Source organism: Mastigoproctus giganteus, chromosome 5, assembly GCF_048544385.1.
Source record: "Mastigoproctus giganteus isolate SK-2022 chromosome 5, ASM4854438v1, whole genome shotgun sequence".
Classification (NCBI taxonomy): Eukaryota; Metazoa; Arthropoda; class Arachnida; order Uropygi; family Thelyphonidae; genus Mastigoproctus; species Mastigoproctus giganteus.
In genome coordinates this window covers 180,687,272-180,831,450 of record NC_143579.1, presented here as the reverse complement: position 1 = coordinate 180,831,450, position 144,179 = coordinate 180,687,272, and the positions used below count along the sequence as shown (strand labels likewise).

The window sequence follows — 144,179 nt, the reverse complement described above, 5'->3', positions numbered from 1 at the left end:
AGTCTACTACTGTCTCTGCTGACCGCACAAAATTCCCTCACCCTCTGGTAGAAGTGCTATAGGGTGCCAGCAATCCCGCCCCCAAGTTGCCCAGGCCTGGGAGCCAGCATAAAAAGAAATATATTTAAAAAAAAAAAAAAAAAAAAATATATATATATATATATATATATATAAAATACATATAAAAAATAAATAATAAAAACAAATGAACAAATAATAAAAATAAAAAAATGAACAAATAATAAAAATTTAAAAAAATTTAAAATAAAATAATAAATCCCTCTACCCCACACAGGCATTCAAGAATCAAAGCCTCCTACTTCTGTGTGCAGAAGAAAAAATAAAATAAAATAATAATAATAATAATAATAATAATAATATTAAAAAAAAGAAAGACACCACATGGTCCACAATCCCGCACTTAGTTACTTACACAGTGCCAGCAAACATAAAAAAAAAAAAAAACAAAAAAAAAACAGGACAAGAATAGGAGGGGGAGAGAGAGAAAAAAATCTAAACAATGAACAATTATTAGTTTACTACATTATTATTATTATTATTATTATTATTATTATTATTATTATATCTAAGGTGGCACCTAGACTTCCGTCTATCTCCACCTGATAAAGTTGACTTTGTGAAGAACCTCTGCAAAATAGACCTGTATGGAAGGTCTCTTCGCCATCAGGGAGAAGCTGTCACCTGCACAGCCGCTCCCCGTTGGCGAATAGACCCTAATGGCTGCCCATATTCACTTGGTGCTGGGCCTGGTCTTCTATTTTTAAGTGCCTCATGCACAAAAATCCCGCACCCACCGGAAGTAGTGCTATACCGATGGGTGCCAGCAATCCCGCTCCCAGGCTGCCCACACCTGAGAGCCAGCAAAAAAAAAAAAAAAAAAATATAATAAAATACATATATACACACACATAATATAAACAAACTAAAAAAAAAAATAAATAAATACAAATAATAAAAATGTATACTGTATAACCAAATCTTAATTAGTAATCATTAGATTATTCCAATGTCTTCTCCGTTGAAAAAGTTACACAGAACTCTTGTATTAGTTTACTACAAATTTCTTTTCAACCTTACGATCAATGTTAAGGTCACATACAATGTTTGAACATGTCAAATTATTATTAGTTTACTACAAATATCCAGACTGATAACTGTCTTCTTTTTTAGAAATACGGAAAAAGCAAACCTTTGAAAAACAACAAACTTATTATAATCAGGCCGCGGTAGCCTAATGGGCAGGGGCGCGGGTGCATAAATACACGTTCCTTGAGTAACTGGGGTTCAAGACCGTGAATACGGTGCTGTTTCTTGTATTCTGTCTGTCTTGTGAACTCGTTTGGTCGTCCAGGAGTATAAACAGAAAAATTTATTTATTTTATAATCTGACAATTAATTATTTTAATTTCCATACCTAAAATCACGAATTACATTCTTTAATTGAGCTCTGTAATTTTCATACAACAAACAGTCATATAATACATGGCACCAAGTTTCTTCATCACCACATGCACAGTAAGGGTTTGACTTTAAACAAAAATGATATAATTTACTGTTCAAAGAGCCATGCCCTGTTAACAAAAAAGAAGTCTCCATACTAGGAAAAACGACTTATTCAGTTTAAAACCATGCAAAAGAAACATTTGGAATAAAAAGTTTAGTGACCGCACCAGTAATACTATCCGTCCCTCTGGCTTGCCAGATTTCCATTAACTTATCATATATTCTTATCTTTTAAACCTTAGGATCAATATTAAGGTCACATACAATGTTTGAACATGTCAAATTATTATGCTTCCTAATTTGGTAACAAAAAGCTCTATATATTATAGAAAGATCTAACGGCATGTGGCCTGCTTGTTGACACAGTTCTGCAAACCCTCTGAATTGCCAACGGAATCGTTCTTTGAATAGAATTTAACTTGGCTTTAAACTTAATTTTATTCACACAAGTTACCAATACTGATGATACATAACTCATTATTGGCAGAAAATTTGCCGTATAATAAAGATTTCAAACTGATCTACGTAATCCCCATTCTGATCTATAAATCCGTATTACTGCTGCACTAAAACGCTTAATTTTATTCATCAAATAATGCAAGTGCTAAACAAAAGTTAACCTAGCATCTAATAAAACAACTAAATACTTAGTTTAGGTAACAAATTTAATTTGCTTACAATTTAACAAAATTTTGGTGGTCGATTGATATCAAGTTGACTTTTAACTAACATCATAACTGTTTTTCCTACTGAAACTGTTAATCTATTTACAATAGCCATGATGTTAGACTATGAAGAACCATTTCCAGCCTTCTCTTCAATATCCCTTCTTGAGTTACCAGGCACGCAGATAAGCAGATCATCGGCAAATGCTATTTTATGGCAAACTGTCTCAATTTAAGCCATTAATTCAAAACCAAATTGCACAATAGGGAACCCAACACAGATACCTGCGGGTATCCCCTGGACACTAATTCCCTGTAAGTTAAATACTGTGGCCTTACAATTATCTAAGTTGAAGTTAAATAGCTTATTACAACCCGGTTTATTTTCCATGGACAATGGGCTGTCTGAACGAGTAAAGAATACTATCGAGCCAAACTGAATCAAAAGTTCCTGCAAAGTCAATGAACAGAGAAGGAAAATATTTACTATCTGCATTTTTACCATAAAGCACCAAATCATTAATCGTCCTCAGTAGATTTGAATTTTCTAAAGCCATACTGAAAAAATGGTATCTCAATGTGATGTAAATTCATGAAGTCACTTAATCACTGTAAAATCAATCTCTCAAACAACTTGCATAGGTTAGAAAACAGTGACATTGGTCGCTGGGGCTTGTTTCTTTTCTTTACTTTTCTTGGGGCTTGTTTCTTTTCTTTACCTGGTTTTTTCAACAATTTCAGAAGAGCACAATTTCAGAAAACAGGAAATTTGCCTTCCAATAAACATTGGTTATACATATGATCACAACCTGATCACATGCCAATTTTAATTAACTTATATTTTCCGACTCCAAATTACAACGTCTCGACTCAGGTCCACACCAAGATAATAACGAGCCCAAAATTACTCAACATTACTAAATATCTAGAAGCAGCCACTGCAATTCCTTGGAATGCACTTGAGCAATGTGATAATCAACTTGCCTTAGACCTTTTAACTCGCTGGCTCATCACAATTTCTAATTATGCAGCCTCAAAGAAAATAAGGATCTCTGAACGTACGAGAGGATGGTGGACTCCTGAGCTGAGTAACAGTTTTAAGCTTAAACAGGAATTGTACAAACAGTGGAAAATGACAGGACTAGCTCCGGACCGAATTGCGTACTCCAAAGGACGAGAAAGCTTCAACCGCCTCAAGTCTCAAGCCATAAAACATCACATTGAAACCACACTTCATAAGGGCTGTCCATCATACCGACAGAAATACTGTGAACTCCCTCCACAGTTTGATCCTGAAAGGTGGATGGACTTTATTGCACGAGTTCAGCAAAACCAACTTGAGCCCAGTGATATTCCCATGTCTGATGATGATGTGCCCAGAGATGCACTTGAAACCATTCAATTAACAAGACAAGACCTTTTATCTGCGATTAATAAGTTGCCTGCAACTGGTACAGCAGGAATCGACAAAGTACCACAATTTATCATTAAATGTTTGAGCCCATTTCTAAGTGATCCCCTCCTAATAATTTTCAACAGCATATTAAAAGGAGAATTTTTCCCTCCAATATGGAATTTATATTCTGTTAGGCAACTCCCAAAAGTTTCCCAGCCAACTGAAGCCAGGCACTTTAGACCCATCTCTCGTTCCTCGTGTCTATTGAAATTACTTGAAAAAACAGTACTGAAAACACTTACCACGCACATTCTCCCGCACAGGCCCCAGCAAATTCATTATTCGTTGCAAAACAGATCAACAGTTAGTAACCTGATTATGACTACTAATGCAATCCTTGGATCATTTGAGGAGAAAGAAGAAATGGCAATCACATATCTTGATTTACAAGCTGCGTTCGATAGTGTTCACATCCCAGCCTTGCTCAAACTCCTTCGAAATTACTATCACATCACAGGCCCAGTATTGAAGTTTCTGACATCCTTTCTTCAGAATAGAATCATCCAAATGTACATAGGAAAACAAAGGTATACTAGACAAATACATGCAGGCGTTCCACAAGGAGGAGTCCTGTCCGGAATTCTTTTCACTGCTATCATCTACCCACTAATACAAAATAGAACAGATATGATATCATATGCAGATGATTTAAAGATCTTCACAAAAATAAATTTGACCGACGAAGCCAAAAACGCCACAGTAACCATCAACAAGACCTTATCAGAAGTACAGCAGTACCTCAAGAATTTTGACCTGCAAGTGAACCCTGAGAAATCTGCCATCATGGTATTCTCTCTTAAACCCATCCCAACCATAATTCAGCCTGCGATTGACGGAGTCCCGATCCCCTGCGTTGAAAAGTAAAGAGATCTGGGTGTAATCGTCGACAGAAAATTACGATTCCATCACCATATAGCAGAACTCTGTGCTAAAATCAACAAGAAACGGTGGGTTGCCAAGCAGCACTTGCTACACATTCACAACAGAAACCTGATAAAAATGTATATCAGGATGATGATTTTTGGAAGTGTACTGTATGGAGTAGAGTTGTGGGGCTCAGCTGCAGACACCACAGTTAAACCATTAAAAGCCGCTGAATACTGGCTCCTGAAGTAGTAGTAGTAGTAGTAGTAGTGGCACTTGATGCAAGAAAGCAAGTGTAGGAGCTTATGCAGCATCAGCCAAAAAAAAAAAAAAAAAAAAAATCACACCATACCCTCCAAATGCCTGTCCAGTTCCTCCTTAAATTTATTCAACCTATCAACTTCCACAACGACAGATGGAAGTTTGTTCCAGCAATTAACCACCCGCTGGCTAAAGGCAAATTTCCGCACATCTATTCTACATCTATCCTTTCTTAATTTGAACTTATGTCCCCGTAGGTTCGTATTCTGAACAAGTGGGAGGATCCCATCAGAATTCAGCGTGCTCAACCCATTCAAGGCCTTATAGACCTCAATCAGATCACCGCGCAGGTGCCTAGTCTCCAGCCACTGCAATTTGCAGAACTTAAGCCTCTCTTGGTAAGAGGATCCCTTCATTCCCCTCACCAATCGTGTTGCTCTTCTCTGTACACGCTCAAGCAAATCTACATCCTTCCTAAAATGAGGCCTCCAGACCTGTACGCAGTACTCAAGGCGTGGCCTGACCATTGCCTTATACAGAGGGACAATCACCTCCTTTTCCCTGCTAGCAAAATTCCTATATATCATTGACAAAACCCCATGACCTGCCCTAGCAGCCTGTCTACATTGCTCAGAAAACTTCATATCTGACTGCACAATTACTCCCAGGTCTTTTTCATTTTCTACCACCTTAAGTGTAGTACCACACAGTTGGTACGTTTCTCTGGGGTTACTTCTACCCATATGCAGTACTTTGCATTTGTCAAGGTTAAACTTCAGTTGCCACTTCTTAGCCCATCTGCCCAAATTATCTAGATCCTGTTGCAGTAGCACACTGCCATTACTGTCATTAACAACCCTGCCAACCTTCGTGTATCATCTGCAAACTTCGACATTAAGCCTGATATACCTTCATCAATATCATTGATAAATATACAAAACAACAGTGGACCCAACACCGAACCCTGTGGGACTCCACTAATAACATTAGTCCACGGAGAGCAGCACCCATTGATTACCACCCTCTGTCTTCTCAAACTTAACCATCCTTTTATCCATTGTAGCAACTTACCCTTAATACCATTCTGATCCAATTTGCACAGTAGTCTTCCATGCGCAACAGTGTCAAAAGCTTTCCTGAAATCCAAGTATATGATATCAAAATTATTTTTTGCATCCAGTTCCTTTGTGACCACATCATAATAACCAATCAAATTTGTCAGACAAGACTTTCCCTTAACAAACCCATGCTGTGTCTGAATTATTGCTGCAGTCTTGTCTAGATGATCCTGCAATGCATCTTTAACCAGTGACTCCATTATTTTACCAGGAACAGAAGTTAAACTAACTGGTCAACTAACTGGTAACTAACTAAGTGGGCAACCTGGAAGTGTCATCTCCCACCACAGCAGCGCACAACACCGATGGCCAACGCGCTGAATTTAACCAGATTTTCAGCATTAATGCACGAGAGAAGACTCATCTTCACCGTAAAAATGATTGCCGGGAGAGTCTCAGCACCCAACGTTTGGGACACCGTGTGCTGGCGGATTCCCCAACCAGGTCTCCGCTCCACTCCCAAGCTTCTTGCTCTTCCTTCGAGACTACATTTGAAAGATCGGTTCCTCCCTTATCAGAAGCTCCACCTGGTTCAATCCCTGGATGCTGACTTATTTAAAATCATAGATGATAAAAAGTATAGACGGATCATCCTAGATCTGCACGTGGTCTCCAGAACTACCAACTGATCTCAGATCGTTATGGCGGGGCAAGAGACTCTCAGAAAACTGGACTTGAGAAAAAGCTTTTGTTATCACAATTTGTTATTTTTGTTATTTTGTATTAGTTTTCCTTTCAAGTCAATGTTATCTGCTATGAGTACTCTTTTTTTTTTTTTTATTATATAATTTGCTTATAATTAAGCTTTACAATTCCTTTATTATCTCTGCCGTTTGTTAACCCCTGGCATGGTGCCGTGAAGGGTATTGTATGGTCGTGGTACCTGCGTGTACCGGTGAACTGTACAATAAAGATCTTATTTATTTATTTATATTCAGCAGAACTGAAGGATATATCTCTAATAACTTACTGGTACTGTTGTTCTCAATCAAATCAATCCCCGGAGTTTTATCAAGTGATATTAGGGGGATTTCGAAAAATGTCTCGGGGCCACCAAAGACTATTATTATTATTATTGCTCTTATATTATTTCTTCCTGATTGGGGGTTCCACCTCGTGACGGGTATTGCTACCAAGTACACAGGGATATTATTATTGTTGTTGTTGTTGTTGCTCTTATATTATTTCTTCCTGATTGGGGGATTGCAGTCCGTGACGGGTACTGCTACCAAGTACGCAGGGTGGTTGTAATGTCTGATAAGTTATTGTTGGTCAAGGAACTCTCTGACTATCCTACAGGTGTTCAGGATTGCGACTTTCTGGAATTCCTTGTAGGTGTTCTCTGGGAGACCTATTGCTGCTAGGCTGCTATGTAGGGCCTTTGGTACCATACCGGTGGTCGACACGATGATCGGGATAGTCGTTACTTCTTGCATATGCCACATCTCCCTGACCTCATGTCTCAGGTACGTGTACTTAGACAAGTTAGTTTAACTTCTGTTCCGCGTAAAATAATGAAGTCACTGGTTAAAGATGCATTGCAGGATCATCTAGACAACGCTGCAGCAATAATTCAGACTCAGCATGGGTTTCTTAAGGGAAAGTCTTGTCTTACAAATTTGATTGGTTATTATGATGTGGTTACAAGAGAATTGGATGCAAAAAACAATTTTGATATCATATACTTGGGTTTCAGGAAAGCTTTTGACACTGTTGCGCATGGAAGACTACTGAACAAATTGGAGCAGAAGGGTATTAAGGGTAAGTTGCTACAATGGATAAAAGGACGGTTGAATGGGAGAAGACAGGGTGGTAATCAATGGGTGCTGCTTTTCGTGGAATAATGTTATTAGTGGAGTTCCACAGGATTCGGTGTTGGGTCCACTGTTGTTTTGTATATTTATCAATGATATTGATGAAGGTATATCAGGCTTAGTGTCGAAGTTTGCAGATGATACAAAGGTTGGCAGGGTTGTTAACGACAGTAATGGCAGTGTGTTACTGCAACAGGATCTAGAAAATTTGGGCAGTGGGCTGAGAAGTGGCAACTGAAGTTTAACATTGAAAAATGCAAAGTACTGCAAATGGGCAGAAGTAACCCCAGAGAAACGTACCAACTGTGTGGTACTAAACTTAAGGAGGTAGAAAATGAAAAAGACCTGGGAGTAATTGTGCAGTCAGATATGAAGTTTTCTGAGCAATGCAGACAGGCTGCCAGGGCAGGTCATGGGGTGTTGTCAATGATATACAGGAATTTTGTTAGCAGGGAAAAGGAGTTGATTGTCCCTCTGAATAAGGCAATGGTCAAGCCACCCCTTAAGTACTGTGTGCAGGTCTGGAGGCCTCATTTTAGGAAGTATGTAGATTTGCTTGAGCGTGTACAGAGAAGGGCAACATGATTGGTGAGGGGAACGAAGGGATCCTCTTTCTAGCTTCGTTTCTTGAATCATCTGGGCGGGAGGAGGCTTCTGCTTAGGTTCAGTGAGGTATGCCACTTATCTATCTTCCTTGTAGCCTGGTGGAATGGTCCTGTATTGTTCTTGAAGTAATCCTTCAGGTTAACTATCGCTGTTTTCTGTTGCTCTAGCAGGTCTATCAGGCCCCTTCCTCCCTCTTATCGAGCTATTTTTAGTCTCTCCACTGCAGACTTCCAATGGTATTGGCAGCTCTTGGACATCATTGTTCTTGTCTTTCGCATGATATCCTCTAGCTCGGTATTAGTCCAATCTATGATCCCAAAGGAATATGTTAGTACTGGAGCTGCATAGGTGTTTATGGCTTTAACTGTATTCCCTCCACTCAATTTTGCTTTCAGCAGACTTCGGAGTCTCTGATGATATTTTTCGGTCAGACACTTCTTGATTTCCTTGGGCTCCATCATCCCTGGTTATTTGTAGGTCTCTCCTTCTGTCATAGCTTCGATCTCTTTACCAGTGAGCAGCTGGTAGTTTCGGCCGATTAATTTTCCCTGCTGCAGTGTGTTAGTCTTGCATTTGTCTAGACAAAATTCCATCCTGATGTCCTTGCTGAATTCTTCAGTTATCCAGAGCAGTTGCAGGAGTTGCTTCTCAGTTGTCGCGTAGTCCTGTATATCAGGTGGGTGAGGGTGTACAGGTTCTTTCTTCCTTCTTTGAGGTTATATCCGTACTTGCTGCCGTTAAGCACTGTGGATAGCGGGTTGAGTGCTATACAGAACCACAGTGGACTTAGAGCATCTCCCTGAAAGATTCCTCTTCTGATGGGGATTGGTCTGGTTGTCATGTTCTCGACCTTAATGGTGGTATTCCATTCTTGCTCCTAGGAAGTTTGTCACTATCGGTTTGACCTTGTAGATCTTCAGGGTCTCTATGAGCTACAGATCGAAGGCCTTGCGCTAATCGATGTAGGCCGTTCATAGGTTGCGAAGCTTCCTGTAGGCTTGCTCCTTAACTGCAGTATCTATGACTAATTGCCCCTTGCACCTTGCATCCTTTGTGCTGTTCGGTCCTTATGTTCTGACTCTCTAAGTGATCTGATATCTTCTTGGTTATACAGGCGGTCCGGATCTCGTACATCGTCGAGAGGCAGGTGATTCTCCTGTATTTTGCTGCGTTTCTTGTATCTTTGTGTTAAGTTTCAGATATGTGACTCCTTCAGTGAGAAACTTCGGGATTGTTTCTGGGTGCCTTATAATCCGGGTTAACTGCTCTGCCAGGTGCTTATGGTGCAAGTGAGCTTCTTGTACCAGTAGTTGTGAAAGTTATCAATTCCTGGGATTCGCCAGTTGTGGGTGTTCCTGATCGACTATTTTACTTCTTCTTCTTCTTCTCGAATTTCCCGCTCTCTCATCTCTTGTACCTCCTTGGTTTTCTTCCGTTCTACTTCTATCCAAGTCGCTCGGCTATTATGTCTTACTTCACTGTTCCAGATATTTCCCCAGAGCTCCTCGATCGTCTTCTTCTTGGGTGGTCCGTTTCCTGTTTTCTCATCTTCTCCCAGTTTTCTTTAGAAGACTCTTTGGTCCTCATTAAAGATTGCGTTGTTTATTTATCTCTGGGAGCTTTCTTTGTATTGGTGTAGTCTCTTGCTGAGTGCGAGGAGGTTCTGTTTCAGTGTTCATGTAATCTCCTATTCTCTGATTTCTGGTCTCATGTTTGGTGTGGGCGCTGTCTCTCTTGAGGATGCTCTTCACCTTCCCAATCAATTTCTTACTTCTCTTACCCTGTTGGTACTGGGTTAACTGACCTATCTTGACTCTTAATTCTTCTATCTTCTGAAAATAGCAGGCTACTTTCCTCTGCAGGAAAGTAGCCTGCAGAGAGACAGTGATTGAACAGATTTAGGATAGTTGTTGGGATGTATTCTACGGCCTTTTTTACGATCTCTGGTTCCAGATAGTCTTCACCAGGCATTTTCTTGTTTCATATTTTGGCGGTCGCCAAGTAGAGGTCTGCTAGTGTGAATGGGTCTTCGCGTTCTACTGGGTTGTAGTTTGCGTTTTCTTCGCAGAGACGGAGCTGCTCCAGGGAGTGAGCTGTCGGGAATTGCCGAAAGGTGGTATTGAGGATATTGTGTATTGATTGGTGCCATGATTTTGTATAGAAGCCAGCAGGTGTTTTAGTTGAGGGAACTACCTCTCCTTTGGGTAGCTTGTTCATTGCGACTTTATATACAATCCCCCAATGGTACTCGTTCCCGGTAGTTGAAACTAGCATTTCCCAGGATCGTTTCTTCCGTGTTCTGATCAAGGCGGTGTATTCATTCCTGACCTCACGGTATTGCTGCCTGAGGACCTGCAACTGTGCTGCCGGCCAGGATCTTCTTGCTCGTTGAAAATTTTTCCTGTATGTATTTACCTCGTGTCGGAGTCTCTGAAGCTCTGGGCACCACCAGGGGACCGGGCCTGGGGATGGTTTCTTCCTTTTGATGGTTGCGTTTGCAGCCTCTATAATTATATTTACAATGGCGCGTTGGTGTTGGTCCGGAGTAAGAGTCGCATAGTCAAAAGATTGGACAGAGCCAGTCAGTGCTTCTTGAAATTGTTCCCAGTTGGCCTTGTCCACGGCGAATCTGTTGATGGTTATTCTAGGTGTGGGTTGTCTGTTAAGGGCACGGTGCATCTGGAATGTAATAACTCTGTGGTCAGAGGTTGTCCAATCCTCTCTGACCTTCCATGAAGATATATGTCCAGCAATGGAGCAGGTAGCAAAGCTTACATCTATTGTTGCTTCCCATAATGTGCTTGAGAAGGTGGGCGGATTGTTCGGCTGGTTTAGTATTGCCAGGCTATTGTTGGTGAGGAATTCTTCGAGGCGCTGGCCGTTAGTAGTACCACGTCGGTCAGGGGTTGCACGGTGCCAAGCCGGCGACCTGCAGTTAACATCAGCACAGACTATTACTTTGGCGTTGGGGAGCTCATGGAGAACGTTTCGCAGGTAATGTATTGCAGGGAGGATGTCTTCGCCAGGTCGACAGTATAATGATATTGCATAGAATTCTCCTAATGGGGAGATGATTTGGGCACAGGCAGCCCATTTATTGCAGAGATGTGTTATCTTTGTTACCGTGAGGTCAGGATTGCGAACTATGAAGACTGCCCAGGGGGTATCTCCGTCATGCTGAACTATTTTATACATGAGGGGATAGCCTTTCACCTCTTTTTTGTGCGTGTAAGGCTCCTGGAGAAAGAGGACAGCAAGATTGTCTTCATCGGCCTTCTTCTTTAGTTGCGCGGAAACAGCTTTAGCCCGTTGTGCATTATGTTGAGCAAATTTCATTGTGTTTACATTATTGCTTTCATGAAGAGTTCCCATAATCGGTTTTGATTGTTGAGCACTTTTGGTTTTTATGTAGATGGGGGCAGTTTCTGTCTCTAATGGAGTGATCTGCTGGTAGTTTTAAGGCTTTGCAGTTTGCGCACACTGGTCGGGCGGTTTTATTAAGGCAGGAGTTGTAGTTGTGGCCTATGTCTGCACAGTGCCCACAATTTGGGGAGGTTTGTGGTTGCACACACGTATGTGTGGTATGGCCGAATCGTCAACACCGGAAGCATTTGGGCACAGCCACGTGCTTCTCTAAAGCGGTGGCTGCCCCAATTGATGTAAATCCGTGTCTGTTGGCTGATTATCTTCCAGGCTCTTGGGGCTAACTCAATCACCAAGTTTGTAGCGTTACCGCTTCTGGGCTTTCTCTGGTATTTAGGTGTGATTAGCACCAATGGGTCAGTATCTGGAATGTCGTGCTGCAGGTTTCTTCTGTAGATTTCATCCTATAGTTGGGTTGGAGAGAGGTCACTTCCAGTTCATAAACTACAATACTCGGTCCCATTCTCTTGGGGATCTCTGCATGGAGACCCAGGGAGGGCACTTTCTGGTTTTAAATGATTTATTCGCCTCTTCCTGTGTCTCAGTTTCAATAATGACGCCGACATTGCGAGTCTTCCTCATCGATTTTATTCTGGAGGTTTTAAAATCTTCACCAAGGTTAGTAATTACCGAGTTTTTCACCTCTTCGCTTGTATGGTGAGTCTCTGGTGTGGCTGGCCTTAAGATGACCAGATGTGGGCGTTGTAGTAGGGGCCACTTCTTCCTGCTGGGGGCAGCAGGAATCGGCTGTTGCTCTATTGTTGTGGTCCTCTGCACTTGGGCATATGTGGGGACGTGCTGTGGCATTTTGTTCGCCCCATAATCAATATAAGCCAGAGGCTTTGCTGTTGCTCTTTCACTCTCTAGGAAAGTTTCTATGAGGAGTGTATCCAGCTTATTCCACAAGTTGACGATTTGGGCTCTAAGCCCTGTGGTTACCCTATTGGTTTGCTCCTTGAACAGTGTTTCCAGAGCAGCCTTGAGGAACATTGATTTTTCCTGTACGGTGCCCTCTGGCAGGGTGGGATCCAGAGGCAGATCCAGTTGTTTCTCCTCGCTGGCGTCTTTTTGACCTCGCTGGTTGTCGTGTATTTCTTTTGGCTCCTTAGGCTCAGTGTGTGAGCGTGTCTCCCGCTGCAAATTTGGCACTATTCCCTTCCTATTCTTTCTCTTGCTTGTCTGGGGGCCCCAGAGCAAGGGTCCACCGCTTCTTGTGTTCGATGATAATGGGATCATCGTTTGGGTTTTGCTGTATGGTGTCCTGGTTATTATCAGGTTTTCCCTCCAAATCGGGTAAAATCCGGATTATTGAGCCGATTCGGTTTAACGGGGTCTTGTGGGTTCCCGTGAAAAGGTGCAGATTGTCGCCGGTAGCAGGTCTGTAGGTGGAATAGCGGCTGAACAGTCCGTCAGCGAGGTTTTGTGCTGGCCCCCACTGTCCACAGGTGGGGGGAGGAGAACAAACAAATGTTAGAATGCACCTACAGCAGTGGAATTAGTTCCCTGTAGCGTTTTTGGGGCTGCTGAAGATGATGGTGATGCCAAAAACACAATAGAATTCACTGGAGAAGAGTTTGTTCCTCACCATGAAAAGTTTATGGAGGGGGGGGAGTTCACTAAAAACATATTTCTCAGCTGTTTAAGACAGTTAAAAGCACAAATTGTTGCAGCTCTCTTTCAGCCCGATAAAAACACTGTTGGGGCACCCTCCCGAGTAAAGTGCACACTACCAACGTGGCCTCCGCTTTATAACCGGTGCCTCTCTATGGCCCTGCTGCCAGCCACATGGTGACCATTGTAGTCTGGCAAACAAAGGACACAGATAAAAACGCTGGCAAGTTGCTAAATTCCCAAAAGTTTGCAAAATTGTCTCACCTCGGTAATCCTCAGATGAATGTCGTTCGACGGGAACACCTTTCTTGGCAAACTAAACACTTAAAACTCATATTTTAACACAAAAATCAGGAGCTCGTAAAAACGTGTCTACTCGTAACGGCAGCCATATTGGTTCTCTCACCAGCGGGACACTCCCCCGAGACTGAACAATTCACGCTCACCATCCGAGACCAGGTAATCAACACCAGAAACTATAGAAAATACATCACCAAGGAGCACAGTGTCCGATGAAACGTCAACGATTCCACCTGGCATCAGAAATGATCAAACACATCACAGCTGGATGTAAGGTGATCATCCAGACTGAGTGCAGTCATTGACACGACCAGGTATCCAGGATAATACATCAGAAGCCAGCAAGGAAACACCAGCTAACCGACGAAAGTGTACCATACAAGAACGAACCCCAGTAAGTACCAGAGACCCCAATCCACAAACTGTACTGGAACTGTGCCGTATAACGGATAAGACTATCACACAACAGACCGGGCATAACTCTTGGGGACAAGAAGGAAAAGGCTACCTAATTGATATAGCAGTGCCCAACACTGGCTACCTCCAGAAAACACGAGAAAAAATCAGGAAGTACACAAACCTAAGACACGAGATTAAAGAGATGTGGCATATGCAACAAGTTATGACCATCCGAATCGCCATGTCAACCACAGGTATGGTGCCAAAGGCTACAATACAGCCTAGCAGCAATAGGTCTCCAAGCGAACACCTACAAGGAGCTCCAGAAAGTTGCAATCCTGAACACCTGTAGGTTAGGCAATGTTCCTCAATCAACAGTAAGACCAGACATAACAATAACCACCCTGTGTACTTGGTAGCAATACCCGTTACGAGGAGGAAACCCCAATCAGGGAGAAATAATAAGCGGGACGCTCTTCCCCAAGAATGAAGGATTCATGCTGGCCATCCAAGACTAGGTAATCAACACCAGAAACAATAGAGAATATATCGCAAAGGAGCCCGAAATGTCAGATGGCACATGTCGACGATGCCACCTGGCCTCAGAAACGATCCAACACATCAACGCGGGTTGCAAGGTGATCATCCAGAATGAGTGCAGTCATAGACACGACCAGGTATCCAGGATAATACATCAGAAGCTAGCGAGGCAATACCAGTTGACCAAAGAAAGTGTACCATTCTAGAGACCCGAACCCACAAGGTGTACTGGGACTGCACCATAATAACGGATAATACCATCCCACACAACAGACTGGACATAACCCTTGTGGACAAGATGGAAAAGGATTCCTACCTGATTGACATAGCCGTGTCAATCAGGTTTCCTCATGGGTTTTCTGGACAATGTCCAGAAAACCCATGAGGAAAAAATTAGAAAGTACATGAACCTGAAGAAGTATTGACCATCCCGATCATCGTGTCAACCACTGGTATGTTGCCAAAGACTCTACATAGTAGCCTAGCAGCAATGTCTCCCAGAGAACACCTACAAGGAACTCCAGACAGTTGCAATCCCGAACACCTGTATCATAATCAGAGATTTCCTCGACCAACAGTAACACCATCCTGTGTATTTGGTAGCAGTACCCGTCACAGAGTGGAATCCCCCAATCAGGGAGAAATAATATAAGCGCAACAATAATAATAATAGGGGCATGATGGCCCAGTGGTTATGACACTGGACTACCAGCCTGATGAACCCAGGTTCGAGTTCCTCCTTGGCGGAAAAGCGTATGCAGCTCCACCATGCTGAGACCGGAAAAATATAGTAATCAAATAGAATAATAAATTAATAGTAATAAAAAATTAATAAATAAATAGACATCGTGAGAGTTGCTCCAAGGGACTTCTACCTACTCCAAGGTCGGAGTGGCGGCTAACACAGATTGTGGTGCCACGTGGCATCACTCCCAAAAACTACCACTGGACATAAGCAAAAGCTAAACAGGTCCACCTAAATAGATGATGTCACAGAGAAATATTAATCATACTTCATCGAGTGTGGCACAGGATAGTCACTCACGTTTAGGCCTTAGGCAGAGGGATACATTCGAAAAATCAGAGATGGCTCCCGAGGAAGGCAGTGGAGCAAATTCCGCAGTCCCCCATATGGCTACCACAAGAGACGAGCAAGAAGTCCAGCACCACAACTGGAAGTGTTTCCCACGCAATTGCACTAATGACCACCCAGGAAGGGAGAAAACGCCAACGCATGAAGTGGAGCATCAAAATGAATACTTACATCATGCAAGCATACTACAAAATAATGAAGGTGGAGACCGATATGACAACTTACAGGCCCAGACTACATAGCTGCCAACACCATCCGAAATCTGCAGTGGAGAGACTGACAATTGCCTGATAGACCTTATTGAGCAACAGAAAACAGCAAAAGTTAACCTGAAGGATTACTTCCAGAAACACACAGCATCACTCCAGCAGGCTATAAGATAGATAAGTGGTATACTCACTCAACCTAAGCAAGAAGTCCCTCCCAACCAGGAGGCACAAACAAAGCTAGAAAGATGGGCAGAGAACACTCCGCAGCAGACACTACAACAATCTCCATGATCACACTGATGAAATTGCTTCCAATGCATGGCTCATGATTGAGACGTTCTTCTCCGAGACTGAAGAATTAATGCTGGCCATCCTAGACCAGGATCTATAGAAAATACATCGCCAAGGAGCCGAGTATTGGATAGTTTCTGATGCAAGGTGTTCACCCAGACTGAGTACACTCATAGACACGATCAGGTAGCCAAGTTAATACATCAGAAGCTAGCAAGGAACTGGAAGCACCTTTATGTATTGGTGACACTTCACCATTTTAAGGGAATCTCTCCCGAGTCCAAAGATGCTCTGATAATTAATTTCAATGGTTCGGTACACTCCCTAGCAGCCTCCCTCAAAATTACTGGGTATATGCCATCAACTCCTGGAGTCTCACATTCCTTTATGCTTGAAAGTTAATGATCAGTGTCAATCAGCACTTTAGGACTAATACAGCAAAATGTTAGGCCTTACATTTGAGAACAGCAGTACCAAAATAACTTGGATTGAATTAAAAACATTAGAGGAAAAAGGAATTTGGGAGTTATAAGGGCAATCAATAAGTAATCCAAAATTATTCACACAAGCGTGTGCATAAGGAAGACGAAGGAATTGATGTCTGCTTATTGTACTACCAATTACCCATCATTTTGGCATTTTTAGATCTGAAGATATGGATGGACAAAGTGACAGCCATTTCCAGAAATGGTGTGTGGAGTTCCTGTTCAAATTGGATCATCAGTCAGTCACATCTCTCCACTGAAAACTCTTTGAATTCTATGGGGACCAATTTATCTGGCTCTAATGGTTTCTGGAATTTGATTTCAACATCAGGGACAAAACAAGAGCCAGAAGACCATCTGTCACAAACAGGGAAAATGAAGAACCCATTGATGGAAGCTGCATGTCAAGGGAAAGTGCTTTGAGCATCAACAGACTGGGGTTACAGAAAAATCTGTTCTCAGTGGGTGTCCAAGTTGTTCACATGAGATGATCGCTGCGAGGAGAGATCTGTGAAGATGTTCTAGAAGGATTTTGTGCAGGCGGTTGTGATTCCTTTAAAGGGTTGTCACATGTGATGAAACATGGCTCTTCCATTATGACCCACAAACCAAATAGCACTCCAAATTGGTACACCCAACATTACCAGTACACAAAAAACCAACCTTTCCAAATAAACAAAACTTATGGCCACATTCTTCTGGGATTAAAATGGCATAATTTTTTTGATTTCTTGGAAAGTGGGACAGTCATCAACAAAGAAAGATACTGCCTATCCCTGCCAAAGCTCTTAAAACTGAAAGACCTGGACAGGACATCATTTCATTATAATAATGCAATGCCACACACAGCACAGATGATACAGTCAAAGATTGCCCAGCTGGACTGGGGCATGCTTCACCCATCCTATAGCTCTGACCTAACGCCCATCAGATTTTTTTTTTGTTTGGTAGACTGAATGCATACTTGCGTGGTGTTTAAGAATGATACTGAATTTATTTTTGACATTTTACATTGGTGTAAATGTCAGCCTGCTGATTTTTACCAAAGTGTAGTGAATGTACATTGGTAAAAATCAGGAAAGAACATTGGACAAAACGCAGCTACTAGTATTGTGGTTCTGACATTGAATGATATTTTCAAGATTGAGATTTAATTTTATGTATGTGAAGTATGGTCACGATATCTAACATAATAAAGATGCAGCTTTTAGTGTATTATTTGTCTGGGTAGTGCAGATAGGAAGGCCTGTGGTGTAGTATCGATGATTTACTGAGTGGTTTCTTGTAGAAATAAGGTCATAATGCTTATTTCTACAATTTTCAGTGCATAAGGCAATTCTAAGATTGCTGTACAATTATGGAGACCACAACTAATCAAAAGACTGAGCTTCTTGAAGAGGTCCAAAGATGGCTAACGTGCCTGGAGAGGTACGTTACCCATCTTTATGGGTAACGTGCCTCACAAAAAAGGGCATCTATATGAGGAAAGACTTCAAATATGTGAGCCACAGAACTTGGTAACTATGAACATCAGATCGCTTACTGAGGTGCATGGTACTCTGAGAAGAACGTAAAAAGACTATGAAATTTTCATTGTCAGAAATGATCCCAGAACTCCATAAAGTCAAATTATAGGATACAGGTTTAAACAACACTGACTAAAAGAAAACTGGATTGCAGTTTTCTTTTAGTCAATGTTGATAATTAGAGGAACAATTTGCCTCCAAGCTCTCTGCTCCAACCATGGGTGGTTGAAGGTTGACAGCTTGGGAAATTCAGAGGTGAGCTGGATAAACATGCAAAATAAGTAGTATATTTTACTTTTTCAATTTATTTTTGTTTTAGCTGTTGCAGTAAAAGCATTAGGATTCCTTGCAGCACATGGCTAATGCTAGGAGAAATACACTGACCTGATGGAGTAGCAACAACAGAAAACAATAAAACTGATCTGGTTACCAACAATTATTCATGCATTTAAAATAAAGTAAAGAAACCTGGAGGAAGCACTAATCACAATGTTTTGTAGGAATTATTCAAAGAAATAAAGGGAAGGAATTTTGTTTTTGCAAAGGTGATTAAATTGGGTTTGTTGGATATTTTTAAAACTCTTTTCAGTGTGACTAATGTAAAAAGTCTAAATGGGAAGTATTAGAGAAGGTAATCACAGAGGCCAATAAGGATTTTATACCAACAAGATTGGTATACGGTTGGTTCAAAGTTCAGAACAAAATTGAGGTCAAGCTTAGCAGACATGAAAAATGTGGAAACACCATAAATTGTCAAGAAATACAGAAACCTATAGTAAATATGAATTGGCGTGAAATTATATTATGGGGGGGGGTAGAAAAGCTGATGAAGATTATGAGAAGTCTTTGGCTAAGAATGTAAAGGAAAGTAGTAGTGGCATGTGATGCAAGAAAGCAAATGTATGAGCTTATGAAGCATCAGCCAAATAAAAAAAAATCACACCATTCCCTCCAAATGCCTGTCCAGTTCCTCCTTAAATTTATTCAACCTATCAACTTCCACAATGACAGATGAAAGTTTGTTCCAGCAATTAACCACCTATATTATAAAGAAGTAGCAAGTCCCTCTTTTCATATATCAACTCTAGAAGGCAAGGGTTGAATTACATTGGTCTACTGGATATAAACAGCACAACTAATGACCCTGTACAGATTGCTAATGAAGTAAATAAACATTTTGCATCTACATTCACACACAAACCTTTTAGACAATGTGAGAACGAAGCCATTTTGGTCTATCTTCTACTGGAACATGCAGTAGCCTGAAAAGCAAGGTGTCTGAGATCACAAGGTTTGCAAAGGGTCATCACGAGAGAAGCCAATACATGGTTAGCCAACATTGAGGTTAGTGGAAGCCAGACGTGTTCAAAGTTGCTAAGTTGACTTTTTTTATTTATTGATTTGAAATTGTTTTTGTATAACTTTTTATTTAAATTTAGTAGTATAGTATTTTTTTGTGATTTTTTGATTAATTTGGTGCATTTATCCTTCACTTGGCCTTGTAATTGCACAGAAAACCAGTCTATTTCCGCAGGCAATGAATCGGTAATAGCATTCGAATCTGCCATCGTTTCGTATCGTATAGCATATACTGAAAGTTTCTACGTAACTTGTAGCAGTGTAATCAGTATCAGCAGAGGATTATAAACTATACATTATAACACTATGTACGTGTTTTAATAATTTAACTTGTCATGTAGATCGTAACATACAAAAGTAATATTCGTAGAGCTTTTAAAATCAGTGATTTGGCATATATAGCTAGCGTGAGAGTTTTATACAATGGGTGGCAACAGATAGTTACATTTTTATCTATTATAACTACTTAGATCTTATAAACTTAACATTTTAACTTAATACATATAACCATTTATATTTTACAAATGTAACATTATAGCTTAATACATATAACTTAAACTTGAGAGGAGATAAAAAAATTCATATAACGTAACTTGGTAGGAGATACAAAATTCATATAATGTAACTTGGTAGGAGATAAAAAGTATACTGAAATATATAATGTTACTACTGCATTGGGATATCAATTTAGTGTTATATTTATAACTGTATTGAAATTGAATCAAAATCATGCCTCAGACCAGAGCAGCAAAGCTAAAGCCCAAGATATTAGGAGTGCAGTGGCTCAGGGGAGAACTGAGGGGTGGTGGTTATCCTTGAATCACAGCATTTTGAAATGTACTGCTTGTTTGATGTTTGTAGGGCTATCAGGAAGGGGAAATGATATTATTATTACAATTAGCCATATGGTACAAGGAAGCCTGAGGCTTTTGCTGCACCAGCCAAAAAAAAAAAAATTCTGAGTTACCATAACAGACAGAGAAGTAGAAGGGAATCACAAAGAAAGAGAATGATGATATCCAGCTCAGGACCCTGGGTATGCCAAGCCCATACTCAGCAGATGTGAGACCCTGGGGATATTGCCAAGGGGAATGCCTTTGTGTGTGCTCAATGAGGAAATCAGGTGCCAACTCAGTGTTGTTATGGGCCTTTATGAGAGCTTGAAGAACAGGGCTGATATCCTCAAATGATTTATACTGAGGGGCCCATCAATGCCAGAGCTTGTATTTGAACATCAGGCAACACAGCTGCAATCCCCAAAGCAGAATGTGTAGGTACCACAGGAACTAGTTGTTGTTGATTACTCTTTTTTGTCAGGGAAGTGGGAAATATATTGTGCAAAAAGTATAGGTAGAACAGGACAAGGGCATGTCTGCCCATGGCAAAAGTTGATGACATTGTAGAGCAGATATCATCTTTTAAGGGCGATATTGTTGTACATGTTGGCACTAATGACATTAAGAGTAGGAGAACAGTGGAATTACTTAATAAGTACAGGTCAATGTTAAAAAAAAAGCCGCAAGTTAGGGATGAATTTGAAAGTGTCTGCAATTCTGCCCAGTTGTGATAGGAGGGAGTATATGATGTGAGCCTTGTCAATCAATTCAGCCCTGGAGAGACTGTGCAAGGCTCATGGGGTACAATTTTTCTCAGCCTGGTCTGTGCTTAACAGGAGAGACTGCTTCTACAGGTATGGGATACACTTAAATAGAAAGGGGTGCAAGAATATTTGCTGATGCTATAAAGGCAGTTAAGTGGGTTGGAAAACTGCTAGTGTAGGGAGAGGTATGGACTAACAGATTAAAAGTAGCCACTGGCAGAGGTGAAAGTGATTCTTGCACTGCTTATACTAGAATGAGCAGCAGAATGCACCTGGAAAACAAGGTGCAGATTTCAGTGACTGGTGGTACTCATTGCAGAACAAATACATGGGCTGTGTTAGGGTAGCTAAGAATAGGAACAGCCACATGTATACTTGCATGTACACCAATGCTAGGAGTTTAGCAAAAAAATTTGATGAATTTGAATTGTTGGTTAAAACATCAAAGGCAGATATTGCTGGGATATCAGAGATGTAGTGTCATACATATACAAAGAATGCAGAATTGGAATTTGAGGAGAACAATGTGTACAGAAAGAATAGACAGGATAGGAAGGGAAGAGGAGTTATGCTATCAGTTAAGGAACACAGCCTAAGGAAGTGCAGCTAGTTGATCATTCATGTATTAGGAATTTGCAGATAAAAGAACCACTAGGTGGCAGTGTTCACAGTGTACTGACATGGGATTTACTTAAAGATTTAATTACCATCAGGGGTAAAGGAAAGGGTTTTTGCTTCCGTAAAGGCGAGTACAGTGGTCTCCGACAGTTTTTAAATTCTGTACAGTGGGATCAACTGACGATGTTACCAACAGTAAATTCTAAGTGGGAAGTATTCAAGGAATTAATCATGGAAGCTACTAAAAGTTTCATACCTATTAAGAAATATTGTTCAAGGTTTAGGCCTAAATGGTTGTCAAATGAACTAATGAGACTCATAACAGAAAAGAAAAATGCATGGGATGCATATAAATTATCAAGCGACTCAGAAGCCTATGGCAGATAAGTTAATCTGTAATCAGGTCACAAAGGAAGTTCGGCAGGCTACGAGAAATCCTTGGCAAAAGATGCTAAGAAAAACAGCAAGGATTTCTTTACTTATATAAACTCTAAAAGGAAGGGGATGAATCTGATTGGTCCACTTGACATCGATGGTTCGACTGTTGATGATTCTGCTCAGATAGCAAACAAACTGAATGAGTATTTTGCATCTACATTCACACATGAGGAGTTATTAAGGTTTGAAAATGGCAGGTTATCAAATTGTAGCAGGGTGCTTAATGATCTTGTAATAACTGAGAGCAAAGTGGAGGAGAAATTGTTGAAGTTAAACGTAAGAAAAGCACCTGGGGCGGATGGGATCTATCCAGTTATATTAAAGGAGGCGGCAAAGCAACTAAGCTAACCCTTAGCCATAATTATGAGAGCATCCTTGGACTGAGGGGAGGTTCCCACGGACTGGAGATGTGCAAATGTATCCCCAATTCACAAAGGGGGATCAAAGGGTGACACGAGTAATTATACAGACCAGTTAGTTTAACTTCTGTTTCGGGTAAAATAATGGAGTCGCTGGTTAAAGATGCATTGCAGGATCATCTAGACAAGACTGCAGCAATAATTCAGACACAGCATGGGTTTGTTAAGGGAAAGTCTTGTCTGACAAATTTGATATGATATTATGATGTGGTTACAAAGGAACTGGATGCAAAAAATAATTTTGATATCATATATTTGGATTTCAGGAAAGCTTTTGACACTGTTGCGCATGGAAGACTACTGTACAAATTGGAGCAGAATGGTATTAAGGGTAAGTTGCTACAATGGATAAAAGGATGGTTAAGTGGGAGAAGACAGAGGGTGGTAATCAATGGGTGCTGCTCTTCTTGGACTAATGTTATTAGTGGAGCCCCACAGGGTTCGGTGTTAGGTCCACTGTTGTTTTGTATATTTATCAATGATATTGATGAAGGTATATCAGGCTTAATGTCGAAGTTTGCAGATGATACAAAGGTTGGCAGGGTTGTTAATGACAGTAATGGCAGTGTGCTACTGCAACAGGATCTAGATAATTTGGGCAGATGGGCTAAGAAGTGGCAACTGAAGTTTAACCTTGACAAATGCAAAGTACTGCATATGGGTAGAAGTAACCCCAGAGAAACATACCAACTGTGTGGTACTACACTTAAGGTGGTAGAAAATGAAAAAGACCTGGGAGTAATTGTGCAGTCAGATATGAAGTGCTCTGAGCAATGTAGACAGGCTGCCAGGGCAGGTCATGGGGTTTTGTCAATGATATATAGGAATTTTGCTAGCAGGGAAAAGGAGGTGATTATCCCTCTGTATAAGGCAATGGTCAGGCCACACCTTGAGTACTGCGTACAGGTCTGGAGGCCTCATTTTAGAAAGGATGTAGATTTACTTGAGCGTGTACAGAGAAGGGCAACAAGATTGGTGAGGGGAATGAAGGGATCCTCTTACCAAGAGAGGCTTAAGTTCTGCAAATTGCAGTGGCTGGAGGCTAGGCACCTGCGCAGTGATCTGATTGAGGTATATAAGGCCTATGGGTTGAGCACGCTGAATTCTGATGGGATCCTTCCACTTGTTCAGATTACGAACCTAAGGGGGCATAAATTCAAATTAAGAAAAGACAGATGTAGAATAGATGTGCGGAAATTTGCCTTTAGCCAGCAGGTGGTTAATTGCTGGAACAAACTTCCATCTGTCGTTGTGGAAGTTGATAGGTTGAATAAATTTGAGGAGGAACTGGACAGGCATTTGGGGGGAATGGTGTGATTTTTTTTTTTTTTGGCTGATGCTGCATAAGCTCATACATGCTTTCTTGCATCACATGCCACTACTACTACATGGACGGACAGTGCGGTGTTGAGTCAATTTGGTGTGACATCAGCACTGGGAAAGCAAAATTGAGAGTAGGAGTGTGTTATAGGCCTAATGACTCTGATGAGTATAATGAACAACTGTACAGAGAAATAAAGTGGGCCAGCAAATCACAGTCTTATAATGGTGGATTTTAATTTTCCAGAAATTGTCTGGAACATTTGGGTTGGTCACTCACACATTAGCAAGGCTTTTGTGGATTTATTGGATGACTGTTTTCTACAGCAGCATGTTTGTGAGGCAACCAGAGCGAGTAATACCCTTGATCTCATTACCAGTAGCGATTCTTCATGCATTTAGAGATAAAGGGAAAGGTTTTTGCTTTCGTACAGATGACTACAGTGATCTGAGGCAGCTTTTAAATTCTATACAGTGGTTGGTAGCATCCAACTGATGTTACCAACAAATTCTAAATGGGGAACATTCAAAGAATTAATCTTGGAAGCTACTAGGCTTTTCATACCAACTAAGAAATGTTGTTCAAGGTTTAAGCCTAAATGGATGTCAGCTGAACTAATGAGATATGTGGCAGAGAATCAAAATGCATGGGATACATATAAATTAACAGATGATACAGAAGCCTATGGTAGATATAAGCTGATCTGCAATCAAGTCACAAAGGAGGTTAGGCAGGCAAAGGCAGATTAAGAAAAATCTTTTTTAAAAAGAACTCTTTCTTTTCTTATGTAAATTCTAGAAGGAAGGGGATGAATCCGATTGGTCCACTTGATATTGATGGTTCAACTGTTGAGGATCCTGCTCACGTAACTAGCAAACTGAATGAGTATTGTGCATCAACATTTACATGAGGAGTTATTCAGGGAAGGGAATGCCAGAGGTGTATTAAACTCCAGCAGCGAGCTAAATGATTTTGTAATAATTGAGAGCAAAGCGGAGCAGAAATTGTTGAAAATAAACATAAGAAAGGCACCTGAGGTGGATGGGACCTATCCAGCTATATTTAAGGAGGCAGCAAAGAAAGTGGAAGTAAGCAAACCCTTAGCCACAATTATGAGAGCTTCCTTGGATTCAGGGGAGGTACCCATGGACTGGAGATGTGCAAATTCGACCACAATTTACAAAGGAGTATCAAAGGGTGACAAGTAATTAGAGACTTGTTAGTTTAACTTCTATTCTGGGAAAATTAATGGAGACACTGGTTAAAGAAGCACTGCAGGATCATCTAGACAAGACAGCAGTAACAGCTCAGACACAGCATGGGTTTGTTAAGGGGACGTCTCGTCTGACCAAATTGATTGGATACTATGATGTGGTCACAAAGGAACTGGATGAAAGAATAATTTTGATATCATATACTTGGATCTTAGGAAGGCTTTTGAAATACTGTTGCACATGGAAGACTGCTGTACAAATTGGAGCAGTGTGAGATTAAGGGCAAGTTGCTGCTATGGATAAAAATCGATGGTTGAGTGGGAGAAGACAAAGTGGTAATCAATCGACACTGCTGTTCTTGGACTAATGTTATTAGTGGAGTTCCCCAGTGTTCAGTGTTGTTTTCTGTATTTATTACCGATATTGATGAAGGTATATCAGGCTTATTGTCTAAGTTTGTAGATGATACAAAGATTGGCCTGGTTGTTAATGACACTAATGATAGTATGCTACTGCAGCAGGATCTAGAAAAGTTGAGCAGATGGGCTTGGAGCAAGAGAAAAGGAAGTTTAGTTAGAGACAAAAAAAAAAAAAAAAAAAAAAAAAAAAGGATATTCTTATCAAGAAAGACTGTGGTTCTGTAAACTGCAATCTCTGTAATTTAGCCATGTGTGGTGACCTACTGAAGTTAAGGCTTTAAAATGGTTGAGTAAACTACATGTTGACGGCATCTTTAGTCTTTCTCAGGTGACACATGAAAGGGGAGATAAAAAAAGAATAGATGTTTGGAATTTTGCATTCAGCCAAAGGTTAATTGATTACTGGAACAAACTCATAGCTAGTGGTGGATAGTGTGAATAAATTTAAAGGTTGGGGTAAATTGTTGATACTAATAAACCATCATTTGATACTAAAGCAAGTTATAAATACACATTTTTAAAAAAATCTTCAAATGATTTTTACTACCACATATAACCAATTTATCCAAGTAAATTATGGCAAGCTGAGTGGTGGAAACTTTCTTTGACATTATAAATAAAAAACACAAGGATATTTTTTGTTTTTTTAATACAAATGATTTTATCATGCAAGTTATTATACACTATCAAATCTAAGCAGACTAGGACTGCCTTCTATACAGGACTGCAGCATTACTGGAATTATGACAGACAAAATAACAATCAAGGCAGCTTAATTATTTACTTTAAAAAACAATACTTACAAAAATATATTTTATTTTTAAATACATTTTATGAAATAAAACAATGAAATGGATTCCCCTAAAATCTTACAGGCTGTAATAAACGCTGATTCCACTAAACTCCATAATGATTTCAAAGTCAAAAGATGAATTTTTAATTTCCAGTTCTTTCCATCAATCTAAAGTACTTCCATCTATTCTAAAGTACTTCTTATTTCTTGATTTATTTATCTTCATTAAAGAAAACTAATTAACTCTGAAGCAAGTATGATTAAAAAAAAAAGTCTGTTCAGCAGGGCACTGTTGTACTGTGTGCAACAATCCATATTTTTGTGAAAAAAGGCAGATAGTGATTTATAGTGGTGCACTTTAAAATTTAATTATTAATTATGACACTATGTTGGATAATAAGAGAAAATAACACCTTATTAACAATGGCCATGTTGTCAAAAAAATAAAATAAACAAATAAATTAAGATTAATTTTCCATCTACCTCACTTCCAACAATCAGTGTTGTCGAGCAAACATTCTAGTTAAAGCCACTGTAAGGGAAAATTACACATGATAATTAAATAATGTGAATGTTTTACAAATATACTTTTTAAATGAAAAATTAACCAATGATGCAGATCAAAACTGGGGGGGGGGTGATTATATATTAGGGCTGGTGGTGCCTGCTGCAAGGTTAAAGAAGTACATATTAAACAATGGTATGTAAAACATGAGAAAGAAAATACTTTGTAATTTAATTTCCAATCAGTATTGAATCCAACATGTTTGGGGATTTATTAGGTACATTGACAACTATGGCCATAGTGTGGAGAGAGGGAGAGAGAGAGAGAGAGAGATTTATAAATCTTGGTTTAAGGATAGGGTGGGGGGAAAGGAGAATCTCCATGTTTCTTCTAATAAGAGACTTTTATATGCATTTGGCATGGGGAACATTTAAAGGATTCAGCCCACCTGCACACAAAACTGAGTATTTCCAGAATTTGTTAAATAAATAAAATATTACATGCTACAGCAATTTTTAAAAAGTCACAGTTCGTTACAATGTTTTACAATAGCTAAAAAAGAATGAAAGGCACAAATTCTTCATAATGAAGATACCAAATAAAATGACCTGTCAACCACCATAATCACCAGTTTCACATTGTGAATACATCATTTCCACAAGGAAAACATAATGTACTGCACCTTAATATGCTTAAATTATTTTCTAATATACATTTAAATATCCACATATCTAAACATAGCATCACATATAAAGGCTGCATGTGTAGGGAAAAAATGAGGGGGAAAATAGTTTGTTTGAGTAATCATACTATAAAAAGAGCCAGTATAATTAATCCTTCAATGTATTAAACTTCATAAATTAAGATCTGGCTAAATTAAAATATAAATTGCACCTTTAAATAATCACTAGCGGAGCATGAATGAAAAAACTACATCACACAAAAATAAAAAAAAAAAAAAAAGTAATAAAAATGACAAAGCAAAAACAGAGCAACTAAAATTAATTTATATATACTTTTGAGTATTTGTTATGTACAAAACAACCAATCAGAGCAAAAGTTATCATCATACAGTATTCCTACTCTTTGCAGGAATATCACAATTTTATTCCAAGTTTCATATTTATTTTAAAGCATACCTACATCTAGATTTCTTCTTTTCTTGACTGTAATTGCAAACAGATACAATTAACTAATATAACACCAACATTATTTCAGATATTTATGAAATATAAATATATCTAAAGCACTTTTATAAAAACTTAATTTATAAAATTTCTTTTAGGAATTCATGAATTTTCCATTACAAATTACTGCAACAGACAAATCTAGCAGTAATTTTAAGAACATGTTACACACATTAATTCACATAAAAAAATAAAAACAGCAGTCATTACCTAAATGTGTTTAGTTTTCCATAATATATTTACAGACACAGTATATACACATCACATATAGAGGCGATTAAAAAATTAAAAATTCATTTTTTTTCCCCAACACACACACTACAAATATATTTTTTTTTTGTATCCATATATGCCACCCCCAACAATTACAATGTTTTTACTGCCACTTGAACAAATTTATTTGGTTAGACTTTCAACTACACATCTGTGTGTGTGTGTGTGGTTTAAGGAAAAAATATGGTTAAGCACTTGAATTAATGTTTAACGACATTTTTTAATGGATTAATGCACTTATTATTCTGAGAGCCTCATATGAAAGTATATAAGAATACATTAAAATGCTTTAGTCCTTACTACACCACATTTCCGGAAAAACAGCTTCCAATATTCATCACGAGAAAGACTCAAATGGTGATTAAGTGATGTAATTTTTTGTCCATGATGAACAATTATTAAAAAACACCTGTTGTTAGCATAATTAATGCACTGAATGATTTCTCCTTGCTTTTCACTTTCTTCTCCTGGAATTATCATTGAAAGACTACTGCTGCTGTTGTTTATATAGCACATTAGCATCTAAGGCTGTATTGTACCGTGTATGTATTTGTCTGTAAAAGTGTGTATATTCACAAGCTGATTTGCATGTTGTGCAGATTGAAGCACTGAACCTCTAATTTTTACAAGAATGGCATAAAATGTCTCCATAAAATTACATTAAATCACATGATTTGTGATCGCTTAATCCCTTTGGCTAATAATTTCTGATGTAACATACATCACAGATAAATTCATAAATTCAGCAATATGCCAGGAATTCATGACAAATGTGCAGTGTTAATAAATAGATAACATCATTTCATCCTTAACCTGCAAGGACAACCAGATCTTTGTAGATAAGTAAACAAAATATTAATCAACTTGAATACATATTACATATATCACTTAGTTTTCCCTGAAGAGTTTCCATTATCTGTGATGATTCTTTGGCCATACTTAATTTTTTGACCCATTTCAATATTAAATTTGACATCTTTTGGAGCTTCAAACACAAGTACAATAGTGGACCCTAAGTTGAATTCTCCGAATGGATCACTTCTATTTAGCTTTATCTCGCTGTCAGTGCTGTTAAACTGACTACAGTCACTAAAGCTTCCCTTTACCCACTGGCACTTGTTTGTAGATAGGTCCTAGTAAATAAAAAAAATACATTTAATTATTGCATTAATATATGAAAATAAATCAAAAGAATTTGAAACACTTTACCTTCTATTGTGAAAACTTTATCTGAACTAAACTTTTTCTAAAAACAAATTTAAATTTTTCTAAAAAATTAGTTAAATTTTAAAAGAATGTATTAATTTAACTTAGTTTAATATAAAAAATATGATTGTGGTATCAGCAAGTTGGTGTACATGCTTACAAGTACAGCAAAACTGTTGCACCTGTAAAACAGCAAGTGCTTACTGCAAATGAAAAATATTCAATGGTTATTATTTAACCATGAAGTAATCTGTCAAGCAGTTATCTAAGAAACACAGAAAGTGTAAAGTGCAAACGGGAGCTCACAGATAGTTACCATATTTCAGAGGAGATTAAATTTGAAAACAAATAATGTACACAAATGAGTAAATTATTTGTTTGTACAGATTTTAAAGTTTATGTCATGTTATATGTAACATTGCCTTATACAAAGGGATAATCACCTCCTTTTCCCTACTAACAAAATTCCTGTATATAATTGACAATACCCCATGAACTGATATGGCAGCTTGTCTGCACTGCTCAGAAAACTTCATATCTGACTGCACAATTATCCCCAGGTCTTTTTCATTCCCTACCATCCTGAGTGTAGTACCACACAGTTGGTACTTTACTCTGGGATTACTTCAACCCATATGCAGTACTTTGCATTTGTCAATGTTAAACTTCAGTTACCACTTCTCAGCCTGTCTGCTCAACTTTTCTAGATCCTGTTGCAGTAGCATACTCATTAACAACCCTGCCAACCTTTGTATCATCTGCAAACTTGGACATTAAGCCTGATATACCTTCATCAATATCAATAATAAATAAACAATACAACATGGGCCCAACACCAAATCTTAGTGGAGTCTCCATTGAGCCACTCAGGGGCTCACATCTGGTAAGTATGGGCTTGGCACACCCAGGGTCTGAGCTGGATATCATCATTCTTCTCTTTCTTGGTGATTCCTTTCTACTTCTCTCTCTCTCTCTCTCTCTCTCTCTCTCAGGGTAACTTGGAAATTTTTTTTGTTTTGGCTGATGCAGCATAAGCCTCAGGCTTCCCTGCACCACATGGCTAATAATAACCACTCTCTGTATTTTCCCGCCAATGACCCTTTTATCAATTGTAGCAACTTGGCCTTAATGCCATACTGCTCCAATTTTTACAATAGTCTTCCATGTGCAACAGTATCAAGCGCTTTTCTGAAATCCAAGTATATGATATAGAGGGGCATTCCTAGGGTATGTGGCGCTAGGGTGCCAATTGAAAATTGTCGCCCAATTAAAATTTTCTTCATATGTGTATGTAAATTTCAGGTTTTCAGGTACCTCTTGAAAGTTGGTGCCCAGATGTAGTGCATCCCATCCCTTGCACGTTTGGAATGGCCCACCCCTGATGATATCAAAATTATTTTTGTAGAGTTCTTTAGTAACTACATCACAGTATCTAATCAAAATGGTCACACAAGTCTTCCCCCCCCTTAACAAACTCATGCTCTCTGAATTATCACTGCAGCCTTATCTAGATGATCCTGCAATGATTCTTAAATGAGTATTCTTTAACCAGGTTTGTAATTACTCGTGTCACCTTTTGATCCCCCTTTCTGAATTGAGCAAACATTTGCACATCTCCAGTCCGTGGGGGCCTCCAGAGTCCAAGGATGCGCTCATAATCACTGCTAACGGCCTGAATAATTTCTTTGCTGCCTACTTTAATATAACTGGAAATAATCCCAAGTGCCTTCCTTATGTTTCACTTCAACAATTTCTCCCTAATTTTGCCCTCAGTTATTACAAAATTATTAAGCTCCCTGTTCAAGTTTAATAAGCTTCTGTCCTCCACTTTCCTACAGAATTCCTCATGTGTGAATGTAGATACAAATTACGCATTCAATTTGCCACCATCCCAGCAGGATTATCAACAGTTGAACTAATGATGGACCAACCTGATTCATTCCCTTTCATCTAGAATTTATATATGTAAAGAAGTCTTTGCTGCTTTTCTTTGCATCCTTTGCCAAAGATTTCTCGTAATCTGTCTTTGCTTAATTAACATCCTTTGTGACTTCATTATAGACTAGTATATATCTACCACTGGCTTCTGTGTTGCCAGATGATTTGTATGCACCCGATGCAATTTTCTTCTCTGCCACAAGTCTCATTAGTTCAATTGACATCAATGTGGGACTAAACCTGGAATAGTATTTCTTAGTTGGCATGAAAAGCCTAGTAGCTTCCAAGATGAATTCTTTGAATGTTTTCCATTTAGAATTTGCTGTTGGTAACATCATCAGTTGGTCGCACCTTTAGAATTTAAAAAGTGTCTCAGACCACCATAGTCCCTTTACAAAAGCAAAAGCCCTTCCCTTTACCCCTAATGATAGTTACCTCTTTCAGTAAATCCTTCATCAGTACACTGTGATCACTGCCACCTAGTGGTTCCTTTATCTGCAAATTCCTAATGCATGAATAATCACTGCTGATAATCAGATCAAGAGTATCACTCTCTCTGGTTGCCTCTTGAACATGCTGCTGTAGAAAACAATCGTCCAATAAATCCACACAAGTCTTGCTAGTGACCAATTCACAAGTTTTAATCAACATCCAGGAAGTTAAAAACCCCCATTATAAGACATTCTGATTTACTGACCCACTCTATTTCTCTGTATAGTTGTTCGTTGTACTCTTCAGAGTCATTTGGCCTATAATACACTCCTACTCTGGATTTTGCTTTCCCAGTGCTTGTGTCACACCAAACTGACTCAGCACTCCACTGTCTACCCATGTCAACTGGATGCACTTCCTTAGATTTTGTGTTACTAACTAACAGCATAACCCCTCCTCCCTTCCTATCCTTTCTGCACACATTGTACTCCCCAAATTCCAATTCTGCACTACTTATATCAGTGTGACACCATGTCTCTGATATCCCAACAATATCTGCCTTTGATGTCTTCACCAGCATCTCAAATTCTTAAAATTTATTTACTATACTCCTGGCACTGGTGTACATGCAAGTATAGATGCAACTGTTCTTACTCTTAGTTACCCTAACACAGCCCATGTATTTACTTGTTCCATGATGATTCCCACCAATCCTTGAAATCCCCAGCACCTTGCTTTCCAAAGTGCTACTCATTCTAATAGAAGCAGTGCAAGAATTGCTTTCACCTCTGTCTGCAGTTATTGTTAAATCTTTTAGTCTATGAATCCCCCCGAGCTAACAGTTTTCCCACCCACCTAACACTGCCTCAATAGCATCAAGAAATATTCTTGCACCCTTTCTACTTAAGTGTATCCCATACCTGTAGAAGTAGTCTCTCCTGGAAACAAGCACACAGCAAGCTGAAAAAAATTCTCTACCAAGGGCCTTTCACAATCCCTCCAGAGTCGAATTGATTGACAAGGCTCTCATCATATATTCCCTCCTATCGTGTCTGGGCAGAATTTCAGACACTTTCACAAATTTATCCCTAACTCGAGACTTTTTTTACCAACATTGATCTGTACTTGTTAAGTAAATCTGCAGATCTCCTACACTTAATGTCTTTAGCGCCAATGTGTACATCAATATCACCCTTTGTGCCCTAAAAAGATGATATCTGCTCTACAATGTATTTAACTTTTTGTCCATGGTAGACATACCCTGGTCCTATTCCACCTATCCTTTTTGCACAATATATTACCCGCCTCCCTGACAATAGAGTCAACGATAATAACTAGCTACTGTGGGACCAGTGCATTCTGCTTTGAAGAATACCAGTGTGTTGCCTGATGCACAAGAGTGAGCTCTGGCACTGAGTTGTGCAGCTGAGAGTGATGGGTCTTCCATTTTAATTCCTTCAAGGGCATCTACCCTACTCTTCAAACTCTCATAGACATCCATCAGAACACTGAGTTGGTGCCTAATTTCTTGAATACTCTCTACACACCTAGCACACGCAAAGACATCTACCATGGCTAGATCATGTCTTGTTCCAGAAAGATCCATAAACATTTCACAAGTTGCAACTGAATCATCACCTTTGGTTCTTGCCCGAGCCACAGCACTCCTGCTACTTTACTCCAGTTGCTTTGCTGCTCTAGCTTGGGGCATGATTTCTGTTTGAATACAATTGATTAAAAATGAAAATTAATAAATTAATTGTCAAAACTACACTAATCTAACAGATTTCTAACTGCAGTGATATGTATTACGCTATCTAGTTTTACGTTATACCTTGCGCTATACTGTAACGACCACAATGTTAAATTAGTTATATCCTTAGCTAAACACAAAGATGTATGTCCAACAAGTGATTTGGAATTATAAGTTAATTAAAATATATAACAAAATTATAAAACTAATGCCAATTTAATTGATTTGAACTTTAGAGCTACCTATTTACCACAATTACATGTGATAGTTAAATCAATAAAATGGCAAAACTCTTCAAAAACTTATGATTTCTTGGAGCTGGAAATTCACGGCTTGTGTGTATATAATCTCATCCACAGTTGTTAATGATACATCTTAAGTAAGCACATTCTTCTTTTTACTCATTTGTATATCTCTTATACTAATGAGCAAAATCAAGCCACCGTTTTTTTAAAAATCAAAACAACTTAAGTGCACTCTGAAAAACATCTTTGTGAAGGATGAGCTGTTAAATTAACAAAAGAATAAAAACAGTTTTTCAAAGTTTCTAAGTTGTTTTCATACATTCCTTCGCTCTCCACAGGATTAAGGTCAGTTGCAATTGTTACGTCATTTCAAAGAGTCTTTTGCTACAGTACAGTATAATCTATTTTTTGTGCCATTTTATCTGAGATGTCTTTTTTAGAACTTGTTTTTAAATTAATTTAAAGTTTGTTTATATTAAATCTCATCTAGCAGTGTTATGGCAACAAAATGTAAAGGGATAGAATTAAGCTGATATTAAACTGAAAGTTATACAAGAGGCTGATAGGATGGATCAAAGTAAAACAGACATTGCAAAGGAATACAACATTCCTTTACCTACTATATCTAGAATACTGAAAAACCAAAAAAAAATAAAAAACAAAAACTTGAAGAACGTTACACTGGAGCAGCGATAAAAAACAGGAAACAAATTTGTGGTGCAAAACACGAGAAGCTTGAAACAAAACTTTGAGCGGTACCAACAAATGCATGCATCTAATTTGCCAATATCAGGTCCATTTTGCAAGAAAAGACAAATTATCCAGCTAGGCAATGTGGAATTAGCGACTTCAAATGCAGCAGTGGCTGGCTCCAAAGATTTAAAAACAGGAATAACTTGGTTTTGTGAAATGTTTGTGGCGAGTCTGGATTAGTCGACAAAGAAAAGGCTACAGACTGGTTGTATGCTGTACGGACCATTCTTGAAAAATATGAGGCAAAGGATATTTTTAATCTTAACGAGACAAGTTTATTTTATAATTTGCTGCCAGACAAAACATTTGCTGTTCGAAGAGAGTCTTGTAATGGTGGAAAATTAAGTACAAAGACTCACTGTTCTGTTAAGCTGCAATTCAGATGACAGTACAAAATGCCAACTTATGATTGGTAAATTTTGTTTAAAATGTCTTAAACGTTCATTTTAAAGAAGTTAACCAACTTCCCTGCGATTATGAGGTCAATAGAAGTACTTGGCTTATGGTCAAAATTTTTCAGTCTCATTTATCAAAAGTGGACAGAAGAATGGGCTCAAAAAAAAAAAAAAAAAGGAACATTTTGATGATCCTAGACTGCTGTACAGCATATTGTGCTGAGACACTTAAGTCGGCATATATATATATATATATATAGCTGTTATTTTTACCTCCCAATACCACCAGTTTTATGCAGCCACTGGATAAAAATTATTTACAGCAGACTCTTGATTCACCAGGAGTGGATTAATCGGGACATTTCAAGACCACAAATAAAAAAAATAAAAAAAAAAAAAAAAATCAACCAGAAATAATAAATAAGCGAAAAGAAGCAGTGTTATAAGTCATCATTGGGAGATTAATGTACCAAGTATCATGCAATCCCTCCCACTCGGGCATCTCCATAGCCAGGTGGGCAGGAGCAGCGGTGCATAGCACACGCTTCTTGATTAGACTGGGGTTCGAGCCCGTGACCACCAAATACGGAGGGTGCAGAAAGGTCAGGGAATGACCACCGCATATCCCCGGAGCAATATGGCCTTAGTTGCTAATGCTCCTGAAATAAAAAACCTGCCACTCAAAAGAAAAAAAAAAAGAAAGAAAGAGAGGAAAACCCATATTTAGTTTGTTTTAGTGTGTTGTCTCGATTCTTGTGTTCTGTCGCACTGCAAAAAACGCTTAAGTTGGCATATATTGCCAACTTAAGCGTTTTTTGTTACTGGAAAGTGCAAATTCTGTTTATTGTTTTATGGTAGTGACCTCTAGAAATGTGATTTAGTAAAATGTGAGCTCACGTGGGGGTGATAATAATAAGTTTTCGTCTTAACTCTGTGAAGTTCCTTACAGAAAATTTCACTTTGACCACTATCATGGTGCCAACTAAGGGAATAAGAAGAATAAATAAGAACGCTAGTAAATCTACCAAGAAAAGGAAAGCAATCGAGTTGGATCAGAAAATTAAAATAATAAGTTGTACGAAAATGGTCAAACATTAACTAGTATTGCATGGAATTCAGATTTGTCAGTGTCAACAATGAAAACAATAATAAAGGACAAAGACAGAATATGAGAAGCGGTGAAGGGATCGGCACCAATGATGTCAACTATAATAACCAAGGCAACAAAATACATACAGTATCAGTTTTTATAGTACAATAACATGCATTTTTTCTTCCTTTTATGTTTTCTTTTCTTATGTGCCACTCCGGCTACTTCACTGCTGTCCCCAAATAAAGTTTTTAATTGAACTAATTAAAAATATATAACTAATTAATTGAAAAATATATAACTATATTTCTTCATTCTTCTGAGGATATGTGGTTTTTGTAATTTTGGTATATCAGGGATATAGCAGAAATATTTTATTAGTCATTTGAGAGTTACGTAAAAACTCTAGTTACATAAGAAGTCCTGGAACGTATCTCTTACGTATGTCAGGAACTTGCTGTATTTTTGGATTAACCAGGATTTTTTTTTTTTTTTTAACGATCTGTCCCAGAAAATAGAGTCTACTGTATAGCCCACCTGATAAGGTTCTTGATCCGCAACACAGGAGGGAACAATTTGCAGCCAAATTGGAATGTCTTGGATGCTATCCGTAATCTCAGTATTGTTTGGGACAGTATTGCATCAAGTCTAATAATCAAAGAAAGAGTGGCTTTAGGGAGAATATCACTGAAAAACATGGTCCAGCAGACAAATGTGATAGCAACATTGAAGAATGGAGGAATTTGAAGGAGATTATGGATTTTGTTGGCAAATTTGAAGAGTTTGTGAAGGTGGATGATAAAGTTGCTATCACAGCAACCAAAACCAGAACTAATGAACACCAAAAAAAACGATGATGTTTTCGTTACCAGCAACAGTGAAAGAGCCCTCACACTGCCATCTAAAGAAAGATGCCCAAAATGAATTGAGCATAATAGAGAATGTGTTGACCTGCAGTAATGTTGATGAAGCAACAACTACTGTATTTGATAATGTGTGTGCTGTAGTTAAAAATGCATATAGGACAAAAACTGTGCAAATGTTGCATTCTTTCTTTAAATTACATTAATTTATTAAAAATTTAATAATTTGTATGTCTCCTTTTATATTAAGATTGTAATTCTTTTTACTGTGATACAAAAATATTGTTTATATCAAAATATATACTGTACAATATTTTAATTTCTGTTAATTGCTTTTCTCTTAGTTTATCTTACAAATAAAATAATTTTTAAAAAATGTGTTATTCCTATTACTGTGTTGTTAAACAACGCTTTTTGTTTTTATTACTTTCTTTATTATTTTATTAATTTAAATTTTATTTTTTCATTTATTTTTGATACTATGTACCAAAAAAAAAAAAAGTAAAATTTTGACACATTTGGGGAACCTCGTTATTACAAAACATGAAAATTTAGGTCCCTTCAACTTTGTATTAACGACATTCTAATGTAATATCATATTGTATCCCCAATTTATTGACAAATTTTAAGTCTGTTTTTTCTTTCTGCTTGTCTATAAATCTGCATAGAACCAAGTAAGCACAGGCCTTTACCAATTATTAAAAGGTGTAGGCAATTTTTCTGGCTCGTATTTCTGGGCTTCTGACTCCATACACAACCCAAACACTGGGATGTTCACAAAAGGTTAGAGGAGCCGTCATCCCATAAATTTATTTTTTTTAAAAAATAATTGTTTTTTCTTCTAAACTGAGGGAGGATATCATCCTTTTGTTGTTCTCTTTGCACTATACTGGAAATAAAAAAAAAAAAAAAAAACTTCACAACAAAGTTTGCTTGATGAATAACTAAACAATTGCAGTACACTTTGACCAGGTGTTTATAATACTGTACTCATTGCTTTTTCCATTTTTTTTTTTTTTTTTGCATATAAGCTATATAAAAATGTATTATGAATCTAAAAAGAAATTTGGAAATTGTGAATTTAGTCTGCCAGCCAGAAGATTTTCTATTATGGGTGTGTCAGACCATAGCATTTATTTTGGCAGATGAAAATCTGTTTGCCACCCAAGATAGAATGCACAGAAAAAAAGCAAGCTGTCAACAAAGTTATTGGAAGCATTAGGATAAATATTAAATTTAAGTTAAATAGATTCATATTTGTAGATCCAGTTTGTCATCCAATAGCATTATTGAAGGTCTCTTGGAATGGATCTATAGGTGTGAAGACAGACTTCTGGAGCTCCTGCAAATGGATAAGTTTTCTTAAAATTTTTTTGTACTTCTGATTAATTTTATTAATTTGTTTTAAAAATACATTAGATAGACTTAGTACTGTATGTTAGCTTATTTTTTAAATTTAGGTAGTGATTTTTTAAGTTATAACTCACTACTCATATTGCTATCGTATCAGTGTTTTGGCTGAAATATCTTAGCCACTAGGGCAGAAGAATAGTAGGGTTCTAATTGTAATAAAAATGTATTTTGAAGTTTAATATGTTTCTGGGCATATATCTTTTGTTTGTTTGTTATTTTGCTTTTAGGAACATAAGCAACTAAGGCCATATTGCTCCGGGATATGCGGTGGTTATTCCTTGACCTTTCCGCATCCTCCGTATTTGGTGGTGGTGGGCTCGAACCGCGGTCTAATCAAGAAGCATGTGCTACGCACTGCTGCTCCTTCCCACCTGGCTACGGAGGCACCATATCTTTTGTATTTAGCTAAGGATATAACTAATTTAACATTGTGATCATTACAGTACAGCATAACTTTATAGTGTATATCTCAAACTTCATAGATAAGGTATAATGTAAAAACTATATAGCAAATACATCACTGCATTAGCTTAGTACAGTACTGCATGGTCAATCAAGTATAGTATAGCATAGTCGATTAATCAATTAAATTTATTAACCTTATCAATTTTCATTGTTAATTAATTACATTGTATTTAAATGGAAATGATGCCCCATACCAGAGCAGCAAAGCAACATGCACAAAGTAGCAGGAGCACTGTGGCTCGGGGGAGAACTGAAAGAAAGGGGTGATTCTCCAATGCATCACAGCCTGAAAAAAATGTGCAACTTGTGGACTTTCTGGAATAGGACATGATCTAGCCAAGGAGGATGTGTCTTTGTGTGTGCTAGGTGCAGAGCATGTCTAGAAATTAGGTGCCAATACAGCGTTCTGATGGGCATCTATGAGAGTTTGAAGAGTAGGGTAGATGCCCTTGAAGGAATTAAAATGGGGGACCCATCAAACTCTCAGATGCCAAAAATGATAGATCTCACTCTTGTGCATCAGGCAGCACAGTGGCAAGCTTCAGGTCAGAATGCACTGGTCCCACAGGAGCTAGTTATTGTTAGTGACACTATTGTCAGGAAGATGGGAAATATGTTGTGCAAAGAGGATAGTTGGAATAGGACCAGGGAATGTCTGCCAGGGGCAAAAGTTGATGATGGTGTAGAGCAGCTATCATCTTTAAAGGGCAGAAAGGGTGATACTGTTGTACACGTCGACACTAATGACATTAAGAGTAAATCTGCAGACTTACTTAACAAGTACAGGTCAATGTTGAAAAAAAGTCGCAAATTAGGGTTAAATTTGAAAGTGTCTGCAATTCTGCCTAGTCACAATAGGAGGGAGTATATGATGAGAGAGCCTTGTCAATCAATTCGGCACTGGTGAGATGGTGCAAGCCTCATGGATTAGAATTTTTCTCAGCGTGGTCTGTGCTTGTTAACAGGAGAGATTGATTATACATGGATGTGATACACATAAATAGAAAGAGTGCTTTGGTTTGGTTTTCGGCTTACTGGCGCAACAGCAACCTATACTATACTATAATGCGCCAGCCACAGAGACAGCGTGCAAGAATATTGCTGATACTATCGAAGTAGTGTTACGTGGGTTGAAAACTGCTAGCTTGGGGGGTATTCACAGACTAATAGATTAACAGTAGCCACAGGCAGAGGTGAAAGTGATTCTTGTACTGCTTTTATTGGAATGAGGCAGCAGCCTGGAAAGCAAGGTATTGGGGATTTCAAGGACTGCTGGGAGTCATCATGGAACAAGTAAATACATGGGTTGTGTTAAGGTAACTAAGAGTAAGAATAGGTGTATGTATACATGCATGTACACAATGTTAGGAGTATAGTAAATAAATTTTAAGAATTTGATATGCTGGTGAAGACATCAAAGGCAGATATAGTTGGGATATCAGAGACAGTGTCACACAGAGATAAGGAATGGGCAGTTGGAATTTGGGGAGTAAAATGTGTACAGAAAGGGCAGAACATAGAAACGGAGGAGGAGTCGTGCTGTTAGTTAAGAAACACAAAATCTAAGGAAGTACATCCAGTTGACATGGGTGGACAGTGCAGTGTTGAGTCAGTTTGGTGTGACACAAGCACAAGGAAAGCAAAGTTGAGAGTAGGAGTGTGTTATAGGCCAAATGACTCTGATGAGCAAAACGAACAACTCTACAGAGAAACAGAGTGGGCCAGGAAATCAGAGTGTCTGACAATGAGGGATTTTAACTTCCAAAATATAGACTGGAACTTGTGGATTGGTCACTCGCACACTAGCAAGGCTTTTGCGGATTTATTGGATGATTGTTTTCTACAGCAGCATGTTAGAGAGGCAACAAGATGGAGTAACACACTTGATCTGATTATCAGTCATGCATTAAGAATTTACAAATAAAGGAACTACTAGATGGCAGTGATCACAGTGTACTGGTGTGGGATTTACTCAAAGGTGTTACTGCCATCAGGGGTAAAGGGAAGAGTTTTTGCTTTCGTAAAGGTGACTACAGTGGTCTCAGGCAGTTTTTAAATTCTATACAGTGGAACCAACTGACGATGTTACCAACAGCAAATTCTAAATGGGGAGCATTCAAGGAATTAATCTTGGAAGCTACTAGGCTTTTCATACCAATAAAGAAATACTGTTCAAGGTTTAGGCCTAAATGGATGTGAGATAAACTAATGAGACTCGTGGCAGAGAAGGAAAATGCTTGGGACACACAAATTATCGGGAGACACAGATGCCTATGGTAGATATAAGATAATCTGTAATCAAGTGAAAAAGGAGGTTAGGCAACAAAAGTCAGACTACGAGAAATCTTTGGCAAAGGATGAAAAGAAAAACAGTAAAGACTTCTTTAATTATGTAAACTCTAGAAGGAAGGGGATGAATCAGATTGGTCCACTTCATATTGAAGGTTTGATTGTTGATGATTCTGCTCAGGAAGCTGAAAACTGAAAAATGTATTTTGCATCTACATTCACATGAGTTATTCATGGAGAGGAATGCCAGAAGTTTTCTAAATTCTGGCAGGGAGCTAAATGATTTTGTAATAACTGAGAGCAAAGAGGAGGAGATGTTATTGTGATTTGTTTTTTTTTTTTTAGGAGCATTAGCAACTAAGGCCATATTGCTCCGTGATAATCGGTGGTCATTCCCTGATCTTTCCGCATCCTCCATATTTGGTGGTCACGGGCTCGAACCCCAGTGTAATCAAGAAGCGTGTGCTATGCACTGCTGCTCCTGCCCACCTGGCTACAGAGGTGCCAAGTGGAGGAGAAATTGCTGAAGTTAAACATAAGGATGGCACCTGGGGTGGATGGGTTCCATCCAGTTATATTAAAGGAAGCAGGAAAGGAAGTCAGCAGGCCCTTAGCCATGATCATGAGGGCATCCTTGGACTCAGGGTAGGTTTTCACAGACTGAAGATGTGCAAATGTTTCCCCAATTCACAAAGGGGGATCAAAAGGTGACACGAGTAATTACAGACAGGTTAGACATAACTTCTGTTCCGATGAAAATAATGGAGTCACTGGTAAAAGAAGTACTACAGGATCATCTAGACAATACTCCAGTTATAGTTCAGACACAGCACGAGTTTGTCAAGGGGAAGTGCTTGGATACTATGATGTGGTTTCAAATGAACTGGATGCAAAAAATAATTTTGATATCATTTACTTGGATTTTAGGAAAGTTTTTGATAATGTTGCACATGGAAGATGACTAAAAGTTGCAGAAATATGGCCTTAAGGGCAAGTTGCTACAATGGATAAAAGGATGGTTCAGTGGAAGAAGACAAAGCGTGGTAAATAATAGACCCTGCTCATCTTGGACTAATGCCATTAGTGTAGTTTCCCAGGGGTCCGCGTTGAGCCCATACTGCTCTAACCTTATTAATGATATTGATGAAAGTATGTCAGGCTTAAGGAGATGATACGAAGGTTGGTAGGTTGTTAATGACAATAAGGATGGTATGCTACTGCAACAGGATCGAGAAAAGTTAGGGAGATGGCCTGAGAAGTGGCAACTGAAGTTTAACATTGACAAATGCAACGTACTGCATACGGGTAGCAGTAATCCCAGAGTAACATACCAACTGTGCCGTACTACACTCAAGGTAATGGAGAATGAAAAAGACCTGAGGGTAATTGTGCAGTCAGATATGAAATTTTCTGAACAGTGTAGACAGGTTACAAGAGTAGCTAATGGGGTCTTGTCAATGATATATAGGAATTTTGCTAGAGGGATAAGGAGGTCATTATCCCTTTGTATAAGGCAAGGATCAGGCTACACCTGAGTACTGTATACATATTTCAAGGCCTCATTTTAGGAAAAAATGTTGAGCTACTAGAACGAGACAGAGAAGGGCAATGAGGTTAGCGAATGGAACAAAGGGTTGCTGTTACAAAGATAGGCATAAGTTCTGCAAATTGCAGGGTCTGGAGACTAAGCACTTGCAAGGTTATCTGATTGAGGTGTACAAGGCCTTGAATGGTTTGAGCAAGCTAATGCTGATGGATTCTTCCTCTTTCTCAGATTTCGCACCTGCAGGAGCATAAATTGAAATTGAGGAAAGACAGTTGTAGAATAGATGTGTGGAAATTTGCCTTTAGACAGCGGGGTGGTTGATTGCTGGAACAAACTTACATCTGTCGTTGTGGAAGTTGATAGCTTAAATTCAAAGCTTTACTACACAAACTTTTGGAGTGAATGAATGAGTGAAACTTTTTTTTTTTTTTTTTTGGCTGATACTTTCAGCCTGCTTTCTTGCATCATATGCCTTTACTAATGCTAATTATTCATAAAACAAATTGTAACTATCAAATTAAAATTAATCAGTTACAAAAAAAATTCAGATTTTTTGGATGTGGATAATGGGTTGGTATATCCATACTGCATGATGGTTTTTCTAATGCCGTCCTCCTACTAACACCTGATCTATATGCTTCACCATATTCAGTAAAAATATTTACTTTCAACTGTTTCACCACTCCTCTCATGATCATTACATCCTTTGACATTAATCTGCCAATCCTTGCTGGCCTCTACAATAGCTGTATGGGAAGAGTTTACAACCATGCTGAATCAATAACTATGGCACTTGTCATTTGGTATCTAGGATTTAAGTCCATCAATTCAAGACATTTACTGACATGTTACACTTAATGATACATAAGAAAACGATCTGCTGAATACAGCTTGCATTGTACCAGCATAGTGCATTATTCAGCATGGTAGGGATATTTATATTTCAATGATGAACAAGTGTATATACAACTTAATTGCAAGTTTTCACAAGTTCTCTAAACATCAAATGTATATCTGTTGCTGTGAGCGACAAGCATGGACAGTCAGATTAACAGTCTTCAGGAACTTCCAGTACTACACCATTAACATAATAAATTTCAATTTAGCACAAGTGAAGAAAGATATATATAAAGTACTCATTAAAGATTGTTTAGTAACTGACTGCTATGATTCCTCACCTTGTCAAAATATACTTTAATGGAACCAACATTAGTGGCACCTACTGCTGTCATTGAAAAGAATCCATGTTTCCATTCCCCTATATATACAACTCTTTCATTGATATTAAAAAGACCAGCTATCCAGCTGACAATTCCAGGCCTTACACTTAGGAGTTCACCTGCAATCAGAAATACATTTTCAAAACCCAATTCTTTTTTTAATTGTAGGATATCAAACTTCATAAAACAAATGCAGTGGTACAGAAATGGAGGGGAAAAAAACAACAAAAAAAAAAAAAAAAAAAACACCATCTCATTAACTCTCCCCCAAAATACACATATATGAATATACAACATATTCAAAATTGCATTTAACTGAAACTTTTAAAAACAGTATCATAAAAAAAAAAAAAAAAAAAAAAAAAACATTTCCTTAAGACTATTTCTCACTAGATCGTATGTATAGCTTAGCTTAATTTTCAGCACTCACCTCATGAGGCGAGTGCTGAAAATTAAGCTAAGCTATACATACGATCTAGTTATTACATTACAGCACATAAAGACTCCTTAAAAAATCAAGAGACTATTTCTCAGTATCTTATTTTTGCTGACCCTTTTTTTTTTGGGCAAACCATGGAAGTAGACTTTGCTACATAAAATTCTGCCCAATCCTGCTATAAAGGGTCTATAAGTTGTCCACAATTCCTTATGAAACACAAAAATAAGAAAATTTACAGCATAAAACAATTTCTGCAAAAAAATTAAATTCTCCCAAAGCTAGAGTGGCTATAATTTCTGTTCTTCTACACCACATGAAAAAAGGCCTGGGTCCCATCTAGAAGAAAGATGTATTTTATGCTCCACCTATGAACAAGTTAGTCAGCTTCGAGTGAAGATGCATGGTTGTTCTGGAAACTCATCCAATAAACAAGAAACTGGTCATAGAGTAAACACAATTTACAGATACATGCATGGATGCCTCATGGCCTTAGTTTCTTTGATGCAAAATCAAAACAAGCAGCAGCAAAAATTATGATCAAATTTTTCCATATTTTGGTATAGTTTAAATAAACAAAACAATTCTAGACAACTGCATTTCCTTTCTTTCTCTTTATAACAATCAAAATAAAATAAATACAGTAAAGCTTGGATAATCTGAAGGTATGCCAAAATGACTTTGAATTATCTAATCCCCCCCCTCACCTTTCACTAAACGTGCCAAATAAGTATGGGAACAAGCATAAGAAACTTTATTTGTGTTTGTTTACATTTATCTTGGCCTAAATATACAATATGAATTTCACAAATGTGATCTCTATTACAAAATTTACAAAGAAATGGTTACCTTCTCTCGTAAGCCATTAATAGTCACATTTCAAAAATGCAATTTTTTATTTTGTAAAAGCAAACATTTGATATGCCTATGTTTCTACACTGGTTTTGCCATTGTTTGCCTCAAGCACAGCAGGTAACTTAATCTAAAAATAACTCTGTTTATAGAGTTTCCAAGCTATTGTTCCAGTTTAGCATTGGCTCATCAAGTCCATCCTGTGAGGCACAATTTCTTATCCCTTAGCAACATCTAATTTCCTCTTTATTCCTTTTTGTGTTTTGATAATCACTTCTACTTTGTTTGGGAAGTATTAGGCTTATTATTATTATTATTTGGTTTTTAGGAGCATTAGCAACTAAAGCTCCGGGGATATGCGGTGATCATTCCCTGACCTTTTCGCATTCTCCATATTTGGTGGTCATGGGCTCGAACCTCGGTCTAATCAAGAAGCGTGTACTACATACTGCAGCTCCTGCAGTATGTAGTACAAGTTGAAATGCAATGTGCTTATCATCAGCAAAACTATGGATAGAATTCCTGGTCAATGGAAGAAGGTCATTAATATACAAGAGGAAGAGAGTGGGAGAAAGAACTGAACCCTGGCCGCCACCACCAGCATTAGTAAATAACTTAGAAGAGGACTGTCTACCATCACCTGTGGCGGTCAGGATAAAGTGGATACCACAAGATGGAAGCTGATTTAGAAGACTTTTATGCCAAACACAATTAAAAGCCTTTGAAATGTCAATTTCAACTGCTTGAGTTTCACCAAACTTTTCCACTGAATTTTTTTATAGATGAGTAAAATAAGCCAGTATATCACCAGTGGATCTACACTGATGGAATCCATACTGGTTATCATTTATATACTTCTCTAGTATTTCAGAAAGACAAAGTACAATGAGACAATAATTAAGATGTGAGGGATTTCATCCTTTTTAGGAACTGGCTGGATATGAGCAAATTTCCAAGCAGAAGATAAAACACCAATGGAATAAGATATTGTAAAAAAAAAAATGTGACAGAGAACAAGGGCAAGCTCAGGAATGCAGGTTTTGAGAACAAGTGGAAAAATACCATTAAGACCTGGAGCATTCTTGGCATTAAAAATGCTCAAAATTCTACTGACATCCTTTTAATGGAAGACCACAGGAGGCACTGAATGGAGTGTACTGGTATCAATACAAGAGTAAGAAGAAAGGTTAGTTGAGGTGGCAACAGAACTATCTGGTTTTGACAGAGGTGGGAATAGAGAAAGGCAAAAGTTGTGTCCAACAGCTTTGGCAAGAGGCGAGAATGCTCAACTACCATTTGGAAAAAAAGCAAGTTTTCTACTCTTAGACTGTTCAAAATCTAGTATGGATTAATTAATAACTGCTTTTCAATTATTGTGGGCTTTGTTGTAGGCAGAAAATGAACCTGGAGATTTGGATGCAAGCTAACTGTGATATGCAACATTCTTATCTTGGCACATTTATTGGAAAATCAAGGTTTAGATAGAGGATGAGATTTTAAGGTGGAGTCCCTACAAGAATAATTTCACTGACACAATCTCAGCAAATGTTGACATCAGAAAATTAAAAACAGTAATCCAACCAAGGAAAAGAAAAGAAATCTTGCAGATAATCCCATTTTGCATTCTTGTAATGCCAAACATGAGATTGAGAATGGCCAAGAGAGAAAGGCTCCACTGGAAAAGAGACTACTCACTTCAACTGTGTACTTAGAAGGGTTGTTTGTGAGAAAAAGATCAAGAGTGTTGGCTGTGTAGTTAGGATTATCTGGTATTCTGCTAGATAAATGAAAAATCTGTGCGAGGTCATTAGTAATTGCAAAAGTGAATCTCAACCACCTTGATTCATATGACTATAAAACGAAAGCCAGGTGGAATTGTGAACATTAAAATCACAAGGAAAACTACCTCACCGTTAGGAAAGTTGGAGTGGAGAAAGTAAAGTTTCAAAGAGAGAGGAAGTCAAAGAGTTCCTAGTAATTAGTGAAATTGGGAGAACAAAAGAGTTAACAAATGAATTTGATAGAGTGAGGTAGCGATATTAAGCCAGAGAAGATCGAAAAGAGAAGATTCCAAATTACTATGTCTCTGACAGGGAATATCAGAGACTTAGGACATATGCACTAGTACCACCTCTTAAGCGAAAGGAATCATACAGCAAATAATTATGACAATTGAGATGAGCAGTGGTTGAATCAAGCAATAATTGGGATTCCATCAGAAAAAGTACATGGGGCTTGGCAGACTAAGTGGAAATAGACATCACTGAGATTGTGACTGAGACTGCATATATTTTGTGAAATGAACACGAAAATGTTTGGGAGGTTTGGATCTTTTCTCAGATAAGTTTGTTCTATTAGTCTGACTATTCAGACAGTAAGCAGGACAATAATCAGAGGGGAAAAAAAAAAAGTTTTACTACTGGTAGATATTTGTCTAGTGCACCATCACATGCAGGATTTATTGAAAATAAAACGGTGTTTTTGTCAAATGCAAACTTTGTTTTGAAGCCAATGGATATGGGCATTATTAAAATCTTCAAGGTTTATTTCAGGAAATTCTTGACTCTCCAAATAAATGACTGATGAGAAAGAGGATTACACAACAATGTTTCTGCATTTCCTTCAATTCATTTGATGAAATATGTATGCATGGGAATAGCTTCTGGAAATCTAGTTTATCATCAGGAGAACTTTCCAGAAGTGGAAAAAACATTAATAAAGACAATCTACTACCTCTATCAAAATGACTGAAACAAAATGGAATTAAGAATTTTGGCAATTTAAACAACATTGGCAATTTTGTTCACGTGGATGATGATTTGTTAACTTCTGGAATTCCAACAGAGAGAGATTGTAGAGACTACTAAACAAAGAAGACAGCAAGGGAAAACAACACTGAATTTGTTGAAGATGCAATCACTACAAAATCCATGCCAATTCACTTGCAAACTCAGGATGCTGTGGAGACTAACCGAATTATTTGAAAACGTTGACACTTCTGATGGTGTTTTTAATGTGCTAAATGTAATAAATATACATCAATACTTAATATATGAATGTTTTTGCTTTCACTGTATTATTAATAACAGCTATAGAGAGCAAAACTTCCTGATCTCATGGCACTCATGAGACTAGGAAGTTCAACTGTATTTAAAAACTGGGTCCGCAAACAAACTGTACTGCCAGTTCAGTTTTTTTTTTTTAATTTTTTTCTCTTTAAATATATATATCGATGCTATGCTTTTAACCAATAGATTTCAATATTTTAATAATGTAATTTTTATTTTTTTAAAGGAAAAATTTTAAAAATGTTTTGTATACCCCTGTTATTTACAACAAAACAAAACTTTTATTACTTCTGCTGGACAGGAGCTGGGGAAGAACATTATAATTGTGAAACTATTAGTCATTTCCATTTAAGTTTATAAAACCATTAAGCTTGCAAATTCAAACTTACATATATACATAATTATAATAATTGAAACAAGAAAGCTACTTTATGCAGTATAATAATTAAACATAAAGAGTACCTAATTTCTGTAGTAGAAGTAGCTGCAGTCATCAGATAAGAAACACATTTGTTTATATTACACTGAAATTGAAAGTAACAAGATAGCATGGAAAGCAAAAAGAGTAATACTAACAATAGAACTTCATCTCTCTGGGTGTTTTGCTTAATCTGCATACAGAATAACTTAGCTACCAAAGCTACTTAAGAGTGCAAAAATAGCCAAGAGGACAAATAATAATGCCATTTCAACTCTCAGGATGCTTCTTTCAAAAAGAGAAACTTATGACTTCCAAACCTACTTGAGTAAGAAATGTGTGTATAGTTGGAAGGTAAAGAAAGGAACAGCTATTAATCTTGAACCAGCAATAATGTGCAGCAGATATTTAGCAGGGGCACCACCAGACCAGGTGCCACTGTGTGCCTAAATAAATAAATTTTTCTGCTTATACTTCAGAAAGACTATATGAGGTCAGAGAAGTTCACAAGCTGGAGGGAATACAGGAACATTATAATATATTTAGTAGTTGTGTGAGCTTGAACCATGATCATTCAACGTGTGTAGACATTTATATCCTTGCAGTTGACTGCTTGGCTACTGAAGTATAAAATCAACTACATATTAGGTATCAAATATTTTACATGCTATTTTGTTTTCTAACAGCCTTGTAGCACTATAAACACTGCAAAGGTAATAACATCAAGACGGAATTTCAAAACAATCCAAGGAGTTCAAAGAAGAATAACAGGTATCAAAACATACCATGATTGAAAAACCAATTCTGACAATAGAACAGGACTGGCCAGTAATTCACCACAATATGTTCATCCCAAGAGGCAACCAGAAAACTGCCCAAGTGTGGCCAAATCAGTTAATTTATCTACTTTCCTACATAGTAACAATATCATTATTCACAGGATCCCACTTTCTGAAAAGTACTTTCCATTTAAACAATGAAATCAGTCTCGGAGATCCCATCTGAAAACTGGCATGCCCAATGTCAACAAATCTACGGAAGGGAATCATGAATATTAGGGATCAGCAACCTTTTGGTGCTAGCAGGCTGCATGGTTAGTGATAAAAAAAAAAAGGAAGTAAAATAAAGTGCATGATTATATTTTTATTTGATATCATGATATCACTTTTATAATTATTTTATTTGAGCATATAAATTATCTTATGGATCATAATCATAACATTTTTAGAGACCAAACAGAATACTACTGGGGCATGTAAACTTTACAAAATCCATTTTCATTTTGAGTTTATTCTTTCAAGGAGAAAAAAAAAAAAAAAAAATCACGATATATGTGCAATACAGTAAAATCAGATTATTTCGAAGTTCAAGAGACCAAAAGAAGTCTCAATTTAAATGGGTTCAGAATATCTGTACAAGTTTAGAACATGTTGGTATTGAAGGTAATCTTTTAAGAGCTATTCAGGGGAAATCTTTAGTCAAATACTCTTAAAAAAAAAAAACACTGCAGAATTCCCATATTTCTCATTTCAAACATTAATAATTTCTTTTAAGTTTCACTGTGTAAACACATGTGAGTAGATAGTGTTAATTTAATCAATATAGGAAAGATAACAAGATTGCTAAATTTCATTTTTGCTGATAATAGTCACACAGCCTGCTGTAAACAAGCTGTATATTAAAAAGTGCTATATTATTTATTATGTATAATTGTACATAACTTCAAGAAAAAGTGAGTATCCATATTCTCTTCAGTACTTGTAAATCAAGAAAAAACATGGGTGACATCTCTCTCATTTTTGCATTATCACTTTCGGTAAACTATGTAACTAAGTGGGAACTGCTCTTGTTAACTACACAAGATGAACCAGGGATCAGCTTGACATCACTTCAGAACAGCTGAAAAAATATTCTGTAATAGTTGCAAAATTTTACTTGGGATGTATGGAATTTAATACCTCCCTCCCTCCGAGTGTAAGCAAGTTGCTATTTGTGATAAAGGCTAACGATGTAAGCTGCACTGAAAGGAAAATATTACACACAACTATATACTAAAATAAATAATGCATTAAAAAAATAATAAATAAATAAAAAAAACTGATTTTCCCGATGTTAAAATTGTTAAATTCAAAGGTAGAGACGAGACATGTTCTGTACTTTTTTTTTTTTTTTTTTTAATACCTTTTGTCTTTTACCTTGGTTTGGCAAAGTAATATTCAAAATGAGAGAAAAGGTCCTGAAGGAGCATCATACTTATTCTCTTTTGTAAATAGCTACTTAATTTACATACATAATTAATTCTATTAATTAAACAGACAATAACAGGATAATTAATAGATACTAGATAAAATAATCAAATTATTTTAGATTTAATTATTTTAGATTTAATTACTGATTCACACAAGCACGCTATGACCAGCTTACATAGCCTGTAATTAGTAAGAGTGGTTTAGTGCAATGTCATTAAATTTACTGAATGTGCAGAAGTGCTAGAAGACAGAAATGTCACAGATTTTTTTTCAAGAACTATAATTTTTAACAATAAATAATATCCCAAAATATGAATACTTTCTCTTTAGAAGATATGTACCCTTATACATAATAAACAACACAGCACTTGTATACATTGAGCTGCACGGCTAAGGTGGCAAAAACAAAATTCAGCTATCTTTGTTTTTATGTGCAAGAAACTGAAAAATACTTGCATTACCTTGTGAATTTTTTTTCTATTTTTTTTTTTAATTCTCCCCTGTGAAAGTATTTTTCCCCCTCTGAAGTGAATTTATTATCATTCTCTCTTCAATTGAGCACATATTTGCAGACTCAAAGGCACACAGCACCTTTGTATCATTAGTGATCAGTGTATTTTTTTATATCTTTTTTTTTTTAATGGTATAAACAAAATGGTAACCCACTTTGTTTACACCATTAATACCAATAACACATATGCAATGCTGCACATGCAGTTCTTGGAGAAGAGAATAAAAATTCAAAATTTCAAGATGCCATATACTGTTTTATAATACAATATACTAACAAAATTTTTGTTATAGCTCCATTCAATTTCATTATAATGATGTTTGCCTGTAGTCAGTTTTGGCAGTCATTTTGAATTAGACAAGCTATTTACAAGTCATGAGACCGAACTTCAAATTTCACAGCAATGAATATTTTGAATGATCTGTATTAAAAATGCACAAAAACCTTATATATATTATTAATCAGGGAACAGTAGAGAAACCTCAAAACACATTGCATTCCAAATATCGAATTGAGGATATACTGCATTTGACTGAGTGGTGTACTGAAGTGGTGTGGAGTAGTAGTTTTCAATAAAAAAAATAAGTGATTAACATAGTAAGTATCTAAGCATCTAAAAATATGTTATTTTTAAAATGAACAGAATACATTTGAAGTTATGGCATATCTTCCATCATCTTTATTTATTACAACATTTAGTATAAGCAAACTCTTCCCTCATTATTTTAAATGATCACCAGTTTAGTTAGAGTATGCCCAAACATTAACTTTCATCTTGTTACTCTATGTTTCTGCTTTTTTGGTTTATCAAAATTTTTAACTGGGCAACATTTCAGCTTATTGGTCAAACACTGCAGACCACACAAAAAAGAATCTATGGACAACACAGAGAGCCCACCATTTGCAAACCCTGTTACAGACATTTAAGCAAAAGAATGGAGGAATACAAAAAAGATGTTCAAAATCAAAGGGTCGAGAAGTCACATTCAGTCAGTCACTTACATGCACAAGAGCATGAGAGTGAATGTGGTGAAAGACAAATTCACTCTCGTGTGCCTGGAACAAGTTCTGTATAATTCTGGACTTGTGACAAGGTGCATTATCTTGTTGGAAGAACCCATTTGCAGGTGAATACACTGCAGACAGTCACGAGGGGATGTGCCTGGTTGGAAACAATTTTCAAATAACCTGTGGCATCCAAATGTTGCTCTACTGGTATCAAGGGGTTTAATGTGCAACATGAAACACTCCCCACCCATTACACTGTTAATGCCAGCCTATATTGTTGACAAATGGCACACGGGGTTCATGGACTCATGTTGTTTCCACCATATTCTCATCTTTCCATCAGCATAACAGAAAAACTGGGACTTGTCAGCCCAAGCAACATTTTTCCACTCATTCATTATATGGTGTTGTGTTGGCCATTGGTTATGATACCCACCTATGGACAAGCTCTATGTTCTGAAATACCTCTTTAGTTACCACTGTTATACTGGGTTGTTATCTGAATGGCTGTAACCTTTCTGCTACACTGCACAAGCCGGCCTCCACTGGCCTTTCACATCTCTGAATTCACCCAAGACATAGTCCTATACAAAGACCCTACCAGGTTTGCAGTTTCTAAGATACTCATACTGGCACTGTTATGGTCTCTTGGTTGGTCATCCTGGCATTCTTCTTCATCTAGGGATGTAGCAGAGAATCTGACGAGGTATCCTGGGTTTATTAATTCTTTTCACATGTTGTAGCCATTTCTGTCTGTACTGTTGGATGTATTCAGTTATAGTGTCATTTCTAATCTGTTTAGCATCTCCTTGTTTTTTATATAGTCTAGCAACATAAATCCCAGTTTTTCTCATAAATTTCATTTCAGCTGAAGTGATTTGGCATTTACCTTTTTTTTTGATGGTGAAGGCTTCACCTTCCATATATGAGTATTGTGTCTTGTATACTTTTATTCTGGTATGTCTCTGCATTTTTGTTGGATTAAAAACTTGACTGCTCTGTTATAGTGCTAAATTTTGTTACAAATATTTTCTTTTTCGTAAGTTAGGCTGTAGTCAACATATTTAAAACAATTTACTTTTTCAAGAATTTTATTACCAATACAAATTTTGCTTTGAACGAGTTCCTTTCTTTGAAAAGCCACGATTTTTGTTTTTGCAGCTGATATTTCCATGTTACATTTTTTGCTGTAAGATTTATTTGGTGCATTGAGTATTGTAACTTGTCTTCGTTATTGGCCAGGAGCACTTGGTCATCAGCTATACAGTAAAGTATCAAGGTGATTACCATTTTGTAACTGTAATACTGCTGTGGACTGTTAGTCTGGAGTGTCTGGCAATGGCACTGATGTATATGCTGAAAAGTAGTGGAGATAGGGTTGCAACCTTGTCAGATGTCATGATTTATTGGTTTCCAATTTTATATTTCTGTTTCCAATTTAACTACAATTGAATTTTGTGTATGTATATTATACACTACAACTATTATTTGGGTGGGAGTTTCATCATCAGCTAGTATTTCTAAAAGTTTATTGCTTTCCACATGGTCAAAGGCTTTCTTATAATTAATGAATGCTAGGTGTATTTGTCTATTAAGCACTTTGTTTTTCTGTTGGTAATTTCGGAGTAAAAAATTCATCTGCATGAGATCTACCTTTCTTAAATCCTCTTTGTTTGTTTTAGTATTAGTATTAGTAATGGCCACATGGTGCAACATAAGCCATAGGCTTTCTTGCACCAGCACAAAAAAAAAAAAAAAAAAACCCCGAATAAAACAATGATTAAAAAAAAAAAAAAAAAACACACTAATAATTAATAAAATTAAAGGAAATTAAACCTATCATCTTATGCATTTCCCTCACCCGAAGGTACTATTCAGATTACCTTGGATTTTCCCCAAACTGCAAGCCTCTACCACCCATGTAGGCAACTTATTCCATTGAGTTAGAACTCGTGGGCTAAAATAAAAATTCCTGCAGTCCAATCTAAACATCTCCTCTCGTAACTTGAATTTATGTCCCCTAGTTCTAGCATCATTTATAATCTTGAAAATTTCGTCCTCATTCATTTTACTGATGCCTCTCAGAGGCGTCAGTAAAATGAATCTACCTATTAAACACCTCAATCAAATCTCCTCTAAGGTATCTAGTTTACAAACTCTGCAACCCACACATTCAAAGTCTTTCTTCATAAGGACGCCCTCTTGCCGATCTCACCAGGCGAGATACCTGTTTTCGCACCCTTTCAAGAAGCTCGATGTCTTTCTTTAGGTGCGATCTCCATACTTGAACACAGTATTCCAAATATGGTGGCGCCTCCATAGCCAGGTGGGAAGGAGCAGCAGTGCGTAGCACACGCTTCTTGATTAGACCGGGGTTCGAGCCCGTCACCACCAAATATGGAGGATGCGGAAAGGTCAGGGAATGACCACCGCATATTCCCGGAGCAATATGGCCTTAGTTGCTAATGCTCCTAAAAACCAAATAACAAACAAACCAAATGTGGTCTAACAAAAGCCTTATATAATGGGATTATCATGTCCCTATCTCTACTTGCAAATGTTCGACAGATCATCGTTAGGACACCATGGGCCTTCCTTGCAACCACTTTACAATGCTCAGAGAATTTCATGTCTGACCATATTGTAACACCCAAGTCCCTTTCCTCCAGTACTGGGTTTAGTTGAACTCCACCAAGTGAATAAGTTATTTTGGGATTACTGTTTCCCAGGTGTAATACCTTACACTTTTTTGGATTAAAGCATAGCTGCCATTTTTCTGACCAATCTTGAAGTCTATCTAGGTCTCTCTGAAGAAGCTTAGCTTGACAGTGATCATTAACTACTCTACCAATTTTAACATCATCTGCAAATTTAGACATCATGCCCTCTATCCCTTCATCAATGTCGTTTATGAAAATTAAAAACGACAGTGGTCCTAATACTGATCCTTGGGAAACCCCCATTCCTTACATCAACCCAATCTGAGGAATAGCCATTTATCACAACCCTCTGCCTCCTGCCCTGAAGCCATCCTGATATCTATCTAAGGATTTTCCCAGTGATTCCAACCTGTTCCAGCTTATAAAGCAACCGCTCATGTGGGACCGAGTCAAAAGCTTTGCTGAAATCTAAATAAACAATGTCAAAATTATTCCCTAAATCCAGCTCATGAGTGACCTTTTCAAAATAGCAAATCAGATTTGTTAAACATGATTTTCCCTTTACAAAACCATGTTGAGTATCCTTGAGAATTTCAATTCGATCCAACTGATCATGAATTCCACCCTTGTTCATTGCCTCCATGATTTTCCCTACCACTGAAGTCAGACTGACAGGTCGATAATTTCCCACTTCACTCTTAGAACCACCCTTATGTATGGGAGATACATTGGCACTTTCCCAATCCAACGGAATCTCCCCAGAGTCTAGTGATGCTCGCATAATTAGCCTCAATGGTTCAATGCACTCACTTACCACCTCTCTTAAGATTATAGGGTATATTCCATCAACTCCAGGATCCTTACTGGCCTGTAGGCTCGAATGTTTTTTCCTTAAATAATCTTGCAAAATTTTGATATCATTAATTACATATTTTTCAACTTCGCTCCCACAATTTCCCATTACCGCAAAAGGTTTTTCTTCCTTAAATATCGATGCAAAATAACTGTTGAGTTCACTGGCAACGGCAGCTGGTGTATTTAATACTATCCCCTTTCCCTTATGTAAAGGTCTGATCTGGTTTGTCCTGCTCTTCTTAGCATTTATATATGTGAAGAATTTCTTATCCCCCCCCCCTCTTTGCTCTGTTTGTTAGCGATTTCTCATAAACTGCCTTTGCCTGTCGAACCTTTTCTGTGGCTCTATTACAGATCATCTTGTAGCTGTTATAGGCTTCAGTACTTTTTATTACTCTGTAACTTTTCCATGCCACCTTTTTCTGCTCAAGTAATGTGGCAATTTCACTATTCATCCAACTGGAAACCCTCCTCGTGGAGTATTTTTTTTTTAAATGGTAAATACCCATTCAAGCCGTCTGTGATTAATGTTTTAAAAGCATACCACAGTTCAATTGTATTCGTTCTCTGTGCAATATTTACCCAGTTAATAGAGGCCATGTAGCACCTTAAGGCACTGTAATTTCTTTTCCTGAAATTATAACCCATTCCTTTGCCTTTTACTACTGCTACCTCTCTCTCTCTTCATCATCCACCGTAGAACTCTGTGATCACTTCCTGCTACTGGTTCCTCTACCGTCAGCCCTGTTATGTCATCTGATTCATGGGTGATGATGAGGTCTGCAATATTCTTTTCTCTAGTACTTTCCCTGACATGCTGATACAAATAACAGTCATCTAGTTGATTTAAAAATTTTGTTCCCCATGTCAAGTTTCCTTCCCATTTTCTCCAATCAATTAGAGGCAAATTGAAATCACTCATAATATGACATTAGTAGTAGTAGTGGCATGTGATGCAAGAAAGCAAGTGTATGAGCTTATGCAGCATCAGCCAAAAAAAAAAAAAAAAAAATCATCACACCATTCACTCCAAATGCCTGTCCAGTTCCTCCTTAAATTTATTCAACCTATCAACCTCCACAAGAACAGATGGAAGTTTGTTCCAGCAATTATCCACCTAAAGGCAAATTTCCGCACATCTATTCTACATCTGTCCTTTCTTAATTTGAATTTGTGACCCCTTAGGTTCCTAATCTGAACAAGTGGAAGGATCCCATCAGAATTCAGCGTGCTCAACCCATTCAAGGCTTTATACACCTCAATCAGATCACCACGCAGGTGCCTAGTCTCCAGCCACTGCAATTTGCAGAACTTGGTAAGAGGATCCCTTCATTCCCCTGACCAATCTTGTTGCCCTTCTCTGTACATGCTCAAGTAAATCTACATCCTTCCTAAAATTAGGCCTCCAGACCTGTACGCAGTACTAAACAGTGGCCTGACCATTGCCTTATACAGAGGGACAATCACCTCCTTTTCCCTGCTAGCAAACTTCCTATATATCATTGACAAAACCCCATGACCTGCCCTTGCAGCCTGTCTGTATTGCTCAGAAAATTTCATATCTGACTGCACAATTACTCCCAGGTCTTTTTCATTTTCTACCACCTTAAGCGTAGTACCACACAGTTGGTACGTTTCTCTGGGGTTACTTCTACCCATATGCAGTACTTTGCATTTGTCAAGGTTAAACTTCAGTTGCCACTTCTTAGCCCAGCTGCCCAAATTATCTAGATCCTGTTACAGTAGCACACTGCCATTACTGTCATTAACAACCCTGCCAACTTTTGTATCATCTGCTTTGTAAAATTGACACTTACTTGCCCATTCCATTTGCATGTAGAGACTTTCATCATAATCCTCACAATCACCTGGTCTGTAGATTACTCCTACTCGCATTATACCTTTGTTTCCAACTATCTCACACCATACAGATTCTATACTAGCATGTGAAATGTCTGAATCTGGGAAAGCTATCGTCGCACACAGGCTGCTTCTGATAAGAAGCATTACCCCACCACCCCTTCCATCTACCCTAACCTTCCTAAATACATTATACAAGCTGTACTGAAACTCATCATCCCTATTTCTGGGTGGCACCAAGTTTCCGTAAGCCCTATTATGTCCGCGTTACTTGTTTTAAACAGCAGTTCGAATTCGCTCGTTTTATTGACGACACTTCTAACATTGCTATATAAACAATTAAGACTTACTGTTCTTGTATATTTAACAACCCTTGAAGTTTTTTAGGCTCTCTTCCCTGGCATTAGCTACCTGCTCACTTGAAATGTTTCTGCCCCCAGAACATCTAAATAATATGTCCGGTTGGGGAAACAGATAAGAACTCTTGAGATATGTGCAAGAGTTACTTTGACCAATATTATCAGATAAACACGTGTCAGTATTACCCACATTCCCCCCCCTCCCAACTAGCAGTTTCCTTGAACCTTTAAGGTATCCTCAATAATACTGGCAAAAACTTTTGCACCACCTTTGTTTAAGTGTATCCTATCTCTACAAAACAAATTCCTTCAACCTACAAGTGTGGGCCAAGCTGATAGAAATATCCCCCCAAAAGCCTTGCATAGTCCTTCAAGTCTTGAGTTAATCCACAAGGGGCTTTTAACATATAATCCATCTTATTGTGTCTGGGCAAAATTGCAGACACAGACATTGTGGCCTAGCTCAGAGCATTTCCTCAGCATGGTCCTGTATTTTTCCAACAAATCATCAGATCGTATACGTTTAATGTCAATAGTCCCCACATGAATAATAATATTCTCTTTAGCCCCTTTAAAATCTGACAATCTGTTGTTGACATCATTAATAGTTGCTCCCAGTAGACATACTCTGGTTCTACTCCACCTATCCTTATTACAAAAAATATTCCCCATTTCCCTGACAACAGAGTCTCCTAATAAAACTAAGTCCTTTTGAACCAGAGTAGTTTGCACTTGGTTTTTCTGTTTTGAGGCCTGAATCGGGAGTGCATCGCTTGGTAGATTGCCGGAGTCTTGAGTCCCTGACGAGCTCCCAGATGCATTATTCTCGAGAGCAAACACCCGTTTTTTTCAGTGACTCGAATTGTTCCATCAGTGCACCAAATTGTAATTTAAGATCGGCGCACTCCTTACATCAATCACAAAGAAAAGAATCCCCAAATGAACCGTGGAAAACATTCCACAGGTTCCGCAATGAATTAAATCACGACTCTCACACATAAATCGTCATAAGCTGATACTCTGTGACGTGTTTAAGGCAGATCTCGTAATTATCATTATAAAATTAGCTAAATATCAAATAAAATTAACTTTAAAAAAATGATATCTATAATATAAAAATCAAACTGTTACAGGAAAACCTATAACAAAATAATCCAACAATATATTAAATAAATCAAATATTTAAAAGCAATAATCAACAGTAATCCAATCCACTAAAACTGAAGTGCCCTGACAAAGCATGTCTGCTCACCTCGAATGCCAAGTCTACTCTCCAAAAGTGTTTTTCTCCAATTTTATCACCATAGCACCTCTCTAGTTTGTTTTTGTTATTTTTGCAAATATTTTGTGGCCACTATTAAGGAGACTTATTCCTCTGTAATTTACAGTCTTTGTGATTGCCTTTTTATATATTGGAATGACTATGGCTTTCTGTCAAGATTCTGGTGGGGCTTCAACACGGCATATCTCATTCGAGCGGTTTGTAAGTGTTAATTTTAAAGTATTGTCAGCATTAAATATAATTAAATATTTAATTTGGAAAGCAGATGTACTGTCAATTCTTTATTGTTAGCTGGCTGCTTTGGTAGAAATTTGAATTATAGCCGTCCACAAGAACATCACCAGTTTATATAATATTCAATGTTTGGAAAAAACGAATTTGCTTAATATCATAATTACACTGCAAAGTTAGGTAAAGATTATCTGCCTAACAAAAATACCAAAGAACTTGCCTGGAAAATGTCTTCTAAACTGGACAGTCCAGTCCACAGGGGAATGAAACCTATGATAGTCTCCTGGTGCCAAATACACAACACATTGATATAAAGCTGTTTCTTTTCCTTCATGTAGCAAAGATTTTTGATAATCTTTTTCTGACTGAACTGTAATCTAAAAAAAAATAGCAGTTAATTATAAAATATATAATTATTTTATATATTTATTTTATTGAAAATATTCCCATAACCACTAGTATGATGGATCATAAGAAAATTAAATGAGAAATATACAGGCTGATCTATGAAGAACATTTTAGAAGTTTTCTGTAGGCAGTGCCAGTGTATTGCACACATGAACTCCCACTGAGGCATAGCATTAGTGGTAACTGCCATCATATGTAAACAGCATGGGGGAAAAGTGTAGTGTATTCATTTGATCCTCAGATATGGATTGTGAAAGGATGCAAGTGGGTTTCATAGCTCTGGCCATTTGGCATCAGTTGCCAAATGGCCAGAGAAAACACACATTCTATAGAGCATGCCATATTGTTAGGAAAAAAAAGAACTCATGCAAGGCTCAAAATTTGTTGAAGGAAGGTTTAGGAACTCATGCTCCATCACACAAAACTATTCGATGCTATTATTAATATTGTTATTCTGTTCGGTTGAACATAACTATATATGTAAATACTAATGATATTAAGCACAGGCAATCTGAAGCATGACTTAATAGTTATGAGGTGATGTTGAATAGAGAAAACACACAAAACTATTCGATGCTATTATTAATATTGTTATTCTGTTCGGTTGAACATAACTATATATGTAAATACTAATGATATTAAGCACAGGCAATCTGAAGCATGACTTAATAGTTATGAGGTGATGTTGAATAGAGAAAAATATGAGTAAGGGTTGAATTTTAAAGTTTGTGTAATTTTGCTTAGGCATAACAGGGAGAGTTCATTATCCTGAAAAAGGCCTCTGAGGTTGGGAAAATTCATATTTTAGTATTAAATCAGCTTACACCAACCATAAGAATAAGTATTTACTGTAACTAAAATATTTATTTACATATTAAAATAAAATAAATATTTACAAAAACTGCTATTATATTAAATATACATGTAAAAACATTAAAACTGTGATAAAATCCTTGAGATAAAATACACTAAAATAAACCGGATTAAAAGCGATAAAAACGATAAAAATCTCTGGAGCTTTCGGAAGCTTGCGCTCCCTTCCTCAGCAGTAACAAAACTTCCTGCAGCACGTCCATATATATAACAGGCTCACAGTACCTATACACGTGGTGCAGTCGGCGCATGGTCTGAACTGGAAGTGGAAATAGCTCGGGAACGTGTTAAGCAAAACCGTTCATCTGTACTTAGGATAATAGTTTCAAACAGAGGATGCATACGCATACCTCTGTCCCTATTCATAATATTGTGGTCGGATGAACAGATTCGTAGGCTCTCGAGCCATTTACGGTTCCAGAACCCATGCGCTCGATCCATGATAACCGCATCCTCTGGGGAAATTTGATGCTGCTTCTCCCAAAAATGTTCGGCCACAGCAGACTTATTGTAATCAGCGGTTTTTATAGCATTTGCATGCTCCCCCAGACGATCCTTGAGCCGTCGTTTTGTCTCGCCCACATAACACTCCCCACAATCCGGGCATTTTATCCTGTATACTACTCCACTACTCAGGTCCTTTGCTATTGGGTCTTTTACCTGAGACAACACTGTGTGCAACCTCCGCCCGGGAAGCTGCACACAGCGTGTTTTATAGCCCCGCAAAATTCTAGCGAGATGCTCAGTAACGCCCGGATAGTAAGGAATGTATGCGGTAGCGACAGGAACAAACGGTTCCTGACGGTTAGACTCTATTCCTCTACTAAATCTGTCTATGATCCTCTGGGGGTATCCGCATTTTCTAAGGTCTGCTGTGACCGGTCTAATTTCACATTCTTTGTCCTCAGAGGTGGTGCAGTGTGACCCTGCTCTATCTAGTAGAGCTTTCACTACACTATTCTTATGCTGCCCAGCTTGTGCTGAACTATAATGGGTGTACTGGCCTCTGCACATAGGTTTTTTAAACACAGAAGTTTTTAGCCTAGGGCCTACCCTAGAGACCAGTACATCCAAGAAAGGAAGGGTACCTCCTGTTTCCACCTCCGAGGTAAATTGTATAAATTGGGAGAAGCTATTAAGCCAATGGAGTGCATCATCCTCTCTCCCCTTCTGGACCACGGTAAAGGTATCATCAACATACCTTTTCCATTTCTTTATGGGAAACTGACATCCACTAAAAACCCTGTCCTCTAACTCCTCCATGGACAGATTGGCCACGATGGCGCTAATAGGAGATCCCATGGCTGTACCGTGAACCTGTTTGTACATAACACCTTGGTACACCATAGTGGTGCTGGCCAGACAAAGTTCCACACCCGAACAAATATCCTCTACGTTTAAAGGCGATCTACTACCCAAAGAGACATCATTACTCAAAGATCTTCTAACACAATATATTCCATGTTTAATTGCTTTGTCAAGGTATTTGGCTAAATTGATTTCGCCTATAGTGGGCCAGTCCAACTATGTCATAAAAGACAGTAAAAAATTTGTGAATTTTGTGAAAGATTTGACTGTAAATGAAAATGACAGCATGATTTCTTTTGATGTGGTGTCACTATTCACATGCATTCCAATTAAACATGGAATATATTGTGTTAGAAGATCTTTGAGTAATGATGTCTCTTTGGGTAGTAGATCGCCTTTAAACGTAGAGGATATTTGTTCGGGTGTGGAACTTTGTCTGGCCAGCACCACTATGGTGTACCAAGGTGTTATGTACAAACAGGTTCACGGTACAGCCATGGGATCTCCTATTAGCGCCATCGTGGCCAATCTGGCCATGGAGGAGTTAGAGGACAGGGTTTTTAGTGGATGTCAGTTTCCCATAAAGAAATGGAAAAGGTATGTTGATGATACCTTTACCGTGGTCCAGAAGGGGAGAGAGGATGATGCACTCCACTGGCTTAATAGCTTCTCCCAATTTATACAATTTACCTCAGAGGTGGAAACAGGAGGTACCCTTCCTTTCTTGGATGTACTGGTCTCTAGGGTAGGCCCTAGGCTAAAAACTTCTGTGTTTAAAAAACCTATGTGCAGAGGCCAGTACACCCATTATAGTTCAGCACAAGCTGGGCAGCATAAGACTAGTGTAGTGAAAGCTCTACTAGATAGAGCAGGGTCACACTGCACCACCTCTGAGGACAAAGAATGTGAAATTAGACGGGTCACAGCAGACCTTAGAAAATGCGGATACCCCCAGAGGATCATAGACAGATTTAGTAGAGGAATAGAGTCTAACCGTTAGGAACCGTTTGTTCCTGTCGCTACCGCATACATTCCTTACTATCCGGGCGTTACTGAGCATCTCGCTAGAATTTTGCGGGGCTATAAAACACGCTGTGTGCAGCTTCCCGGGCGGAGGTTGCACACAGTGTTGTCTCAGGTAAAAGACCCAATAGCAAAGGACCTGAGTAGTGGAGTAGTATACAGGATAAAATGCCCGGATTGTGGGGAGTGTTATGTGGGCGAGACAAAACGACGGCTCAAGGATCGTCTGGGGGAGCATGCAAATGCTATAAAAACCGCTGATTACAGTAAGTCTGCTGTGGCCGAACATTTTTGGGAGAAGCAGCATCAAATTTCCCCAGAGGATGCGGTTATCATGGATCGAGCGCATGGGTTCTGGAACCATAAATGGCTCGAGAGCCTACGAATCTGTTCATCCGACCACAATATTATGAATAGGGACAGAGGTATGCGTATGCATCCTCTGTTTGAAACTATTATCCTAAGTACGGATGAACGGTTTTGCTTAACACGTTCCCGAGCTATTTCCGCTTCCAGTTCAGACCATGCACCGACTGCACCACGTGTATAGGTACCGTGAGCCTGTTATATATATGGACGTGCTGCAGGAAGTTTTGTTACTGCTGAGGAAGGGAGCGCAAGCTTCCGAAAGCTCCAGAGATTTTTAATCGTTTTTATCGCTTTTAATCCGGTTTATTTTAGTGTATTTTATCTCAAGGATTTTATCACAGTTTTAATGTTTTTACATGTATATTTAATATAATAGCAGTTTTTGTAAATATTTATTTTATTTTAATATGTAAATAAATATTTTAGTTACAGTAAATACTTATTCTTATGGTTGGTGTAAGCTGATTTAATACTAAAATAGGGAGAGTTCATGCCTGTTGGAATTCCTCACGAGATATGCAATTATCTGGGCTGCATTAGAATTACCAAGTTATATATTAATACAGAGTGATTCAAAATTCACATTTAAGTTTGGCTGGGTGATGATGCACATTCTCAAAAATCCTTTCACTATTATCAGCTTGTTCTTTGCAATTAATGGAGGAAGAAGCATGCAAAGCTTCATTCAAGGCAAAAAATTCAGCATGTTTGAAGCATTTGACATCACTTTTTTTACAAGTTTTGCTCCACACTGAAACACACATTCTATACAGCATGTCAATTTTTAATGTGTTTTTGCTTTCAAGATACAGCACAATTTTGTTTAATAGCATTCTTCATTAGTTCTTAAAGCACTGGACTGCACCTAAATAAAGTGGATGAAGAATTGATATCATATTAGGTGGCAAATACTCAACAGTAATTGCACATAGCCCCATTCACTTGGCAATGAGCGATGCAGTTAGCTACAAAGATCACTTTTTTTCTATTCTCTCCACTTATCTTATGATTCAAGTCTGATTCAATCTTTGTATATGACATCCAAGTCTTTTGGTTTGCTTGATACATAGCTGCCAATGTCTTCAAACCTTTAAAGCAGCATTGGGGCCTCTGGGACTTTGCAATGATTAGAGAAGATTCTCTTTGCCAAATGTATTTGCCACTAGTACAGTGGTAATCCAGTGTTTCACACCCCACACATTTCTCACTTTTAAATACGTATTTTATAAGGTAACAACTTGAAAAAAAAAAAAAAAAAGTAGTTTCGTCAGCATTGAAGAGATCTGGGGTCATATATCACCAAAACAATTTTTTAAACGATTCACCTTCCATTCGTTTGCAGCTTCAGCATCAACTGATACATTTTTGTAACACTTTTTTAAAGATGGCCCATAATAAGCCATACATTTCTAGAACTATCTGTCAGAAAACAATCTTCAATATTCATCTGTAGCACAAATAATTCAGCGTTAGTTTTTAAAAGATATTTGTCTATGGGAAAATTTTTTGCATGCATCATCACTGGCTATTTCAAGAGTATCTTTTCAAGATCTGGATATGTCACCTTTTGTGCTCTGTCAATCTTTTTTTTCAATCTTTTTTTGACCTTTTAGAATGGTGAAGTGTACAATGCCAGAACTGTTTAATAATGGTCTTAGAAGACCTGCAATCACTGTGATAGCTGGGCAGCAATCACCAAGGAAATAATCACACACACACACACACACACACACACACACACACACACACACACACACACACACACACACACACACACACACACACACTTGGCATAATGCCAACAACATTCAGGAAGACACAATACCGTTGGAAAATGTGAATACAGCTGCAGTAGAAAGAAAACCCAGTGCCAGTTTTAAATGAGAGTATGCTGTCCGTAAAGTGCTGGGCCAGTTTTTTTATTTTTTTTATTTAAAATATGCTTTCAATATAAAAGAAATGTATTCTCACAGTTGGGTTCACATAGTAGATTGAAAATACAAGATGAAATAAAAAAAGTAAATAATTAAAAAAATTTAAAATGATGTGCATTTTCTACACATAATGTGCCTTTTGGTGTAACAACCTAAATGATGCACAGTTAATGGTTTAGTCACAATAAATTATTTATATCAGGTAAATCACTTGGAATTACTCTAACAATAAAACTGTAAGACAATGCAACTAATTATTTAAATCTTCAAATAATACTCACAGTTTTGAGGTGCTTGCTATTATTCCATGTCTGAGGTCCAAGGAATGTCTTTATGGAATAGGAAATACCCTTAATTTGTTCAATATAGTCATCTTCAATTCTACCAAAATGAAGTACTGTTCCATCAGCAGGGCTTACCTGGTGCATAAATTGGCAAGTCATAATTAAAATCAAATCAAACTTCTAGATTTTTATGTAATCAAATTATAGATTAAGATCGCAGTAGGATTACTATTAGGAATACAGCTAAATAAATGAAATTAATGAGTTCAAGTTATAATTTGTAATTCTGCTTCCCAGAAAAATCTTTTTTTTTAACCTTGGAAAAGTGATACTGATTCAGGTAACCTTAAGAGACTCCAGTGAAGTTTATTTACATGAAATAGAGAAAGCCCAATAAGTATATAACATCAAATCACTCATAACTGTCATATTCAGGCTGAGTGTACAGCAGCCGTTATCAAATTTCATAACTCTTCGACCATCTGAAAAAAACTCTCCTGGCATGTGAACTTAAAAACCACAAAGTAAGTTGGGAGTTACTAGTTTGATTCTGAGTCAAGAAATGGAGACAATGATGTTTGTTTTTTCATAATTATGCTACCTGCCACTTGTCTGAAAAGGTTTCAGTTCAATTTTTGTAAGCAAATGAAGGAATTCTTTATGCTTCTTTAACTGGGGCTGTATTTAGCTAATCTTAAATGGAGGAAGTAGGGATTTGCAGCCTACACAAAAAAAAAAAGACACATGGCCTGTATAAGGATTTCACCTAATATGGAGAAGGAAAAGGGGGAGATGACTATGAAAGGAAGCAGAAGAATCACTTCCCTACCTACAGTTGTGTGGTAATCATGTTAAGCTAGCCTGGAAACTGCACTAAAATATCTGGCCAATATTTGCATAATAAAAACTATGTTTATCTATAAATTAAATTAAAAAAAAAATTTTTTTTGTTTAAGAAAACATGATTTTTGTTAATTCATCTCCCCTATCAGATTTGTCATTCAAACCATATATAGAAAAAATGCAGCTTCTTCTATGAACCCAATAAGAAAAAAAAGAAAAATATAAATAAAAATTCCCTAGACACTAACCAGGGCTTAACCATTCAGACCAGAGGGAGTAAAACTCTTGATCTGATTATCAGCAGTGATTCTTCATGCAGTATGAATCAGCAGATAAAGGAACCAGGTGACTAGGTGGCAGTGATCACAGTGTACTGATGTGGGATTTACTTAAAGATGTAACTACTATCAGGGGTAAGGGGAAGGATTTTTGCTTTCATAAAGGTGAATACAGAGGTCTCAGAGTTTTTAAATTCTATACAGTGGGATCAACTAATGATGTTACTAATGGTGAATTCTAAATGGGAAGCCTTCAGGGATGTAACCTTGGAGGGTACTAGGCTTTTCATACCAACTAAGAAACACTGTGCACGGTTTAGGCCTAAATGGATATCAGATAAATTAATGCAGCTTGTGGCAGAGAAGAAAAATACAAGGGATGCATATAAATTATCAGGTGACACAGAAGCCTATGGCAGATATAAACTAGTCTGTAATCAAGCCACAAAGAGGTTAGGCATCTTTGGAAATCTTCGGCAAAGGATTCAAAGAAAAACTACAAAGACCTTTTTACTTATATAAACTCTAAAAGGAAGGGGATGAATCAGATTGGTCCACTTGATATTAATGGTGTGACTGTAGATGATCATTCTCAGATAGCTGCCAAACTAAATGAGTATGTTGCATCTACTTTCACACATGAAGAGTTATTCAAGGAGGAGAAGGCCAGATGTTTAATCAAACTCACAGGGAGCTAAGTGATTTTGTAATAACTGAGAGCAAAGTGGAGGAGAAATTGTTGAATGTAAACATAAGGAAGGCACCTGGGGTGAATGGGATATATCCAGTTATATTAAACAAACCCTTAGCCATAATTATGAAAGCTTCCTTTGACTCAGGGCAGGTCCCACGGACTGGAGATGTGCAAATGTGTTCCCAATTCACAAAGGGAAATCAAAGGGTGACACAGGTAATTATAGACCTGTTAGTTTAACTTCTTTTCCACAGGGAAAATAATGGAGTCACTAGTTAAGGAAGCAATGTAGAATCATCTAGACAAGACTGCAGTTATAGTTCAGGCACAGCATGGGTTTCTTAAGGGGAAGTCTTGTCTGACAAATCTGATTGGATACTATGATGTGGTCAGAAAGGAATTGGATACAAAGAATAATTGTATTTTAGGAAAGCTTTTAATACTGTGGCACATGGAAGACTACTGTACAAATTGGAGCAGTATGACATTAAGGGCAAGTTGCTACAATGGATAAAAGGATGGTTAAGTGGGAGAAGACCGAGTGGTTATCAATGGACACTGCTCTTCGTGGACTAATGTTATTAGTGGAGTCCCCCAGGGTTCAGTGTGGGCCCATTGTTGTTTTTGGTATGTATCAATGATACTGATGAAGGTATATTTGGATTAATGTCTAAGTTTGCAGATGGTACGAAGGTTGGCAAGGGTTGTTAATGACAGTAATGATAGCAAGCTACTGCAAAGGGATCTGGAAAAGTTGAGCAGATGGGATGAGAGGTGGCAACTGAAGTCTAACATTGACAAATGTAAAGTACTGCACATGGTTAGCAGTAACCCCAGAGTAATGTATGAACTGGGTGGTAATACACTTCGAGTAATGGAGAATGAAAAGGACAATGGGGGTAATTGTGTAGTCAGATATGAATTTTTCTGAGCAGTGCAAATAGCCTGCAAGAGTAGCTCACGGCATCTTGTCAATAATATACAGGAATTTTGCTAGCAGGGATAAAGGGGTGATTGTCACATTGTATAAGGCAATGGTCAGGCCACACCTTTAGAACATCATCCTCTTCGCTAGAATCACTGTCACTCTCATACAATAAATGATCTTGAATGTCTTCCATTGCATTACTTACACCACATTTTTTAAAGGACTTGGCCACAATTCCAGTCTTAACACAATGCCATGACTTCGGCACACGTTCACGCTTGTGCTACTCTGGCATGGGAAGCGTTTTAATGCTGTTTTGCTATTCATTTTCAAGCTATCAACTACATCAGATGAAACATTTTCGTTAAACATGCCAAAAATTCAATCCAAAAATTCACCTGCTGGTAAAAGAGCGTTATAGTGAGTTGTGACAGTTTTAGAGTGAGATATGGGTTATAATATAAAAACAGCATCATAGCGAATCAGCATAGAGTGAACTGCGTTATAATGAGGGCCTTCTGTAATTCAATATCAAATTAATGAGGATTCTGCAATCACTAGCAGAGATTTACTCTGCAATACAATAACTTTGTGTGTGCCAAATTTCTATGTAATTTGTATTATTCATTTGAAGGCTAGTTTTATCAACTTCATGTTTCTTTTTCTTTTAAAAATTAAATATGTAATATTAGAAGTGTTTTCACATTACTGACATGAATGCAGGAATAATCATCCTCACTCTATGGTTATATATTGCTGCCTATTCTAACTTTAAGAGAGTCCTTTGCCCTCTATTTCCATTCAATAATTCAACTAAATGCACAGTGGTTAAAAAGGTATAATTCCTGAATAAATTTAATTTATAAAATATGAGAAAGAACTGACCAGAATATACACTGATATACATCTACTAACTCTTCAGAAAAACTGCACGAGTTACAAGTTCCCCCCTCACCAGTATACTGAAGAAAGTGCATCACTTAGGAATTTCACATTTCTAACCCTTTTTTGCAATGGTATGTTACATTAATGACTAGCATCACAAACAGAAATATAAACAAAAGATATTTATTAATAGTTAATGCAAAGCTAAGTAATATTTGACAGATGCTCTCAAAATATTCCAAAATGAGCATTTGCAACCTTTATACAACAGTTTTGGTAAAGACGATAATTATGGCTGAAATGTTATCAGAGGCCCTCGTTTTGCTTTGGTTTATCATTTTAAATGGAAAACAAAATGAAAGTTCACCAGGTGCAAACTAATATTTAGTTGAGCTGCCTCTGGCCCTAACGACATCAGCATACCATTGAGGCATTGACAAGATCAATTTCTGAAGATAATCGACTGACAGTTCGTGGTTCCCAACATGAAGAAATATCTTCCTGAAGTTCATGAAGGGTCTTTGGTTTCTTTCTGGCAACTGCAGATTCCACACGATGCCAACAGTTCCCTATAGGATTCAGGTCCAGACTGTTTCCTGGCCAGCTAAGAGTTGTAATGGACTGTTTTTCCAACCATTTTTTCACCTGTAACAAATGTAAACACATTACTGTCGAACCTCTAATGCAGAAATGAAGCTAAAGTAACTACAGAAGTGCCTACTTACACTTTTCACTCGATGACAAGGAGCAGAGTCGTCTTGAAAGATGCAGTTACTTGGCAGGTTGAAATGGTCTTTAATGGTTGGCAACAATTTGACTTCCAATATAGCCAGGTATCCATTGGCATTTACAAAACCTTTTATAAGCTGCAGGTTCTGTAACCTATTCCATGACACAAAATGTACCCCTATATCATTTGGCTGGTAGGGAATTTCACTGTATACAACATACAGTCTGGATGGTATTCTTCACCAAGTCTATGACAAATCATTTGTCTCTCATCAGAGCCACGCAGGTTGAATTTCTTCCAATCCGAGTAAATAACTGACTTCCACTGCTCGGAGGTCCATTTGACATGCTCCTTACACCTATAGGATTCCTTACACCAAATTAATCAGGCCTTTTTCATTTTTTGTGTGAGGAGGAGCTTCTTCTAAGGATGACGGGCTACAAGTCCATTTTTGAAGAGGAGTCTTCTGACTGTTAATGCACTTTCTACCACTCCTGTATATTCTTCACATTTTCTTTTCAGATCAGACGAAAAAGCTTTACGGTTTTTAAGGCATATGTGCTTCAAAACGCAGTCCTGTTTTGGCATAGAGACTCATTTGCGTCTGGCTCCTTTTTTCTATCAGCAGAACCAGTATTCTTGAGTTTGGAACGAATTCTACTCATTGTCGACTGATTACAAGATACTCTATAAATAAGCAATATGATGGACAGAACATCCTTCCTCACATAAAGCAACAATAGCACTCTTTCTTTGTAGCATCAACTGCACGTACATAACTCTCCATCCTGACACAAGCAAGGAATGACTGCAACTCTTGCAGAGTGTGCTTATATAGCTGAAAGTAACAGGTGATGCAATATTACATCATCACCTATGCATGTCAATCTTATTTGATGCAATCTGTAAGAAATATTGCCATATACTTCGGTTGTTGTTGTTGTTATTTGGTTTTTAGGAGCATTAGCAACTAAGGCCATATTGCTCCGGGGATATATGGCGGTCATTCCCTGACCTTTCCGCATCCTCCGTATTTGGTGGTCACGGCTCGAACCCCGGTCTAATTAAGAAGCGTTTGCTACGCACTGCTGCTCCTGCCCACAGAGGCGCTGCCATATACTTCAAATGACAATTGCAATTTTAAGGGGTGATGAACTTTCTTTGAACACCAGTGTATATATTAGGCATAATATAATAGCACATTCTTACCAAAAGTACAGAGACACTGATATAATTGCATTAGCAGAGGCATATGATGCAAGAAAGCAAGCTTATTTAGCATCAGCCAAAAAAAAAAAAAAAAACACACCTTCCTGTTTCACCAATCCATTCACTCCAAAAGTTTGTCCAGTTCAGCCTTGAATTTATTTAAGCTGTCAACTTCCCCAACAACAGATGTAAGTTAGTTCCAGAGATCAACCACCCACTGGTTAAGGCAATTTCCACAGATCTATTCTACAACTGTTTTTTTCTCAATTTAAATTTATGCTCCCAACTCCAGGTGTGGAATCTGAGCTGGAGGAAGAATCCCATCACCACTGAGCTTGCAAAAACCATTCAAGGTCTTATACACTTTGATCAGATCATCTCTGAGGTGCCTAGTCACCAGATGCTGCAATTTGCAGAACTTAAACCTATCTGCGTAACAGCAACCCTTTGTTCCACTCACTAATCTCTTTGCTCTTCTCAGTACTCATTCTAGTTGCTCAACATCTTTCTTAAAATGAGGCCTCCAAACCTGTATGCAGTACTCAAGGTGTGGCCTGACCACTGTCGTATACAAAGGGATAATCGCCTCCTTATCCCTGCTAGCAAAATTCCTATATATATTATTGGCAAGACCCCATGAGCTACTCTTGCACCTGTCTGCACTCTCAGAAAACTACATATCTGACTGCACAATTATCTCCAGGTCTTTTTCATTCTCAACTACCCAGAGTGTAGTACTGCACAGTTGGCATGTTACACTGGGATTACTGCTACCCATATGCAGTACTTTGCATTTGTCAATGCAAAGTACTCAATTGACACTTCTCAGCCATATCTGCTCAACTTTTCCAGATCCTGTTGCAGTAGCATACCATCATTACTGTAATTAACAACCCTTCCAACGTTTGTATCATCTGCAAACTTGGGCATTAAGCCAAATTTAAAAACTGTATTGTCCCTGCCTTGAATGGGTTGAGCACGCTGAATTCTGATGGAATCCTTCCACTTGTTCAGATTACGAACCTAAGGGGGCATAAATACAAATTAAGAAAAGACAGATGTAGAATAGATGTGTGGAAATTTGCCTTTAGCCAGCACCTGCTGGCTAAAGGCAAAGGGTGGTTAATTGCTGGAACAAACTTCCATCTGTTGCTGTGGAAGTTGATAGGTTGAATAAATTTAATTTAAGGAGGAACTGGATAGGCATTTGGAGGGAATGGTGTGATTTTTTTTTTTTTGGCTGATGCTGCATAAGTTCATACACTTGCTTTCTTGCATCACATGCCACTACTACTACTGTAGTCACCTTTACGAAAGCAAAAACCTTTCCCTTTATCCCTCGTGGTAGTTACACCTTTGAGTAAATCCCACATCAGTACACTGATCACTGCCACGTAGTGCTCCCTTTATCAGCATATTCTTAATGCATGAATAATCATTGGTAATAATAAGATAAAGTGCAATACTCCCACTGGTTGCCTCTCGAATATGCTGCTGTAGAAAACAGTCATTCAATAAATCCACAGAAGTCTTGCTAGTGTGTGAGTGACCAACCCACAAGTTCCAGTCTATATCTGGGAAGTTAAAATCCCCCATTATAAGACAATCTGATTTACTGGCCCACTATTTCTCCAACAGTTGTTCGTTACATTCATCAGGGTCATTAGGCCTATAACACACTCCTACTCTCAACTTTGCTTACACAGTGCTTAAGGTCACATCAAACCGACTCTACACTGCACTTTCCATCCATGTCAACTTGATGCACTTCCTTAGATTTTATGTTTCTTAATTAACAGCATGACCCCCTCCTCCCTTTCTATCCTTTCTTTACACTTTCCAAATTCTAATTCTGCATTCCTTATCTCTGTGTGACACCACATCTCTGATATCACAACAATATCCACCTTTGATATCTTCACCAGCAATTCAAATTCATCAAATTTATTTACTATACTCCTAGCATTGGTATACATGCACCTATTCTTACTCTTAGTTACTAACACAACCCATGTATTTAATTGTTCCATGATGACTCCCAGCAGTCCTTGAAATCACCAGTACCTCGCTTTCCAGGCTGCTGCTCATTCCAATAGGATCAGTGCAAGATTCACTTTCGTCTCTGCCTGTAGTGACTTAATCTCTTAGTCTGTGAATCCCCAAGCTAGCAGTTTTCCAATCCACCTAACACTGCCTTGATAGCATCAGAAAACATTCTTGCAACATTTCTATTTAAATGCATCCCTGTAGAAACAATCTCAACTATAAATCTCTCATGTTATTGGTTATGCAAATAAATGGTGTAGAAGCAATTTACCATTCACAGATGGATTACAGAACAAGGCAGTATATCACGAATTCCAGAGATCAATGTTCCAAAGACTTCCACCTAGCCATGCTGAAATTAAATATCAAACAAAAAGACTGAATTTTGTCATCAAGAAATCTATTAACACAATCACCTACACTTACATTTGTGACAGTGCACTCAATGTGCTACAATTTTAAGAATGCTGATAAATAAAAACGTTCTGAAATCCTTGACATTCCCATTTCAACCATTATTTTCCAATTTTGGAATTGGTAAATAATGGTTGAAAAGTAAGTAGTCTGAAATTCATAGCTAAAAGTAAACACTTACTTTCGGGCTGAGCTATAAATCAGAACAAAATTCAAAATTTTATAAAAACTTTATTCTATGCACATAAACTAACCTCAAGCAGTGTGACGACAGAATCGAGCAGTTAATTTCATGTGCCTTGACAGCATAAGAATGGCCATAGTGACAGTGTTTTGGTAGGTTACTAGCGGTATCCAGGGTTTCCCCTATATCCGCCGTTGTTTAAGCGTTTATATTTGCCAGCATAAAATTTTTTAACAATTTCTCTAATGATAACGTATACAATTTTGAATTTTGACTAAAAAAAAAAAAAAAAAAAACACTTTTATTTTACCCTTTAATTTGTATTTTAGTGTATGTAGTGTGTTGTTCTCGTTGTTTGTGGCTGGCAACTGGCATTTAGCAGCAGGGAGTCGCGGACTTGTAGTGTCCCGACCCCCCGCTCCCGTCACTTGCCACGTGGAGGCAGCCAGTTTCTCTTGCACTCTTAATCATTTCCTTATTAAACAATATTTTGGTAGTACCCTGGCTCTCGCAGGGCTCAGTCCTGACCTAGGGCGGGCGTTTTAGGATGTTTTTAGTAGCCGGACCCCTGCATACGCAGGGCCCAATCCTGTCCTTGTGGAGAAGCCCAGCATTCTAGGTTATTTTATATCTATTTCAATTCTTTATCATTTACATAGGCATATAGTCAGTCAGTCTTACATAGGCATAAAAGTCAATCAGGCATTCTAGGTTATTTTATATCCATTTCAATTCTTTATCATTTACATAGGCATAAAAGTCAATCAGGCATTCTAGGTTATTTTATATCCATTTCAATTCTTTATCATTTACATAGGCATAAAAGTCAATCAGTCTCTTATAATCACTGTTGTTTTCTTATGTGCTAGGTGAGTTTTTGTGTGTCACGTACAAGTTTGTGTGTTCCCTGACCTTTTCATGTGGTCAGCAGGTATACCGTCTTACTTTTCAAGCCATAGGTCCATGGCAGACTGTGTTTTCCTTGTCCTGCCCTTCTTCCTTTCACTTGGTAATTATTGACAATACAACACGCGTTACCTTCACAGTGTAGTGTTGTCACAGGACATGGTTACCTGCTAGTCTGGCAGGCCTAGAAGAGTCCTTCTTCTCTGGAATGCTCTCTCTGCAAAGTTCGCCAGTGATTGGAAGGTTTCCAGTGATTCCGTCACTTTGAAGAAATCCTCCGTGTGGTACACCTCTGTTATTAGCTGGAACGGTTGCCTCAGGTCCGTGTAGTTAATGCAGTCCAGCATTATGTGTTGCACTGTTTCGTGCGACCCGCATTTGCAGTCAGGAGAATCGGCCAGCCTCAGAGCATGTAGTCTTGAGTTTAAGCTTCCGTGGCCCGACATGAGGAAAGTAGTGTATAATCCTGGTTGCAGCCAAGGTTTGTTTGTCTTGCTTATTTCTTGTGCAAGGGGGAAGAACTGATACGTTGTCCTCCCCTTGGTCTCTTCCCTCCATTCTCTTTGCCATTGTGTAGTAAACATTTCTCTTAGTCTTCTTTGATCTTCTTTGTCTGTTCCATTAAGATTTATTGCATATTCTTCAAAGGCATGTGGGATTCTTTGTCTCCTGTAGTAATTTAGATATGCTTGTATAATTTCATATTTTATGGGTAGCTTTCCACATATTATCTGGAGGGCTGAAGTTGAGATGGTTCGACATGCTCTGGAGGTGGCCAAAAGAAAGATTCTTTGTGCCTGTAATAGGTATTTGTTTACTAGGCTGCGTTTGATGCCAGGTGCCCAGGCACCCGCTCCATAGCATATAATGGGGAGGAAGAGGCTTGTATAATACAATGCCAGTGTGGATGGTTTTATGTTCCATTTTTTCCTTGCAATTCTTAGTAATTTTCCGGTTAATTTTTGAGTTTTTTTTCTTTAAGTATTTTGCATGCTCTATGAAAGTTAAATTTTCATCTAATATTATTCCTAGATACTTGTATTTGGATTCCCTGCCTATGCTCTGTTCATTGATTTTAATTAATGGAGGTCTATTTCTATTGAGCTTTCCCTTGAATAGGACTTGTTTTGTTTTTTCTGCTGATATTTCCAGTTTATTTATTGTGCACCAGGACATTAGATCTTCCAGGGCCTCTTTTGCTCTGGATTCCAGCTCGCGCCTTGAGTTACCCTGTAGGATCAGAACAAGATCGTCTGCGTAAGCTATTTTCTCTATTTGGGGGAGATCTTTTGCGAGCCACTCATCAAGGACTGTGTTCCAGCAGACTGGGCCAAGAACAGATCCCTGTGGGCAGCCGCGGGTCACTGGTCTTGTTACGGAGCATGCTCCGCTTGAGACCACGAGGTGCCTGTTTGAGAAGTAGTCTGTAATTAGATGATAAATCGGAATTGAAACCTTTGCCTCTCGAAACCTCGCCAGCACACTTTGCCACCATAGGGTGTCAAAGGCACCTTTAAAGTCTACAAAGAGACCTAGGACATACTTAAATTCCAAGGAAATAATAGTGTTTAGAACCTGCTTGATAGCTCCCACGGCCGACTTGAGGATAGATTTTTCTTAGTATAGTATTGTAGGAATCTGCCTACTATTAGTTTTTCTAGGACTTTACCTATGACAGAGAGTAGGGCAATGGGGCGGTAGGAGGAGGCTAGGTTTGGGGGCTTGTCAGGGTGTTTAATTAAGACTTTGAGGTTTGCTATTTTCCAGGGGGCAGGGAAGATGCCTTCATGTAGGCATTTATTGAAAAGGGTTTCCAGTACTGTGCTGTTCTTCTTCCACAGTCTTTTCATGATAGTCACCTCTATTAGATCCAGTCCTGGGCATTTTCCATCACTAAAGGAGAGTATTGCATCATTAATCTCCCTGTGTGTAAAATCGTCCTCTTTGTCTGCTGCCCTGTATGTCAGGTGTTGAAGTCGGATGGCTGTCTGCGTCGGGCTCTCAGGGATTGTTATATCCTGCTTTATAATTCCATCCAGGATTTTATTTACTGATTGTTCCCATGTTAGTGTTTCGTTGTTCGGGGAGCATGTGATCGTGGAGAATACTTCTCCTGGATGCTGTTTTTCGAATACTAGCCTGTAGATCAGGCCCCATGGGTCTTTTCCCAATGTGACTTCAACCAGCTTTTTCCAGGCTAGGTGTTTTTCTTTGTATATTTCATTATTGTATCTGCGTCTGTTCTCTTTATATATTTCTTGCAGTCTCTCTATTTGGTCCTGTGGTCTATTTGTTCTCCTTGCATTCCTCAAGTCTTTTCTAGATTTTTTCGTTAATTTCCGTAGGGTTGTTAGGTCATTGGTCCACCACGGCACCTGGTTTGCTTTCCTCCGTTTTTTCTTTAGTGTGGCATCGCATATGTCTGTGAGGAGAGACATTGTTCTTTCCACTATTTGTTCCGTAGGCTGGTGCTGTATTGTTTCTAGAAAGGTGGTAGTGAATTTGTCTGTCACCTGTTTATCAAACTCGTCCCAGTTTATATTTTTTGTTTTATATCTGGGAGAGATCTGAGAGATCTTACTACCCTGAGGGGTCAGCGCTTTTGTATAGTCAAAGGTTATTACTGCGTGGTCGCTTGTTGACTAGTTTGGATGTAACTTCCAGTTTGTAATCACATTCGCCAGTGAGCTGCTGGTGAGAGTGACATCTATGTATGATTCTCCTACTTCCGAGGAGAATGTTGGTGGATGCCCTGGGGTATTGTGTACCATCAGATTTTTCGATATGATGAGTTCCTCCAGTAGCTCCCCTTTTGCATCTAGATTGGGGCTGTTCCATAGTGGTGAGGATGCATTGGCATCCGTCATTATTATGATTTGTTTCCCAGGAAGGGTGTTTAGCAGTGTCTCTAGGAAATTTAGATATGGGGTAATTTCTTGGTTTCTACCTGGGCATCACATGTAGACTGAGGTCACATATATCTGCCCGTACGGGCCCTCTAGGCAGGCTGTTGCCGCATACTTTGTGCAGAGGCAGTTTATTTTTTGTCACTGTTATTTTTGGGTTTATCACTGCGAGTGCAGCCCAAACCCTTGTGACTGCTCCTCTCCCTTCACCATCAGTTGAAGGTTCTGCTTGAATTATTCTTGTGTTGGGTGGCATTCCTTTTACCTTGTCCCTATAGTTGTAGGGTTCCTGTAGGCCTAGGATGTCGAACCGTTTCTCAAGTGCTAGTTTTGCGAGATCTGAAGTCACTGTAGCCGAGCGTCGGCAGTTCAGTTGACAGAAGGTTAGCTTGTCACGACTTAGATTATTATTGATAGTATTAAACATAATTGGTCTTTTGTTTTGTGTTCTCTTTGGCCCTTATGAAGTCCGGGCATGTATTATCTCTATGAGTGATTGCTGTCTCGCTTCCGTATTTTGCAATTTGGGCATGTTGCTGGTCCATCCGGCTCTGGGCAGGAGGCCTGCTGGTGTCCAACCTCGCCACAGTGACCACACGTGTGTTCACTCTGCCTGCAAAACTTTGCTGAATGCCCATATGCCAGGCATTTATAGCATCTGGTCGCTACAAGGAAGTCTTTCAAGTAGTGTGCTGACCACCCTATATATATGCGCCCATCGTGTTTGAGTAGGTGCGTGCGTATGTGTGGTGAGACCTCCAGTACTAGGTGCTTGTTGTTTCTTTGCCTTGCATTCATTCTGAATCGGACTTTTACTTCATTGGTAAATTCCTCTGAGGAGATCTTGGAGTCCTCAAAATTTTTTCCGTATAGGTCTTCCATGAATTCATTGTCCGGAAGGTCCTTGTTTACATCGTACACTATTACTGTTGGGTTTAATTTGTGTGGGTAGTCAATCTTAAAGTTGAATTCCTGGAACTTGTCACATTGCTTCAATTTGTTTAAGTCATTGAGTGATGCTACCTCGATGGCCACTCCTCTGTCCCTCAGTTTCCTTATTGATTTTATTTTTATGTTTTTGAGATCCGTCTTGAAGTTGTTTGTGATTGTATTGCTGACCTCTTCACTTGTTTTTATCACTGAGTCATTTGTTGCCTTAATAATAATTATGTGTTTGTCCTGTCCGCTCGGTGGGGTCAATTCAGTGGGACTCCTCACTTCCTTTCCTGATGCTGCAACACTGACGTATGATGGGCCAGGGCTAGGTGTAGGTGAAGTTTGTGCGCCTTTGTTTGCTCTGAGGATCTCATTCTCTATTGTCGTATCAATGACTATTTTCTCCATGTGGCCCCATAATCTGCACAATTCCGTTACCATATGGGGGGTGATTTCTTGTCCCGCCTGGAGGACATCCAGGAATTTATTTTTGAGTACCGACATGGTCTCTATTTTTTCCACCTTGCTTGCTATGTGGTATTGTTGTGGTGGACATTCGACTTGCTTGTCTGATGTTGCAATCAGTGATTTTACTGACGCCCTTCCACCTTGGGTTGTTTCATCTTCCTCTGTTTCTGTTACTGCCATTTTTTCCTCCCTTAGGTTTTCCTTTTTATTGGCTTGGTCCTGGTAATTGGCCTGTTTTAAATCCTTTTGTCCTTTTCCTTTTGCAGGGGTCTTCTTCTTGGTAGTCCTACTTCCCTTGTGGTTTGTTATGTTTAAATTTGGCAGCAGTTTGCTGGCTTATTAGGGGGATACTTGTTGGGTGTGACCTCCCTCGTTGATTCTTTAGGGTCTCCTCTTCAGTACAGGTTGAAGAGTCACTGCTGGAGTCACTACGTTCTGTCATGTCCAGTTGTTAGGGCTCGCAGGCCATGGTTATTTTCCTTTGTGTGTTTTGATGGTGCTGTTCTTGTAGGACAGTAATGTTGTGTGAGTTGCCTATTCAATTCCCCACTTGGCTGTTGTGTCTCGTGGCTCTGGGATTCAAAGTTGCAGAGGATTCTAGTTATTTCTTTTTCAAGACGGGGATGTTCTTGTTTTTGGTGTTTGTGCGTTGGAGGTGGTATGAACCTCTATCCCCAGCCTGGCTACCAAGTTTCAGGTTCTTGGGGCTCCTGGTTGAGGAGGAATTCAGTTTTTCCAATTCCAAGAAGGGGATGTTCCTGGATCTTGTGGGTGTTCCTATCCTACTGTTCAGTAAGGTGCCGTGAGGCTATTTTTCAATTTGCACCCCAATCGGTCCTGTGGTTCTCGAGTTATCCATATTTCTTTTTTGGGGGTTCCGGTGATGTTCCTGTGGGTCCTGACAGTTGTGTTGCCACTACTTCTATATACTATGCAGTGAGCTGTGTTAGTGACGTAGGTCGCTGTGTGCGCCGGTCACGTGCCTCTTGACCCTGCCCTCAGTATGTCTTCCCCTGCAACGTTGTCATGGCAACCAGGTTGTAGATGACAGATTTTCCCGCCGATTCCTTTGTTTGGATAACGGGGAAGAAGGCAATATGTCCGCCCGCCGCGTTGTTGTTGGTTATTGTCGCCGTGTGGCTATCGGGGGTGTTCCTTATCTAGCTCTCTATTTAGGATATGATGAATTCGAAGGTGTTCCCAGAGTCACAAGGAGCTTCCCATGTGTTCCAAAATATAAGGAAATGTATATAACTAGCCACATAATATAATTATTTTGATGTCAACAATCCTATATCCTATGTTGTATGGGATCCTATGTTAGGGCTGTGGGCATAAAGCTACTTCCGTACGGAAATTACTTTTTGCCATAAAACTCCTAATTTAGCTGTAATCAATTCCAAAACATATCAATCCACTCACCTACTGTTCCTCTTCCTCATCTTTAAATTCCATTTTGGGCACTTGAAAACTTTAAATGATAACACTTTTTCAGGAGCATTATTTTTGCGACCGCACGGTGAGATTGTTGAAGGTCAAGAAGAATGGCCATATGTGTCAGGTGTAGTTAACATGTTAACAGTCGTAATTTGACCGGGGGGGGGGGGAAGAACCTCAAGTAGCCAAAATAATAATGGAACACGTGGGAAGATGCATATAAAATTGTCTGTGCATATAACAAATATGCATAGCATATAGAAAAACAGAAGTTCTGTTCAAACAGTCTTACATACTAATATATAACAGCAAAAGGAATTTTGTTACCTGGATGAACTACCACCTATAAACTTTTCATTATGAAAGAATGCAAAGTGGTAGCTGTGATGGTGCCATGATCAGAGGAACTGTCTCTGGAGGAGTAGATAAAGGGCTCTTTAGACTGATGATTCTTGATATATGCTGTTTTTCATCTTACAGAATGACTGTGGTTTCAACCCACAGAACATTCTGGAGAATATAGTGTCCCATTTGTGATACACAGGGGTAGAAGTCTGGTTTGGTTTAGGACAGTTATTCGTGATATGGCATCACACCAACAGTTTTTCTGGATGACAACCTTTGCAGAAGGGTAGCTTTGATATCATTCTTTCAACAATGACACAATTGTATACTAAAATAATATAAAATTATAGTTAGTATTACTAAATATGTTGTCAATATTTCAAAGTGACAAAATAATAAAACCAATACTCCCTATCACAAGTACAGTGTGTAACAGCTTTGTTTGGGTAGAATAACATGACACTGATGGACTGGAAAGTTCAGAGTTTGATTCTGAGTCCTATTCCTATTCAGAGTTGACCACTATTCAACTCTGTAAAGCAGGCATGTCAAACACGCGGCCTGCAGGCCTCATGCAGCTCTCCAACAAAAAGTCTGTGACCTGCTGAGATTTCTTGAAAACTTCTTTTTTTTTTTTAATTAAAAGAAATGGAAAAAATACTAATGAAGTTTATTTTTATTTTCACATAATTTATTTTGAATTTTACATTTAAGCAATTTTCAATGCAGCACTCGAAAAAGAGAGAAAAGATAGGATATAATGTTTCATTTTTAAGCCATCACCTGCAGCTTTGAGTAGTACAGACCACAAAGTGTTTGCTCAGTTGTATATTCGTGAATTATATTTTTAACTGTATGCAGTTAATTTTGTGTTTTATTTGTATTAAATTAAAAAGATACATAATAATAAACATTATGTCAACCCCTAATACCAGTATGAGTAAGAAAAGAACAATCAAAGAAGAATGCTGTAACTTCCAAGAGAAATGGGAGCTAGACTATTACTGCATCCAGAACAATCAAAGAAGAATGCTGTAACTTCCAAGAGAAATGGGAGCTAGACTATTACTGCATCCAGAAACAAAATAGTATGCTTAATAGGTAGTAAATCTATTTCAGTCTGCAAAGAATACAATATCAGGAGACATTATGGTACACATCATAAAGAAATCTATGATAAATACATTGAGAAACACTGTGAAAGTAAGTTGTTAGAATTGAAATCAATTCTTAAAAAACAGTAAAACTTGTTTACCAAACCTTCTAAGGAAAATACAGCAGCTGTAAAAGCTAGTTACTTGTTATCACATTAATTGCAAGCAAATCAAAACCTTTTACAGAAGGAGATTTTATTAGTGAGTGTTTAATTAAAGTAGCAAAAGTGGTGTCTAGAGAAAGTAAAAAGCTTCAAAAGTGTAAGCTTAAGTAGAAACACAGAAGCTAATGGGATCAATGAAATAGTTGAAAATTTAAGAAATCAGCTCAATTCAATGATATCTACATTTGAGGCTTACTCTATTACAATTGACAAAAGAACAGAAATTCGAGATATTGCTCAACTGGCCATTTTTATTCGTGGGTGTGATGTGAACTTAAAAGTAGGTGAAGAGCTTTTACAAATTATTCCTATGCATGATACAACCACTGGAGCTGATATTTTTAGTGCACCCTTGGAAATTTTGAATATATATAAATTACCATTGAATAAGTTGGTTTGTCTTGCAACTGATGGCACACCTGCCATGATGAGTATTACTAAGGGTGTCATTGCAAAACTAAAAGAAACATGCAAACAACATGGTAATAATCATTTCGAACATTTTCATTGCATTATTCACCAGCAAGTATTATGTTCCAAGGTTTTAAATATCAGACGTGCTAAAAAAGTTCCCAAAATTATTAACTTTATTCGAGCACGTGGACTTAATCATTGACAAGTTTCATTTCTGGAAGACATAGAAAGTGAACATACTGATCTATCCTATTATACAGAAGTTTGATGGATTTCGAGTCAAAGTTTTAAAACGATTCTTCGAGCTGCTGGATGAAATCGTAATGTTCTTGGAAACAAAGAATTATGAATGTACTGAATTAAAAGATGTACAATGGATAAAGGATCTGGCCTTCTCAGTTAACATTACAAGTCATCTTAACCAACTTAATTTTAACCTTCAAGGAAAACACCACATTCTTACAATGTTATTTGATAATATTGTTTTCAAAGAAAAATTATTACTTTGGCGCAAACAAATAGAAAAAGAAAACTTATCTCATTTTAAAAGTTGCCAATCTCTGTTGTTAAAATCACCTGACTTATATACACACCAAATTAAGTTGTTAGAAATGCAGTTTGATAGAAGATTTTCTGATTTCAAAAACTGTGAATTACAGTTTCCTCTTTTTACTTTGCCTATGTCTATTGATATTGTTGACGAGAGCTTACAAATGGAATTAATTGAAATCCAATGCGACTCTTTGCTAAAGCAAAAATATACGGAAGTTGGAATTCCAAACTTTAACACTTATTTATCTGCAGATCGATTTCCAAAAATGTTATTTTTCGCTACAAATATACCGGCTATGTTTGGGAGCACATACTTATGCGAGCAACTGTTTTCTTCGATGAAAAATAACAAAACTCCAGAAAGGTCAAGATTAACAAATCACCATCTATCATCAATCTTAAAGATTACATCAGCTCAAGACATTCAACCAAATTTTGATGATCTACTTGGTGGAAAATTATGTCAAGTGTTCTCTAAAAAATTATATAATAATAAACTGTGGTTTTATTGTTTATTTTTTATTAAATATTGTAAAGTATTTTTAATTCAAAAACTAATGCAGGATCAAAACAGGTTATCTATATACTGAATACAGTAAATCTAAAAATTGTATTTTGTTTATTTTTTGAGTATTGAAGGCAAGTGGCCCTCAGCATGGTGCAAAATGAGTTTGAGATGCCTGCCATAAAGACACAAGAGGGCTGTCCATGGAGGCTTGCATCACTACCCAATTAAAGTGTTCTGATAAAAGAATGGGAAATATTTTCATCAATATACATCAAACTGGTCAAAACTGTTCCACAGAGCCTGTGTATTATATTACAGGCTAAAGGTGGCCCTACATTATTGAAATCTAACCATTGTTGTCTTTCTCTTAGTATCTCAGTACTTTTTTTTTTTTTTTTTTTTTTGTTTCTGTGCATAAGAAATGTAAGAAGAAAAGAATAGCTTTAGGTAGTTTAGATGAAACAAGGCTACTTACAACAGAGCTTTTGCTGTCAACAGGCCTTGCATCAGGTTTCAGACCTCTACGAAAAAATTCTCCAAGGTTCTGATATTTAGTTAAATCTTCTTCAGCAGCTTCTTTAATATGACAGTCAAATACATATACAAAAAGGTTAAGAACAGGCTTGCGCATCCACAAAGGAAGATTTAAAGAATTAACCCAGCCCCACCAGCGAGAAGTTATCCTCAGAGGAAGCATTGTATAAAGTGATACCTAGAGAGCACAAAAATTATTGGTTTCAAAGTGACAAAGTAATTGGATTCATAAAATATAAAATTAAGAGCCATCACATTCATAAAATAACAAAAATGAAAACAAAAGCAAAACTGAACAACCAACTATTTTTGCACATTGCAACAAAAAGATATTTAACTCCTGGTGTATAAAAACCATCCAATGCTTCAAATAGACAACGTAACTCATTATGTTTAATAAACTTTTCAGAAAAACTTACCTTTCTACATTTAATGGAAGATTCAACATTTTCCTAACCCATTTGGTGTAAAGTTATAAATTATATTCATGTGCAAGAAAAACTCAAATTGGTACCTATTAATTGTTTGATACAGTGGGTTCACTGTTCACCAACTCACTATCTATGGTGGAAATGAATGTTTGGATTAGCAAATTCCATTATTCAATGTGAAGGAGGAGCATGTTGAAAATGTTGCTAAGCTAAAGTGCATAAGAAATGTAAGAAGGGCAAGTCCTGTTACATATGACACCAGTTTAATATAGTTTATAACACCAAAGTTTTTTTTAATGAATTAACTGATATTAAAATGCATTCCAGGTGATGTCTCAGTGTCAAAATTATTATTTCTGTATTCTAAACTGTTATTAACCAAAATTGTGTATATAACTGGAGGACTTTTACTTGCCAGCTCCCCAACACAATAGTCAATGTAATGAATGTATTTTGAAAATCAAATGATCTAGAGTGAATTTTGTAACTGGCAGGGATATTTTGAATGATAATTCAATGATAAATTGAAAAAGTAAATAATGCATAATGCACTAATGCATAATATCAAACTATTTCTTACCCAGCAGATACACTATGGAAAACTTTGTACATAATATTGCAAATTGTACTAGTTTCCACAAAGATTTCCAACACCTGTAATTTGAATTATGATATCAACCACAGTTCTAAATCAAGACAAAGCGTTGTAGGGCTGACAGTGTAAATATCAGCTTGTGCAAAGATGAATATGAGCTTATGCACATTATGCAAAGGTGAATGCAATTGAATGTTCGCCCTTAATATTTGTTGAGCGTCATAGCAAAAGCCAGTTTTATAGGAAATGTTTCCTATTGAGTGGAAAAGGTTAACTGACCATGTTTCTTCATGTTCAGTATTATATGAAGAATAGTGATGTAGGTGAGAGTGGTTCTGATAATGATAGTGGCCCTAGTTCCTGATTGATTGTAAGCAATCAGTAAGCTTCCTGGGTAATTAGTTCACATCACAGAAATCAGACCAACGTTCTAGCATTAGTAAGTTCAAATGAACTAAGAAAATCATAATACAGACAGAGAATGTGCTACAAAGATATGCTTTTTTCTAAACACTTTGGCGAAGGTAAAGAAAGCCAACAAGAGAACCACAGGAAACTTTTAGCGATCAAGCGTGTTTCCCAGTACCGCAGCGTCTCTCCCTGCATTCTCGGTAAATGAACTCGGCAAACCCGACAGAAAAACGATTTTTACTGCAACATGCATCGTCTGTAGAAGCTGTTTTCATATCAGGTTAAAATAGCGGGACGGGGGGATAAACACCCTAAGACTGAGGCAGTCTGGAGGGTGTACCCATAAGTAAATTTCAGCCCACTCATGAACTCCAATAATCTGCTTTTAATAATATGAAAAACTTCAATACATTGTTATGGCTTATAGTGCCACTACCGATAACACGCGCCATCTGTTTAACAACTATGTTTGTCCATAAGTCTGCCTAAAGTTACTAATATCATTTCTAATCGAATAATATCACCAAGTAAGAGAATGCATCATTCCTTAAAAAAACTTGACGGCACAGTTCTCATTGCTGTTAAGGGCTTTACAATACAAGGGCAACTAAAGACAAAATGTCAAACAAAAGTTTGTAAGAGCTCTGTACAAGTCAAAGGGTATGGATATCACAGGTCATAGTATCAGATCAGTTTCAGGAGTATAAACACTGTCAATGGAAGAACCATCATTCAAAATCTAAGGTAGGAAACACTTTGTGCTGTTCCTTTTAATAAAAATTTAATAATAATAGTGCCCCAAACACTTTACAACAAAGTAGGCAGTTAATAACTATATGAACTATAAGCTGAATACTACAACAAGGACAGAGGGATGGATCTGAAGAAAGAAAGAGGTAAGTGTGAGTAATGTATGTGGCCTATCTGAATTCTCTTTAGGGACCTCTTCTTTTATAGTTGAACAGAAACTGGGTGGCCAGGACCAAAGCCTTGAATGGTTTGAGCATTCTCAATGCTGATGGGATTCTTCCTATTGCTCAGAATAACTGTCTGAGAGGGCATAAATCCAAATTTGCCTTTAGCCAGCGGGTGGATGATTGCTGGAACAAACTTCCATCTGTTGTTGTAGAAGTTGATAGCTTAAATAGATTCAAGGCAGAACTTGACAAACATCTGGAGCGAGTGGATGGGTGAAATAATGTTTTTTTTTTTTTGGCTGATGCTATATAAGCTTGCTTTCTTGCATCATGTGCCTTTGCTAATGCTAAAGTTCTGATTTACCCTTTGAGTTTATTGCCAGCTCGAGACCAGACACCCTGGCAGTGATGTGCCATTAGATCATTACATGACTCTCATAATCAGTAAAGTGAACTGTAAAAGTAGTATCAACTGACTAATTGGTAAATCTAGCAACTTAGTCAGCCCTGTCTTTGTCAAGTATGCCAACATGGTTAGGGATCCAGGAAAATCTCAGAGCTTGCATTTTCCTGCTCTTTTAAGGAGAGAATGATATTAAAAGAATCAGTGAAAATGATGCTGCAGGGTAAATGTGTGGACTGAATCGAATCAATTCCAGAGCCATTTGTATTGAAATCGGTACTGCAGTAAAAATGCTGCATACTGGAGGCAACTAATTGGTGATTACACGGGTATGCATAAATTCTGATGTTTTGAACATTCGTGGCGTTTTTGTACTTCCAGGGCTAATTCTAAAAATCCAAACCATTTTTTTTATATATCACGTATGGTTTTTTCACAAAAAGTAATTGTTTTCTTAACTACACATTCCATATATATGCAATACTACTTTCTTTATAACTGAGACGTATCACTGTGCCAAAACATGTTTAGACATGCTGAGACCTGCAAGTAAAGTAAGAAACACTTCACAGGTATATAAACCTGCAAAAGCGTTTCTCCTGCATTCAAATGTTTTATGGTGCAGTCGTGCTAGCTAATATCTGACTAGTATCTTCTAACGTGATTTTCATATTTTCTGTCCTTGACAATGAAAAGTTGTAGTTGTGTGAACAATCCAAATACATTTTGCTACATTTGCAGTAAACTATGTTGTGGCAAAAGAAAGGCAGGATATACAGTTGGATCTCTCTTTAACAAACTTCTGTATAGCAAATTTTTCTATGTAGTGAACTTTTTTTGTATAAAGGAGAAAATTTCAATATAACAAACTGATTTCGATAGACTCTATGCATTGTTCACAGCTCTGGCCTTTAGGCAATAGAGCTGATGCAGTAGAAAACAAATTAAAAGCTAAGAGGATTAACAATTAATCCCTTCAGCTTTTAAGAGCTAAAGGGATTAATTTCACGCATTAAGAGGTAAAAAAATTTTACAATTTAGCGGTGCCTGTAAAACCCTGCAGGAGGAAACTGGCCAACCACGGCATGGGATAGAAAAAGATGGAAGGTTTGGGAGAGGCTTTTGCCAGCAGTGGGCCAGCAATGGCTAAAAAGAAGAAATAAAACCTATACATCCTATATACTATTGTACCGAGAAGTTGCTTGTTGTTTGTTTGTTATTTGGTTTTTAGGAGCATTAGCAACTAAGGCTATATTGCTCCCGGAATATGCGGTGGTCATTCCCTTGACCTTTCCGCATCCTCCGTATTTGGTGGTGACGGGCTCGAACCCCGGTCTAATCACGAAGCGTGTGCTATGCACTGCTGCTGCTCCTTCCCACCTGGCTATGGAGGCGCCCCGAGAAGTTGCGTTGATCAACTGCAATCAATGTGTTCACAGCCATTGGCAAAGATTAAGGCATATTCCCAATGCAGACATTGGATCTGATCAACCTGTTTTCTACTGTTAGCACCCTATTAGAGAATTAGGAGAGAGTGATTTTCCTTTATCCCTGAAATTCATCTGTTGTTTCAAAGAAATGAGTCATCCACACTTTCACTAAATTTCACCTGTCTCTGTTTACATGGTAGATACAAGAGGTCCCTAAATCAATATTGTTTTAGCTGCTGCGCAAGTAACCTTACTGTGTCTAAGAGGAAATCCTTGGGTGTACTGTGAAAAAGTGGAAGTGCTTAATAGTGTAGATCGGGACGTTAAAAAAAAGAAAAAGAAAAGAAATTTCTTTTAAATTTGGTTTTCCTGCCAGTAGTGCGTTAACCATTCTGAAAAACAGTGTTTCGATTTTCAAACTGTTTGAGGAAATGCGAACCAGCTGGAAGCATGTGAAATCATGCCTGTACGAAGATGTAGATGAAGCAATTTTTACACAGATAAAGCTGATTCAAGACCAAAATGGCCGATATCAGGGCAATTAATAAAAGAAAGGACTATGGAGTACGCATCATTTCTGAGGCATAAAACATTAAAATCCCGTTCTGGTTGGCTGGACAAATTTAAAGAACGCCATGGCTTACTCGAAAAAGTTATTTTTGATGAAAGTGGAGTTGCAATTGAAGAAGAAAACTATACCCATTGGAAAGAAACAATTTTGAAAAATTTCTGAACAGTGGATTTTAAATTTCGATAGAAAGATGACAAAAGCAAACAGAAAAATCGGTTTGATTGCCAACAACTGACCTCCCCACCTTCACTCGGTAATTTCAAAACTTACAAGTGTGAAGCTTGTTTCTTGTTTTCTTCCCACCAAATACCTCATCTAAACTCCAGCCAATGGACCAAGGATTTGAAAATGCACTATCGAAGGCACACAATGAAAAAATTATACTGAGAATAGAAACCAACCAACCTATAGATTCTGTTATAGCTTTGCGGATGTGTATATCACAGTTGGTGAAAGTGTAGAGTCAAGATGTGATGGAAACAACGATTAAGAATTGTTTCACAAAAGCAAGTTTTGCTAAAATGCCATTAACAGCAATGAACGACTCAAGACATTGAGAGAGTCAGACTGACAATAAGACAATTATAGCCTGTGTGATTTTTCACATGAAAAATGTATTTATCACATATTTTGGAATTAAATTACGCAACCAAGATAAAAGTTGGATCCCCCCTCCCCATAAAATGTGCCGTATATTGTGGAAATGGTGGTAAAAAGAAAGTAAAAGAAGTAAGTAAAGTAAAAAGAAATTTGACATTCCCACAGTTTAGAGCAAATCTTGAACAATAATATTCATGATTGCTACTTTTGTACCATAAATTTAGCAGGTTATAATGCAAAGAACAAGCAGAGCATTATATGCCCATGGATTTGAACTACTGTTATCCATTTACCAGCTGGTCTTGAATATATGCCATCAGATCCCAAATCTGACGTTCGTGATCTTACATTTAGAAGTATTAAACTACTACTGCAATTTTTCATACCACTTGTGCTACCAATCTAAATCATTCCAGTCATTACTCACCCAGGATCTAAAAAAGTTGAGAAGCTGGGCTAAGAAGTGACTACTGAAGTTTAACATTGACAAATGCAAAGTACTGCATATGGGTAGAAGTAAACTCAGAGAAACGTACCAATTGTGTGGTACAAAATGAAAATTAACTGGTAGTAATTGTGAAGTCAGGTATGAAGTTTTCCGAGCAGTGCAGATAAGCTGCCAGAGTAGGTCATGTGGTATTGTCAATGATATACAGGAAATTTGCTAGTAGGGAAAAGTAGGTGATTATCCCTTTGTATGAGGCAATGGTCATTCCCCGCCTTGAGTACTACATACAGGTCTGGAGGCCTCATTTTAGGAAGGACATAGAGTTGCTTGAGCGAGTACAGGGAAGGGCAACAAGATTGGTGAGGGGAACGAAGGGTCCTCTTACCAAGAAAGGCTTTAGTTCTGCAAATTGCAGTGTCTGGAGACTAGGCACCTGCAAGGTGATCTGTTCAGGTGCATAAAGCCTTGAATGGGATAATGGGATTCTTCTTCTTGCTCAGATTATGAACCTGAGGTGGCATAAATTCAAATTGAGGAAAGACAATTATAGAACAGATGTGCAGAAATTTGTCTTTAGCCAGTGGATAGTTGATTGCTGGAACAAACTTCCATCTGTTGTTGTGGAAGTTGATAGCTTAAATAAATTCAAGGAGGAACTGGACAAATTTTAGGGGGAATGGATGTGTGAATTTTTTTTTTTTTTTTTTTTTGGCTGATGCTACATAAGCTTACTTTCTTGCATTACATGCCTACTACTACTACTACTACTACTTTGTATCATTAAATCATCAGAAAGCTTTGACAACTTAGCCTGCATTCCATCTTAAATTGCTTTAAGGAAGATTAGAAGTAAAAGTGGCCTCTATACCAATCCCTGAAAATTCTACTTACTACATTGGTCCACCCTGAGAAATGTCCATTTATGACTATTCTCTATCACCCATCTTTTAGTCATCCTTGATCCAATGAAACAACTTGTAATCTCAATTTGCTCCAGTTTATATAACAGCTTTTCATAGGGTTATCATATTAAAAGCTTTGCCAAAGTCAAGATAAATAATGTCAGATTAGTTTCTTACAGCCAACTGTTTTATGATTTCATCACAATAATTAACTATGATTGATCAGGCAAGACGTCTCCCTTCACACACCAATTTGCTGTGCTCCATTAAGGATACCATTCCTATCTATGAGGAGTTTTTGAAAAGTACGGTAACACATTTTTTCGCTTAACAATGGTGAAAGGGAATGAGATGAAATGCGGTGGCAGATAGACCTGTTAATAATGTTCAAAAAGACCATCAGTGGAGTGTTGCGGTACTGTTGCCTCACAGCAAATTCCAGTTGCAAAATGGTGGCTACCATGCGAGTGTAGTCCAAAACAGGTGTTCGTGAAGTTATTCGCTTTTTGCAAGCAAAAGGGTCTTCACCAAGTGACATTCACCATGAACTGGTTGCTGTGTATGGCAAAAAGGTGATAAACAAAGAAGCGGGTGTTTTTGGTGCAATGAATTTAAAGCAGGTCATGTTGACATTGAAGATAGGGTAGATAGAAGGGGTGGTGGGGTAATGCTTCTTATCAGAAGCAGCCTGAGTGTGACGATAGCTTTCTCGGATTCAGACATTTCACAGGCTAGTATAGAGTCTGTATGGTGTGAGATAGTTGGAAACAAAGGTATGATGTGAGTAGGAGTAATCTACAGACCAGGTGATTGTGAAGATTATGACAAAAGCCTCAACATGCAAATGGAATGGGCAAGTAAGCATCAATGCCTTATTGTGGGTGATTTCAATTTGCCTCTAATTGATTGGAGTAAATGGGAAGGAAACTCGACATGCGGAACAAAATTTTTAAATCAACTAGATGACTGTTATTTGCATCAACATGTCAGGGAAAGTACTACAGAAAAGAATATCCTAGACCTCATCATCACACATGAATCAGATGACATAACAGGGCTGACAGTAGAGGAACCAGTAGCAGAAAGTGATCATGGAGTTCTACGGTGGATGATGACGAGAGAGGTAGCAGAAGTAAAAGGCAAAGGAATGGGTTTTAATTTCAGAAAAGTAAATTACGATGCCTTAAGGTACTACATGGCCTCTATTAACTGGGTATATATCGTGCAGAAAAGGAATACATTTGAACTGTGGTACGCTTTTAAAACATTAATCACAGATGCCTTGAATGCGTATATACCATTAAAAAAAAATACTCCACGAGGAGGGTCCCAAGTTGGATGAATAGTGAAGTTGCCACATTACTTGAGCAGAAAAATTGGCATGGAAAGGTTACAGAGCAATAAAAAGTACTGAAGCCTATAACAGCTACAAGGTGATGTGTAATAGAGCCACAGAAAAGGTTCGACAGGCAAAGGCAGTTTATGAGAAATCACTAGCAAACAGAGCAAAGAGGGGGGATAAAGAATTCTTCACATATATAAATGCCAAGAAGAGCAGGACAAAGCAGATCGTAAGGGAAAGGGGATAGTATTAAATAGACCAGCTGCCTTTGCAGATGAACTCAACAGTTATTTTGCATCGATATTTAATGTGGGAGCGAAGTTAAAAAATATGTAATTAATGATATTGAAATTTCGCAAGATTATTTAATGAAAAAACTTTCGAGCCTACAGACCAGTAAGGCTCCTGGAGTTGATGGAATATACCCTATAATCTTAAGGGAGGCGGCAAGCGAGTGCATTGAACCATTGAGGCTAATTATGCGAGCATCACTAGACTCTGGGGAGATTCCCTTGGATTGGAAAAGTGCAAATGTATCTCCCATACATAAGGGTGGTTCTAAGAGTGAAGTGGGAAATTATCGACCTGTCAGTCTGACTTCAGTGGTAGGGAAAATCATGGAGGCAATGATCAAGGGTGGAATTCACGATCAGTTGGATCGAATTGAAATTCTCAAGGATACTCAGCATGTTTTGTAAAGGGAAAATCATGTTTAACAAATCTGGTTCGCTGTTTCGAAAGGGTCACTCACGAGCTGGATTTAGGGAATAATTTTGACATTGTTTATTTAGATTTCAGCAAAGCTTTTGACTCAGTCCCACATGAGCAGTTGCTTTATAAGCTGGAACAGGTTGGAATCACTGGGAAAATCCTTAGATGGATAGAAGGATATCTTCAGGGCAGGAGGTAGAGGGTTGTGATAAATGGCTATTCCTCAGATTGGGTTGATGTAAGGAATGGGGGTTCCCCAAGGATCAGTATTAGAACCACTGTTGTTTTTAATTTTCATAAACGACATTGATGAAGGGATAGAGGGCGTGATGTCTAAATTTGCAGATGATGTTAAAATTGGTAGAGTAGTTAATGATCACTGTCAAGCTGAGCTTCTTCAGAGAGACCTAGATAGACTTCAGGAATGGTCAGAAAAATGACAGCTATGCTTTAATCCAAAAAAGTGTAAGGTATTACACCTGGGAAACAGTAATCCCAAAATAACTTATTCACTTGGTGGAGATCAACTAAACCCAGTACTGGAGGAAAGGGACTTGGGTGTTACGATATGGTCAGACATGAAATTCTCTGAGCATTGAAAACAGGTTGCAAGGAAGGCCCATGGTGTCCTATCAATGATCTATCGAACTTTTGCAAGTAGAGATAGGGACCTGATAATCCCATTATATAAGGCTTATGTTAGACCACACTTGGAATACTGTGTTCAAGTATGAAGACCACACCTAAAGAAAGACATCGAGCTTCTTGAAAGGGTGCAAAGACAGGTAACTCGCCTGGTGAGATCAGCAAAAGGGTGTCCTTATGAAGAAAGACTTCGAATATGTGGGTTGCAGAGTTTGGAAACTAGACACCTTAGAGGAGATTTGATTGAGGTGTTTAAGGCTCTGAGAGGCATCAGTAAAATGAATGAGGACGAAATTTTCAAGATTATAAATGATGCTAGAACTAGAGGACATAAATTCAAGTTACAGGGAAAATGTTTAGATAGGACTGCAGGAAGTTTTATTTTAGCCAGCGGGTTATAAATTATTGGAAAAAAAAAAAAAAAAAAAAAGTTGCCTTCATGGGTGTAGAGGCCGACAGTTTGGGGAAATTCAAAGGTCATCTGGATAGTACTTTTGGGTAAGGGAAGCGCGCATAGGATGATAGGTTTAATTTCCTTTTTTTTTATTAATTATTATTATTTATTTATTTTTTTTGTTTTCATCATTGTTTTTTTCGGATTTTTTTTTTTTTTTTTTTTTTTTTGGCTGGTGCAGCATAAGCATAGGCTTCCTTGCACCATGCGGCCATTACTAATACTAAGATTGACATCAGACAGACAGGCCTCCATCGAGCAAGACAGAAGACATCATATCATATATTAAGGGCATTCTTCTTGAAAACAGGTGAGTAAAACTGCATGAAATTGCATAAATAGTAAATGTGAGTAAGTTGACTGTTCATGACGTCCTTGGCTTTTGAAAGGTGTGCTGCCGCTGGGTGCCCCGACAATTGTCAGAGGACAAAGCAAAACGCATGGGGATATGTCTGGAGAACCTGTTGCAATACAGCAATGAAACATGGGTTCATCACTTTACTCCGGAGAGCAAACAAGGCTCCATGACCCAGAAACATCCAAAATCTCCTGTGTGCAAAAAATTCCAAACTGTTCCCAGTGTCTGAAAAGTCATGGCCACAGTGTTCTGGGATCGCCAAGGTCTTCTGTTGGTGGATTTCTTGCCGAAGGGAGGAACAATCAATGCACAGCTTTACTGTGCAATGTCAGAAAAACTGAAAGCCAACATCCAACGCAAATGACCAGGACTCCTGATAAGTGGCATGATTTTGTTGCACAACAACGCAACTCTACACACTACCCACACCACTCTTGAGTGGTTGCACCATAATTGTTGGGAAACTCTGTCACATTATCCCCTACAGTCCAAACTTAGCACCTTCAGACTTCTATTTGTTCAGCCCTCTGAAAAAAACACCTTTTAGGAAAGCATTTCACCACGGATGAGGAAGTTCATCAGGTGGTGTGATATTGGTTACTGCGTGTGGGCATGGACTTCTTCAGTACTGGTACTGATAAACTGATCCATCATTGGGACAAGTACATCAATAAAACTCGAGACTCTGTGGAGAAGTAGTACATGTTCATTTATTTCTAAAATAAATGAACATGTACTATGAACATGTACATGTACTTAATGCTACTATGCTATGTAACTGCAATTTCTTAATATAGTCATTTCTTCACTATCACTTTCTATAACATATACTAGCCACTAACACAGCTATACAGAATTTCCATCAGTCAGGGTAGAGCAGGGTAGCAAGATTACACATATATTATCATATGTACAGGTATGTGTATATACAGTTGAAATTATGTATAAACACTTTGTTATACTGTATCTCAGTTTCCTGGATAAACATGAAGGGTTTCGAATTATATTGATGATATCCGCCTACAATGTAGAGCAGATATCATCTTTTAAGGGCACAAAAGGTGATATAGTTGTACACGTTGGCACTAATGATATTAAGAGTAGGAGACCGGCAGAATTACTTAACAAGTACAGGTCACTGTTGAAAAAAGCTGAGAATTAGGGTTGAATTTGAAAGTGTCTGCAATTTTGCCCAGACACGATAGAAGGGAGTATATGATGAGAGACTTGTCGATCAATTCGGCCCTGGAAAGATTGTGCAAGGCTCAAAGGATAGAAATTTTTTCAGCTTGGTCTGTACTTGTTAGCAGAAGGGACTGCTTCTACAGGGATCGGATACACTTAAATAGAAAGGGTGCAAGAATATTTGCTGATGCTATCGATGCAGTGTTAGGTGGGTCGGAAAACTGATAGCTTGGGGGGGATACAAGGACTAATAGTTTAACAGTAGCCACAGGCAGAGGTGATTCTTGCACAACTTCTATTAGAATAAGTAGCAACCTGGAGCGAAGGGTGTTGGGGTTTCAGGGACGGATGGCTGTCATCGTGAAATAGGTGGGTATATGGGATGTATTAGGGTAACTAGGAATAGGAGCATGTATACCAATGCTAGAAGTATAGTAAACAAATTTTATGAATTTGAAGTGTTGGTCAAGACATCAAAGGCAGATATTGTTGGGATAGCAGAGATGTGGTGTCACACAGATATAAGGAATGCAGAACTGGAATTTGGGTAGTACAATGTGTACAGAAAGGATAGAACGGGAGGACGTGTTATGCTGTTAACTAAAAAAAAAAACAAAATCAAAAGAAGTGCACCCAGTTGATATAGATGAACAGTGCACTGTTGAGTCAGTTTGGTGTGACATAAGCACTGCGAAAGCAAAAAAAAAAGAATAGGAGTGTGTTATAGGCCTAACAACTCAAATGAGTACAATGAACAATTGTACAGAGAAATAGTGTGGGCTGGTAAATCAGAATGTCTTATAATGAGTGATTTTAACTTCCCAGATATTGACTGGAACTTGTGGGTTGGTCACTCACACACTAGTCAGACTTTTGTGGATTTATTGGATGATTGTTTTCTGCAGCAGCATGTTCGAGAGGCAACCAGAGAGAGTAATACTCTTGATCTGGTTATCAGCAGTGATCATTCATGTATTAAGAATTTGCAGATAAAGGAACCACTAGGTGGCTGTGATCACAGTGTACTGATTGTGATTTACTTAAAGATTTAATTATCATCAGGGGTAAAGAAAAGGGTTTTTGCTTCCATAAAGGTGAGTACAGTGGTCTCAGAAAGTTTTTAAATTCTATACAGTGGGATCAACTGACGATGTTATCAACAGTAAATTCTATTATATCATGGATGCTACTAAAATTTTCATACCTATTAAGAAATATTGTTCAAGGTTTAGGGCTAAATGGTTATCAAATGAACTAATGAGACTTGTGACAGAGAAGAAAAATGCATGGGATGCATATAAATTATCAAGCGACGCAGAAGCCTATGGCAGATATAAGCTAGTCTATAATCAGGTTACAAAGGAGGTTAGGCAGGAGAAGGCAGATCATGAGAAATCCTTGGCAAAAGATGCTAAGAAAAACAGCAAGGATTTCTTTACTTATATAAACTCTAAAAGGAAGGGGATGAATCTGATTGGTCCACTTGACATCGATGGTTCGACTGTTGATGATCCTGCTCAGATAGCAAACAAACTGAATGAGTATTTTGCATCTACATTCACACATGAGGAATTATTAAGGTTTGAAAATGGCAGAAGGTTATCAAATTGTAGCAGGATACTTAATGATTTTGTAATGATTGAGAGCAAAGTGGAGGAGAAATTGTTGAAGTTAAACATAAGAAAAGCACCTGGGGTGGATGGGATCTATCCAGTTATATTAAAGGAGGCGGCAAAGCAACTAAGCAAACCCTTAGCCATAATTATGAGAGTATCCTTGGACTCAAGGGATGTTCCCACAGACTGGAGATGTGCAAATGTGTCCCCAATTAACAAAGGGGGATCGAAGAGTGACACGAGTAATTACAGACCAGTCAGTTTAACTTCTGTTCCGGGTAAAATAATGGAGTCACTGGTTAAAGATGCATTGCAGGATCAAATAGACAAGACTGCAGCAATAATTCAGACACAGCATGGGTTTGTTAAGGGAAAGTCTTGTCTGACAAATTTGATAGGATATTATGATGTGGTTACAAAGGAACTGGATGCAAAAAATTATTTTGATATCATATATTTGGAATTCAGGAAAGCTTTTGACACTGTTGCGCATGGAAGACTATTGTACAAATTGGAGCAGAATGGTATTAAGGGTAAGTTGCTACAATGGATAAAAGGATGGTTAAGTGGGAGAAGACAGAGGGTGGTAATCAATGGGTGCTGCTCTTCGTGGACTAATGTTATTAGTGGAGTCCCACAGGGTTTGGTGTTGGGTCCACTGTTGTTTTGTATATTTATCAATGATATTGATGAAGGTATATCAGGCTTAATGTTGAAGTTTGTAGATGATACAAAGGTTGGCAGGGTTGTTAATGACAGTAATGGCAGTGTGCTACTGCAACAGGATCTAGATAATTTGGACAGATGGGCTAAGAAGTGGCAACTGAAGTTTAACCTTGACAAATGCAAATACTGCATATGGGTAGAAGTAACCCCAGAGAAACGTATCAACTGTGTGGTACTACACTTAAGGTGGTAGAAAATGAAAAAGACCTGGGAGTAATTGTGCAGTCAGATATGAAATTTTCTGAGCAATGCAGACAGGTTGCTAGGGCAGGTCATGGGGTTTTGTCAATGATATATAGGAATTTTGCTAGCAGGGAAAAGGAGGTGATTGTCCCTCTGTATACGGTAATGGTTAGGCCACGCCTTCAGTACTACGTACAGGTCTGGAGGCCTAATTTTAGGAAAGATGTAGATTTACTTGAGCATTTACAGAGAATGGCTACAAGATTGGTGAGGGGAATGAAGGGATCCTCTTACTAAGTTCTGCAAATTGCAGTGGCTGTAGACTAGGCACCTGCGTGGTGATCTGATTGAGGTGTATAAGGCCTTGAATGGGTTGAGCACGCTGAATTCTGATGGGATCCTTCCACTTGTTCAGATTATGAACCTATGGGGGCATAAATTCAAATTAAGAAATGACAGATGTAGAATAGATGTGTGGAAATTTGCCTTTAGCCAGTGGGTGGTTTATTGCTGGAACAAACTTCCATCTGTCATTGTGGAAGTTGATAGGTTGAATAAATTTAATTTAAGGAGGAACTGGACAGGAATTTGGAGGGAATGGTGTGATTTTTTTTTTTTATCTGATGCTGCATAAGCTCATACATTTGCTTTCTTGCATCACATGCCACTACTACTACATTAGATACACAGAAATGAGATGCATTACAGAAGTTACTTTAGCTGATAAAATGTCTGACAAAAGTGTGTGCATGTAACACACACATGGATGGCATTATTTCTCAACAGCCTGATATATACACATCTGCTTAATTTTGATTGCTTCCTGTTGTATCATCACCCTAACTGCAATGTGTGTGGTTTGAGTCAACAGATCTTGGGAGTATTCAAAAACATTTCCCAGTGACCAATTATCATTTGAAAACTCCCCATCCAGATAGGCACAGATGTAATCAGAATGAAAATGTGAGTGCGCCATCCTGTTGAAATTACGCCAATGTAACCAGAAATATGGTTCTCACTGCAGGAACTGCATACAATTCAAGAGAACTCTGCCGACAATCAGAATCTCTAAGGAAATACACAGAATTTGTAAGGTCTGATTATCCAAACAAGAGAATCACACACGCGCACACACACACACACACACACGCACACGCACGCACACACACACACACACACGCACACCTGGTAGTTGATGTCTTCCTTTAGAGCAAAAGACAAAAGGACTACTGCTGTGAGAAAACACACTTGTGAAAATTCAAACGACCCTTTAATTTGAACAGTGCCTCATCTGACCATATGATTACATCGTGAAAATCATCAGTTGCAGGGTTCTTTCAACAGTACCACTCACAAAATGTGCTTGCTGATCAGAATTATCTTCATGAATCACACAACAGCCAAGATACAAAAGGTTTAAACTTTGTGTGCTTTAAGCATCCTATAATACTTAAGTGACTCATAATTCTCAGGGACACTATCTTGTTGAATTCTTTGGTGCTTGGTCATATGCACTTCTCAGTGCATATTTTAAGCACTTCTCTGTGTTCTTTTCTTCCCACAGTTTTTCTTATTTCCTTAATGCTTTGGTGCATTTGTTCCAGACTGACATTCCCATACACTTCTACCTCTAAATATTTTCATACTTCCAATACCATTTCAAAATGCATTTCATGTCTTCAAATGTTAGCTGATTATTCTCCATATTCGATGGGTTGCTAGTTAATCTGTAATAACAAAAACTTATCATAAGCCTAAATGTTTACTTTAACATTAAATGAACTTTTTATTCAAAATGATCATTCTGTCTACAAAAAATGCTATTTTAAGTGTTTATAGATAATTCTTACTCACTATATATTGCCAAAAGTAACTAAATATTCTGGGATTTGGCTTAAAACAAAACAAACATACCATAATCAGCAGCTGAAATGACCACTATGTTGAAGGCAAAATGAATCCAAAATACTACTTTTCCGTTATTAAAAAGAATGGTTTAAGGTCTACTAACCAGGATACAGCATATAATTAGAACCAAAGATGGGCTCACATTATTGTATAAACAAATGTACTTTGGAACGTACAGATGCCTGGTTACGTTTGGCAATATTATGTATATTTATAAAAGATTATGTAGTACATCTTTAGAACTTCTGAACTGAACGCTCAGAAATGAATATATACTTCTAAAATTGTTTTCCAAAGACGAAAAATAAACAAAATAAGCATATACTGTCAGCAGAACATTGTCAGTTTCTTACAATACAGGGTCAGTCAAAATGTTGTCAACAACTTTGATAGTTTATTTGAAACCAACTACATATTCTACTATATGAAAAAAAAAAAAAAAAAGCATAAATATCAAAATTTTTAACAGTTACCTTACAGTCCTTCAATATGGGCCCTACACATAGCTCTGCACACATCAATGTGGTAATCAAATTCATGCCACACTTTCTCCAGCGTATTGTTGATAACCTGAGTGATAGCTGCAGTGATATCCTTGCAACTCTCACTTTGTAGGAGTGAGAGTTGCAAATATTTTGCAAAACCCTGTAGATAAAAATCTGAGGGAGTGAGGCCTGATGATCTTGGTGGCCAATGAATTAAAGATTTGTCATCATGGCCATTCCAGCAACATGGATAATTGTCAATCAGAAACTTTTGCACCTCCCTATGGAAATGCGGCAGAGCCCCATCCTGCTGAAAAATGAATTTGTTTCCATCTTGTGCTAGGAACCACCCGATCAGTATGTCAAGTAGGAAATGCCATTCACAGTGTCAAAAAAAAAAAAAAAAAAAAAAAAAGGGCCCATAAATTTTTTTCATCACAAACATTGCCCAGGAAATGTTTACTTTTGAATTATCCTGTTTATGTTCCATGTTCAGGTAATACAGGTATATTCCCCCCACTTGTTATCGCTCAGACCTACAGGTTGAATAATTCCATGAGAACATCCAAACAGCTATTTCAGGGATAAAATCTGATGATGTACTAATTGTCACGAGAGATCTAAATGCAAAAATTGGAGCAGAAAAAACATATGCATGCATGGGGAAACACAGATTGGGAAAAAAGAATGAAAGAGACCAAAGGCCTATACAATTCTGTGAAGAGAACAAACTAATAAAAATGAACTCAATGTTCCAGCATCCCATCAGAAGACTATACATGGAAGAGTCCTGGAGACATTATTAGAAATCAAATAGATTACTTAATGATAAAAGAAAGGTTTAAAAATTCCATCAAGCAAGCAAAAACATACCCAGAAGCAGACATAGGATCAGATCATAATCCAATCATAGTAAAAGTAAGAATAAACTTAAAAATATAAAACCAGAAGTGAAAAAGAAAAAGGATATTAAGATTTTAGAGAGACGAAAGAACACAGAATGAAATTTGCAAACGAAGTATCAAAACTAGTAGAAGTAAAATGGAGCCATGAAAGCAACTTCAATAGAAATGAAATGGATGTAAAGAGGGAATGGGACATACTATAGGCAGCATAAAAGGAAGCCACTGATCTCGCAATCCCACAGGTGGTCAGTGTTAAGAAAAAAACTCAAAAATAAACCAGAGTATAAGACTTTGGATAAAAGCATCAGGAAAGAGTGTAGACAAGCAAAGGAAGATTGGGCAACAAGAAAATGCAGAGAAGTAGAAAAACTCAAAAGGATGCATAGGGATAGGAAGCTACACAGAGAAGTGAAATTGATGGCATAAGAATACAAAAGCTTGTAGACAATTGCATAAAATCCAAAAATGGAGAAGTAGTTTTCAACAAAAAAATGGTCAGAATATGCAGAAAAGCTCTTCGCTAACAAAATAAAAGGAAAACCATGTGCACTCAATTTAGAGGGCCCACTTATTCTGGAAAGCAAGGTCACCAATGCCATTAAGGGACTAAAAAATGGGAAAGCAACTGGATCAGATGAAATCTGTTCAGAAATGCTGAAAGCACTTGGCAGTGATGAAATTAAAGTGCTTACAATACTGAATAATATATATGATATAGGAATAATTCCAAGCAACTTTAAAGTCTCCACCTTCATTCCTCTAACCGAAAAAACTGGATCCCTGGAATGTACTGATCATAGAATCATTAGCTTAATGAGCTATACTTCTAAGATTCTACTGAAAATAATCTACCTAAGAAACATACATGCAAACCCACAGCAGAAATAAGTCCAGTTCAAAGCAGATTCATGAAAAACAGTGAAACCAGAGAAGGAATGTTTAAGAATGATAATTGAGAGATATCTGGAGAAACAAAAAGATATTTGCATCTATTTTGTAGACTATAAAAAAAGTTTGACTCAACAGACCATGAAAAGATAATTTAATCTCTACAAAAAATCGGAATCGATGGCACAGACATAAGAATTATAACTAATTTATACTGGGAACAGTCAGCTTCAATTAGAATTGATAGAGAGTATTCAGAGGAGTTTCCAATACTAAAGGGAGTAGTACATTAGGGATGTGTCCTTTCACTTCCCCTTTTTTAACTTTTATACTGAAGAAATTTTTAGGGAGAAATTTTTAGGATATTTTAAAGGGCCTTACAATAGGGGTAATCAGAATTAATAACTTAAGATATGCAGATGACACCATTCTACTGGTGGAAAGCAAAACAGTTTAAATGCCATATCTACAAGGTGGAAAAAAAAAAAAAAGCTCCAGCAAAAGATTGGGTCTATATTTTAATGAAAAGAAATCCAAAGTAATGTGTATCTTAAAGAAAGAGGGGAAGAAAAAAATTAATATTAAAGTAAACAACTATGGTTTACCTAAGACATCTAATCACTGATAACGGGATAACCTTACAAGAGATCAAAAGAACTGAAATAGCAAGATGGGCCTTTCTGGATGTTAAAAAGATCTTAACATCAAGGGAATTACACCTAGAGACCAGGATAAGGTTAACAAAATGTTATGTGTGATCAACCCTCATATGGATCTGAAACATGGACTATTTCAAAGGATGTCGAAAACCGCATTAAGGCATTTGAAATGTGGATCTTAAGGAGAATCATGAGAATATCTTGGACACAAAGAAAGGCAAATGCAGAAGTGCTGGCTTTAACAATATGAAATAAAAGAAAACTCATTACCATCATTAAGCAAAGGAAAACAAGGTATCTCGGTCACCTTCTGAGACATGACTCAATAGAAAAAAAAAAAGCTGTTGGAAGGGATGATAGAAGGAAAGAGTAAAAGACAACAGAGAAAGACCTGGATAACCAATGTTGAGGAATGGGCTAATCTTTCTTATGAAGACTATGCAAAGGAAGCACAGATGCAAAGCTGGTGGAGACTCGTAATAGTCAACCTCCTGGATGAAGATGACACATGAAGAAGTTCATGTTCCAGTTTTATGTAGATTCTCACTCCCCCAGATAACAATGTTGTCGATTCACTTTGCCACTGATATGGAATGTGGAATCATTGGCAAACACTAATCTTTCTGTGAAATTTTCAACAGTATCATACAGTTCTTGGAAGTAGCAACAAAATTCATACCTAGAAACTTTGTGTCATGATAACAGAGAACACAAAATGATTTCTCCATAGGTGATTGCAATTTTGAGTGCAGTGTCATCTCTGTTAAATATCTAAACTTTGATATTTATGCTTTCATTTGATAGCTTTGTCATAGAAATGTGTGTAGTATATTTGACAAACTGTCAAAGTTGTCGAAAACATATTGACTAACCATGTATAACAAAAGAGAGGTCTCAAACAAAAAATAATTATTTTCTATGAAACAATGGACTGCTAAAAATGTTCACTTACACCTATTTAAAATTTCAACAATCAATCTTCAATTTTTTTAAAACAACCCTTCTATTATTTGAAGGGTTGTCAAGACATGTAAATTATCTAATTCTTATCAAAATGGCTAAACTTTTAGATTGAATAATTTTAAATTTATTAATTTTTATTAAAAAAATCATAATTTTACAATTATGTGAAGTGCTTCAAACATCTTAATACAAACCTCTAAATCACTAGCCAATAATGGTTGTTTTGCAGAGTTAATTTTAACATATTCACGTTTCTTCACATAATGAAATTGCTGATATGCCAGGTAAGCAAAACCTAATCCAAGTGGTATAGGTGTCCATCGAAGTGCTCGGATATAACGTATTAAGAGATTTGTTCCAGACCACTGCCATGACTGGTGAGAGGAGGAACTTGCTTCTGAAATAGGGCAAAACTTAACGTAAATTTACTTTATGGTTAGAACAGGTGTATGTTTAGTTTAATTTTAATATCTGGAAATAAATTTATATGAGCAAAAACATTTAAATTAATCACACATTATATTGACTAATTATACACGGAACTGTAAGTTCTGATTTTTCTGAACAGTTCTGAATTGCTTAACTTGCTGATGCATTATCATTTAATAACAGCTGCTTTTTATAGTATCTGCTGTACAATATTTGCTATTTGTACTCAAATAGCAAATATCTTTTGCTATTTGAGTACAAATGGCAGATATTGTACAGAGCTCCCAATTAAAGTAAAAAAAAAGGGGGGGGGGGAATGGATTAGCCAATCAAAAGATGCATTTCATTCTGTAACACAAATGTGTATGTATTTTGTCATCTTTTTTTTTTTTTTTTTTTTGGCTGATGCTGCATAAGCTTGCTTTCTTGCATCAAATGCCTCTACTAATGCTAATCTGCCATTAGAAGCTTAAAATGAAACTGTAAGTGAATATTTCTCAATTTTAACATGTTTGTTCATTATACATATATACAGTACAGTAGAACCCTGATAAGGAATTCCCACATAAGTTTTCACCTGTACTAGGTTTGGTTTCATAAGTCCCAATTTCACCTCTATATATGTATTGTAATGTATTATTTTCCTGCATAAGAAGTTTTCTGGGTAAAAAGTTTTCCCGCATAAAAAGTTTGTGATAAAGAATACACTTTGTATTATTATAATGAAGTTTTCCCACTTAATAAGTTTTTTAAATATATAAATTCTTTATTTTTAATATTAAAAAAATATAAACATTTTGGTAATCAAACAGGTTAAGTGCCAAGCATCATTTTAGTTTGTAGCAAACCACCGAAGTAGGTGAAATGGCATCGTTTTTTACATCTCATATTGTGAATGCCTTCACAATAAGTTGGCCTGATATTGCACTGCCCCAAAAGCAACGCTTTGCCAATGGAGAAGACTAATGTTACTTATTCTTGGCAAATACCACCACCACCCCTGGGTGGTGAGATCCACTGGCGAAGTCTTGCCTATTCGAGAATCTAGTTCGAAGCGTTGCTTATTCTAGGTAGTTCAATATTAGAACAACTCGTGAAGGCATTCACAATACAAGATATCACAAAAACAATGCCATCTACTTCGGTGATTTACTATGAACTAAAATGGTGCTACACACTAACTTGTTCGATTAGTGAATTTTCAGTAGTCTGAGGCTTTCAGCCTTAAAACCTTTTTAGTATAAACATTTTGATATAATGGAAGCGACATATTGCAATTGTTTTCAATGATGTCCATAACTTCGACCATGTAAAGCACAGTGAAGCATTTGCCGTTAAGTTCCGATTTTTCTGAATAGTTCTAAATTACTTAGTGGATTGTTCTCTGTCTTATTATAATTGTGACCTTTTAAGGTATGTTGAAACTCTAAAGGAGATCATCCTTCCAACTTGGTAATGAATTTAATGAACAGAATGTTAAGCAATTAAAAATCCTCAGTTTAAACAGTTTCCCATAGGCAGAGTAAAATATTTATAAATTCTGAAATAGTACTTAACTTTTCATTTGTGTAGTTAATATTTCATACCCTTAGGTCATTTTCCCTTCTAAAAAGTTTTCCCATGTAAGAAGTTCTAAACCTCTAGTCCCTTGGAAAATTTCTTATCTGGGTTCTACTGTACAAAGGGTACTAGGAAAGTTTTGCAATATGACGCAACAATGAATCACAGGAAGCTGCTTGTTGCTGCATGTTGAGACATGTTCATACGTGCATAGTAGCCGCCGCGCCAAGTCGATGGGTGCAGTTATTCATTAGTAGTGAGAGTGTAAAGTGCTTGCGATGGCATCGTGGTCACGAAATGAGATAAGGACAGTTTTGCGGTATAATTTTGTGCGTGGTTTAACCATAGACCAGTGCTTAGAAGAAATGACTCTTGCACTAGATGATGATTGTCCACATCGTACAACGATATTCAGGTGGTATAGAGAATTCCAAAGGGGAAATTTCACTCTGGAAGATTCTGAGAGGCCGGGAAGGCCACGAACGTCAGTTACGGAGGAAAACGTTACTGCTGTGAGGAAAATGCTTGACGAAAACAGGCGAGTGACCTACCAACAGATAGAGGATACTTTGGGCCTAAATGCACCAGCAATTCGTTCGATTCTGCAAGATCATTTGCACGTGAAGAAACTTTGTTCTCTCTGGGTGCCGCATCAACTGACTGAAGAGCAGATGACACAACGTGTGACTTGGTGCCGGGAGATGTTAAAAAAGTTTGATAAGGGACAATCTCGGTATGTGAACAACATCGTGACAGGTGACGAGACTTGGCTGTACTATTACGATCTGCCAACCAAGGTTCAAAACAAAGTTTGTGTCTTTGATGATGACGACACACCCGTAATTGTCAGAAAATCCCGATCTGTAAAGAAGAAAATGATAGCTGTATTTTTCAAATCGAGTGGAATTGTGGAACGTGTCGTTTTGGACACGCAGAAGACAGTCACAGCTAAGTGGTATACTGAACAATGCCTGCCTAAAGTCATTGGATCTATAAAGAACCTGCGGCCAAAGTCAAGAATGGACACCTGGTACCTCCATCACGATAATGCTGCAGATCACCGCGCCAAAGCCTGCACCGAATATTTGACCACGACAGGACTGAAGCTTCTCGAGCACCCTCCCTACAGTCCAGACCTTGCTCCCTGCAACTTTGCACTGTTCCCACATGTGAAAATGAAGCTAAAAGGGAGGCGGTTTTCCAGTGATGAGGACCTTCTACGGGCTTGGGACAACGAGTGTGCTTTACTCCCTAGTGAAACTTGGCAGAACTGGTTTAAAGATTGGTTTCGGAGGATGGAGAGGTGTATTGAATGTAGAGGAAATTACTTTGAAAAAATTAAATAAACAAAGCTGTATTGCAAAACTTTCCTAGTACCCTTTGTATATTCTTTCATTGCCTAAAGTTGGGTGACCAGATGCTTATGGCTACAACGGGGACAAAAAAAAAAGTTTTAAAATATAAAATCTAGGACAATGAGAACTTCACCATGTTCAGGTAATAAGAGCTATAGAAATGAAATGTTTATAAAAGAGTAAAAATGTGGTTTAACATATGTGAAAGTAGTTACATCATTAATATTTGAAGAATAATTAAGCTGCACTGAAATAAAATACATTAAAAGCTAAACCAATTTATTTTGCTCAATAAAACTAATCATATTTTGTTTATCTATTTGTCAAATTTTCATAATTACCATCCAGTTTCATTCATTACAAAAACATACACACACTGACCAGTCATTTCTCATTTTCAGCTCTTCCAAAATAAAATTAAGCAAGAAAACTGACTAAATTATAAACCAGTCAGTCTGAAACTGCATTTAAACAGTAATTTTACACGTTTTGTGCTTTCTCACAAACTGATGCAATTTTCAAAAGCATCCGTTTCATAAATGTAAATTTCCTGAAGGGTTCAGCCCATTTTACTAGGTATTCACAAGTAATCTTATAAGTATCAAATCATTCATGTTTAAATTTCATTTCTTCATCCTAAATATCATGATCAGATAAAATTTTGAAAGCACTTTTTATTCCATTTGTTTACTTGCTTGCAGAGCAAGTGAACAAATGAAAATGAATTCTAAAAATGATCTCTCATTACTTTGAAAATTAAAATGATCTTTCAGTACTTTGAAAATGTTTAATGCTTGCTTAATTTCTTGGTATAAACTTAACCAACGAGTTTCCGAATGCCCATCAATTTATTATTATTATGAATAACATCTAAACAATAAAATCTCCCAATTGTTTGGTGTATACTGAGTGGTATAAAAATATGAAATATTTTACAACCAATTCCACATTGCAAGAGAATCTCTCAGTTTCCAACTACATTGCATTATGCAGAGAAATGTGAATATCTTTTATGGAGTTGTAGTCTGCATATCTAGTTTGATAATGAAAATAAATTTGTGCAGCAATTGTAAAAATTGCAGGGTAAATCATTACATTTAAAATTTTAAAAAATTCGGACATTTGCGTGCCCTAAAAAAATTCTGGAGGGGGGGATGAGGAAATACACTGAAAAGAAAGACATCTTGTCACCCTAGCCTAAAATAAAAATAAATATATATACACAAAAAAGGGGAAATGCCTTGTAACATAAGATATACGGAGAGACTTACAGGTGACATTATTTACATATCAAAGCAGAAAGCTACTATTCGAAATGAAGAACATACAGAAGAAAATTGATTTCTGCTGTATATAATAGCCAATAACCAAATAGCCAATAAAAGAGCATCAAAAGTTCTAGTCATCTAACAAAAGGATGGGATCAATGGTCATCATGTTGATCTTGATAATTGTAGCACTGACATAAAATTTATCTAATTTGAGATCCACCCTACATAAGAGAGGTATAACAGCAGGAACAGTTCTTGAATTCAAACAAGGAATCCTTCATGCAACAAACTTTCTTAGAAGGCCAACATCAAGTCCAAATATAAAGTGGCAAGAAAAATCAGTCAATACATTTTAAATACCATTTTCTGTGTATTTGTTGTATATTTTAACTCTGACAAAGCTGACTATATGTAAACAACTGATGTCATATGGATAAGATAATCAATCCAAGAATAAAACACTCTGAAGACAGAATAAGTCGAAGAGCTAACTTTGATGATGATCAGAAAAGAAAAGCATGCAATGTAACAGTAATAGCTATAATATTTCAATGGCTTCTTTCTTTCTTTTTTTTTGTCTGGTTTATTGTTTTTCCACATGCATGCCATTTCATAATACACATACATCAGCTTGTGTCTGACTGGTTACTTCTATGAAAAGAAATGTAGTCAGATGTGAGTGAAAAATGCTGGCATTAAATCATGCATTGAAAGAATTTGCAAGAATCTGATTCGATGCCTTGCCAAGTCCATAAAGCTGCTGAAAACATTATCTTCCGCAATGTAATATTCCATTAAATAACTTCTGAACTTTTCTTACATTTGGTTGCTCCAACATCAGATCTCTACAAAATAATCTGCTAACTGTTTTGCTTCTAGTAAAAGTAGAAAAAAAATACAATGAAGCAGGTGATGATTTTGGAATTCTTGTATTTTCTACATCATGACTCCACAATACCTAGAATACCACAGTCAGACAAAATACTTTGTGCAACTCTGCGGATCTCAGTTTCAAAGCTGCCAATAACTGTATGCGGATGGAAATGCAGATGCAATTTCTCACATTGTTTGCTTAATATTCACGAGTGTTTTCGTAAGTCAAAATTGTTTTGTCTGGTTGAAGGTTGGATTTCGATTTTATTGGTGCAAAAGCGACTAAGGCTATGTATGGTGTGCCATGACTATGTCATAAAAATACAAATGAATACAAGATATATTGTAACCTTCCAGAAATGTTACAAGTCAAAAACGGTGAATACATAAAATCGAGTGTAAAACACAATGACTAAAAATAAATGCTCAATACTATATATATACAGCAGACTCTTGATTTACCGGGATCGGATTAACCGGGACACTTCAAGACTCCAAATTAAAAAAAAAAAAAAAAAAACAACAACCAGAAATCATAAAATTTAAGTAATAACTAGAATAGGTATAAAGATATTTTGCAAGTCGTAAATAAGTGACAAGAAACAGTGGCATTATAAGTAGTCATTGGGAGATTAGTGTACCTATTATCTTGCAACCCCCTGCTGTCTTCACATCCACCACTCAAAAAAAAAAAAAAAAAAAAAAGAGACCAAATGTTTGGTTTGTTTTAGTGCATCATGTCAATTGTTGTTTTCAATCAGCACACAACAAAAGGCAAATTTTGTTTTGTTATTTATGTCAGGGATATCAGAATTTTTATTATCATTATTTTTTTTATTTTTGTTCAGAAATCGCAAAAATGATGGGCAAACGCAAGAGTTGTTCTTTCAATTAAACAAAAACTTGAAATTATTCAAAAATTTTAAAACGGTACATCCGTTAAATCTCTAATGAACCATTATAATGTTTGTGACCAAACCATACGTGACACTGTAAAAAATAAAGGGAAGCTATTAGATTTAAAATCGACATTGTAAAAAATAAAGGGAAGCATCGTATCTGACACGCGAGTAGTGCGTGGTAAGTTTTTTCGTTTTTTTATCTATCACCATACTTTTTACGTAGGTTGCTGAACATTTTTCGATACAGTAAGTCCCCGACTTACATTACGTTATTTGTATGACTGAAGATTTCAGTGAAGGGGATACACATTTCACTTTAATACTGTAACTTAAAAACCCACAGAATTCCAGCTATCGGTATTATCGCAAATGCAATAAAATCAAGTTTACTACCCATTTATAATGAATTGCAGTAACAGAAAAGTCCAATAATCCAGAAATTGCAAATTGTTTTTATTGTTTTATGGTAGTCTTCTTCTTCAAGAGGAGTGTTTCCATTTACAATGGGTTTCCTCAGCCTACAAGTTATTTTTTGATAGAAATTTTTTACCCCCGCCATAAAGTGTGGTTCAAGGTGTCTTGGTCGGTTAAGCCTCGGGCTGTCATGCACTCCCATACTCCATCCATCCATGTCCTCCTAGGTCTTCCCTCTTCTCCTTCTTCCAGGAGTATCCATTCCAGGATAGCCTTTGGATGGTAGTGACCTCCAGATATGCACTTTAGTAAAATGTGAGCTTGCGTGGGATGATAATAGCGAGTTTTCGCCTTAACCCTGTGAAATTCTTTTCAGAAAATTTAATTCTGACTGTTATCATGGTGCCGAATAAGAGAATAAATGACAGCAGTACTAGTAAATCTATGAAGAAAAGGAAAGCGATCGAGTTGGATCAGAAAATTAAATAATAAGGATCTATGAAAATGGCCAAACATTAACAAGTACCACGAGGAATTCAGATTTGTCAGTGGCAACGGTGAACACGATAATAAAGGAGAAAAACAGAATATGAGAAGCAGTTAAGGGATCGACCAATGAAGCAAACTATAACAACCAAAGTTATGAAACACATCAATTTTTACAGTACTAACATGCGTTTTCTTCCTTTTATGTTTTCTTTTCTTATGTGCCACTCTAGCTACTTCACCGCTGTCCCCAGATAAAGTTTTTAATTGAACTAATTAAAAATATAACTATTTTTCTTCATTCTTCTGGGGATATTATGTGGTTTTTGTAATTTTGGCATATCAAGGATATAGTAGCAATATTTTATTAGTCATTCCCAAGTTACGTAAGAAGTCTTGGAAAGTATCTCTTATGTATGTCGGGGATTTGCTGTATTTTTGGATTAACCAGGAAATCGATTATCCGGGAATTTTATTTTACCATATCTCTAAATAGGCCTACAAGGCTGGGACAATTCATGTTAATGATTATTATGGGAAGTCTGCTGTGGCAGAACATTTCTGGGAGAAACAACATCAAATTTCTCAGGAGGATGCTGTCATCACTGATCATGCACAGGGGTTCTGGGACCATAAATGGCTTGAGAGCTTACGTATTGGGGCAGCTAGCAATACTATTAATAGGGATAGGGGTGTATGTCTACACCCCCTCCTGGAAACCGTCATTCTTGGACGTGATGAACGGTTTCAGCTAGCGCGCACCCGAGCCATTTCCGGTCCCGGTGCGCAAATGGAAAATTCCAACCGTGGAACCATGTGATGTGTGCCGTGGATCTGCTATTTAAGGATGTGCCGCACAGTAGACATATGCTGCTGAGGAAGTAGACTGCTGCCTCCGAAAGCTACAGCAAATTTTATCGCTTTTAATTTCTAGGTTTTTAGTATATTTTATCAGTGTTATTTATATTTTTATTGTATATATATATATCTATTTTATACTTATTTTATTGTGAATAAAGTGTTTTTAGTTACAGTATTAAATTTATTTATCTTCTGGCTGGTGTGAAGCTTAAACATTAACATTTTATTTTACGGTCTATCCCGGAAAATCGAGTCTACTGTATACTGGTAAATATTAATAGTTTGTAAAAATTTAAAAACATCTGACAAGTAGTCATTGATAAAATCTGACTGAGTGTATAAGGCTCAGTCAGATGGGTAAAATGTCCCAATAATAAACTTGTACACCAACCATTTAAATTAAGAAAATTAATTTTAATACTGTAAAATAAAATATAGTATAAACAATCAATTTACAATAAATATAAAACTTAAAATGGATTAAAATAAATACAGTAAACCCCCGCTATTCGCGGTATCTGTATTCGCGGTCACCGATTTAATATAAAAAGAAACATAAAAAAAAAAAAAAAAAAAAAAAAATGTGAATTTTAAAGCACCGTGAACATTTTCCGGCATAAAAAAAAACATAGGCGTGGCTAAAATTATCTTTCCCGGTCAAAACAGTGCTCAGTGGGTGGGGGGGAGAGGGGTGACAAAATCGCGAGCGTGGATGTTTCTCGCTAATCCTTGTTCAGTATGTGTTATGCGCTTGCCATGGAAGGTTTCGTCGTTTGTTTTTAAGTTATACGCTTATCAATTTATAAATTGATATGCTTACAAAAGTGATAAAGCTACCATTTTGCAGGGTAAAACAGACTTTTTCGAGCGTCCAAAAACAGACTTGTCCAAAGTGACTTTATTTGGACAAGTTCTTTCTAACCCGTACAAAAATATGGCTACGATTAACAAGGGAATGTGAATGTGAAATGTGAAAATATCAAAGAAGGTGATGACATTGGCGAATAAAACTGAGTTATTAGACAAAATTTCTAATGGTGAAAATGTCTTCTCAGTGGCAAAACATTATAAAATCAATGAGTCAACGGTACGATTAATCAAAAAATCGGAAGAAAAAATCCGCCGCAGTGTCCATGAAAACACGCTAATTGCTTCAAAAATTTGCTCTGTAACTCGTGATGTTAAATTAGAAAAAAATGGAAGAGGCTTTAAATCTGTGGATAGCAGACTGAACTCAAAATAAAATTCCGTTAAGTTCACTCATCATTCATGAAAAGGCAAAACTCCTTTATCAACACTTTAGCGAAACTGGTGATAGCACTGGCAGGATACATTTTTGAGCTAGCAAAGGCACTAGTCTGAAAGATTTGTTTGAAATTTCTAATAAATATCACATTTAACAATAAATTGTTTCTTATTTTCATTTCGATGCCATATGCTTGCATTTCACTATGTACATAAGTCACATTATGAAAGTACATATAATACATAGACAAAATATTAGACTAGTTTTTCTTATATATTTCTGCCATATGTCCCATTAGTTCATCAGGCCTAAGTGGATGTCAGATGAACTAATGAGCCATATGGCAGAGAAAAAAATGCATGGGATACATACAAATTAACACGTGACACAGAAGCCTATGATAGATACAAGTTAAGTTGATCTGTAACCAAGTTACAAAGGAGGTTAGGCAGGCAAAGGGAGATTACGAGAAATCTTTGGCAAGGGATGCAAAGAAAAACAGCAAACAGTTCTTTACTTATGTAAAATCTAGAAGGAAGGGGATGAATCAAATTGGTCCACTTGATATCGATGGGTCAACTGTTGATGATCCTGCTCAGGTAGCTAACAAACTAAATGAATATTTTGCATCGACATTCACACATGAGGAGTTATTCAGCGAGGGGAATGCCAGAGGTGTATTCAACTCTGGCAGTAAGCTAGAGAATCTTGTAATAACTGAGAGTAAAGTGGAGGAGAAATTGTTGAAGATAAATACAAGAAAGGCACCTGGGGTGAATGGGATCTATCCAGTTATATTAAAGGAAGCAGCAAAGGAAGTAAGCAAACCCTTACCCATAATTATGAGAGCTTCCTTGGACTCAGGGGAAGTACCCATGGACTGGAGATGTGCAAATGTAACCCCAATTCACAAAGGAGGATCAAAGGGCGACACAAATAATTATAGACCTGTTAGTTTAACTTCTGTTCATGGAAAATTAATGGAGGCACTGGTTAAAGAAGCACTGCAGGATCATCTAGACAAGACTTCAGTCATAGCTCAGACACAGCATGGTTTTGTTAAGGGGAAGTCTTGCCTGACCAATTTGATTGGATACTATGATGCAGTCACAAAGGAGCTGGATGCGGGGAATAACTTTGATATTATATACTTGGATCTTAGAAAGGCTTTTGATACTGTTGCACATGGAAGACTGCTGTACAAATTGGAGCAGTGTGGCATTAGAGGCAAATTGCTGCTGTGGATAAAGGGGTGGTTGAAGGGGAGAAGACAGAGAGTGGTAATCAATGGACACTGCTCATCGTGGACTAATGTTATTAGTGGAGTCCCTCAGGGTTCAGTATTGGGTCCATTATTGTTTTCTGTATTTATAAATGATATTGATGATGGTATATCAAGCTTAATGTCCAAGTTTGCAGACGATACAAAGGTTGGCAGGGTTGTCAAGGACACTACTGACACTATGCTACTTGCAACAGGATCTGGAAAGGTTGAGCAGATGGGCTTCGAGGTGGCAAATGAAGTTTAACATTGACAAATGTAAAGTACTACATATGGGAAACAGCAGCCCCAGAGCAACGTATCAACTCTGTGGTACTACACTGACAGTGGTAGAGAATAAAAGGGACCTGGGGGTGGTTGTGCAGGCAGATATGAAGTTTTCTGAGCAGTGCAGACGGGCTGCAAGAGTAGCTCATAGTGTATTGTCGATGATATATAGGAATTTTTCTAGCAGGGATAAGGAGGCGATTATTCCCTTGTATAAGGCAATGGTCAGACCACACCTAGAGTACTGTATACAGGTCTGGAGGCCTCATTTCAAGAAGGATGTAGAGATGCTGGAACGAGTACAGAGAAGGGCAACAAGATTAGTGAATGGAACAAAGGGGTGCTCTTACGAAGAAAGGCTTAAGTTTTGCAAATTACAGTGTCTGGAGACTAGGCACCGGCAAGGTGATCTGATAGAGGTGTATAAAGCCTTGAATGGTTTGAGCATGCTCAATGTTGATGGGATTCTTCCTCTTGCTCAGAATAATCACCTGAGAGGGCATAAATTCAAATTGAGAAAAGACAGATATTGGATAGACGTGAGGAAATTTGCCTTTAGCCAGCGGGTGGTTGGTTGGTGGAATAGACTTCCATCCCTTGTCGTGGAAGTTGATAGCCTAAATAAGTTTAAGGCTCAGCTGGACAGGTATTTCGAACGAACAGAGGGGTGAAGTGGAAGGTTATTTTTTATTTATTTATTTTTTTTATTTATTTATTTTTTTTGGCTGATGCTGCATAAGCTTGCTTTCTTGCATCAAATGCCTCTACTAATGCTAATATTTCATACTTTGGAATGAAACCCCTTTATTACTATGGGAGCCATAACTCAGTATTCGCATTTTCGGTATTCGCGGCATTTCTCAGGAACGTAACCCCCACGAATAGCGGGGTTTACTATATATAAAACATTTAAAATATATAATAAGATAAAAGCGCTAAAACTAGACTGTAGCTTTCAGAAGCATCCGCTTCCTTTCTCAACAGTGAATTAAAACTTACACAACACATCCTTACATAGCAGGCTCACGGTAGTTCCACATGTAGTTCGACCGGTGCATGGGCGGTACTCCAATCATACGTATTAGAACCGGAAGAACCTTGACCCTAAATCCATGTGGTATAAGTCCTATGCTTCTGAAACTGTCGGATGTGTTGTAATACGGAATAGCCATAACAGAAGCAGCACCTGAGATTTGCGTATCGCTGTAAGACACATGGACTTATACCACGTGGATTTAGGGTCAAGGCTCCGTTTAAGGATGATCGGTTATCGAGGACTACTGTACGGTATCAGAAGAGAACGTTGCATGTTTGGATAATAAATTACACATGACGATTTGAGATACACCAGGAGACAAATAGGTTTGCATTTAGGCAATATTAATAGTAGCGTATCTTCGTTGCATTTGGTGCTAATAAGGAGGTTGGTGTTGGATAGAGTTACTAGAATAGCCGACACCTACAGACAGAGGCAGATCAGCAAGTTTAATAGGTTTTTAGAGGAAGGGGTGGTTCAATGCAGTGATAATAGTACTCATTTTATTCATAATCTGAGTAGTAAGCAGCTAACTAAGGAACAGGAGGGAGTGTTAAATTTGGGGACCAAGTTTGCACTTATACCTCCCAAACCATCTATTGCTGAAATAGCCATAGGTATTGAAAAGGCAATTGGTAAATCGACGGCGACTTTGGCTAATGAAATTCGTGTTAAATCTGCTGCTATTCTGAGTCAAGCTAAGAGGGCACCTTCAAACCTTAACCTTAGTCAAAGAAGAACATTAAAAGAATTTAGACGTGCCGATAAAATTGTGGTCTTACCAGCTGATAAAGGTAGATTGACTGTAGTTTTAGATAAGAAGGATTATCATAAAAAATCTTTGGAACTCTTACAGGACAGTTCTACGTATAGGGTTAATCGAAGAAATCTGCTGGTTAACCGAGAACGACATGTTAATAAAGTTGCGCAGCACTGGCTAAAAGCAGGGAAGATCAATAATGAGGTATTTTGGTCTTTGCATGCAATGGGATGTCAGCTTCCCAGATTCTATGGTCTTCCGAAAATACATAAAGTGGGGGTCCCACTGAGACCTATTGTATCTTTTATTGGAAGTCCCACTTACACTTTGTCCAGATTTTTAGCTAAGTTGATTGCCCCTATAGTAGGACATTCTATTTTCACTGTCAAGGATAGTAAGGATTTTGTGAGTTTTGTGAAGGATCAAACTATAGAAGGAAGTGAAATTTATATGCATTCCCATTTCTCGTGGGGTACAATGTAGAAGACTGGCTTTAGAAAGAGATGATACTTTAAGTAGTAAGTCTCCTTTAAGTGTGGAGGATATTTGCTCCGCTGTGGAACTTTGCCTTTCTAGCACCACTATGGTGTACCAAGGAGTTATGTATAAGCAGGTTCGCCATGGGTTCTCCCATTAGCGCCATAGTAGCGAATTTGGCCATTGAGGAACTGGAAAACAGGATCTTCGATGGGTTAGAGCTCCCCATGCGCAAATGGAAAAGATATGTAGATGATACGTTCACCATTATTCAGAAGGGGAGAGAGAGAGGAGGAAGTACTTCATTTGCTTAACAGCCTCTCCCAATTTATCCAGTTCACCTCAGAGGTGGAAGCAGCTGGTACCCTCCCATTTCTAGATGTATTGGTCTCTAGAGCAGGGCTTAGGCTTAAAACAACAGTGTTTAAAAAATGTGATGGAGCCAATATACCCACTATAGTTCAGCACAAACTATGCAACATAAGAACAGCATCGCTAAGTCATTATTAGATAGGGTAGAGTCCCACTGCAGTACCTCTGAGGATAGAGAAAAGGAAATTAGACGAGTCACAGGAGACCTTAAGAAATGGGGCTACCCCCAGAGGGTCACGGACAAATATATAAGAGGGGTGATGCCCAGGCAAAGTGAACCGTTTGTGCCAGTTGCCACCGCATACATTCCCTACTATATGGGCCTTACTGAGCGTATAACAAGAGTGCTTCGTGAATGCCAGACATGCTGTGTGCAGCTGCCAGGGCGTAGGTTGCACACAGTGGTGTCTCAGGTTAAGGACCCTATAATGAATGATTTCAGTAGTGGGGTCGTATACATGATAAAGTGCCCGGATTGTGGGGAGTGTTATGTGGGTGAAACTAGGCGACGATTGAAGGATTGTCTGGGGGAACACATGAATGCCATAAAAGCCACAGATTATGGAAAGTCTGCTGTGGCTGAACATTTTTGGGAGAAGCAGCACCAGATCTCCCCAGAGGATGCGGTCATCGTTGACCGGGCACATGGATTTTGGAACCACAAGTGGCTCGAGAGCTTGCGAATCTGTTCATCAGACAATAATACTATTAACAGAGATAGGGATATGCATATACATCCTCTCTTTGAGGCTGTGGTCTTCAGTACGGATGAACGGCTTTGCTTTCCGTGCTCCCGAGCCACTTCCGGTTCTAATACGTATGATAGGAGTACTGCCCATGCGCCGGTCGAACCACGTGTGGAAGTGCCACAAGCCTGCTATTTAAGGATGTGTTGTATAAGTTTTAATTCACTGTTGAGAAAGGAAGCGGATGCTTCCGAAAGCTACAGTCTAGTTTCAGCGCTTTTATCTTATTATATATTTTATATGTTTTATATATTTATTTTAATCCATTTTAAGTTTTATATTTATTGTAAATAGATTGTTTGTACTATATTTTATTTTACAGTATTAAAATTAATTTTCTTAATTTAAACAGTTGATGTATGAGTTTATTATTGTGACATCAGTTTTCCCAACCTCAGAGGCCTGTTTCAAGAGATGGGTAAAAGCGGTTAAATGCATATCATTAAAATCTGGGCATTCTATTTTGACACAGTTTTATACGTTTCACAGATAAAACTGTGTCACAGGACTCACACATAGGAGGGTCATCAGCCCTCGGCAAATAGGAATGTGTCAGATGATTGTGTCCTATGTGGGTGCGGGCAAGAATAACTTTCTCTGTTTGATTCCTGCACAGACTAGTCTGCCATGGTTCAATTACAGGCTTTATATCATGTAATTTATTTGTAGTCTGTCTATCCCACGAATCCTGCCACTGGGAGTGAATCTTTTAATGTATTATTTGCCTGTAATCTGTATAGGGGACTGACAGGCAACAATTATTAGTGGGAACTGCTGATTTGGCAGTGGTGTCAGCCAAATCATTTCCTCTAATCGCAATGTAGCTGGGAATCCAGCAGAAGCAGATGTCGTATTCATGTTCATGGAGAGAATGGATCTTCTGCTGAATTTCAGACAGAATTGGGTGAGGGTTGTATCGCACTGATAATAAAGCCTGCAAGACACTCAAAGAATCAGAATATAGAATGAACTGTTGATACTTGCATTTATTAATGTGATCCAAGGCTAACTCTATAGCGTGTGGCTCTGCAGTAAATATGCTGCATTCAGGGAGAATCTGCTTTGATATGGTGGTGTCTGGAAAGACAGCAGCAGATCCTATCTGGTTGAAGGTAGAACACCAGTGAGATATAGCACCCATTTTTGACAGGGGGGGGGGGGGATTAGTAAACCTTGTAACTGCCTACTCTCATTTCTATTCAGTTTTAACTGTTGTTCAGAAATGTCTTCTGCTCCCTTTTGTTTAAACACCATTAGATTTCATTCATGTAACACAAATCAGACTTCAAATAACTGTAGCACTTATATCAACAAATGTTTCTATACAATTTCCTCCTGAGTTTCATATTTTGCTTAAATTGAGTTCCCAATATATACAAGGGTCACTCCAAAACTTTTTGCAATCGATGTTAAATAATAAAAATAAATAATACCATTAAAATCTACATTCTTCATTTGACTTAAGTCAAGTTCATCAAAATCCTTCAAATAGTTATGCTGGAGGGTGATTTTGTTGACAAGTAACTAATTTTTTTTAAAGATTGCATAAGCCAAATTGGAAATTAATCATCAAAGTTTACATGCCATGATTTTCTGTGATTTTAAATCAAATCTAACCGCTAAAGAATCCCATGAAAGGTTAGTAAATGCTTTAGGGATCAAGCAACATCAATCAGAAGTCTAATTGGTTCAGTGAATTTAAATTTGGAAAAACTAATTTTGAAGATGAACCTCACTCAGGGATGCCATAACAGCTGTCATGCCTGAAAAAATTAAGCTGGTAAGATTTTTACTGAGAGAAGATCGAAGAATTATGTATTGGCAGTTAGAGAAAAATGTGGGCATTGGATCAGCATTAATTAATACCATCATTAATGATGGTATTAATTAATGATCAAAGCTTGAATAATGATCAAAAAGTTGCTCATGTCAAATGGTGCTGTTTCATGGTGCTGTGAAGAAGGCAAATCCACAGCAGTTTATGATATTGTTACAGGTGATGAAACTTGGAGATATAATTTTGATCCAGAAATGAAGCAACAATCAACTATTTGATGCTCTTAACCAACCCCCCAAAACCCAAGAAAGTTCACCAAGCCAGAAGTGCCAGAAAAGTTACATAATCGAAAGACTGTCAAATGAATGGTATACTACTAAATGCCCTCTCAAAGTGTTTGAAAAAAATCATTCAAAACAGATCCAAAAAACAATTTAAAACAATCTTGTTTCATCATGACAATGCGAAGGCTCACATTTCGGCTCTGACAGACTTTTTAGCCACTTTTGGTGTTCAATTGGTTACCCATCCACCTTATTCTCCAGACTTAGCATCTTGTGATTTCTTTTCATTCCCAAAAGTCAAAATTCTACTCAAAGAAAAAAAATTCGAGAGTTAAAGCTTTTCAGGCCTTCATCGATGGAATAAATATGATCTCCAAAGAAAACTGGTCAAACTGCTTTGATAGTTGATTTAGAAGGATGAAAACTTGTACAGATAAGGGTGAATACTTTGAGAAACGGTAAAAATTTAAAGGATGTAACTTTAATAAAATTATATGATTGCAAAACTTTTGGAGTCACCCTTGTATAATAAATTTTTTCTGCTTTTGAATGTGTTAACTGTAGAAATGCCATATGAAGAATGAGATATTATTCAACTGAATCATCTTACAAGGGGCTACAATGTTGCAAAATGGCCAAATCAATCCTCCATAAATCCCTCTCTAATTTCTCAGTCCAATGGAATAACAACACATGATTAACAGTTGAATCCACTCTAATTGTGGATCCCCCACTATTAATACACTCCCTCTGGTGGTAAATTCCAACAGCTGTTTTCTCTAGTTCCAGTGCAACTTATTCTATGGATGTTAAAAGGCAGCTTCTAACTCATCAAAAATTTGCAGTTTCACCTCTGCTAAACACTCGTAGGGTGTACAGTCAGGGTAAAATTAAACATAGCAACACTTTCCACAAATTTTTCTGAATGATAAGGAATTTCATGAGAAAAAGAACTCAGTTTCAAGATCGTTTGGACAGTTCCCTTCCTATTGCTAAAAAATTAATTTTATTTCACGATAAATGTTAATATTTGTTATATTAATTATAAAGTTGTTATAATAATTAATATTCTTCAATGTAATCTTCTGCAACAAGACACTTGTTCCGTGATGTGTGCTGCTAATAAAAACAATATTGGAATTCTTCATCTGTGAATGCTTTTAAGTGGAATGTCATGTTTTGTTGGATTTGTTGCGAAGGCAGATTATGAGAAATCTTTGGCAAGGGATGCAAAGAAAAACAGCAAAGAGTTCTTTACTTATGTAAACTCTAGAAGGAAGGGGATGAATCAGATTGGTCCACTTGATATCGATGGGTCAACTGTTGATGATCCTGCTCAGGTAGCTAACAAACTAAATGAATATTTTGCATCGACATTCACACATGAGGAGTTATTCAGCGAGAGGAATGCCAGAGGTGTATTCAACTCTGGCAGTAAGCTAGAGAATCTGTAATAACTGAGAGTAAAGTGGAGGAGAAATTGTTGAAGATAAATACAAGAAAGGCACCTGGGGTGGATGGGATCTATCCAGTTATATTAAAGGAGGCAGCAAAGGAAGTAAGCAAACCCTTAGCCATAATTATGAGAGCTTCCTTGGACTCAGGGGAAGTACCCATGGACTGGAGCTGTACAAATGTGACCCCAATTCACAAAGAAGGATCAAAGGGCGACACAAGTAATTATAGACCTGTTAGTTTAACTTCTGTTCCCGGAAAATTAATGGAGGCACTGGTTAAAGAAGCAGTGCAGGATCATCTAGACAAGACTTCAGTTATAGCTCAGACACAGCATGGTTTTGTTAAGGGGAAGTCTTGCCTGACCAGTTTAATTGACCTATGATGCAGTCACAAAAGAACTGGATGCAGGGAATAACTTTGATATTATATACTTGGATCTTAGAAAGGCTTTTGATACTGTTTCATATGGAAGACTGCTGCACAAATTGGAGCAGTGTGGCACTGGAGGCAAATTGCTGCTATGGATAAAGGTTGTTGAGGGGGAGAAGACAGAGAGTGGTAATCAATGGACACTGCTCATCGTGGACTAATGTTATTAGTGGAGTCCCTCAGGGTTCAGTATTGGGTCCATTATAGTTTTCTGTATTTATAAATGATATTGATGATGGTATATCAAGCTTAATGTCCAAGTTTGCAGATGATACAACGGTTGGCAGGGTTATTAAGGACACTACTGACACAATGCTACTGCAACAGGATCTGCAAAGGTTGAGCAGATGGGCTGAGAGGTGGAATGAAGTTTAACATTGACAAATGTAAAGTACTACATATGGGAAACAGCAACCCCAGAGCAACGTATCAACTCTGTGGTACTACACTGACAGTGGTAGAGAATGAAAGGGACCTGGGGGTGGTTGTGCAGGCAGATATGAAGTTTTCTGAGCAATGCAGATGGGCTGCAAGAGTAGCTCATGGTGTATTGTCGATGATATATAGGAATTTTTCTAGCAGGGATAAGGAGGTGATTATTCCCTTGTATAAGGCAATGGTCAGGCCACACCTAGAGTACTGTATACAGGTCTGGAGGCCTCATTTCAAGAAGGATGTAGAGATGCTGGATCGAGTACAGAGAACGGCAACAAGATTAGTGAATGGAACAAAGGGGTGCTCTTATGAAGAAAGGCTTAAGTTTTGCAAATTACAGTGTCTGGAGACTAGGCACCAGCGAGGTGATCTGATAGAGGTGTATAAAGCCTTGAATGGTTTGAGCATGCTCAATGCTGACGGGATTCTTCCTCTTGCTCAGAATAATCACCTGAAAGGGCATAAATTCAGATTGAGGAAGGACAGATGTAGGATAGACGTGAAGAAATTTGCCTTAAGCCAGCGGGTGGGTGGTTGGTTGGTGGAACAGACTTCCATCCCTTGTCGTGGAAATTGATAGCCTAAATAAGTTTAAGGCTCAGCTGGACAGGTATTTCGAACGAACAGAGGGGTGAAGTGGAAGTGGTTATTTTTTATTTATTTATTTTATTTATTTATTTTTTTTGGCTGATGCTGCATAAGCTTGCTTTCTTGCATCAAATGCCTCTACTAATGCTAACTTGCCATTTTCCAATCATGCCCTATTTTAATTTTGGGAATACCCAAAAAGTCGTGTGATGTCAAATAAGGCAATGGCACAAAAGGAAAGATTTTGTTGGACAAAAACTGCCACACAGTAAAGTTACATTGCAAACTGTTGTGGTGAAGAAGCCAACCATGCTGCCATTTTTTGGGTAGTTTATGGCAAACTGCATCTTGCATCATTAGAACTTCTTAATAGCATGTTGCATTAACAATGAGACCTCATGGAATAAATTCTGATAACAGCACATCCTTTATTGTCAATCAAGTGAAATCAATCTTCAACTGTAAATTTTGACTGTAACATCATTTTGATGATGCTGTTTTTGCATTAGAAGCTTTGAACCTTGGTCTCTGGGTCATATCCATACACCCAAGATTCATCAACTATCTATCAGTTTACAACAAAATTTATTGTTCACACATTGTTTAAATTTTATCACTTTCAGTATATGTGACAAACAAGTAAAGTATTCACTCAATCAGCTTTCACTGGCACTAACAAGTTAAAAGTTGGTGTGCACATGCTCAAAAGATGACACTGTAAGCTGTGCTCATCTTTTGAGCTACCACTCTATGTTCAAGCACTGAGATCATTCACCCAGCTTTTTTAGCATTAGCAGAGGCATATGATGCAAGAAAGCAAAGCTTATACAGCATCAGACAAAAAAAAAAAAAAAACACCACTTCCCATTTCACCCGTCCATTCGCTCTACATGTTTGTCTAGTTTTGCCTTGAAGTTATTTAAGCATTCCACTTCTACAATGACAGTTGGAAGTTTGTTCCAGAGTTCAACCACCCGCTGGCTAAAGGCAAATTTCCGCATATCTATTCTACATTTTGTAGAATAGATGCATTCCACAATTTGAATTTGTCCCTTCAGGCAATTAAGAGGAAGAATCCCATCAGCATTCAGCTTACTCAAACAATTCAAGGCCTTATACACCTCAATCAGATCACGTCTCGGGTGCCTAAGTCTCCAGACATTGTAATCTGCAAAATTCAAGCCTTTCTTTGTAAGAGCAACCCTTTGTTCAATTCACTAATCTTGTTGCCCTTCTCTGTACTCCTTCCAGCAGCTCTACAACCTTCCTAAAATGAGGCCTCCAGACCTGTATACAGTACTCAAGGTGTGGCCTGACCACTGCCTTATACAAGGGGATAATCACCTCCTTATCGCTGCTAGAAAAATTCCTGTATATCATTGACAAGACACCATGAATGACTCTTGCAGACCATCTGCACTGCTCAGAAAACTTCATATCCGACTGCACAATTACCACCAGGTCCTTTTCATTCTCTACCACTGTCAGTGTGGTACCACAGAGTTGATATGTTACTCTCGGGTTACTGCTACCCATATGCAGTACTTTTCATTTATCAATGTTAAACTTCAGTTGCCAATGCTTAGCCCATCTGCTCAACTTTTCTGGATCCTGTTGCAGTTGTGTGCTGTCAGTACTGTCATTAACAACCCTTCCAACCTTTGTATCATCTGCAAACTTAGACATTAAGCCTAATATACATTCATTAATATCATTAATAAATACAGAAAACAACAATGGAGCCAACACTCAACCCTGGGGGACTCCACTAATAACATCAGTTCACGAAGAGCAGTGTCCATTGATTACCAGTCTCTGTCTTCTCCCATTCAATCGCCCCTTTATCCATAGCAGCAATTTGCCCCCAATGCCACACTGCACAAATGTGCAACAGTATCCAAAGCCTTCCTGAGATCCAAGTATACGATATCAAAATTATTCTTTCATCCAGTTCCTTTGTGACCACATCATAGTATCCAATGAAATAGGTCAGAGAAGACTTACCCTTAACAAACCCATGCTGTATTTGAACTATGACTGAAGTTTTGTCTAGATGATCCTGCAGTGCTTCTTTGATCAGTGTCTCTATTAATTTCCCCGGGACAGAAGTTAAACTAACAGGTCTGTTAATTACTTGTGTCACCCTTTGATCCTCCTTTGTGAATTGGGGTCACATTTGCACATCTCCAGTCCATGGTACCTCCCCCGAGTCCAAGGAAACTCTCATAATTATGGATAAGGGTTCAATTTACTTCCTTTGCTGCCTCCTTTAATATAACTGGTTAATTCACCAGAGGTGCCTTTATGTTTATCTTCAACAGTTTCTGCTCCACTTTGCTCTCAGTTATTATAAAATCATTTAGCTCACTGCCACAGTTAAATACACCTCTGGCATTCCCCTCCTTGAATGACTCCTCTTGTATAAATGTAGATGCAAAATACTCATTCAGTTTGCTAGCTGTCTGAGAAGGATCATCAACAGTTGAACCATCGATATCAAGTGGACCAATCTTATTCATCCCCTTCCTTCTAGAGTTTACATAAGTAAAGAACTCTTTGCTGTTTTTCTTTGCATCCTTTGCCAAAAATTTATCATAATCTGCCTTTGCCTGCCTAACATCCTTTGTGACTTGATTACAGGCCAGCTTATGTCTACCATAGGCTTCTTTGTCACTGGTAAATTTATATGTATGCCATGCATTTTGATTCTCTGCCACATGTCTCATTAGTTCATCTGACATTCATTTAGGCCTAAACCTTCAACAATATTTCTTAGTTGGTATGAAAAGCGAGTAGTTTCCAAGATTAATTCTTTGAAAGCTTCCCATTTAGAATTTGCTGTTGGTAACATCATCAGTTGGTCCCACTGTATAGAATTTAAAAACTGTCTCAGACCACTGCAGTAACCTTTATGAAAACAAAAACCCTTCCTTTACCCTTGATGGTAGTTACCTCTTGAGGTAACTACCATCAAGGGTAAAGGAAGTTACCTCAAGTAACCCCTGATGGTAGTTACCTCAAGAGGTAACTACCCTGATGGTAGTTACCTCTTGAGGTAACTACCATCAGGGGTAAAGGCACACTGTGATCACTGCCACCTAGTGGTTTCTTTATCTGCATATTCTTAATGCATGAAGAATCACTACTGATAATCAAATCAAGATTATTATTCCATCTAGTTGCCTACCGAACATGCTGCTGTAGAAAACAATCATCCAATAAATCCACAAAAGCCTTGCTAGTGTGCGAGTGACCAACCCACAAGTTCCAGTTAATATGTAGGAAATTAAAATTCCCCATTATATGACAATCTGATTTACAGGCCCACTAATAATGATGAAAAGATGAAGTTTTTGTAGTTTGTGTCATAAGTAGCTAACTTTCAATTATCAAAACACTGCCTCTTGCTGAAAGTTTAAAATAAATAGCACTGAGAATCAAAGAATATATTATTTATTTCCTATCATTCTAATAGTTATTTCAGTGGCTATACAATATCATCTGGGAGTAGGTGGACAACTTAACTCAACACTGGCAAAAGCAGTTCACAGAAAAAGCAGTTTTCAGATACTATGCAGTATTCAAAATCCATTCTTACAAAAACAGGGTGTGAAGATCAGGCAATTGAAAGATACATTTTCATATATAGCAGTAGAACCATTCCATTCCTTTTTGCTATCTGAAGACTAACAAAAAGACAATGAAAAAAAAAAAAGAAGAAAATAAAGTTTCTTAATTTTAAGGTTTTACTTCACTCATAAGTAGTTGACTTATAATTTCTTAAGACTGAACATATCTTGAATATCACATGGTATCTCTCAATGCTACTTCTGTTATTGACAATTTGTCAGCATTCAGGCAAGGTGTTCAACTGCCTGCTCTCTCTTGATGAAGCAGTACTAATGTCATGAACTGTAAGCATAGAAATACTCTTAAAAATGGCAGTTAATCCCTTTTTGGAGGGAGTGATTCATCTGAAAAGACTTTGTTAAGTACCAACTTGCTGTTAATTAAAATTTGGTTACTTATGAAAGAACTACAACTATGGGGGGGGGGGAACTTTTCCCTTTAGCTTATGATAATAAAGATAAATGAAATAGGTCTACTTAAATAAAAAGCACACACCACAATACACGAAATAAAAAGTTGCTTGCATACAAAAGGACTAAAAACATTTGGAGGTAGGAGAGGAAAGAGACTTGCATAAAAATAATTGTTTTTTTTTTTTTTTTGTAAATACAGGACACAGACATTTTCCATTTCCATAGCTATAAGTACTGTAACTGGGAATTTATAAATTCATTTAAAATAGTGAAACTGTTCTTTTATTTTCAAGACTTTTTAACAATTTTAATAGTTTTTGTTAAAATTAATACTCACTTGTAGACATACCACAAATACCATAATTGAATTCAGTGGTCAGTAAAAGCTTCCTTAATGGACTAAATGATGGTAACTTACAGCTTGGGCTAATTATTTTACTCTCTTGTACCAAAGAGAGTAAAAACATTTGGAGGTAGGAGAGGAAAGAGACTTGCATAAAAATAATTTTTTTTTTTTTTTTTGTAAATACAGGACACAGACATTTTCCATTTCCATAGCTATAAGTACTGTAACTGGGAATTTATAAATTCATTTAAAATAGTGAAACTGTTCTTTTATTTTCAAGACTTTTTGTTAAAATTAATACTCACTTGTAGACATACCACAAATACCATAATTGAATTCAGTGGTCAGTAAAAGCTTCCTTAATGGACTAAATGATGGTAACTTACAGCTTGGGCTAATTATTTTACTCTCTTGTACCAAAGAAAATATTCCAAAATCAGTCAACTGCATTGGCTTAAGTAATCTGCGACTGTAAATCCTAAAAAAAAAAAAGAGAAAATAAAAACAGTCCTTTGTAAATAATACATACTTAATAAATATTTCCACAAGTTTATATTCAATGTATTGATATTTCTTCTTTTCATTTACTGAAAGTTTTATACTTAAATAGAAGAGGTGCAAATATATTTGCCAATGCTATCGAGGCAGTGATAGGTGGATCAGAAAACTGCTAGCTTGGGGTGATATACAGACTAATAGATTAACTAGAGCTGCAAGTAGAGGTGAAGGTGATTCTTGCACCGTTTCTATTGGAAAATGCAGCAACCTATAAAGCAATGTGTCAGGGATTTTAGGTGCCACTGTGGGCCATCATGGAAACCAGTGAACAAACAGGCTGTGTTAGGGTAACTAAGAGAACGAAAATGTGCATGTACACTAATGCTAGGAGCATTATAAATACCTTTGATGTATTTGAAGTACTAATTAAGTCATCAAATGCAGACATTGTAGGGACAGTGGAGACATGGTGTCATTCAGACATAAATGATGCTGAGGGAGATATGATCTTAGTTAAGAAGCATATTAAATCTAAGGCAGTGCATCAAGTCAATATGGGTGACAAATGCAATGTTGAATCAGTCTAATGTGATATAAGCACTGGGAAAACAAAATAGGGAGTAGGAGTGTGTTATAACCCCGGGGGCTCACATCTGGTGAGTATGGGCTTGGCACACCCAGGGTCCTGAGCTGGATATCATCATTCTTCTCCTTCTTGGTGATTTCCTTCTACTTTTGACTCTCTGTCTCTTAGGGTAACTCGGGATTTTTTTTTTTTTTTTCCTGGTGCAGCATAAGCCTCTGGCTTCCTTGCACCATATGGCTATTAATAATAATAATGATGACTGCGATGAGTATACTAAACAGCTATACAGAGAAATAGAGTGGGCTAGTATATCGGAACATCTTATAATGGGGAATTTTAACTTTCCGGATGTTGACTAGAATTTGTGGATTGGTCACATACACCAGCAAGATCTTTATAGATTTCTTTGATGACACAGCAGCATGTTAGACAGGCAACAAAAGGAAGCAATACTCTTGATTTGGTTATCAGCAGTGATTCTTCATGCATTAAGAATCTGCAGGTAAAAGACTCACCGAATGGCAGCAATCACAGTGTATTATTGTGGAATTTCATTAGAGACATAACTACTGTCAAGGGCAAAGAGAAAGGCTTTTGCTTTCGTAAGGGTGACTACAGTGGTCTCAGACAGTTTTTAAATTCTATGCAGTGGGACCAACTGAATGATGTTACCAACAGCAAATTCTAAATGAAAAGCATTCAGGGAAGTAAATTATGGAAGCTATTTGGGCTTTTTATACCAACAAAGAAACAGTGTTCAAGGATTAGACCCAAATGGATGTCAGATGAACTATCGAGACATGTGGCAGAGAAGAAAAGTGCATAGTATGCATACAAATTATCAGGTGATACAGAAGCCAATGGTAGATATAAATTAGTCTGTAATCAAGTCACAAAGAAGGTTAGGCACGTTAAGGCAGGTTATGAGAAGTCTCTGGCAAAGAAAAGCAGCAAAGACTTCTATGCTTATACTAATAGTAAAAAAAAAAAAAAAAAAAACTAATAGTAGAAGGGGTTGAATCATATTGGCCCACTTCATGTCAATGGGTTAACTGTTGGCGACACTGCTCGAGTTGATGAAAAACTGAATATGTATTTTGCATCTGCATTCACACATCAGGAATTCTTTGGGGGGGGAAGGAGATGTCGGAAGTTTATCAAACTCAGTGGTGTGCTGGAGCAGGCTTGCGCGAGCCAGTTGTTAAACCGGCAATGGCTGTAAACTGTAGAGCAGCATGCACTTCAATCCACAATGGCTAGCAGCATTTGGGCGATAAGCTTCTATATGGTGACAAGGAAAAGCCAGCAGGGACGTGCTTATTTCAGGATCCTTTGTGTTTTCTTTTCCCAACCCCCTTCCCTATGCAGCAGCCTATGTAGAGATTATCTCGGCTAGCAATTTTACAGGACATTTTGAACAAACACCCTGCTTCAGTCCTGTCCCGTTTTCAAGCATTGTTAGTCTGTGGTAAAAATTATCATAGTGAAATTACATAATTATTTCTAGAATTTTTGTTCTATCTACAAAATTGAAACTCTCATTATACATTAACAGAAGTGTTTTCCTTGATATCTCAACTTTAAAATTCAGAAAAATCTATTAATTGAAGTGCAAACAGCAAATATGTACGTTCAAGTATGCAATTTCAAATTATTCCAGAGAAAAACAATTAGCTGACTTTGATTATAGAATGTATCACTAAATTTGTTCATATTTACCGCGTGTGTGCTCCGCTACTGGCTAAAGCGAACTATAAGTTACACGAAGCAGTGAGCAACGTGGAAGGCCCTATCACTCACGAGCATAATACAACAAAAAAAAAAAAAAAAAAAAAAACACGAAACTGTTTCTTGGCATAAGAACCATAACAGAAAGAAATGCAACAAATTGTTTTTGAAAAATGAAAAGATTGTACTTTTTCTTCAATGTGTATTGCATCCACAAACACAAAATCAAGGAAGTTCATCTATCAGAAGTCACACTGGAAGCAGAAAAAATTGATAACACTGCAATGCACATTTAATAAAACAAAAGTTTGCTTTACTAGAATTATTTTTAGGGAACAATATCGGTACAACACGTTTTCTTGATGTATTTTTTTCTTCTAATGAAATTTCCAGAAAGTATTTCTATCGATAACTGCATTATAAACTTCGAAAACTGGTGTCAAAGGAACTTCGCATGAACATTCGTAAAATCAAACAGTGGCATAACCAGAATTTTTTGTCAGCTATTCACAAAAAAGGTGCCAACTGCTTAATGCTAATCTCTGTTATTTTTGGTTTTACATAAGCGGTGCCAGAATATCTGTATATTTCTGTATTACAAAAACATTATCTTAAAAATGTAAATAATAATAAACTATTTTATGAATGATTATTTCATTAATACAGTAGAACACGGATAAGAAGTTTTCCAGGGACTGAAGGTTTAGAAGTTCTTACGTGGGAAAACTTCTTAGAAGGGAAAATGACCTAAGCATATGAAATATTAACTACAAAAGTAAAAATGAAAAGATACACATACATAAGTTCAAGATGATTTTTAAATATTATTTCAGAATTTATAAATATTTTACTATGCCTATGGGAAACATTTTTAAACTGAGAATTTCTAACTGCTTAACATTCTGTTCATTAAACTCATTACCAAGTTGGAAAAATGAGCTCCTTTGAAGTTTCAACATACTTTAAAAGGTCACAATTACAATAAAAAAAGAGCAATAATCCACTAAGTAATTCAGAACTGTTCACAACCATCAGAACTTAATGCTTAATATGGTCGACGTATGCAATTATGGATATCGATGAGAACAATTGCAATATGTCACTTCCATTATATCAAAATGTTTATACTAAAAAGGTTTTAAGGCTGAAAGCCTCAGACTACGGAAAATACACTAATCAAACAAGTTAGTGCGTAGTATCGTTTTAGTTCATAGTAAATCACCAAGATTCTTAGAACCACCCACCATTGGGTGGTGGCATCTGCCGAGAATAAGTAACATTAGTCCTCTTTATTGGCAAAGCATTGCTTATTGGAGGTAGTGCAATATCAGAGCAACTCGTTGTGAACGCTTTCACAATATGATATACATGTATATTAAAAACGATGCCATTTCATCTACTTCAGTACTTTACTACGAACTAAAATGATGCTTGGCACTAACTTGTTTGATTAACAAATGTTAATATTTTTTAATATTAAAAATAAGTAATTTCTATATTTAAAAAATGTATTAAGTGGGAAAACATCATTATAATAATACACTGCATATTCTTTATCGTGCACTTTTTATGCGGGAAAACGTTTAACCTTGGAAACTTCTTATGCGGGAAAACAATACATCACAACACAGAGAGTTGAAATTGAGACTTATGAAATCTTCTTATGCATGAATTTCTTATCCGGGTTCTACTATATATTAAGTATGTATGTTTTTTTTTATTCTTTACACATACATATGTTGTAAAAAATATAAGTACCTATACAATTACAAAAACAAACGTGAAACAAAATGAACTGCAAAAATAATACATAAGCAATGATTTATATATAAAAAAGTTAATATTAAAAAAAAAAAAAATCAATAAATACTTAAGTTGTACAATGTATATCACGGTGTTACTTTTCTAAAAATGTGCCACAATACAAGATTTTGGTATCAGGAGTGTAAAATGTACCTGCTGACCCTACCCTGGCTATGCTACTGAACGGTAGTAATTCTTTATTGCATGGAAAGTAATCCACTACAGTGTTGGTAGTGGAGAATTTTTTCTGCTTCAAATGGATCGAAAGTACTTGTCAACATTCCTTCTGAAAACAATGTCAAGTGGCACGAAGACAGTAACAATAGATGTTTTATTCTGAAAAGTCCCTTGCAGTAAAATCAAATAGGAAGTTATCCTTTATGTTATTTAAAGTTGGGGCTGGCTCTAGGGATGTGCAAGTAATGTACTTTTCACAGGTGCCATACCATTAATAAAATATCCTTTACATTCAATATCAAATTTCTACTTTCTCTCTAACCCAAATACAAAAATATCTTTTTTTATTTTTGTACTGTTAGGTTTTCACTATCTACAACTATACCACAGCAATAGGTACAGTCAGTGCTTTTTTTTTTTTTTTTCGAGATGGTATGTAATGGTACAGCATAAGGGCACCTTTTTAACAATGACATGAGACATTTGGATGCAGTACATTTTGAAATTTGTAATATTCAGTAATTTTTTTTTTACATGTTTACCTACTATTCAAATAAGCTTATAATTATTTAACTAAATCTGCATTTTTCATTGTCTATTGTTAAGATATTTGCTATATAAAATTTATAACTTTTAGAATTTTAAATTACTCAATCAGACATCTGTTTAATGAATTCCTTTATAGGTAATTTTTCTATTTAGCAAATTTTTTTAAATCACCCTTGGTAATTACACTTAAAATAGTTTCCGTTGAGTGAAGAAAATTTTCATAATGAATGATTACAAGAAACTTAAGTGTATGCACTTCTGGCCTTCAGCCAATTAGTGCTGCTGCTAAGCACGAATTAAGAGAGCTAAAGGGATTACCATTCTACAACTTAGCGGTACTCATAAAACTTATCTGACCACCTCTCCCACATACCAAGGAGTCAGGCTGGTGAACAGTGAGCAGATCAAGGGGTATTTCCAAATTCTCTAACAGGGCACTACTGTAAGCCCTGGGGCTTACATCTGGTGAGTATGGGCTTGGCAAACCCAGGGTCCTGAGCTGGATATCATCATTCTTCTCTTTCTTGGTGGTTCCTTTCTACTTCTCTCTCTGTCTCTCTCTCAGGGTAACTCGGGAAATTTCTTTTTTTTGGCTGGTGCAGCATAAGCCTCAGGCTTCCTTGTACCATGTGGCTAATAATAATAATAATAATATGATGCAAGGAAGGCTGAGGCTTATGCTGCACCAGAAAAAAAAAAAAAGTTCCCGAGTAACCCTGAGAGAGAGAGAGAGAGAGTCAAAAGTAGAAGGGAATCACCAAGAAAGAGAAGAATGATGATATGATTTTATAATGATATAATCAGAATGATGATATAATCACCAAGGCAGAATGCGCTGGTCCCAAAGGAACTAATAGTTGTTGGCGACTCTATTGTCAGGGAAACGGGAAACATGCTTTGTAAAAAGGATAGGTGGAACAGGACCAGGGTATGTCTGCCAGGGGGAAAGGTTGATGACGTTGTAGAGCGGATATCATCTTGTAAGGGCACAAAAGGTGATATAGTTGTACACGTTGGCACTAATGATATTAAGAATAGGAGACCGGCGGAATTACTTAACAAGTACAGGTCACTGTTGAAAAAAAGCCGTGAATTAGGGTTGAATTTGAAAGTGTCTGCAATTCTGCCCAGACATGATAGGAGGGGGTATATGATGAGAGCCCTGTCGATCAATTTGGCCCTGGAAAGATTGTGCGAGGCTCAAGGGGTGGAATTTTTTTCAGATCCCATCCATGTAGAAGAGACTGCTTCTACAGGGATGGGATACAGTTAAATAGAAAGGGTGCAAGAATGTTTGCTGATGCCATCGAGGCAGTGTTAGGTGGGTTGGAAAACTGCTAGATTGGGGGGGGGGGATACAAGGACTAACAGATTAACAGTAGCCACTGGCAGAGGTGAAAGTGATTCTTGCATTGCTTCTATTGGAATGAGCAGCAGCTTGGAAAATAAGATGCAGGATATTTCAGAGACTGCTGGGAGTCATTGGGGTACAAGTAAACATGTGGTTGTGTTAGGGTAGCTAAGAAAAAGAACAGGTGCATGTATACTTGCGTGTACACCAATGCTAGGAGTTTGGTAAATAAATTTGATGAATTTCAGGTATTGCTCAAAGCATCAAAGGCGGATATTGTTGGGATATCAGAGACTTGGTGTCACACAGATATAAGTAATGCAGAACTGGAATTTGGGGAATACGTCTACAGAAAGGATAGACAGGATAGAAAGGGAGGAGGGATTATGCTATTAGTTAAGAAACACATAAAATGCAAGGAAGTGAAGCCAGTCGACATCGCTGGAGAGTGCAGTGTCGAGTCAGTCTGGTGTGACATAAGCATTGGGAGATCAAAATTGAGAGTAGGAGTATGCTATAGGCCTAATGACTCTGATGAGTATAATAAGAAACTATACAAGGAGATAGTGGGCCAGTAAATCAGAGGATCTTATATTGGGGGATTTTTATTTCCCAGATATTGACTGGAATTTGTGGGTTGGTCACTCACACAACTGCAAGGCTTTTGTGGATTTATTGGATGATTGTTTTCTAAATCAGCATGTTCAAGAGGCAACTAGAGGGAGCAATACTCTTGATTTGATTATCAGTAGTGATTCTTCATGCATTAAGAATCTGCAGATAAAGGAACCACTAGGTGACAGTGATCACAGTGTGCTATAGTAGGATTTACTCAAGGAGGTAACTACCATCAGGAGTAAAGGGAAGGGTTATTGCTTTCGTAAAGGCGACTATGATGGTCTGAGACAGTATTTAAATAATATATACAGTGGGACCAACTGATGATGTTACCAACAGCAAACTCAAAATGGGAAGGATTCAAAGAACTTATCTTGGAAGCTACTAGGCTTTACATACCAACTAAGAAATACTGTTCAAGGTTCAGGCCTAAATGGATGTCAGATGAACTAATGAGACATATGGCAGAGAAGAAAAATGCATGGGATACATATAAATTAACATGTGACACAGACGCCTATGATAGATATAAGTTGATCTGTAACCAAGTTACAAAGGACGTTAGGCAGGCGAAGGCAGATTACGAGAAATCTTTGGCAAGGGATGCAAAGAAAAACAGCAAGGAGTTCTTTACTTATGTAAACTCTAGAAGGAAGGGGATGAATCAGATTTGTTCACTTGATATCGATGGTTCAACTGTTCATGATCCTGCTCAGGTAGCTAACAAACTAAATCAATATTTTGCATCTACATTCACACATGAGGAGTTATTCAGGAAGGGAAATGCCATAGATGAAGTAAACACTGGCTGTGAGCTAGATGATCTTGTAATAATTGAGAGTAAAGTGGAGGAGAAATTGTTAAAGGAGGCAGCAAAGGAAGTAAGCAATCCATTAGCCATAATTATGAGAGCTTCCTTGGACTCAGGGGAGGTACCCACAGACTGGAGATGTGCAAATGTAACCCCAATTCACAAAGGAGGATCAAAGGCTGACACAAGTAATTATAGACCTGTGAGTTTAACTTCCAGTAAAATTAATGGAAGCACTGGTTAAAGAAGCACTGCAGGATCATCTTGACAAGAATTCAGTTAAAGCTCAGACACAGCATGGTTTAGTTAAGGGAAGGTCTTGCCTGACCAATTTGATTGGATACTATGATGTAGTCACAAAAGAATTGGATGCAGGGAATAACTTTGATATTATATATTTGGATCTTAGAAAGGCTTTTGATACTGTTGCACATGGAAGACTACTGCACAAATTGGAGCAGTGTGGCATTGGTGGCAAATTGTTGCTATGGATAAAGGGATGGTTGAGTGGTAGAGACAGAGTGGTAATCAATGGACACTGCTCATCGTGGACTAATGTTATTAGTGGAGTCACTCAGGGTTCAGTGTTAGGTCCATTGTTGTTTTCTGTATTTATAAATAATATTGATGATTGTATATCAAGCTTAATGTCCAAGTTTGCAGACGATACAAAGGTTGGCAGGGTTGTCAAGGCCACTACTGACACTACGCTGCAGCAACAGGATCTGGAAAGGTTGAGCAGATGGGCTGAGAGGTGGGGAAATGAAGTTTAACATTGACAAATGTAAAGTACTACATACGGGAAACAGCAACCCCAGAGCAACGTATAAACTCTGTGGTACTACGCTGACAGTGGTAGAGAATGAAAAGGACCTGGGGGGTAATTATGCAGGCAGATATGAAGTTCTTCTCAGACGGGCTGCAAGAGTAGCTAATGGTATCTTATCAATGATTTACAGGAATTTTTCTAGCAGGGATAGGGAGGTAATTATTCCCTTGTATAAGGCAATGGTCAGGCCGCACCTTGAGTACTGTATACAGGTCTGGAGGCCTCATTTCAAGGATGTAGAGCTGCTGGAACGAGAACAGAGAAGGGCAACAAGGTTAGTGAACAGAACGATGGGTTGCTCTTACGAAGAAAGGCTTAAGTTTTGCAAATTACAGAGTCTGGAGACTAGGCACCGGCGAGGTGATCTGATAGAGGTTTACAAAGCCTTGAATGGTTTGAGCATGCTCAATGCTGATGGGATACTGCCTCTTGCTCAGAATATAATTACTGCCAGGATGGTGCGTGAGGCGCGTGGTTAATTGTTTGTTGATGTTTGTGGCTGTGACATATGGTGGTGACGTGGCCAGCGTTTGTCTATGGATAGAATTACTGCCTCTGTGATGGGGTTAACTTGTGGACAGGTCCCACCATTACCTAAAGCGCACCTGGTTGGAATCGTTAAATATAAAATGCTCGGATGCCTCTTTGAACAGGAATAGTGGTTACCAAGTTAACCCCATCACAGAGGCAGTAATTCTATCCATAGACAAACGCTGGCCACGTCACCACCATATGTAACAGCCACAAACATCAACAAACAATTAACCACGTGCCTCACGCACCATCCTGGCAGTGCACATCTCTATTCCAACTGCCATTCATGTATTCAATCTGAGGAAGGCTGCCTCCCAGCCGAAAGCTTATTAATTGTAATTTCCAGTTTTGCTCTGAGAAACAAAATAAAATTTTCGTAATGAATCCAGAGCACGTAGGCCTTTTTTACTATGTTCGAACTATTCTTGGCCAACCAGCATACGATATGGTCGTGAGACTACAGAAAGATTTTATCTTTATAGCCCGTGCCAGACAACACCTGAGGTTTGCACATAGATGCAAAGCTAACAAGATTATACCGAAAGGGTTTCGGTACAAACAACCGTTTTCTAATGAGCATATGGGACGTGCCTGTCGAAACTTCGGCTTCAAGACTCTGCGCATATGGATTGGCTGCCTCCATCTTGACATACAACATGCTTCAGCGAGCAAAGCATGCCTACTAGCCGACCTTAAGGCTTTGATTCCCGATCCGGTCTACACCAATGTTATCAATACTTTATGTTACCAGGCCGTCAGAGAATCAGATAGTTATTGTGCCCGACAGAAACGTAAGTTCAATACTTTATTTAATGAATCCCAACAATTTCGTCACCAGCATAATATCCCCCTCTCACAAATTGTACGGACTTTGTACTGAACCTAAGTAGCAAGCAGTTATCTGCAGAACAAATAAACTTATTGACCCTTGGCATGACATTTGCCATTCTTCCAAAGCACCCACCGATCACCGACATCGCCTTGAGTGTGGAAGCGAGCTTATCACGCCTCCCGGAAGATACAGCCAACACTATCCGGTTGAAGACTGCAGCAGTTCTACACCATGCTCGCCCCGTCTCTTCAAACCTCAGCCGTATGCAGATTTCTACCCTCAAGGCACTGAAACAGGATTTGTCCATCGTCATCCTACCAGCCGACAAAGGCCGTCGTACGGTTGTAATGAACCACGCTGATTACATGGCGAAAACCTTACTGCTTTTACGAGACCCTTCCATCTACAAACCCTTAGCCGTTAACCCCAACGGAGCTTTGGAACGATGGGAGTCAGAGGTGAATATCCTCATCAACAGCTGGCTGAAACAAGAAAAAAAAATCACACAGTCAACCCGTAATCACCTCCATGCCTCTGGGTGTCAGATCCCACGGTTTTACGGCCTGCCGAAAGTGCACAAAGAAGACACACCACTAAGACCAATTGTATCCTGCTGTGGATCTCCGACTTACAAGCTATCCAAGTTTGTCTCGAGACTTCTTTTTCCTCTAGTTGGCAAGACCACCTACACCATCTCCAACAGTGTTGAGTTCATAGAAAGGATCCACTCTATATCCATCTCACAAGATCAGGTCATGGCTTCGTTCGATGTAATATCACTATTTACCTCCATCCCAGTGGAACTTGCCATCTCTTGTGCAAAACAATTCTTGGACAACGATGAAACCCTTAGCGACAGAACTAGGCTGACGCCTGATGACATTTCCGCCGCCCTCAGACTGTGCTTAACAGGGGGTGCAATCATGTTTAACGACTCAATCTACCAGCAGATACATGGCACAGCCATGGGTTCCCCTGTCAGCTCTGTCACAGCAAACATCGTGATGGAGGAGTTAGAGGGACGTGCGTTTACACACGCGCCAGATCCGCCTTTTGGTGTCGCTATGTAGACGATGTGTTCGTTGTCATCCCTAGAGACCCAGGTCAACGACTCCTAACCCACCTCAACTCACTATCGCCCTTCATAAAGTTTACGATTGAGCTGGAGTCGAACAACTCTATACCATACCTAGATACACTTGTCCGACGCGAAGACACATGCTTGAAGACGACAGTTTATCTCAAACCTATGTGTGCTGGCCAATTTACCAACTTCCGGTCAGCACACACGCGGGGCCACCTCCTCTCCACTGCCCGAACCTTGCTAACTCGCGCCTGGACACACTCCAGCTCCGCAGATGAAAGACGCAAAGAGATCACCAGAGTCAAAATAGACCTTACGAGGTGTGGCTATCCCATCGACGTCCTTGACAGGTGTGATCTACAGGCACGCGACAACGTGACGACCAACAGGGACGAGTCATCCACGAGGGCATTTATCCCATACTACCCCAACCTGTCACAACAGATCGGTAGAATCCTAAAATCATATGGGATAAAGTGCATCCAACTCCCAGGCAAGAAACTGCGTTCTCTTATCTCCAACGTAAAAACACCCATCCCCACTCTTCTACAGAGTGGTTTGGTCTATCGCATCTCTTACCGTGACTGCACCAGCTGCTACTTTGGAGAGACTGGACGTCGACTTGAGAAACGTCTCTCAGAACATAAAAGGGCGATCCGTTTGGCAGATGTAGAACACTCAGCTATCGCCGAGCATGTCTGGACAACCCGCCACGACATCAACCCACACCGCGATGTCGTGGTTGTGGACAGGTCCCACCATTACCTAAAGCGCACCAGGGTGGAATCGTTAAATATAAAATGCTCGGATGCCTCTTTGAACAGGAACAGTGGTTGCCAAGTTAACCCCATCACAGAGGCAGTAATTCTATCCATAGACAAATGCTGGCCACGTCACCACCATATGTCACAGCCACAAACATCGACAAACAATTAACCACGCGCCTCACACACCATCCTGGCAGTGCACATCTCTATTCCAACTGCCATTCATGTATTCAATCTGAGGAAGGCTGCCTCCCAGCCGAAAGCTTATTAATTGTAATTTCCAGTTTTGCTCTGAGAAACAAAATAAAATTTTCGTAATGAATCCAGAGCACGTAGGCCTTTTTTACTATGAACAGTTAAGTGTCATAGACAGACCTTCAAATCTCAGAAAGCAAGCATTTCCAGAACTATGTTGATATAAAATATTTTTATTGTCTATATATGAGGAACTCATTCCTGAAGTTATGCCGTGTATTTTTGAGACACCTTGTATATCGATATAAGACTGGGCATGATCATGTGTTAGACAAAGTCAAGCACGTGCACGAGATTGATGGACTTTATATGAAAAGGAATAATGAATGAGTCACTGGGCATAATCACACACACTTGGTGCTGAGAATCTAAAGTTACGTACGCGAGAAGTATGCCAGTCATATTGTAAAACTGCTGCCTCCATAATTTGGTGCATGCGTACACCACTGTTACGGATGAAGACACTACTACATTTGGCTATGTGTAGCAATTTAAGCCACGACTGTTGGCAGTAATTACGTGAGCAATCAACAATCTCAACATCACATCAGGGATCGAGGTAGTGTTGTTCAGACCAATAGTGTTCGGAGTCAGCAGACCGGAGGGCCCTTTCATGTTCCAAGACTCGACCTTGTAGCCTTCTAGCAGTTTCACCTATGTAACAACTACTACAATCAGGGCATGTAATACGGTATACAGAACCACTACGTGAGGAAGGGATTGAAAGAAAACACTACAGTTTACACAAGCTGAACTGAATGATATGGATGAGATTTGGTCTAATGAAGGATTCAGCACAGCTTTAAACCTTCAGGTAGAGTGAAAAGAATCTGCTCGCACATGGCAGTTTATTTGCATTGTACACAGAAAAAGAATTCATTCCCTTCTATTCTAAGGAGGTATCTCTTCTGTTCCATACTGATGTAAATGGTTGAATCAATGCACTGGAGGTTATTTTTATTGACAGCCTGATGATAATGAGCTTAAAATGAGTCCTAATATACAATGAAACATATTACCCCAATTCTGGTGGCCTATTCAATACACTTAAAGGAAACTAATAAAAAAAAAAGTGAAACACTAATCATAAGTGATAAGTGTGGTAATTTGAAGGGGAGGGGGTGTTAACTACACTGCTTGAAAAACATGTTACAAAAAATTCCTTTGTTTATGGGAAAATGGGGCAGAGGGCTAAACCTGATCATTAGATTAGAAAATCTAATAACCAAATAGAAATGGCCAGTAGATGCAAAAATGTCATTAATGAGCCATTTGTCCCTCCAAGCAAGATGCTTCTACAGGTAAGCATATTTGGCAAGCATTTTTGCTGAACTCCATGATAGTATTTTTGTTGAACTACAAATCAAAGAGCTGCTAAAAGATGATAATTTCATAACATCCATGTCTCAGAAAGAGTAGAGGCTTGGTTAGCATTCAGAAATGATATGAAAACTTTTAGGCATTTATAAATTAAAAGACCATGCAAGCTTGTTAACAACTACTTTCAAAAAACAAACTAGGTTGAAAAATGAGTGGGAAGCTAACTTTCTGCATAGCCACCTTGAATAGTTTCCAGAGAATACCGATGCAGTGAGCTAAGCGCAGGATGAGCAGTTTCACCAAGATATCAAGACTGTGAATGGGGAAAAAAGATACACAGTAAATAAAATGATGCAAAGATAGCAGATTATAGTTAGTATTTCTTAATGCATGAAGGGTCACCAACCCACAAGTTCCAATCAATATTTCAAAAGGTCAAGTCTCCCATTATAAGATATTCTGATTTAGTACTGGCAATGACAAATGATACAAAAAAAGTATGCTTATACAGAATGAGCAAAAAAAAAAAAAAAAAACTTTGCACTTCACCCGTACATTCCTTCTAAGAATCTGTCTATTTCTTCCTTTAAATTATAAGTTACCTACTTCCACAACACCAGATGAAAGTTTCTTGAATCAATCAACTGCACACTGCCTAATGTCAAATTTACACACATCTATCATGCAACCATCCTTCCTCAATTTAAATTCATGTCCCCCCTCATTTGTGATATTTGAGCAAGAAGGATGCCATCAGCACTTAGCTGTCCACCCAAAGACTTAAACAACTCAATCAGAGCTTCTTGCAGATGCCTAGTCTCCAGATGTTACAATTTGCAGAACTGAAGCCTTTCTTGGCAGGAATACCCTTTTGTTGCCCTCACTAATCTTGTTGCGTCTCTGCACCTATTCCAACAAATCCATATCCTTCTTAATGAGGCTTGCAGACCTTAATATCAAGATGTGGCCTAACTCACCAAATCACCTCTATCCCTGCTGATAAAATTCTTGTATATCACTGGCAAAACCACAAGTCCAAGCAGTCTGTCTGCACTGCTCAGAGAACACATCTGACTGTAAAATTACCCTCAGCTTTTTTCATTTTGGGCTATAAGTGGCAATAGAAGTTTAACATTTAAAAATGCAAGGTATAGCATATGTGTATAACAGTAATGCTGTACTTTGCATTTTATAATGTTAAACTTCAATTGCCACTTCTCAGCCCATCTGCCTAATTTTCTAGATCTTGTCAGTAGCATACCCTGATTACTATCATTAATGACACTCCCAACCTTCGTAAGTTCCAAGTAACTCCACAAATAAATAATACTTTAAGTAGAGAAGTTCCATTGATAACCGCTGTCTTCTCCCACTCTACCATTTCTTTATCCACAGCAGTAACCTGCCCCTAATGCCACACTGCTCCAATTTTTACAGTAGTCATATGGGAAAGTATTCAAAGATTTTCTGAAATTAAAGTGTATGGTGTCAAAATAATTTTTCTGTATACAAAAAAAAAAAAAAATCCATGTTGTGTATGCATTCCCATGAAGTTTATCTTGCAATACTTCTTTATCCACTAACTCCCTTATCTTCCCTGTAACACCAAGCTAATGGGTATAATTATTTGCTTCACCCTTTGATTCCTCCCCTTTGTGAATCAAGTTTACATTCACAATCTTCATTCATGTATCTCCTTTTAAGTATCACTATTTGCCATTATTTTCATATAGGTTTAACTTCCAAGGCAGAATGCGCTGATCCAAAGGAAGTAATTATTGTCAGTTGATCTATTATTAGGTAAATGGGAAATGTGTTGTGCAAGAAGGATAGGTGGAATAAGACCAGGGTATGTTTGCCAAGAGCAAAAAAGTAGATGACGTAGAACAGATATCTTTTAAGTGCACAAAAGGTGATATTGTTGTACACGTTAGCACCGATGATATTAAGAGTAGGGGATCTCAGGACTAAACAAGTACAGGGCAATGTTGGAAAAAAGTTGCAAGTTATGACTGTAACTGAAAGTGTCTGCAATTCCGTCCAGACACGACAGGAGGGAGTACATGTTAAGGACCTTGTCAATCAATACAACCCTGAAAAGAATGTGCAAGGCTCATGGGGTACAATTTTTCTTGGCATGGTCTGTGCTTGTTAACAGGGATAGGATATACTTAAATAGAAGGGATGCATGAATATTTGCTGATCTATTGAAGCAACGACAGGTGGGTCAGAACACCGCTAGCTTGTGAAGATATACAGGACTAATAGATCAACAATAGAAACAGGCAAATGTGAAAGGGATTCTTGCACTGCTTCTATTGGAATGAGCAGCAACCTGGAAAGCAAGGTGTCAGGGATTTCAATGACTGCTGGGAGTCACCATGAAACAAGTAAATACAAGTGACCCCACCGAGTGTGGCTTCACCATATGCAGATTCCCACTTACACGGTAGTAGTCTGTGCGACACGGATCGAGCCATACGCAGACCAAGGTGCACAGTAGTGTGGTGCATCTGACTCAGCCATGCTACCTTATTACATA

General features: G+C 37.8%; 1 protein-coding gene across 1 annotated transcript; it reads right to left on the bottom strand.

Moving 5' to 3' along the window:
• Positions 1-29,215: 29,215 nt before the first annotated feature.
• Positions 29,216-127,987, bottom strand: Pisd (phosphatidylserine decarboxylase). The gene is made up of 7 exons (XM_090374731.1): positions 127,887-127,987; positions 104,393-104,595; positions 84,404-84,640; positions 65,925-66,062; positions 59,949-60,105; positions 43,898-44,058; positions 29,216-29,464 (listed from the first exon to the last, which is right to left on the bottom strand). Exons 1-7 carry the CDS (start codon positions 127,894-127,896, stop codon positions 29,216-29,218), a joined length of 1,155 nt encoding a protein of 384 aa, XP_090230857.1. The 5' UTR covers positions 127,897-127,987.
• Between the last annotated feature and the right edge of the window lie 16,192 nt (positions 127,988-144,179).

What these genes read in the sequence shown, in the direction of transcription:
- Pisd (XM_090374731.1), bottom strand. An exon ending in TATTGGCTAGTGATTTAGAG is followed by an intron (nt 84,641 to 104,392) that starts GTTTGTATTAAG and finishes TGTGCTCTCTAG; the next exon opens with GTATCACTTTATACAATGCT. An exon ending in TTAAAGTATATTTTGACAAG is followed by an intron (nt 29,465 to 43,897) that starts GTGAGGAATCAT and finishes TTTATTTACTAG; the next exon opens with GACCTATCTACAAACAAGTG.